At 43.0% G+C, this 120,223-nt stretch overlaps 5 protein-coding genes and 1 long non-coding RNA gene across 17 annotated transcripts; 4 read left to right on the top strand and 2 right to left on the bottom strand.

Moving 5' to 3' along the window:
- Window positions 1-8,836: 8,836 nt before the first annotated feature.
- LOC121586429 (chromodomain-helicase-DNA-binding protein 4-like) lies at window positions 8,837-43,861 on the top strand. 10 transcript variants are annotated; one of them, XM_045226353.1, is made up of 42 exons: window positions 8,838-9,050; window positions 9,518-9,647; window positions 11,050-11,159; window positions 11,309-11,563; window positions 12,057-12,175; window positions 12,368-12,746; window positions 14,850-14,997; window positions 17,359-17,528; window positions 17,831-18,061; window positions 18,345-18,548; window positions 18,802-19,010; window positions 20,404-20,535; window positions 20,654-20,753; window positions 20,994-21,185; window positions 23,894-24,094; window positions 24,298-24,435; window positions 24,703-24,824; window positions 24,996-25,169; window positions 25,447-25,588; window positions 25,796-25,927; window positions 26,119-26,236; window positions 35,534-35,658; window positions 35,943-36,035; window positions 36,258-36,411; window positions 36,572-36,592; window positions 36,915-37,090; window positions 37,291-37,480; window positions 38,650-38,739; window positions 38,834-38,934; window positions 39,145-39,278; window positions 39,406-39,550; window positions 39,706-39,874; window positions 40,078-40,137; window positions 40,356-40,468; window positions 40,695-40,944; window positions 41,057-41,110; window positions 41,224-41,433; window positions 41,623-41,731; window positions 42,259-42,391; window positions 42,578-42,773; window positions 43,324-43,493; window positions 43,591-43,861. In XM_045226353.1, exons 2-42 carry the CDS (start codon window positions 9,584-9,586, stop codon window positions 43,603-43,605), a joined length of 6,048 nt encoding a protein of 2,015 aa, XP_045082288.1. In that variant the 5' UTR covers window positions 8,838-9,050; window positions 9,518-9,583; the 3' UTR covers window positions 43,606-43,861. The 10 variants fall into 10 exon arrangements, with proteins under 10 accessions (XP_045082294.1, XP_045082295.1, XP_045082288.1 ...); XM_045226354.1 differs by having other exon boundaries at window positions 36,569-36,592; window positions 38,653-38,739; XM_045226355.1 differs by having other exon boundaries at window positions 36,569-36,592; window positions 38,843-38,934.
- A 1,650-nt stretch (window positions 43,862-45,511) lies between these two features.
- Window positions 45,512-52,159, top strand: LOC121585579. Its single transcript, XR_006003871.2, has 3 exons — window positions 45,512-45,691; window positions 48,114-49,657; window positions 49,833-52,159. It is a non-coding gene; the product is annotated as an uncharacterized LOC121585579 (long non-coding RNA).
- A 5,911-nt stretch (window positions 52,160-58,070) lies between these two features.
- LOC121586428 (zinc finger protein 354B) lies at window positions 58,071-73,042 on the top strand. Its single transcript, XM_041903101.2, has 8 exons — window positions 58,071-58,700; window positions 64,239-64,441; window positions 65,096-65,200; window positions 65,282-65,374; window positions 68,250-68,360; window positions 68,505-68,628; window positions 70,258-71,232; window positions 71,379-73,042. The coding sequence occupies exons 1-8, from the start codon at window positions 58,361-58,363 to the stop codon at window positions 72,791-72,793; spliced, it is 3,366 nt and encodes a 1,121-aa protein (XP_041759035.2). The 5' UTR covers window positions 58,071-58,360; the 3' UTR covers window positions 72,794-73,042.
- Window positions 73,043-75,266: 2,224 nt separating this feature from the next.
- Window positions 75,267-89,249, top strand: LOC121586427 (zinc finger protein 252). Its single transcript, XM_041903099.2, has 8 exons — window positions 75,267-75,766; window positions 80,452-80,654; window positions 81,375-81,479; window positions 81,561-81,653; window positions 81,915-82,025; window positions 82,170-82,293; window positions 83,992-85,458; window positions 85,668-89,249. The coding sequence occupies exons 1-8, from the start codon at window positions 75,430-75,432 to the stop codon at window positions 87,551-87,553; spliced, it is 4,326 nt and encodes a 1,441-aa protein (XP_041759033.2). The 5' UTR covers window positions 75,267-75,429; the 3' UTR covers window positions 87,554-89,249.
- Window positions 89,250-91,747: 2,498 nt separating this feature from the next.
- On the bottom strand, window positions 91,748-99,460 carry LOC121585577 (vesicle-associated membrane protein 2-like). The gene is made up of 5 exons (XM_041901901.2): window positions 98,763-99,460; window positions 97,570-97,687; window positions 95,769-95,927; window positions 93,087-93,138; window positions 91,748-92,142 (listed from the first exon to the last, which is right to left on the bottom strand). Coding segments are annotated over exons 1-5 (348 nt in total). The 5' UTR covers window positions 98,765-99,460; the 3' UTR covers window positions 91,748-92,125.
- Window positions 99,461-103,302: 3,842 nt separating this feature from the next.
- Window positions 103,303-115,219, bottom strand: LOC121586426 (non-homologous end joining factor IFFO1). Of its 3 annotated transcripts, none has more exons than XM_041903096.2 (9): window positions 113,651-115,219; window positions 111,128-111,188; window positions 108,318-108,413; window positions 107,925-108,065; window positions 107,424-107,596; window positions 106,997-107,117; window positions 106,014-106,106; window positions 105,247-105,434; window positions 103,303-104,482 (listed from the first exon to the last, which is right to left on the bottom strand). In XM_041903096.2, exons 1-9 carry the CDS (start codon window positions 114,664-114,666, stop codon window positions 104,320-104,322), a joined length of 2,052 nt encoding a protein of 683 aa, XP_041759030.1. In that variant the 5' UTR covers window positions 114,667-115,219; the 3' UTR covers window positions 103,303-104,319. The 3 variants fall into 3 exon arrangements, with proteins under 3 accessions (XP_041759030.1, XP_041759029.1, XP_041759032.1); XM_041903095.2 differs by having other exon boundaries at window positions 106,014-106,109; window positions 113,651-115,217; XM_041903098.2 differs by having other exon boundaries at window positions 105,304-105,434; window positions 106,014-106,109; window positions 113,651-115,214.
- Window positions 115,220-120,223: the final 5,004 nt, after the last annotated feature.

Below are 120,223 nucleotides of genomic sequence, written 5' to 3'. Positions count from 1 at the left end.
TCTAAATAAATCACAGACAGTGTCACCAGCAAAGCACCCCCACACCATAACACCTCCTCCTCCATGTTTTACGGTTGGAACTACACATGCAGAGATCATCCGTTCACCCACACAGCATCTCACAAAGACACAGCGGTTGAAACCAAAAGTCTCCAATTTGGACTCCAGACCAAAGGACAAATTTCCACCAGTCTAATGTCCATTATTCGTGTTTCTTGGCCCAAGCAGGTCTCTTCTTATTATTGGTGTCCTTTAGTAGTGGTTTCTTTGCAGCAATTCGACCATGAAGGCCTGATTCACACAGTCCCCTCTGAACAGTTGATGTTGAGATGTGTCTGTGACTTGAACTCTGTGAAGCATTTATTTGGGCTGCAATTTCTGAGGCTGGTAACTCTAATGAACTTATCCTCTGCAGCAGAGGTAACTCTGGGTCTTCCATTCCTGTGGCGGTCTCATGAGAGCCAATTTCATCATAGCGCTTGATGGTTTTTGCGACTGCACTTGAAGAAACTTTCAAAGTTCTTGAAATGTTTGCATTGACTCTCCTTCATGTCTTAAAGTAATGATGGACTGTCATTTCCCTTTGCTTATTTGAGCTGTTCTTGCCATAATATGGACTTGGTCTTTTACCAAATAGGGTTACCTTGTCACAACACAACTGATTGACTCAAACGCATTATGAAGGAAAGAAATTCCACAAATTAACTTTAAGAAGGCATACCTGTTAATTGAACTGCATTCCAGGTGACTACCTCATGAAGCTGGTTGAGAGAATGCCAAGAGTGTGCAAAGCTGTCATCAAGGCAAAGGGTGGCTATTTGAAGAATCTCAAATATAAAACATATTTTGATTTGTTTAACACTTTTTTGGTTATTTCATAGTTTTGATGTCTTCACTATTATTCTACAATGTAAAAAATAGTAAAAATTAAGAAAAACCCTTGAATCAGTAGGTGTGTCCAAACTTTTGAATAAAAAAAAAAAAACGGAAATATCCCATTTACTTAAGTATTCAGACCCTTTACTCAGTACTTTGTTGAAGCACCTTTCGCAGCGATTACAGCCTCAAGTCTTCTTGGGTATGACACTACAAGCTTGGCACACCTGTATTTGGGGAGTTTCTCCCATTCTTCTTTGCAGATCCTCTCAAGCTCTGTCAGGTTGGATGGGGAGCGTCGCTGCACAGCTATTTTCAGGTCTCTCCAGAGATTTTCGATCGGGTTCAGGTCCGGGCTCTGGCTGGGCCACTCAAGGACATTCAGAGACTTGTCCCGAAGCCACTCCTGCGTTGTCTTTGCTGTGTACTTAGGATCGTTGTCCTGTTGGAAGGTGAACCTTCTCCCCAGTCTGAGGTTCTGAGCGCTCTGGAGCAGGTTTTCATCAAGGATCTCTCTGTTCTTTGCTCCGTTCATCTTTCCCTCGATCCTGACTAGCCTCCCAGTCCCTGCCACTGGAAAACATCCCCACAGCATTATGCTTCCACCACCATGCTTCACCGTAGGGATGGTGCCAGGTTTCCTCCAGGCGTGACGCTTGGCATTCAGACCAAAGACTTCAATCTTGGTTTCATCAGACCAGAGAATCTTGTTTCTCATGGTCTGAGTCCTTTAGGTGCCTTTTGGCAAACTCCAAGCGGGCTGTTATGTGCCTTTTACTGAGGAGTAGCTTCCGTCTGGCCACTCTACCATAAAGGCCTGATTGCTGGAGTGCTGCAGAGATGGTTGTCCTTCTGAAAGGTTCTCCCATCTCCACAGAGGAACTCTGGAGCTCTGTCAGAGTGACCATCAGGTTCTTGGTCACCTCCCTGACTAAGGCCCTTCTCCCCCGATTGCTCAGTTTGGCCGGGCTGCCAGCTCTAGGAAGAGTCTTGGTGGTTCCAAACTTCTTCAATTTAAGAATGATGGAGGCCACTGTGTTCTTGGGGACCTTCAATGCTGCAGACATTTTTTGGTACACTTCCCCAGATATGTGCCTCGACACAATCCTGTCTCGGAGCTCTACGGACAATTCCTTCGACCTCATGGCTTGGTTTTTGCTCTGACAACCACTGTCAACTGTGGGACCTTATATAGACAGGAGTGTGCTTTTCCAAATCATGTCCAATCAATTGAATTTAGCACAGGTGGACTCCAATCAAGTTGTAGAAACATCTCAAGGATGATCAATGGAAACAGGATGCACCTGAGCTCAATTTCGAGTCTCAAAGCAAAGGTTCTGAATACTTATGTAAATAAGATATTTCTGTTTTTTATTTTTAATACATTTGCAAAATGTCAAAAAATCTGTTTTGTCATTATGGGGTATTGTGTGTAGATTTATGAGGATTTTTATTTATTTAATACATTTTAGAATAAGGCTGAAACGTAACAAAATGTGGAAAAAGTCAAGAGGTCTGAATACTTTCCGAATGCACTGTATGTGTAAATCATCGAGAATGTGTACTCCTGAGTGGCGCAGTGGTCTAAGGCACTAGCAGTGCTAACTGTGCCACTAGAGATCCTGGTTCGAATCCAGGCTCTGTCGCAGCCGGCCGCGACCGGGAGACTCATGGGCGGCGCACAATTGGCCCAGCGTCGTCCAGGGTAGGGGAGGGAATGGCCGGCAGGGATGTAGCTCAGTTGATAGAGCATGGCGTTTGCAATGCCAGGGTTGTGGGTTCGATTCCCACGGGGGGCCAGTATAAAAAAAATATGTATTCACTAACTGTAAGTCACTCTGGATAAGAGCGTCTGCTAAATGACTAAAATGTAAATGTAAATGCACATTTCTCAATATCATCACATCCGGAGAGTCACTCGTCACACAACCCAAGTGTCCGGATACGATCTTATTAGTCCTAGAGACCCTTTTTACTGTAGTGTCTGGCCCACTTAGTGAATGCTCCCATAGACTACTCCACCTAAAAAAACATGTATTGATAGTTGCCTTTCTGTAACTTGTGTAGGACAATCAACTACCTGTCAAATACAATCCAGAAAAGTACAGATGTCAGCTCTCTTTTATGTTAAGGATTCAAGAAGGGTCTCGTGAAATAAGGGATTCTTAGTTGTCCACAGAGAAATTAGACGTCAGCCTTCTTGTGTAGTCAAGTGGGTGGTGTTAGCTAGTGACATGATGACTGCTGTATGTCCCACACTGCCTGAGTCAGATTGGTTAGTGCATATTATGGGATGGCCATTTGACCTCATTATAAGAATGTTGTCATGGGCAACAGTGGGGGGAAGGGGGAGGGGGAGGGGGGGCAGAAGAGAGGAATTATGGGACAGAAACCTAACCTCTCAGTTTTTCTTCTCTCAGAGGACACAAGGTTTGCCTATACAAAGATATGTCAAAAAAAGATTGGGAAATAGAAATGGCATATCTCTCTTGAATCAACTTCTGCATCCAAAGGACAATACCTGTTTACATTGGTGATATATACAATGTAAACGTTTTTAAAAAACATACATGGAGACATTTACACAGTTAACAATAGCATATACATTGCACCTATGGGAAATACTCATTGTTTACAGTATGTATGTGAACTGCCTAAAGGCTCATGGGTTGGTTTGTATGTCGAAAGTACAGTCCAAGCGTCACAGTCCCTCTATCTCTGACATAACCGGTTACCATGCATACTGTGATGGCGAGGCGTCCAACGGTGATATTATTGGATGTTCTTTGTTTTGTTAAGACGATGGTGGGGGGAGGGGGGGTATAGATAAATGTTGATGTGTGTGTTAGGCCTCTTGAGTGGAACTGGGAGCAGAGAGAAAGCAACCTTTCTCTGGATGTAAGGACAGTCAGATCTCCATGGCATTCTTATAATAGGGTCCATTACACCATTTACCCATTCAGCCCCTATGGCCATTGGCCATCTCCCTTAGGTGACTCTCAGACAGTCAGGTTTTAAAAGCTCCCAAATAGCACAAACAATCGGAGGAAATCACACAGATTGTGACATGCCCATTGTACACCTATGCCAACGCTTGAAAATGGGGCCCGATGTAGCCTATAACCGTGGTGTGTGCACACATTCAACCATACTGTGGTTTTATAAAGGCTGCCTGAGAAAGAGAAAAAAAATAAGAGAGAAGAACCCTTGTGCATGATGAAGTTCGTTGCAGACGTCACGGGCGGCACGCAGTGTATTTTGAGCTCTGGGGCTCCTGTGTGCCCCCAGTTTCAGATCTTTTTTGTTTTTTTTAAGACGCACTGTACTCTGTAAGGAGTGCGAAGGAGACAGTAGTGAGACAGAGCTGGGGAGGGCGAATTAGCACTTAGATTATTATGGAGTGGCAGTGGTGTGGGAAAGGGAGGGATGGTGGGCAGCAGCTCTGCATATTATGGGATGCCGTGCGTTGTTAGGTGGGGGTGGGAACTAAGGGGGGAGGAGAGAGGGGGGTGGGGTGAGATGGGGGAGGAGGGATGGTGTGAAAGGGAAGAGGGAAAGGGGGATTTGGGAGGGAGTGGGTGGGTGTTTGGTTGAATATTATGGTCTGGCCTAGGCCTGTTTTTGAGTGCTGTGCTGTGGCCCTCCCTCCTCCCTGCCTGAGAATGTGTCTGTGTTACCAAGGGAGCCCTGCGTATGCATCGAGATCAAGGCTCTACGGCATGTTTCATATTATGGGATGTTTATCCTCAGGTGTGTATTGAATAAAAAAGGAGACAGACCTGAGAAACAGAGAGGGACTCAGAAGAGAGACAGTTGTCTTTCTGGGAAACTCAGTCTGGGCTTATGGGAAGAAATCTGCCAAAGTATGTCCTCTGCTCATACCGTATCACTATTCTTCACATAGACGAGCAAGGGTCGGAGATCTTTGCTCTATGAAACCAGAATGTATATATTCATACATTCGCCCCATTGATAACAACAAAGGATCATTTTCAACAAGCCAATGAAATGCAGTGTTCAATAGCAGAGTGAAACCTTGACATTGAATTCCAGAAGTAATATTGACCAAAAAGAGACATCATCATTGCACTGGTTTTCAGAGTTCTTGTACCACAGGTGAAATTGAACTTGGCATCAACGGTATTCTATTCCTTGACTATCTGTCTCTGCTATTGTCCTATCTCAATAGATTCATTCAGATGAATTACATTCATCCTATTTTTGAAGACACATACTGCTCAGGATGCTGGTAATGAATGATCATAATGGCTATGCAAATAGGTAGGCTATACCTATTTTTGTCCATGACAGAAATAGGGCATATTGTTCTGTTTTCACAATGCAGCATGTGCATTGTCTGGTTATCAAGCCAATACCTCCTATGTACACGGCATCACGTGTGTCTACCTGTCCGACTGTCCGTCAAGCAGTTGCTTTCTTATCTGTCTGTATGTGTGCTTTCTGCTTATATCAGTGGGTGTGTATGATCATATCTATATGCACTCCTTTGCCTAGTGACAGTATAACATTAAAGGATCTCTGGAATGGAGAGGGTGTGGGGGTGTGGAGGGAGGGGGACTGGTGTGGGTGAGGGGGGGTGAAAGGAGTATTATGGTCTGTATTTTGGCTTACGTGGTAATCTGACCCCGCCTGTAACCCCCACCCCCTCGCGAGTGCTTATCTCCATAGCGACAACTGGGACAGGAAGGAATATTATGGTCTGTACTTTCTTTTTACTCAGAAATTATATTATGGGATGTTTAGTGGTGCGTCCGCCTGTGTGGGGGAGGGGCAGGCTGCGTGCGGGTATCCTTGACAACCACCCCATATCCTTCTGATTGGTGATTATGGGATGTTACCCCCCCTCCCTGCACACACAAACACTGTGTCCACAGTGAAGGAGAGGAAGGGGGAGGGGAGGAAAGAGAGAGAGCGAGTAAGATAGAAGAGATAGAGAATTTAGGATTGTGCATGTGCTTCATTCTTCATTTCCGCTGTTCTTTGTGCCGGCACTCTGCCTCACCGTGAGAGAGAGCAAGAAACCAGGAAGAGGCTAGTGTGTGAGCGGGACAAAGGGAGTGAGTGAGTGAGTGAGAGAGAGCGAGAGAGAGAGAGAGAGAGAGAGAGAGAGAGAGAGAGAGAGAGAGAGAGAGAGAGAGAGAGAGAGAGAGAGAGAGAGAGAGAGAGAGAGGGAGAGAGAGAGAGGGGGAGAGAGAGAGAGAGAGAGAGAGAGAGAGAGAGAGAGAGAGAGTATACATATATATATGAAGGTGTGGAACTGTAGGGTAAAAGAGAGATATAGAGAAAGGACTGCGGTGAATCAATCAATCAATCACATGCTTTGTAAACAACAGGTGTACACTAACAGTGAAATGCTTACTTACGGGCTCTTCCCAACAATACAGAGAAAAAATTTGAAATAATAGAAAAATAATAACACAAGGAATAAATACACAATAAGTAACGATAACTTGGCTATATACACGGGGTCCCAGTACCGAGTAGATGTGCAGGGGTAAAAGGTAATTGAGGTAAATATGTACATATAGGTAGGGATAAAGTGACTAGGCAACAGGATAGATAATAAACAGTAACAGCAGCGTATGTGATGAGTCAAAAGAGTTAGTGCAAAAAGGGTCAATGCAGATAGTCCGGGTAACTATTGGTTAACTATTTAACTAACTATTTAGCAGTCTTATGGCTTAGGGGTAGAAGCTGTTCAGGGTACTGTTGGTTCCAGACTTGTTGCATCGGTACCGCTTGCCGTGCAGTAGCAGAGAAAACAGTCTATGACTAGGGTGGCTGGAGTCTTTGGCCTTCCTCTGACACTGCCTGATATAGGTCCTGAATGGCAGGGAGCTCGGCCCCAGTGATGTAATAGTCCATACATACTACCCTCTGTAGTGCCTTGTGGTCGGATGCCAAGCAGTTGCCATACCAAGCGGTGATGCAGCCAGTCAAGATGCTCTCAATGGTGCAGCTGTATAACTTTTTGAGGAACTAAGGGCCCATGCCGAATCTTTTCAGCCTCCTAAGGGGGAAGAGGTGTTGTTGTGCCTTCTTCACACTGTGTTGGTGTGTGTGGACCATGATAATTCCTTAGTGATGTGGACACCGAGGAACTTGAAGCTCTCGACCTGCTCCGCTACAGCCCTGTCGATGTGGATAAGGGCGTTCTCGGCCCTCAGTTTTCTGTAGTCCACGATCAGCTCCTTTGTCTTGCTGACGTTGAGGGAGAGGTTGTTGTCCTGGCACCACACTGCCAGGTCTCTGACCTCCTCCCTGTAGGCTGTTTCACCGTCATCGGTGATCAGGAATACCACCGTCGTGTCATCGGCAACCTAAACGATGGTGTTGGAATTGTGCGCGGCCACGCAGTCGTGAGTGAACAGGGAGTACAGGAGGGGACTAAGCACGCACCCCTGAGGGGCCCCCGTGCTGAGGGTCAGCGTGGCGGATGTGTTGTGTCCTACCATCACCAGCTGGGGGCAGCCCGTCAGGAAGTCCAGGATTCAGTTACAGAGGGAGGTGTTTAATCCCAGGGTCCTTAGTTTAGTGATGAGCTAAGGGCGAGAGAGAAGGTTGAAGGATAGTCAGAAAGACTGTGGAAGGGTCCATTGGAAATGGATTGTATGAAAAACTAAATGTAGGCCTAGAGTTTATACACTTCTAACACAAGGTATTGATATACTTGAATGGATGTCCTCTTACAAAACCCAGAATCTGATCTGGAAAAGTACATGGTTGAAGGTTAAGGCCTATCCACAAATCATATCCACACAGGTGGGGTCAAATAATTGAAATTCAAGTCCATTCAAGAAAACTCATTCAAATTCAATTAATGACTTGAAGAATAATAGGATATGTCAGAATGGGTAATTTTTCCATTTCAGTTTACTTCCTGAATAGGCTGAAGTTTAATTAGAATGGTTTGAACCCTGACTATATCAGTAATTAATAAAACCGTAACCCCTTTAATTTATGTACATTCCTGGATGGATTTCTGTAAAGGTCTAAACTTCGGCTGTGCTAAATGCCGTGTTTCACACAAACTACATTTGCCACAGTGCAACACAAATGGTGGTAGATGCATTGTGTGTCGTTTTGCCAGTACTGATAAAGGCCCATTGCATCACTTATGAGCTAATTGCGTAAGCCTGCATTTCATATCCATATTGTACATTATCAATGCTTTGGCTTTGAAGATACAGAGGTCTGAATGAGACATGGCTTTGAATAAGGCCTCATTAGTCTGTGTCTATGATGCATGGTGACCTATCAATATACCTAAGGCCATCATTACACCAGGGTTTCCCTGAGTTAATGGCACTTCTGTTTCGTCTTTGTGTCTGCTTTGACTGGAAACAACGTGTTTTATTTGACTCATGGTGGTTTGGTTTGTGTGTAGATTAAATCATGGTTGGGTTGAGCAACTCATTGGAATCAAATTATTTTCAAATGGGTCTCCCAAAGATCACAGTACAATGTTTACCTGAGTGTGCCCTGTGGTGACCCTCCACAAGGAATGTATGGTTTATAAGTGTTCATATGGCTCCTATATATCATATGTGTCTGCATGCTTTGTGTCAGTAGATGCTGAAATATGCTCCTAGCCTGTACAGTACAGCCTCTCTATATTCATGTAGATTGTGACACTGAAGTTAAATGCAGTCATGTGGAGCAGTTTCCATGTGGAGTCTTTTTTCATCCCTCTCTCTTTTTGGAGTTATGCTTATTGTGGGATGTCAGTGACTATGCTCATTATTATTATGGGATGTTGGGTGGGAGGGGGTGAGTGTTTCCATAGTAACGTTGGTTGCTGGGGGGCACGGAGGAATGGGGAAGAGACTGAATGTGAGGGAGGAGGGGGGTGGATTATTATGGTCTGTATGTTGCAAGGTAACTATGCAGAGTGGGGGAGGGGTGAGTGTGTGTGTGGGGGGGTTATTATGGGATGTCTGCCCCCTGATCTCTTTGTGTGTGTGTGCGCGGGTGTTTAGTGCGAGAGAGGGAGACGGCGACGTCGTGTGCATCGCCAGGCAACATAAGACAAAAACTGCATTTTAATTATTGGAACTAACTAGCTATTGTAACCCAAAAAGAAAAACTGTTGAAAGAAAGACAAATATCCCGTTTCGTTGTTTCTGTTTTCAAACAGTGGAACCATTCAACTGGTGAGTAACGTTACTGTAGTTTGTTGCATTGTTTGTAATTGTATTTGTGACATTAGACCATTCAATTATTGAAATTCGTCATTTATTGATAGTTATGTTTTGGGATGAATGGATGACTCGTGTTTCTGAACCTAACCGGTGATTGAGCTAAGAGTTAGCGGGCTAGCTAACCAAGTGTGGGACGAAAAACTAGTAGCAAGCTAGCAGCACGACGATGGCATGTCAAATGGCTAACTAGCTAGCTATATGTATCGAGACTACGCATAGATTGAAAGGTTGATAATCTTGAGTAGCCTAGTATTGGCTAAAACAATTGACATCAGAAGTTATTTTACCTACTTTAGAGGCATTTCATATATTTATATTGTTAAATGCACGAAATCAGTTCTGAATATTCACTTCGGTTTTCTTTTTGTTTATTTTATTTCCACCACCTTGCGGACCTGTCCTCCCTGACTCCACGCCAGGACTCCGGATGCAAAACGGATTAAAAAACTTTTTTTAGTTGGCTAACTAAATTTAAAGTTAGCATTATGTCTGGAAGCGAGGACGATAGGGATGATTTTGGAGCCCCAGAGGACCGGTCTCTAATGCAAGGTAGGACCACTTCAACAAATTACCTGTTCATTGCAACGAAATTGATTGTTCTATAATGTTCTATACTTTATGTAAATAATGCGAGTTAGTCGTAAAACTGAGCCAAATATACCATGTATGGCTTTGCACTAAGTAAAGAACTTTAAGGTAACGTGAATTTGAATATATGGATAACTAGCTAACTGGTAGCGTTATAGCTAGCTAACGTACTGTACAGTAGGTAGGTAGTTGATGCTGGTTGTGGTTAGTTAGCTAAGCTAGCATAATCACAATGTCTTAGCTAGTTGGTCAACTAGTTATGGAAAAGTGTTTGGCTAGCTAGCTAAATAGTTGCTGGAACAGTGGACACCAGCCTCTAAGCTAGTTGTTAGCTGGTTAACTACATTGTTAGTTGAGTGACTGCTGTAGCTAGCTAACAGTAACGTTAGCTGACTGGCTGGCCGAAGCTAATACGTTATCCTAGCTTGCGTGTGCTAACAATGCTAGTTAACGTTTTGTTTCAGTTTTATTGCTAGCCGTTTAAATGTAAGTTTGCAAAACGGCCAGATGTTTTTCCATACCGAAGCAACTTACAGAACTTCAACGTTTAGCTACAAAAATCATGCCGACCCACCGGCATATTCTTGCGGCCTAGCAAATGTTACCGGTATTTTTACGTGCCGATGACAAGATGGAGCCAGCCAGTTAGCTTGAAAGATGGCAGATGACGACGGTGACTTTCTCCTCCTATCATCGGGTGCATGGTAGCGCCGCTTTGCGTGGTAGAAATAAATGCAGTCATTCACCTTATCTATACATTTCTGGAAAATGTAACGGAATTGTACTTAGCTGGCGAAGTACAATAAAACCGTAAGGCTAGCTGGCTAATTTGTTTACACAACAGGTTCGGATATGACGGCAATGCGTATTCCATTAGAATCCTTGAGGGGGGAAGATAAGGCGATGGAACTTTCAGATTTAGACATAGCAGGCGTCACCAGGCCACCTTTAGATAGTAGCTTGCTGATATAGTTATGCAACCCCTCGCATTAATTTACAGAAAATAATAAGCATTTTTTTGTTGCATTCAAACATCTCACAAATAATTGACCATATATGTATGACCTTACTCAAATCCAAATACTGGAATCAACCATAGCCCAGATAATGATGACATGGCATTTAATTAGTCATCCAGCCCCCCTCATTTTGACATACAGACGGCTTATCGCATGTCAGACCATGGCTACTTGGTGCTGATTTCAATGCCAAAAGCCATTCGCTTACATCTACCATGAGCAATTACATAATAGGCTTTGGAACCCCATTCCATATGACTTTGCCGCTACCAAGGTTGCAAGGATATTGAATTGACATTCTTCGTTACAGCTATTATTAAGCTGTATCTCTGACCTCATTGCAGATGAGGAAGAGGAGATGTCAGAGAGCGAGGCCCCGAAGGTGAAGAAAAAGAAGAAGGCCAAAAGGAGCCGGGAGAGCAAAAGCAGCAAGAGGCGTAACTCTCGCAGAGAGGTAGGCTACTGTGATATGACCACGTCTCTATCATATCTGTACGTTCTTGGGATGCACCATGTCCTGTTTGTCTACCTCTCGGTGGGGGACACACGCCACCTGTCGGAAGACAATGTGCGTACGTCATAACCCCCCTGTGTCCCCTCCAGGATGTGCCTATGAGCTCCCCCGAGCCCATGGAGACCCCCGAGGTGGACAGGGACGAGGAGCGAGCGGTGCCCCACTCGGACAGCGAGGGCAGCGACTACAACCCGGGGAAGAAGAAGAAGAAGAACAGGGGGAGCATCTCCAAGGAGAAGAAGAGGAGCAGCACCAGCACTGACAGAAACGGTGGAGGAAAGGACAAGAGGAAGGACCCTGAACCTGAGGATGAGGAGGATGAGGACGATGATGACGATAGCTCGGTGAGAGTTTAGTTTGAGGATGGAGAGAGTTGTGGAGGTGGGGAGATGCCATTAAAGTTGACCAAATAATATTTCATGGTGTTAATTGAATTGAATTAGTAGCTCCATAGAAAGTGATTGAAAAAGCTACCTATAATCTCTAGCTGTAGATAAGTTGACAATACTACCATGCTGAGAGTTGACTACCACTAGGGTGCCTGGTAGCGGTAAGTGCATTTATGCAAGGACATACTGTCACCATGGCAACACAGAACTACCTGCCATTGAAACTTTGTCAAGGCAAACATTTGCCACATGGTATAACTGCATGCGGTTTAAAATAACCGATGGTCCCCAATGGTGGCAGGAAAGTGCTTTGTCCAAAGTCGTGCAATAGTTAACAAAGACCTAGTAGTTATTGAACACAATCCCACCACAATAGGCCAGTCAGTAAGGAAAAGACAGGAAAATAACCACTTTTAAGCGAACTTTCATGTTGAATTGTCTCATCTAGGAGCCTAAGACGTCATCCCAGCTCCTGGATGACTGGGGAATGGAGGACATTGACCACATCTTCAGCGAAGAGGACTACCGCTCCCTCACCAACTATAAGGCCTTCAGCCAATATGTCAGGTAACGAGATTGTCCTTATCAATGCTTGCTGCATGAATTGTATTTTAAGCATCTCTTTCTTACCCCCATTCATTTGCTGTTCAACTTTTTGCTCTCAAACATTTAGTCTCCTTTCTTCCCCTGATCTCGTCTACCGTTTCACTCCTTTATTTTTGTCCTCATTACTCACCATCCACCCCATCTCTCCCTCAGACCCCTCATCGCGGCCAAGAACCCCAAGATCGCCGTGTCCAAGATGATGATGGTACTGGGCGCCAAGTGGCGTGAGTTCAGCACCAACAACCCCCTGAGAGGCTCCGCCGCGGCCAACGCCGCCCTGGCCGCGGCCAACGTGTCTGCCGCCGTGGAGAGCATGGTGGCGGAGGTCGCTCCCGCCCCGGTTGCCGAGCCCCAGCCACCAGTCGCCCCGCCTCTGAAAAAGGCCAAGACCAAAGAGGGCAAAGGTCCTAATGCTCGTAAGAAATCCAAGCCGACCCCCAAGCCTGCAGAGAAGAAGAAGGTGGCTACAAAGAAGGTAGCTCCACTCAAGATCAAGCTAGGAGGCTTCAACAGCAAGAGGAAACGCTCCTCGGTAAGTGCTTTCACTTTCTTTTCCTCTCCTTCCTTTTCCTTTGTCACCTCACTCTATGTACCTCTCCCCCATTTGCAACCATTTCCTCCTCTGATTTTCTCTCCCCCCTTGCACCTGTTTAGGGGAAATTGATACTGTTATATATCAGGATATTATTTTTGGCGATGTATCGTTTTGACAATATCGCAATATTATTTTTGCACTAGTTGGCTGTACCTGCACCAAAACTACTGTATTTTTCCTTCAAAGCTTGTTCTCCATCTTCTTTTTAAATAAGGAGCCACTTTGTTTTCATCACTTATTTTGTATAATTTCATTTACACAACATGCCTACCGCTTTGAAGATGAAAAATATGTTTTAAGACAAAAAAACAGAACTTGAGCTTGTATAACTATTCACCCTCCCAAAGTCAATACTTTGTAGAGCCACCTTTTGCAGCAATTACAGCTGCAAGTCTCTTGGGGTATGTCTCTATAAGCTTGGCACATCTAGCCACTGGGATTTTTGCCCCTTCTTCAAGGCAAAACTGCTCCAGCTCCTTCAAGTTGGATGGGTTCCGCTGGTGTACAGCAATCTTTAAGTCATACCACAGCTTCTCAATTGGATTGAGGTCTGGGCTTTGACTAGGCCATTCCAAGATATTTAAATGTTTCCCTTAAACCACTCAAGTGTTGCTTTAGCAGTATGCTTAGGGTCATTGTCCTGCTGGAAGGTGAACCTCCGTCCCAGTCTCAAATCTCTGGAAGACTGAAACAGGTTTCCCTCAAGAATTTTCCTGTATTTAGCGCCATCCATCATTCCTTAAATTCTGACCAGTTTCCCAGTCCCTGCCGTTGGGAAAAACATCCCCACAGCATGATGCTGTCACCACCATGCTTCACTGTGGGGATGGTGTTCTCGGGGGGATGAGAGGTGTTGGGTTTGCGCCAGACATAGCGTTTTCCTTGATGGCCAAAAAGCTCAATTCTAGTCTCATCTGACCAGAGTACCTTCTTTCATATGTTTGGGGTGTCTCCCACATGGCTTTTGGCAAACACCAAATGTGTTTGCTTATTTTTTTTCTGGCCACTCTTCTGTAAAGCCCAGCTCTGGAGTGTACGGCTTAAAGTGGTCCTATGGACAGATACTCTAATCTCCGCTGTGGAGCTTTGCAGCTCCTTCAGGGTTATCTTTGGTCTCTTTGTTGCCTCTGATTAATGCCCTCCTTGCCTGGTCCGTGAGTTTTGGTGGGCGGCCCTCTCTTGGCAGGTTTGTTGTGGTGCCATATTCTTCCATTTTTTAATAATGGATTTAATGGTGCTCCGTGGGATGTTAAAAGTTTCTGATATTTTTTTATAACCCAACCCTGATCGGTACTTCTCCACAACTTTGTCCCTGACCTGTTTGGAGAGCTCCTTGGTCTTCATGGTGCCCCTTGCTTAGTGGTGTTGCAGACTCTGGGGCCTTTCAGAACAGGTGTTTATATACTGAGATCATGTGACACTTAGATTGCACACAGGTGGACTTTATTTAACTAATTATGTGACTTCTGAAGGTAATTGGTTGCACCAAATCTTATTTAGGGTTTATAGCAAAGGGGGTGAATACATATGCACGCACCACTTTTCCGGTATTAATTTTTTAGAATTTTTGGAAACAAGTAACTTTTTTAATTTCACTTCACCAATTTGGACTATAATGTGTATGCCCATTACATGAAATCCAAATAAAAATCCATTTAAATTACAGGTTGTAATGCAACAAAATAGGAAAAAACGCCAAGGGGATGAATACTTTTGCAAGGCACTGTATGTTGTGAGCAATATGTTTGGAACATCGAATTGCAATAAAATCACAGCATCGAATCGCAATGCATATAGAGTGGTAATACATATCGTATCGGGATGGAAGTATTGTGATACTACCGTATCGTGAGGTCCCTGTTAATTCCCAGCCCTACTGTTTAGTCACCTCTTTCTCGCTCACTTTGACTTTGTTGATGATGACAAGATGTATATTTGTTTTTGTCATTTGGCATAGAGGCCTTCAACCTAGACATTTCTCATGAAAATAAAGTTCCTAACCCTTCTCTCGCTCTCTCTCTCTCTGGTTGTTCCTATCAGAGTGAAGAGGATGAGCCTGACGTGGAGAGTGACTTTGACGACGCCAGCATGAACAGCGTGTCCGTGTCAGACGGCTCCAACAGCCGCAGCAGCCGCTCCAAGAAGCCCAAGAGCAAGCCCAAGAAGAAGAAGGGTCTGTACTCTGCAGGTGTGTGTCTCTCTCTTCCATGGCTATGATCAACAGTTCTGGAAAAAATTAAGAGACCACTGCAAAATTATCAGTTTCTCTGGTTTTACTATTTATAGGTATGTGTTTGGGTAAAATTGTACATTTTTGTTTTATTCTATAAACTACTGACAACATTTGTCCCAAATTCCAAATAAAAATATTGTCATTTAGAGCATTTATTTGCAGAAAATGACAATTGGTCAAAATAACAACAAAGATGCAGTGTTGTCAGACCTCGAATAATGCAAAGAAAATAAGTTCATGTTCATTTTTAAACAACATAATACTAATGTTTTAACTTAGGAAGAGTTCAGAAATCAATATTTGGTGGAATAACCTGCTTTTCAATCACAGCTTTCATGCGTCTTGGCATGCTCTCCACCAGTCTTTCACATTGATGTTGGGTGACTTTATGCCACTCCTGGCGCAAAAATTGAAGCAGCTCGGCTTTGTTTGATGGCTTGTGACCATCCATCTTCCTCTTGATCACATTCCAGAAGTTTTCAATGGGGTTCAGGTCTGGAGATTGGGCTGGCCATGACAGGGTCTTGATCTGGTGGTCCTCCATCCACACCTTGATTGACCTGGCTATGTGGCATGGCGCATTGTCCTGCTGGAAAAACCAATCCTCAGAGTTGGGGAACAATGTCAGAGCCAATGGAAGCACATTTTCTTCCAGGACAACCTTGTATGTGGCTTGATTCATGTGTCCTTCACAAAGACAAATCTGCCCGATTCCAGACTTGCTAAAGCACGCCCAGATCATCACCGATCCTCCACCAAATTTCACAGTGGGTGCGAGACACTGGCTTGTAGGCCTCTCCAGGTCTCCGTCTAACCATTAGACGACCAGGTGTTGGGGAAGCTGAAAATTGGACTCATCAGAGAAGATGACCTTACTCCTCTACGGTCCAATCCTTATGGTCTTTTGCAAACCTCAGCCTGGCTCTTCTTTGCTTCTCATTGATGAAGGGCTTTTTTCGAGCTTTGCACGACTTCAGTCCTGTCCCTAGGAGCCTGTTTCGAACCGTCCTCGCCGTGCACTTCACCCCAGCTGCCGTTTGCCATTCTTTTTGTAGGTTACTTGAGTGACATTCGAATGAGTTGGTGGTCAGTAGAGAGTTGTTTTTTCGCCCTCTGCCGGTCTGTAGCTTTGTTGTCCCCAATATCTGCTGCTTGACCTTGTTCTTATGAACCGCCGTCTTTGACATTTTAAGGATGGAAGCAACCTGACGCTCACTGTATCCCTCTGTCAGTAAAGCCAGAATTGAACCCTTCTTTTCCTCACTCAAAACTTTATTTTTCAACTCTTTTGGCATGGTCAATAGTTATTTTTTGATTAATATTACATTAGAGGTACTATTAGCACTGTTTTTGCCATCCAGCTGGTCCTATTGCAAGAGGATAGTGATGACCACAGCAGTGGTTTTTATACTTTCCCTCGTTAAACAAGATTTGGTTCAGGTGATCACCTAATCAGTACCTAATTCCGTAGAATGAGGTGTGCCTGTGTTGGAAATCAACAGACACTGGAATGGAATGGCTGTCATACATGTAGAGATGCTGATTTAAGAAACATTTGCAGTGGTCTCTTAATTTTTTCCAGAGCTGTATATCTCAACCCCAAGAAGTTGTGTGTATGTATATCATCCATGGCTGTGATGCAGTATGTCTCAAACCCAATAAAAAGTGGTCTTGCGTTGCTAGACTCTACAGCTGTAGTTTGGACGTGTATGCATGTCCAATCTTATGAGTCACTAGAAGATTATACGTTTTCAGTAGGGCAGCATCCAGCGTCTATTTCCTTTAAATAGTTTGTCACACCTTTTGGCGCATTCAGCAGACAATCTTTTCCGTCAGAGCATCGATACATATTGCCCAGAAGTTTGAAATGCTTCCTAGATGCAATTGCATATGACGTACTCCACCTACACAGCAAAAGGGAGAGACAAAAAACGATGTGCATTCCATAATGTTTCATTCTACAGCACTTTTTAAAATGGTTAGTTTCGGCCGAACACTCTGATTGATTAAAATGTGCGTTCCTGCTATGGATTCCTCACAGTATGTAACCGCTAAAGTGTTATAGCCTGCACTGTTGGAGCTAGGAACACAAGCATTTCGCTACACTCACAATAACAGATGCTAAATATGTGTATGTGACCAATAAAATTTGATTTGATTACTGGTATTTCATTATGGTGCTCGTCAAACAACAACAACAACAACAACAATAATGTTGAAAGGGCATTCTTTTTTTGGTGGAGTTTTGTTCAGGAAGTACCGTATCTAGTTTGATTTGCTCTCACCCACTTCTCTCCTCCTATTCCTTCTCTCCAGTTGAGGAGGATGGTGACGGCTATGAGACTGACCACCAGGACTACTGTGAGGTGTGCCAGCAGGGAGGGGAGATCATTCTGTGCGACACCTGTCCCAGGGCCTACCACATGGTGTGTCTGGACCCTGACATGGAGAACGCCCCAGAGGGCACCTGGAGCTGCCCACACTGCGTGAGTGACACCTTCCTCAGCCAATGAATGGTTCTGTGGAGTAAGTGACAGGGCAATATGCTACTGGTCAGCCAATGATCAACTGGAGTTTGGTCGAGGGTAACGAGGAGCTATTCATATTGACAACCATTAGTCAATGATCATAAACCACTAGCTTGTAGTAATGTGGTATATGCTGGTACTATTTCCTTTCAAATTGCTCCAGTGCATAACCATCTTCGCTCCCCTACCAGTCAAACAGTTAACCCTTTCCCGTTGCTCTACTACCATTCACATTAACCCCTTCCCTCTCCCATCCACAGGAGAAGGAGGGCAAACAGTGGGAGGCGCGGGAGGAGGGCTCAGAAGAAGAGGAGGAGGAGGTGGAGGCCGAGCCAGAGGAGGACGACCACCACATGGAGTTCTGCAGGGTGTGTAAGGATGGTGGCGAGCTGCTCTGCTGCGACTCCTGTCCCTCCTCCTACCACATACACTGTCTCAACCCGCCCCTGCCTGAGATCCCCAACGGAGAGTGGATATGCCCCCGCTGCACTGTGAGTGAACTATGAGTAAATCAATGGGGTGGGACCCGGAGGGTCATTGACACGGGGCACAGCCAGTTACACAGGGTAAAGTGAATTCTACCTCCCAAATTGTAACCTATCCCCTACCCCCTTGGGTTGTGTATGGGAAAACAAAAATACTAAATGATTAAACACAATGTAACATTACCTAGCTTATCTGTAGATAAGGAGTTTTCACCATGTCATTATGATCAGTTGAGTGGTTTTTAAGATGTTTGTGACCTATTCATTGACACTTTCCTCTCCTCCTCAGTGTCCACCCATGAAGGGCAAGGTGCAGAAGATTCTGACGTGGCGCTGGGGCGACCCCCCTCCGCCCACGCCCATCCCCCGCCCCCCAGACCTCCTGGCTGACCAGCCCGACCCCACCCCTCTTGCTGGGCGCCCTGAGAGGGAGTTCTTCGCCAAGTGGAGCAACATGTCCTACTGGCACTGCTCCTGGGTGTCTGAGCTGCAGGTATGTACACACAGGTACACAAAGACTTACGCTTGGCCACTACGTTACAGGAAATGGCACTCGTAAACACCTACTCTCAGTTGAGTTGTTGCACATCTAATTTTTGCTTCTCAGGCGCACACACACACACAGAAACAGACATTCAAACAGACACTCTTCTTTCTCGCTGAAATGGATTAGAGAAGAGAATGTTGCGCCAACGTTCGAGAACACACACACATCCCTCTCTCACCCACCCTTTCCCTGTCTCCAGTTGGAGCTGCATTGTCAGGTGATGTTCAGGAACTACCAGAGGAAGAACGACATGGACGAGCCTCCTTCAATAGACTTCGGCGAGGGCGATGAGGAAAAGAGCACCAAGAGGAAGGCCAAGGACCCACTCTACGCCAAGATGGAGGAGAAGTACTACCGCTTCGGCATCAAGATTGCCTGGATGATGATCCACCGCATCCTCAACCACAGGTCAGACTAGACTCAAGGACTGGCTCCTAAATGTGATTCAAATGCATTTTAGTCTCATTGAGAGTTAACATTTCCAAAATAGAAGCAGATTTTTAGTTGCAAGGCCAGACACCTAGTCGTACACTTTGTAAAAAGAGTGTCTAATCAGGATTTTGCCTTCAATGGAAAGGAGAACTCCTGCACACTTGATTAACTCTGCATGTTTTGTTTGTCAGGTAAAGGTTTTATTCTCATGGTGCAAATGTGCCATTGGTCAAAGCAATAATTTAAACCAATCAGTCAACTGCTCGTCGAACATCTCATTCCAAAATCATGGGCATTAATATGGAGTTGGTCCCCCCTTTGCTACTATAACAGCCTCCACTCTTCTGGGAAGGCTTTCCACTTGATGTTGGAACATTGCTGCGGGGACTTGCTTCCATTCAGCCACGAGCATTAGTGAGGTCAGGCACTGATGTTGGGCGATTAGGCCTGGCTTGCAGTCGTCGTTCCAATTCATCCCAAAGGTGTTTGATGGGGTTGAGGTCAGGGCTCTGTGCAGGCCAGTTAAGTTCTTCCACACCGATCTCGACAAACCATTTCTGTATGGACCTCGCTTTGTGCACGGTGGCATTGTCTTGCTGAAACAGGAAAGGACCTTCCACAAACTGTTGCCACAAAGTTGGAAGCACAGTATCGTCTAGAATGTCATTGTATGCTGTAGCGTTAAGATTTCCCTTCACTGGAACTAAGGAGCCTGAACCATGAAAAACAGCCCCAGACCATTATTCCTCCTCCAGAGAACGTGTTTCCACTGCTCCAGAGCCCAACGGCAGCGAGCTTTACACCACTCCAGCCGACGCTTGGCATTGCGCAGGGTGATCATAGGCTTGTGTGCGGCTGCTCGGCCATGGAAACCCATTTCATGAAGCTCCCGATGAACAGTTCTTGTGCTGACGTTGCTTCCAGAGGCAGTTTGAAACTCTGTAGTAAGTGTTACGCTTCAGCACTCGGCGGTCCCGTTCTGTGAGCTTGTGGCCTACCACTTCGCGGCTGAGCCGTTGTTACTCCTAGACGTTTCCACTTCACAATAACAGCACTTACAATTGACCGGGGCAGCTCTAGCAGGGCAGAAATTTGACAAACTGACTTGTTGGAAAGGTGGCATCCTAAGACAGTGCCACGTTGAAAGTCACTGACCTTTTCAGTAAGGCCATTCTACTGCCAATGTTTGTCTATGGAGATTGCATGGCTGTCTGCTCAATTTTATACACCTGTCAGCAACGGGTGTGGCGGAAATAGCCGAATCCACTAATTTGAAGGGGTGTCCACATACTTTTGTGTATATATAATATACCTACCGGATTTAATTGGCAAAGTTGCAAACCAAGTTTTGTCTGTTTGTGAGCTGCAGTCAGGACAAGAAGAACAACGTCCACTACCTCATCAAGTGGAAAGACCTGGCCTACGACCAGGCCACCTGGGAGGCCGAGGACATGGACATCCCAGAGTTTGACGTCTTCAGACAGCAGTACTGGAACCACAGGTGACTAATGCATTATTGCCACCTTCTCTACAGTGCGTAGGTGGAATGGAGAAGGAGTTTCTTCTTTCTCCCCTTGTCTGTTTCCGAGGGTAACACTATTCTCTCTCGTCTGTTTCAGGGAGCTGATGATGGGCGACGAGGGTAAACCAGGGAAGAAGATCAAGGTGAAAGGCAAGACGAAGAGGCTGGACCGGCCTCCTGAGAACCCTGTCGTGGACGTAAGTGGAGTTGTAACTTTTATCGGAGATATGGTTTCTCGTGATTTATCAGGTATTCTTGATCATCATAAATTGTTCAGTATCTTACTGTTAAAATGGCCTTTTAGCCTCTCCTTTTCTGCGGCTTTGTTGTTCCAATCACATGATAAATCCCTAATGGGGCGTATTTACTGCTTAGTAGTGTGTCTTGACTTCAACAGTAACTCACTGTTCTTCTCCACCCCCACCCCCCCTCTTAAGCCCACCATCAAGTTTGAGCGTCAGCCTGACTACCTGGACAGTACAGGGGGCAACCTGCACCCCTACCAGCTGGAGGGTCTCAACTGGCTGCGTTTCTCCTGGGCACAGGGCACAGACACTATCCTGGCTGACGAGATGGGACTGGGCAAGACTGTGCAGACTGCCGTGTTCCTCTACTCACTCTACAAAGAGGTATGTGTGTGTAGGAGAATGAGAGTGAAAGTGGGTCTTTCTATTTACTAGGGTACCAGTGAGGATTTCCTACGCTGGACAACTTGTTACAGCTGTTGATAAGTCATTGATAATAATCTACAAATTTCTTTTTACGTCATTACTTTAAGATATGAGGGAGAAATGTTGCTATATTCAATGAAATGCAGAAGTTGATCTAAAACCATTATCGTGGTTGCTGTCTTTACGGATTTGTCCAAAATCATGATATAAAACATCACTTTTTTGTCCTTGCATTTATGGCAGTGTAAGTTGTCATATACATTTACATTTTAGTCATTTAGCAGACGCTCTTATCCAGAGTGACTTACAGTTTGTGAGTGCATACATTATTATTTTTATTTTTCATACCGTGGGAATCGAACCCACAACCGTGGCGTTGCAAACGCCATGCTCTACCAACTGAGCTACATCCCTGCCGGCCATTCCCTCCCCTACCCTGGACGACGCTGGGCCAATTGTGCGCCGCCCCTTGGGACATATCTCATACACTACATGGCAAAAAGTATGTGGACACCCCTTCAAATTAGTGGATTTGGCTATTTCAGCCACACCCGTTGCTGACAGGTGTATAAAATTGAGCAGACAGCCATGCAATCTCCATAGACAAACATCAGCAGTAGAATGGCCTGTACTGAAGAGCTCCGTGACTTTCAACATGGCACCGTCATAGGATGCTACCTTTCCAATATGTCAGTTTGTCAAATTTCTGCCCTGCTAGAGCTTCCCCGGTCAGCTGTAAGTGCTGTTATTGTAAAGGAACGTCAGCACAAGAATTGTTCGTCGGGAGATTCATGAATTGGGTTTCCATGGCCGAGTGCCGGCTGGGGTGGTGTAAAGCTCACCGCCATTGGGCTCTGTAGCAGTGGAAACGCGTTCTCTGGAGTGATGAATCACACTTCACCATCTGGCAGTCAGATGGACAAATCTGGGTTTGGCGGATGCCAGGAGAACGCTACCTGCCCCAATGCATAGTGCCAACTATAACATTTGGTGGAGGAGGACTAATGGTCTGGGGCTGTTTTTCATGGTTTGGGCTATGCCCCTTAGTTCCAGTGAAGGGAAATCTTATCGCTACAGCATACAATGACATTCTATATACAATTCTGTGATTCCAACTTTGTGGCAACAGTTTGGGGAAGGCCCTTTCGTGTTTGAGCATGACAATGCCCCCGTGCACAAAGCGAGGTCCATGCAAAAATGGTTTGTCGAGATCGGTGTGGAATAACTTGACTGGCCTGCACAGAGCCCTGACCTCAACCCCATCAAACACCTTTGGGATGATAAAATAAAATTGTATTTGTCACAAGCGCCGAATACAACAGTTGTAGACCTTAGTGTGAAATGCTTACTTACATACCCTTAACCAACAATGCAGTTCAAGGAATAGAGTTAAGAAAATATTTCCTAAATAAACTAAAGTAAAAAGTAACATAATAAAATAATGAGGCTATATACAGGGTGTACTGGTACTGAGTCAATGTGCGGTGGTATAGGTTAGTCGAGGTAATTTGTACATGTAAGTAGGGGTAACGTGACTATGCAAATGGATAATAACAGCGAGTAGCAGCAGTAATTTGGAATGCCAACTGCGAGCCAGGCCTAATCACCCAACATCGGTGCCCGACCTCACTAATGCTCTTGTGGCTGAATGGAAGCAAGTCCCCGCGGCAATGTTCCAACATCTAGTGGAAAGCCTTCACTGAAGAGTGGAGGCTGTTATAGCTGCAACTCTATATTAATGACCATGATTTTGGAATGAGATGTTTGATGAACAGGTGTCCACATACTATTGGCCATGTAGTGTATATTAAGGATTAATCAATATATTAGGCTTTATCTGTACAATTATATAAACTATACAATTGTATAACATCGAGTTCCTTGAAAATTACAATTTAAGTGCTTGAAAAAGGCCCTGAAAGTCCTTGAATTTGACTTGCCAATGTCTGTATGAACCCTGCTTAAAGGATGTATAGTCCTAGGCCTATGTTGTTGTTGTTGTATAGGTGGAGTTTGCACATATTTCTCTTAAGTACACATGTGGAACTGCATAAAAATCATTTATATTTTTGTTTCAAACCATTTTGAAATGTTTATCCCAATGTCACACATTGGCCCCATTTTATTTATAGAAATGCCCATGTGTTGAAGAGTGCCCAAGTGTGTTAACTTTCAACTTGAACTTTCAAAAGATAATAACTATAGCTTCTAAACAATGACATTTATCAACAAGTAAAAAGTTTGATGTTTTTTTGCTAAGGCTAAATGGTGAAGTGGTAGCCATTTATTTCAATAGGAACTGATCAGAAATGCCAACTTGGCAGCCCTATAGACAATACCAACCAGCCCAGCCATTTTGTATAATATGTCAGGTGAAATCTGACGACATTAAGCTTGAGCTTTGTCAACACTCTTGGGGGGTGATCACATGGAGACTACTGCCACCTATTGGTCGGAGTGTAGAATGCAATGCCTTTGACAACATATCTTAACATTCTAATTATACAAATATAAATGTTACATCATTTATATTTATTAAATTAGCTGTGGCTCAGTTGGTAGAGCATGGCACTTGCAACACCAAGGGTAGTGGGTTTGATTCCCGCTGGGGCCACCCATACAAATTGTCTTCTTTTCAATTTAAATGTTTTCTTTCCCCCTCATAGGGTCACTCCAAGGGCCCGTTCCTGGTGAGCGCCCCCCTGTCTACCATCATTAACTGGGAAAGAGAGTTTGAGATGTGGGCCCCGGACATGTACGTGGTGACCTACGTAGGAGACAAGGACAGCAGAGCCGTCATCAGAGAGAACGAGTTCTCCTTCGAGAACAACGCCATCCGTGGAGGCAAGAGAGCTTCTAAGATGAAGGTGAGAATTTTTGGGGAAAATGTGTAAAAATACAATTTAAAAAAAGATAAAATAGAACTGTCGTTTTCAACAAAGTTAGTGTTCTTTTGAAGTAAGGAAATACCTGTTTTTTTGTGTCAATATGTCATGATAACATCCCTCCTTCAATGATATGCTGGTGTGCGTCACGTTTTGAACCGTTCCCCCCTGTCGTGGCCATGTAGAAAGACTCATCAGTCAAGTTCCATGTGCTGCTGACGTCCTATGAGTTGATCACCATTGACATGGCCATCCTAGGATCCATAGACTGGGCCTGTCTGGTGGTCGATGAGGCCCACAGGCTCAAAAACAACCAGTCCAAGGTGAGAGATTATAGTTGTGAGGGTTTAAAGGGCTTGCATTATGGAGGTAGTTTCTTTGTTATGTGCAACATATTCCCATATACTTCCAAATTGTTATTTTTCCTGAATAAGGGCAATGAGGCATCCCAAATTCTATTTCTCATTATTTGGATATCCTCATTGTACAATGAAACTTCACCTAAACTGGTATGGCTGAAAGTACCATTGAGAAATACAAAAGTGTGCCTTTTTTTAGTTTAGTAACACTCTGTTTTCTCTCTCCTACAGTTCTTCAGGGTGCTGAACAACTATCCTCTCCAGCACAAGCTGCTACTGACCGGTACACCTCTACAGAACAACCTGGAAGAGTTGTTCCACCTGCTCAACTTCCTCACGCCAGAGAGATTCAGGTGTGTGTGTGTGTGTGTACACACATTCTGACCACATTACTCCCCAAACATTACTTTCCCACTCAATCTCAACGACCACTTCACATCACCTGTATTACACCCCACTCATCTTAGACCAGTTATTATAGAGTTAACCATTACTTACTTTCCTGCATCTTCCTCTCTCTGTAGTAACCTGGAGGGTTTCCTGGAAGAGTTTGCTGACATCGCCAAAGAGGACCAGATCAAGAAGCTGCATGACATGCTGGGACCCCACATGCTCAGGAGACTGAAGGCTGACGTCTTCAAACACATGCCCTCCAAGACTGAGCTCATCGTCAGGGTGGAGCTCAGCCCCATGCAGAAGTGAGTGAGCGTGGGAAAGTGCATAGAGGGAGGGATATGGTGTGGTGAAGGGGTAAATTGAATAGTGGCAACCCAATTTTATGTGCTGTCTAACTTGGTTAAAGGGGTGATGTGATCAAATATATATAGTTAGAATGATTAGTTATCTTCCGTAGACTTTACTTAAACACAATCTTCCCTTGGGTTACTCAACTCATGAGAACTTTACAATAAAATTGGACTGTGGAAGTGGTATTAAATGTGGATTTTCTTATTGTCTTTTTCTTGATCTTTTTAGGAAGTACTACAAATTCATCCTCACCCGTAACTTTGAGGCCCTGAACACGCGCAGTGGTGGAAACCAAGTATCCCTGCTCAATGTGGTGATGGATCTCAAGAAGTGCTGCAATCACCCCTACCTCTTCCCTGTGGCTGCCATGGTACGACCCACATACTAATACATTTGAATGGGAATGGACCATGCTATTGGGATGGGTGGGGGGGGGGGCATTAATTTTGTATATGCAGTCTTAGATACTATTTGCATCTAGCAGTGTCATGAATATGCATTATAACTTTTGTAGTCTTTTGCTGTAAGGCTCTATATAGCTGAGGATCTTACTCTTGATTGGTCCCCCCCAATACAGGAAGCCCCAAAGATGCCCAATGGGATGTACGACGGTAGCGCCCTCACCAAGTCTGCCGGGAAACTGACGCTATTGCAGAAGATGATGAGAAAGCTGAAAGACGGAGGGCACAGAGTTCTCATCTTCTCTCAGGTTAGTTAACCAACACAAACACACATTCAAGAAGGATTCAAACATTTCAAAGGTCTTGGATACAAAAAGCACAAACCTCACATGGACACTGCTTACTCTTGTAGATTGTGTTATAGATTTGAAGATTATTTTGCCTCTCATGCATCAACTTTATTTGTTTACTCACCGCCCATTCACTCCCTCTGTCGTAGATGACCAAGATGCTTGACCTGCTGGAGGACTTCCTGGAGAACGAGGGCTACAAGTACGAGCGTATCGACGGAAGCATCACCGGGGGCATGAGACAGGAAGCCATCGACAGATTCAATGGTGAGGCTCACCCCACACTGACTTCCTCATTCACTCTACTAGATCACTAATGAGTATACTACAATTTCAGAGTGACTATTATATAGTTGAGTCTTTAGATCTAAATTAGGTGTATATATCCTATCATTGTTTGTTATCTAGAGTGATTTATATAAATAATAATTGATGTAGAAATCAAAAAGTGGTTTCGGTGGTGGGCGTGGTCGGCCCATCGGTGCAGCTGAATTTGTTCCGGTTCCTGGGCAAGAACATTTTTAGAGGCCACTATATTGGTGCTGTAGATACAGTTTGGCATGTTTAAGCCAATTTACTGCAATTCTACACATTTCTTCATGGAAATGTTTCAGTTTTAAAGCTAATTTCCTGCGATTTAACATTCTGCCTTGGCGCTAAGAGTTTTGCAGTTTTAAAGCTAATGTTCTGCAATGCCATGGCTAATGCTGTTTTCTTATGCTCAAACATAATAACAAAATCAATAATCCTGAATTCATAGGGCCTATTGCTACCATGGATGGCCACTAGATTATCGGCAGCTGATCTCTCGTTAAATCGTCAATATGTGCTAAAATCACCTGCACAGCTGATCAGGGGTCCCGGTCCCACGTAGCTCAGTTGGTAGAGCATGGTGCTTGCAATGTCAGGGTTGTGGGTTCGATTCCCACGAGGGACCAGTATGAAAATATATGCAGTTAAGAGCATCAATCAATCAATCAATTTTATTTTATATAGCCCTTCTTACATCAGCTAATATCTCGAAGTGCTGTACAGAAACCCAGCCTAAAACCCCAAACAGCTAGTAATGCAGGTGTAGAAGCACGGTGGCTAGGAAAAACTCCCTAGAAAGGCAAAACCTAGGAAGAAACCTAGAGAGGAACCAGGCTATGAGGGGTGGCCAGTCCTCTTCTGGCTGTGCCGGGTGGAGATTATAACAGAACCATGCCAAGATGTTCAAAAATGTTCATAAGTGACAAGCATGGTCAAATAATAATCAGGAATAAATCTCAGTTGGCTTTTCATAGCCGATCATTAGAGTTTAAAACAGCAGGTCTGGGACAGGTAGGGGTTCCATAACCGCAGGCAGAACAGTTTAAACTGGAATAGCAGCAAGGCCAGGCGGACTGGGGACAGCAAGGAGTCACCACGGCCGGTAGTCCCGACGTATGGTCCTAGGGCTCAGGTCTCTCAGTTGGCTTTTCATAGCCGATCATTTAGAGTTGAAAACAGCAGGTCTGGGACAGGTAGGGGTTTCGTAGCCGCAGGCAGAACAGTTGAAACTGGAATAGCAGCAAGGCCAGGCGGACTGGGGACAGCAAGGTGTCATCATGCCCGGTAGTCCTGACGTATGGTCCTAGGGCTCAGGTTCTCAGAGAGAAAGAGAGAACGAGAGAATTAGAGAGAGCATACTTAAATTCACACAGGACACTGGATAAGACAGGAGAAGTACTCCAGGTATAACCAACTAACCCCAGCCCCCCGACACATAAACTACTGCAGCATAAATACTGGAGGCTGAGACAGGAGCGGTCCGGAGACACTGTGGCCCCATCCGAAGAAACCCCGGACAGGGCCAAACAGGAAGGATATAACCCCACCCACTCCGCCAAAGCACAGCCCCCGCACCACTAGAGGGATATCCCCAACCACCAACTTACAATCCTGAGACAAGGCCGAGTATAGCCCACAGAGGTCTCCACCACAGCACAAACCAAGGGGGGGCGCCAACCCAGACAGGAAGATCACGTCAGTAACTCAACCCACTCAAGTGACGCACCCCTCCCAGGGACGGCATGAAAGAGCACCAGCAAGCCAGTGACTCAGCCCCTGCAACAGGGTTAGAGGCAGAGAACCCCAGTGGAGAGGGGAACCGGCCTGGCAGAGACAGCAAGGGCTGTTCGTTGCTCCAGCCTTTCCGTTCACCTTCACACTCCTGGGCCAGACTACACTCAATCATATGACCTACTGAAGAGATAAGTCTTCAGTAAAGACTTAAAGGTTGAGACCGAGTCTGCGTCTCTCACATGGGTAGGCAGACTGTTCCATAAAAATGGAGATCTATAGGAGAAAGCCCTGCCTCCCGCTGTTTGCTTAGAAATTCTAGGGACAATTAGGAGGCCTGCGTCTTGTGACCGTAGCGTACGTATTGGTATGTACGGCAGGACCAACTCGGAAAGATAGGTAGGAGCAAGCCCATGTAACGCTTTTATAGGTTAACAGTAAAACCTTGAAATCAGCCCTTGCCTTAACAGGAAGCCAGTGTAGGGAAGCTAGCACTGGAGTAATATGATCAAATTTCTTGGTTCTAGTCAGGATTCTAGCAGCCGTATTTAGCACTAACTGAAGTTTATTTAGTGCTTTATCCGGTAGCCGGAAAATAGAGCATTGCAGTAGTCCAATCTAGAAGTAACAAATGCATGGATCAATTTTTCTGCATCATTTTTGGACAGAAAATTTCTGATTTTTGCAATGTTACGTAGATGGAAAAAAGCTGTCCTTGAAACAGTCTTGATATGTTCGTCAAAAGAGAGATCAGGGTCAAGAGTAACGCCTAGGTCCTTCACAGTTTTATTTGAGACGACTTTACAACCATCAAGATTAATTGTCAGATTTAACAGAAGATCTCTTTGTTTCTTGGGACCTAGAACAAGCATCTCTGTTTTGTCCGAGTTTAAAAGTAAAAAGTTTTCAGCCATCCACTTCCTTATGTCTGAAACACAGGCTTCTAGCGAGGGCAATTTTGGGGCTTCACCATGCTTCATTGAAATGTACAGCTGTGTGTCATCCGCATAGCAGTGAAAGTTAACATTATGTTTTCGAATAACATCCCCAAGAGGTAAAATATATAGTGAAAACAATAGTGGTCCTAAAACGGAACCTTGAGGAACACCGAAATGTACAGTTGATTTGTCGGAGGACAGACCATTCACAGAGACAAACTGATATCTTTCCGACAGGTAGGATCTAAACCAGGCCAGAACTTGTCCGTGTAGACCAATTTGGGTTTCCAGTCTCTCCAAAAGAATGTGGTGATCGATGGTGTCAAAGGCAGCACTAAGGTCTAGTAGCACGAGGACAGATGCAGAGCCTCGGTCTGACGCCATTAAAAGGTCATTTACCACCTTCACAAGTGCAGTCTCAGTGCTATGATGGGGTCTAAAACCAGACTGAAGCATTTCGTATACATTGTTTGTCTTCAGAAAGGCAGTGAGTTGCTGCGCAACAGCTTTTTCTAAAATTTTTGAGAGGAATGGAAGATTCGATATAGGCCGATAGTTTTTTATATTTTCCGGGTCAAGGTTTGGCTTTTTCAAGAGAGGCTTTATCACTGCCACTTTTAGTGAGTTTGGTACACATCCGGTGGATAGAGAGCTGTTTATTATGTTCAACATAGGAGGGCCAAGCACAGGAAGCAGCTCCTTCAGCAGTTTAGTAGGAATAGGATCCAGTATGCAGCTTGAAGGTTTAGAGGCCATGATTATTTTCATCATTGTGTCAAGAGATATAGTACTAAAACACTTAAGTGTCTCTCCCGATCCCAGGCCCTCGCAGAGTCTGTGCAGATCCAGGACAGCTAAGCCCTGGAGGAATACGCAGATTCAAAGAGGAGTCCGTAATTTGCTTTCTAATGGTCATGATCTTTTCCTCAAAGAAGTTCATGAATTTATCACTGCTGAAGTGAAAACCATCCTCTCTTGGGGAATGCTGCTTTTAGTTAGCTTTGCAACAGTATCAAAAAGAAATTTTGGATTGTTCTTATTTTCCTCGATTAATTTGGAAAAGTAGGATGATCGAGCAGCAGTGAGGGCTCTTCGGTACTGCACGGTACTGTCTTTCCAAGCTAGTCGGAAGACTTCCAGTTTGGTGTGGCGCCATTTCCGTTCCAATTTCCTGGAAGCTTGCTTCAAAGCTCGGGTATTTTCTGTATACCAGGGAGCTAGTTTCTTATGACAAATGTTTTTCGTTTTTAGGGGTGCAACTGCATCTAGGGTATTGCGCAAGGTTAAATTGAGTTCCTCAGTTAAGTGGTTAACTGATTTTTGTCCTCTGACGTCCTTGGGTAGGCAGAAGGAGTCTGGAAGGGCATCAATGAATTTTTGTGTTGTCTGAGAATTTATAGCACGACTTTTGATGCTCCTTGGTTGGGGTCTGAGCAGATTATTTGTTGCGATTGCAAACGTAATAAAATGGTGGTCCGATAGTCCAGGATTTTGTGGAAAAACATTAAGATCTACAACATTTATTCCATGGGACAAAACTAGGTCCAGAGTATGACTGTGGCAGTGAGTAGGTCCAGAGACATGTTGGACAAAACCCACTGAGTCGATAATGGCTCCGAAAGACTTTTGGAGTGGGTCTGTGGACTTCTCCATGTGAATATTAAAATCACCAAAAATTAGAATATGATCTGCTATGACTACAAGGTCTGATAGGAATTCAGGAAACTCAGAGAGGAACGCTGTATATGGCCCAGGAGGCCTGTAAACAGTAGCTATAAAAAGTGATTGAGTAGGCTGCATAGATTTCATGACTAGAAGCTCGAAAGATGAAAACGTCATTTTTTTTTTGTAAATTGAAATTTGCTATCGTAAATGTTAGCAACACCTCCGCCTTTGCGGGATGCACGGGGAATATGGTCACTAGTGTAACCAGGAGGTGAGGCCTCATTTAACACAGCAAATTCATCAGGCTTAAGCCATGTTTCAGTCAGGCCAATCACATCAAGATTATGATCAGTGATTAGTTCATTGACTATGACTGCCTTTGAAGTGAGGGATCTAACATTAAGTAACCCTATTTTGAGATGTGAGGTATCACGATCTCTTTCAATAATGGCAGGAATGGAGGAGGTCTTTATCCTAATAAGATTGCTAGGGTGAACACCACCATGTTTAGTTTTGCCCAACCTAGGTCGAGGCACAGACACAGTCTCAATGGGTATGGCTGAGCTGACTACACTGACTATGCTATTGGCAGACTCCACTAAGCTGGCAGGTTGGCTAACAGCCTGCTGCCTGGCCTGCACCCTATTTCACTGTGGGGCTAGAGGAGTTAGAGCCCTATCTATGTTGGTAGATAAGAGGAGAGCACCCCTCCAGCTAGGATGGAGTCCGTCACTCCTCAGCAGGTCAGGCTTGATCCTGTTTGTGGGTGAGTCCCAGAAAGAGGGCCAATTATCCACAAATGTTATCTTTTGGGAGGGGCAGAAAACAGTTTTCAACCAGCGATTGAGTGCTGAGACTCTGCTGTAGAGCTCGTCACTTCCCCTAACTGGGAGGGGGCCAGAGACAATTACTCGATGCCGACACATCTTTCTAGCTGATTTACACGCTGAAGCTATGTTGCACTTGGTGACCTCTGACTGTTTCATCCTAACATCGTTGGTGCCGACGTGGATAACAATATCTCTATACTCTCTACACTCGCCAGTTTTAGCTTTAGCCAGCACCATCTTTAGATTAGCCTTAACGTCGGTAGCCCTGCCCCCTGGTAAACAGTGTATGATCGCTGGGTGATTCGTTTTAAGTCTAATACTGCGGGTAATGGAGTCGCCAATGACTAGGGTTTTCAATTTGTCAGAGCTAATGGTGGGAGCCTTCGAGTCTCAGACCCCGTAACGGGAGGAGTAGAGACTAGAGAAGACTCAGACTCAGACTCCGACTCGCTACATAATGGGGAAAACCGGTTGAAGGTTTCTGTCGGCTGAATGAGCGACACCGGTTGAGCATTCCAACAGTATTTCCCTCCAGAAGCCATGAGAAAGTTGTCCGGCTGCGGGGACTGTGCGGGGGATTTATACTAACGTTACTGTCTGTACTTGCTGGTGGCACAGACGCTGTTTCTTCCTTTCCTACACTGATATTACTCTTGCCTAACGATTGCGTCTGAAGCTGGGCTTGTAGCACAGCTATTCTCGCCGTAAGGCGAGAATTCTCCTGTATATTATGAGTACAGCGACTGCAATTAGAAGACATCATGTTAATGTTACTACTTAGCTTCGGCTGTTGAAGATGTTGATGAACCATGTCCAGATGAAGCGTCCGGAGTGAAAAAAGTTGAATAAGGGAAAAAAGTTGCGATGGAAAAAAGGAAAATAACGTAAAGTTGGCAGCTAAAACGCACAGGAAAGTGACTCTTCTGTCTCGGGATAAACGTCCGGGGTGAAAAAGTTTAACGAAAAAAGATGAGTGAGGACAAAACTAAAAAGTTGGTAAATTTAGCATCTGCTAAATGACTAAAATGTCAATCTCAATTGCACCCAATATTGGTCACCTTTTAATGCTCCCTAAAGCTGATGTTGGGGTTAACTTGTAGTCCCCCTTCCAACCAAAGTCTTTCAAGATACTGTATGTTCGCCCTCTGGTCGGTATTATCATCAGAATAACTTATTCTTACTTATTGAGCAGACTAAGGGCGATTTTAATGTATTTGACAATTATTCTGTACAACTGAAATAAAGTATTGCAATTTACCCGACACGTTGTATGAATGGAAAACTAATGTTGGTGTAGCCTACTCTTTTATTAGTTTCCCCAATTTATGTAATCCAATACAACTGTATTTAAAGGAAAATTGACTGGTATGATCAGATTGGGTGTAAAATAGATTCCTTTTTTTTCATATTTGAAATGTGTAGCCTAACTAAATCAAGTCAATCGTAAATGAGTTTATATATATATATATATATATATATATATATATATATATATATATATATATATATATATATATATATATATATATATATATATATATATCAGCTACAGAAAAAAATAAGAGACCAATGCAAAATTATCAGTTTCTCTGGTTTTACTATTTATAGGTATGTGTTTGGGTAAAATTTAAATTTTTTGTTTTATTCTATATAAACTGACATTTCTCCCAAATTCCAATTAAAAATATAACAAAAAAGATGCAGTGTTGTCAGACCTCGAATAATGCAAAGAAAATAAGTTCATGTTCATTTTTAAACAACATAATACTAATGTTTTAACTTAGGAAGAGTTCAGAAATCAATATTTGGTGGAATAACCTGCTTTTCAATCACAGCTTTCATGCGTCTTGGCATGCTCTCCACCAGTCTTTCACATTGATGTTGGGTGACTTTATGCCACTCCTGGCGCAAAAATTCAAGCAGCTCTGCTTTGTTTGATGGCTTGTGACCATCCATCTTCCTCTTGATCACATTCCAGAAGTTTTCAATGGGGTTCAGGTCTGGAGATTGGGCTGGCCATGACAGGGTCTTGATCTGGTGGTCCTCCATCCACACCTTGATTGACCTGGCTGTGTGGCATGGTGCATTGTCCTGCTGGAAAAACCAATCCTCAGAGTTGGGGAACAATGTCAGAGCAAAAGGAAGCACATTTTCTTCCAGGACATCCTTGTACGTGGCTTGATTCATGCGTCCTTCACAAAGACAAATCTGCCCGATTCCAGCCTTGCTGAAGCACGCCCAGATCATCACCGATCCTCCACCAAATTTCACAGTGGGTGCGAGACACTGTGGCTTTTAGGCCTCTCCAGGTCTCCGTCTAACCATTAGACGACCAGGTGTTGGGCAAAGCTGAAAATTGGACTCATCAGAGAAGATGACCTTACTCCAGTCCTCTACGGTCCAATCCTTATGGTCTTTTGCAAACCTCAGCCTGGCTCTTCTTTGCTTCTTATTGATGAAGGGCTTTTTTCTAGCTTTGCACGACTTCAGCCCTGCACCTAGGAGCCTGTTTCGAACCATCCTCGCCGTGCACTTCACCCCAGCTGCTGTTTGCCATTATTTTTGTAGGTCACTTGATGTCATCCTACGGTTGTTGAGTGACATTCAAATGAGTTGGCGGTCATCCCGGTCAGTAGAGAGTCGTTTTTTCGCCCTCTGCCGGTCTGTAGCTTTGTTGTCCCCAATATCTGCTGCTTGATCTTGTTCTTATGAACCGCCGTCTTTGACATTTTAAGGATGGAAGCAACCTGACGCTCACTGTATCCCTCTGCCAGAATTGAACCCTTCTTTTGCTCACTCAAAACTTTCCTTTTCAACTCTTTTGGCATGGTCAATAGTTATTTTTTTGATTAATATTACTTTAGAGGTACTATTAGCACTGTTTTTGCCATCCAGCTGGTCCTATTGCAAGAGGATGGTGATGACCACAGTGTTTTTTATACTTTTCCTCGTTAAATAAGATTTGGTTCAGGTGATCACCTAATCAGTACCTAGTTCAGTAGAATGAGGTGCGCCTGTGTTGGAATTCAACAGACACTGGAATGGAATGGCTGTCATACATGTAGAGATGCTGATTGAAGAAAAATTTGCAGTGGTCTCTTAATTTTTTCCATATGCCTAATCTGTATTCTTTTTTAAAATCAAATGAAATGCCATTTTAAGCTGAAACATTTGAATGAAATAGGCTGTAGGACTACTAGGCTACTCCTATTCTTATAGTAAGCTATTTTACATTCATCAGCCTTAGGGTTTCCGATGCTCCTGATATGTCTTTATTTCATTGGGGTGGTAATAGAGAATTTAGACGACGAAAGTTGCAGCTGTCTGATATCAACGTACGGTCATCTAAATCACTGGTTTGTTCTTGCAATCAAGCTGGTTTTAGCACGCCGGTGCATGTAATCTCAAGTTAATATGGTTTTCAGAAAACCAGCGATAACACGGTGCGCCATCAGAAGTTCTGCGTCTTTGTTGCAGTTTTTGGAATTTTTAATTCTCCCTGACTGTCTAGCTTTTATTGTGGTTCTCAAAGATTATATTGTAAAAAAATATATAGGTCCATTATCTTTTCTAGATAGTTTACCCGGTTTTAGTTGTTTAAATAGGGAATTCTCAGTAGGGGGATATGGCACCACTGGCCACCCCACCACCGTTATTGTTGGCGAGCTGAGGAGCGTCATACACACTTATTTTTGCAGTACATATTGTGCTCGTCTATTGCGAGTGCAATGATGTCCGAGGAGAAAAACCATGTTCGTTGTTTGTAGTAACTGCTTTCTTGTTGTAATATCGAACACTTATTACTGTTTCACCATTTAAGGATTCCAGCTCAAAGTTTACACTGAATGCGTTTTTCCATCCCGAAAATACAATTATAATTACTTTTTTACACTGTTTGGATTTAGGCGGCCTGAAAAAACACTTAAGCAGCCCACCCAAGCATTTTCTATGCAGAAAAATCGCTGGAAAGTGAACGATATAAAGATAAAGCAAGTGGTTGATGTAAATATAGCTAGTTATTGATGTAGAAAGTGATTGATATATAGGTATAGTGATAGGTCTGAGTGGTTGATCTGTTTGTTCCCAAGCTCCGGGAGCGCTGCAGTTTGCCTTCCTGCTGTCAACGAGAGCTGGAGGTCTGGGTATCAACCTGGCCACCGCCGACACTGTCATCATCTACGACTCCGACTGGAACCCTCACAACGACATCCAGGTAACACACTTGGAACCGTCACACACAGGCCCAAGCCCAATGATCTTCAAGAATTTGATTAGTATAAGTAATATGGTGAACCTAGCCTATCAGAGGGCAAGGTGGAGCTATTACCATATTGCTTACACCTGTCCAATCCAATCCGATCTCAACAAGTGCTTAGGGATCGATTTTAGGATTGGGCCATTCACCATCTCCTTGTTCTCCATTATATAAACGTTTATTAAGGTGGTTGCAAGGATGAAAGGTTCATACAGTTTGTCTCTGTCACTTCCTCGACTCAGGCGTTCAGCAGAGCTCACCGTATCGGACAGAACAAGAAGGTGATGATCTACCGCTTCGTCACAAAGGCCTCTGTGGAGGAGAGGATCACTCAGGTAAAGAGGCTGTCACCTCTCCTGCACCATCACAATGACCTCTTCACAACGCAACACAGCAATCTGTATCATAGAAATGCTACCTTGTTGATGGATCCAATGAATGTTGTGTGTGAAACCGAGCCTTGTCTGTCAGCGCTACTCATTTAATTTCCTTGGCCTATATGGGCAGAAAGAAAGTCAATGCAGACATTGAAACGGCCATGTTTCCTACCTCTCCAGGTTGCCAAAAAGAAGATGATGTTGACCCACTTGGTGGTACGTCCTGGTCTGGGCTCCAAGACGGGCTCCATGTCCAAACAGGAGCTGGACGACATCCTCAAGTTCGGCACGGAGGAGCTGTTCAAGGATGAGCTTGGAAAGGGGGACAAAGAAGGTAAAGAGAATTCCTGCTGTTGTAAACATGGATGGCTGGGGGGATGGCTGGATAGGTGGAATAGTGGAGTGGATGGTTGTTCGTCTGTCAAATCACCTTTCAGTTGGCTTGAAAGTGAGCAATGAAATGTCCTCTTTTTATTTTTACCTGCCCACAGCAGGTTACTGGAAGCGTGTTGCAGGTGAACAGAAAACGAGCAAAGGCCAGCAGATACGAACAGTCAAATAAGCTGATAGTTTGTTGTTTATTACTTATTAGGTGAAATTATCAACATTTCTAACATTTCTCCCCCATAACTTAATCGAGCATCTGACCAGATTACATAAGGTTTTCATTCTGGGTAAACCGAGATTAATAACATCATAATGATGTGAAAATGTTTAGAGCAGATGTTGTTCAAGATAAGGTTATGAAAATGTTTAACACGTTCTGATAATGTTTAGACCATGTTCTGATAATGTTTAGATGGAACATGTCCATAATGTCATGATAATGTTCCCCAGGTGAGAACAAGGAGGAGGACAGCCAGGTGATCCACTACGATGACATGGCAGTGGACAGACTGCTGGACCGGAACCAGGAGTCCGAAACCCCGGAGGAACCGGAGATCGGAAGCATGAATGAGTACCTCGGCTCCTTCAAGGTGGCCCAGTATGTGGTCAAGGACGAGGAGGAGGCGGTAAGGGTATTTCTTGGTCATACGCCATTTTAGCAGACACTTTGATCCAAAGTGACGTTTTACATTTTTAGAAGGTCGACTCCTAAGTGGCCCAGAAGTTGTGAGTGTGTGTAACCGATGTGTCTCATTTGACACCGGCACACTTGATCAATGAATCACCTTCGCACCTCTCTCCCTCCCTCTCACTTGGCCCCCCTCAGGAGGAGGAAGTACAGAGAGAGATCATCAAGCAGGAGGAGAGTGTAGACCCAGACTACTGGGAGAAGCTGCTCAGGCACCACTATGAGCAGCAGCAGGAGGACCTGGCCCGTAACCTGGGCAAGGGCAAGCGCATCCGCAAGCAGGTCAACTACAACGACGGTTCCCAGGAGGACCGAGGTAGTAGACGGGGTAACAACAACAAACGCCATTACTTACTTACATGTCTGTGTGTCTGTGTGTGAGAGAAGCATGGCGGTATGCAATGTGTAGGAGCATGGAGGTTTGGGTGTGAGTGTCACCGATGAAGTCTTAGTAACTGAGTGGTGTCAGGTGCTCGTGCTGGTTTGATTATTCCTTACCTACTGCATGAGGCATGCCTCTTCATCTGTCACAGTTGTGGTGGGAATTTGAATTTTCATCTAATTTGCATTATCTCTTCAGAAAGGCTCTGTGTCAATTCTCAGAAAGCCTGGTAAATTTTACATTTAAGTCATTTAGCAGACGCTCTTATCCAGAGCGACTTACAGGAGCAATTAGGGTTAAGTGCCTTACTTAAGGGCACATCGACAGATTTTTCACCTAGTCGGCTCGGGGATTAGAACCAGCAACCTTTCGGTCACTGGCACAATGCTCTTACCCACTAAGCCCGGCGTAAATCTTCAGATATGTTAGTGATCTTCTATTCCCAACAATAATAATCCAACCTATTCAGAATTACATTATGATGAGTGGATATCTGTTCAAGTCCTTGTTAGTTTTATGTTGGAAAGACCGCTTTCCTTGTTAACTTTTGACACCTGAATACAATGCATTGCAATGGCGTGAACAACACTACCCACAATGCACTGCAAGGCCACCATTATCTCAGGCTCCTCACCAAGAGGAAGAAAATGCCAGCACCCGCCCCCACAAAATGTGGCACTCTTTTATTCTAGTACCCCAAGAGATGGAAGAATGAGTTGGCGTGTGTGACTAAATTCTGGTTGTGTGTTTGCTTGGTTTGTGTTTTTTGTACCCCTTCCCTCTTTTGAGTTGGGAAACAGTGCATCTCTTCTCGCCTACTAACTGTACACATACTAGCTTAAACAATGTCCCACGTGGTTTGAGTCAGCTATTCACACTCGGGCACTGCTTGTGTATGTGTGGGCAAGTTGAGACACATCACCCCCATATCTGTGACGGTGGTTTCCTTCTAGCGCTCTGTACTGGTTCTGGTTGTCAACCTTTCACTCGAAGTCAACTTCCTTGTAGAATCTTCTCCCCCTTTTTGAATGTTCATCTTTTAATATTTGTTTTAATAAGTTGAAGTTTCTGGACTGTGTACTGAAACTGCTCCCCGTGTCTCTTCTGTCTCCAAGCAGATTGGCAGGATGACCAATCAGACAACAACTCGGACTACTCTGTGGCCTCCGAGGAGGGTGACGAGGACTTTGATGAGCGGGCAGAAGGTAAGCGAAAGTGTTTGTGGACAGATGGTGTCTCTGTCGGTGGTGTGTTTGTGAAGCTTAAGAGAATAACTTTTCATGTTTTCCTTTTTTTCTGGCGGTGCAGCCAACTCTCGCAGACCCAACAGGAAAGGTATGCGAGGCGACAGGGACAAGCCACTGCCCCCCCTGCTGGCCAGAGTGGGAGGCAACATCGAGGTCAGCTGTCAATCAATGTCCATCGATCACTGTACTCTGAACCAATGCTCTGCATGATTCTGAATGTGTTTGCAATTTAGCTTATCTACTGATGGGCCTACCCACCACTTGTCTCTCTGCATTCAATTGGTATATATAGAAATAGAGGTTGGGGGTCAATCTGTAGACTACCTGTTAACTCAACACTAACCCTGCCTCTCTGGTGTTCAGGTGTTGGGCTTCAACGTTCGCCAGAGGAAGGCCTTCCTGAATGCAGTGATGCGTTATGGGATGCCGCCCCAGGACGCCTTCACCACCCAGTGGCTGGTCAGAGACCTGCGCGGGAAATCTGAGAAAGAGTTCAAGTGAGTAACTAACATGTTATAGTGTAAATCAAAATAGTAATGCCCTGATATTGGTTGAATTTCTCTTCTTTTTTTTTTCATCGGATCCACTGCTCTTTTCTCCTCTTTCTTTCTTTGTCTCTCTCAGGGCGTACGTCTCGCTCTTCATGAGACACCTGTGTGAGCCCGGCGCCGACGGGGCCGAGACCTTCGCCGACGGCGTCCCCCGTGAAGGGTTGTCGCGGCAACACGTACTCACCCGCATCGGTGTGATGTCACTGATCCGCAAGAAGGTAAAGCCCAGTTCCTGTTTGGGGTAGTTGGAGGAATTCAATTCAACTGTCATACTTTTAAGTGAAAGTGTAACGGTGTTACTGGTCTTATGATGACGTATGACCCTGTGTGTCATTATCTGTCCTGACTGCGTTCTGACCATGTTTTCGACCAGGTCCAGGAGTTTGAGCACGTCAACGGCCAGTGGTCCATGCCCTGGATGATGGAGCTGGAGGAGAGTAAAAAAGCTGCAGCCGCTGCAGCTGGAGCCCACCCCGACTCCCCAGGGAAGACGCCCTCTATAGGCACGCCTGCAGACACACAGCCCAACACGCCCGCCACAGGTACAGACCGCTACATACTCTTTCACGCCCCTCTCCCTGATCCCTGCTCTTTCTGCATTTCCTATGGCTAATCCGTCTTTCCCTGCTGTATTGGCCTGTAACCCCAATCTCTGTAAGTACGTACCGTGTCTCGCAGAGTGTAGACCCTCTGCTGCGGTAATGCTTTTAACCCCTGTTCCCCTCTGTGTGCTCGCCCTCCCCAGCCCCCAAAACTCCCTCCACTGGCACACCCGCAGACACGCAACCCAACACGCCCGCCCCAGGTAAACCAACTCTGTCCCCCCCGTCTACCTCCACACCCTCTCACTGTTCCAGGACTCTTGACATGCAGGGTCAAACACTGACTCAAGCACTGCTGCTGCTATGTTGGTTTTAGTGAAACCACAATAGAATAAGAGTGTTTAGTGTGTAAAATGTGGAACTGTCAATGAATGCTTAGCGATGTGGAAATTGGATAAAATATGACGTTCTGTTGGTTTAGCAGACGATCCGTCGAAGACTGAAGACGCCGTGAAGGACGGCGAGAAAGAGGAGAAGAAAGACGGAGAGGTGGAGAAGGAGAAGGAGGAGTCCGGAAAGACGGAAGACCCAGAGGTAAAGAATGATACACTTGGTCAATAGACTAGAATAGGGCAATGGCTAACCAAAGCCAACCAATGTATCATACTTGTACATGGGGTATTGATACCACGGTATATCATTGTTGTGAAGTTTGAGATTGAACTCCTTATCCAGAATGCTTAGGGTTAGTTTAGTAAGTTTTTTTAAAACGTCTGTGTGTTCTGTGCTTCTGGTTGTAATAAATGTTCCTCTCTTACAGATCATTCCGATCCCTGATAAAGATGAGAAGACTCCTTCCCCTGAACAGAAAGGGAAGGAAACAGAGGAAGAAGAGCCCATGGAAACAGAAGAGCCTACCAATGGAGAGGCGGGAAAGGAGAAGGATGACGAGACTGCAGAGAGGAGTGCTGAGGGAGGAGAGGAGAGGGGAGGAGAGGAGACCAAGTCTCCAGCAGCAGAGGCCAAGATGGACGTGTCGGAGGTCAAATCTGAAGACTCCGAGGCCAAAGGTGATGTCCTAATAAAATATGCTTCAGTACAATTTTTCCATAGTACCTTTTCTATTATACACTCGTTTGCTAATGTCTCCCCCTCTTTCTCTCCATCCTCCTGGATTTGCAGCAAAAGAGAAGACTGAAAAGATGGACACCACTCCTGCCTCAGAGGAAAAGAAAGGTAGCTCCTCTCTCCATTTCCTCTCTCGCTCATTTTACCCTACTGTCGGGCCTGTGCCTTGCGTTGGTTGACGTTTCTGCTTCACCCCATTTTCTATCTGGTTCTGTCTGCAGAACAAAAGGAGGTGAAGGAGGGTGTGAAGGCGGAGGAGCTGGCCAAGCTGCAGAACGGGGACAGTGTGAAGGATGGCGTGAAGGCGGAGGAGCCGGCCAAGCTGCAGAACGGGGACAGTGTGAAGGAGGGCGCGGCGGCCGGAGTCAGTGAGGAGAAGAAGAAAGCCAAGACAAGGTTCATGTTCAACATCGCCGATGGAGGATTCACAGGTAAGAGGACTGGAGTGTCACGAGGGAAAGAATACGCACACATGCACAGATCTCAACTCTGTCTCAATTGAGTTTCGGTTGGTTTCATACACAGGTTAAGCACTACTCTTGGACTAAACTGCATTTACAATGGTATCAAGTTCAAGTCTCAATTGTTACTTCAGGGAATCACTGTTCTCCCCCCTACAGAGCTGCACTCCTTATGGCAGAACGAGGAGAGAGCCGCCACCGTCACCAAGAAGACCAATGAGATCTGGCACCGTCGCCACGACTACTGGCTGCTGGCTGGCATCATACAGTATCCTTTTATACCAGTGTTGACAAACTATGCTGCCCACTGTGGGTCTTTGCAAACAAACATTAGTGCAGCACTCTCCAAATGACAGAACTCAGTGATTTACTGTCAAATCTTTCTCTTCAAAATGTAACCGGTGCAACACTCATTGGAAAATTAGACCCATGGGGTGGCGCACAATTGGCCCAGCGTCGTCCAGGGTAGGGGAGGGAATGGCCGGCAGGGGATGTAGCTCAGTTGGTAGAGCATGGCGTTTGCAACGCCACGGTTGTGGGTTCGATAAAATAATGTATGTGCTAACTGTAAGTCGCTCTGGATAAGAGCGTCTGCTAAATGACTTAAATGTAAATGTAAAATTGGCTCCACGGTGGACTGCCTGTAGCAGCAAAAAGTACCATCTCAACATATCTATTAACTATGACCAGCTTCAAGTATTGGTCAATGGTCACATACATTAGGCCAATATTGGTCATACTGCAAACAGTGGGGCCAGTCTGTTTTGTTTTTCCCTTGACTCTGGCGACCCCTAGACACGGCTACGCGCGCTGGCAGGACATCCAGAACGACGTGAAGTACGCCATCCTCAACGAGCCCTTCAAGGCTGAGATGAACCGAGGCAACTTCCTGGAGATAAAAAACAAGTTTCTGGCCAGGAGGTTCAAGGTATAAAGGCCTTTATTAACCATTATCATTTATGAGCCAACTCTTCTTATGTTTGTCAGCAGTTCTCATTTTCACTCTTATCGCATACAGGTTTGTTGTGCTCCATGTACACGCCATGCATTTGAATTGATGTATTCTTATCCACCCCTCTGCTTCCCCATCTCCTCTCGTCCTTCCTCCCCCTAGCTGCTGGAGCAGGCTCTGGTGATCGAAGAGCAGCTTCGCCGGGCGGCCTACCTCAACATGTCGGAGGACCCTTCCCACCCCTCCATGGCCCTCAACACGCGCTTCAGCGAGGTGGAATGTCTGGCCGAGTCCCACCAACACCTCAGCAAGGAATCCATGTCGGGGAACAAGCCCGCCAACGCCGTCCTGCACAAAGGTAGCTAGCCAGCCAGCACTCGCCTAGTACGCATGGGTCGAGTTCATTTAGGGCACACTGTAGAAAAATGTTGGCAACGGAAAATTAAAATGCTTCCTATGGTACCTCCCCATTTCACTTTGTGTCTGACTGTTTTGTGCCTACTGAACATGACCCTGTGCAAAGGAATAGGAAGAATAGTCTCTTTGCTGACATAAAACAGACCATAATACATTTCTCAACCTAACCTAAAGTACCTTAAGGCTTAGTTGACGATTTGTAAAGTTAATAATAATGAATATGCTGCGTCATTCAAATCATATTACTAGCTAGCTAGTTAACCAAATATAAACTTGCCATAATCAGTCCTGCAATTCCGTGGGTCACCACCAGATATTACAGTTAATCTATAAACATTCTACATTCTATAAACCTCTACATTCCTGTTCGGCACAGCAGAAGATGATGCGCCCAAGCTTGGAATCATGGCCCTTTTTATATATTTATTTTTGTGTGTGTAAGTTGGCAAGCACTTCCAGGTTCTCATTCTCTCTCTCGCTTTCCCTCTCAGTGCTGAAACAGCTGGAGGAGCTGCTCAGTGACATGAAGGCAGACGTGACCCGTCTCCCGGCAACCATCGCCCGGATACCCCCAGTCGCAGTGAGACTCCAGATGTCCGAGAGGAACATCCTGAGCCGCCTGGCCAGCAGAGGCCCCGAACCACAGCCTCAACAACCGCAGGTAAGCACCCACCCCAAAGAGGAGTGTGTGTGTTAATGTTTTGTATACGAGTCTTGTCATGTTTTGTAATGGGGTTGTTGCGTTCTTTCTTCTACAGCTGTCACAACAGTAGCCTGGCTTAGGCTTGGCACCCTTGAACCCCACCACCTCTACATTCCTGATCGGCACAGCAGAAGAGGATGCGCCCAAGCTTGAAACCACGGCCCTTTATATAATATGGACTTGCAGCGTTCCTACAGGCTGACTCCTGGACACTGTGGAAATAATAGCTATTTTATTTTTACCTTTTGTTTTGACTTTATTAATATTATTGTTATAATGTTATTATGATGGTTTTTTTGGGACCTAAATAAAAATGTAATAAAGGATTTTGTTTGTTTTTATCATGTGATGGGGGGGGGTTTGGAGGGAATATGATTCAATGGTGTATATGCAAGGCTATGAAAATATACAGAACAGGGAGGATCTATCTAATCACATAAGTGACTGAATATTAGTTTTTACCTCTTTTTGTTCCAGTCAAGATAATTCATTTAGACATTGAAGTAACAGACAGACTGATGATTAGGAAATACTGTGCTTTTATGTAACCCACCCAAGACTTGTAGGGGGGGGCAAATAAAATCACATTACATTTTAGTAATTTAGCAGACACTCTTATCCAGACTGACAGTTAGTGAGTGCATACATTTTTTCATATTGACCCCCCGTGGGAAACGAACCCACAACCCTGGCGTTGCAAGCGCAATGTTCTACCAACTGAGCTACACAGGGCCACCAGTTGGGGAACCCTGGCGTAGGCTGTGTAGGGCCCTTTATATGATAAAGGAAATGCAGTGAAAGGACAATGCACTGCCCGGACCTTAGTGGTACTGTGTGGCTCAGATAGGAGCTTGGTGGCAACAATGCCAGTGTTGTGTGTGTTCGATTCCCACTGGGGCCAGCCATATGAAATTGTATGCACTCACTGATGTTAATTGCTTTGGATGAAGTCTCAAATGACATCAATTATTACCAGGTAAAATCAAATTCCCATGAACCCGGTGGAGGCACACAGAATCTCTTCAAAATGTCTAGTGTTGCACAGACATTGTTTAAATAGAGGGAGTATAAAGAACACTATTTTGATGGCAATATTTTGACGCACAACTGCAAAGAAGACGACCTGGAACGCGACCATAATTCAATTGGATGACGTTATCACATTACGTCTCAACGGAAGTAGCGGTCGATAACTTTGTGTTTGTGCGGCGAAAGCTATGGAACTTACTATCAACAAATCCAGAGCAACATTACCGACAATGGCATTGGCAGACGATTTCGGAGGGACATGGTCCCGGGAGGAGGCAAAAGCACTTATCGCCATATGGTCAAACGAACAGATTCGTCAGACGTTGGAACAAAGTTATAGACAGAACACTACAGCGAAATTTCAGAGTGGTTAAACGACCATGGCTTCAAAAGGACTTGTAAGCAGTGCCAAATAAATATAAAGGACATGAAGTATAGGTATAGACAAACACTAAGGAACCCAAGCAGTAGTGGCCGAGTGACCTGTCCATCCTTTTCTGAACTGCACACATTTCTCGCCTCCAAGCCTAATATGCCTCAGTCTAAGGAACTCAACGATGAGGAAGATAATGGTAAGCAAATTCAGCTATGTGAAGCTATAACATCAAGACCTTCTAGTGTTGGTTGAATTTGCTATCATGGTTAGCGTCTGGTTGAATTAGCTAGTTAACGGTACTTAACAGCACTCAGTTACTTTATTAAAATGTATTGCACTAGTAACAGTATTGAAACTTCAGTTATTTGCAGTATAAATGTATTATTTTGGACGCAGTGAACTAGCTACAAAATTACTGCACTGTAGACAACATACTGCAGTAACACTAGCCTGAGTGCCAGTCTGTTTGTGCTCTCATGTCAACTCCTTGTCACTCGATCATTGTCATGCCAAACAAAAACTGTGAGCTGGAAAGTCACTAAATGTTTACTTTCCTACCAGGTCGTCCTCTTCCTCTGTCACCTCTGTGCCTTTTGGTTCCTCCTCTGCAGCTCTATGGCAAGTTGTTCAGCGGAGAGACACAATGGACTACGGGTTGGTGGAGGAGTTTGTAACCACTGTGTTGGAGATAATCCCTGATCTGATGAGTTACAGAGAGAAAGTCCAACTCATCATCAGGCTATGAGCACAGGTGAGAGATACCATACCTACTACACTGGGGTGTCGCAAACACAGCCTGTCATTGTAGGTTTTTCAGCTGCTACCTGGGAAGTGTATCCTGGAGGCAGCACAAGCACAGTGAGACACTTGATCAAGTGTTATCGGGCGTTTGTGTGTAACAGATGTCACTGTGCTTGCTTAGCCGTATTCTACCAATTCCTCCCGCACCAGCTCAAACAAAACTGGAACCCGGGACCCTTGCCTCGCAATCACGTGACCGCCCTCCTTGACAATGTCCTAGCCAGTTAGCCACTGAAAAGTTAGCAATTCCGTTGCACGGTTGGACATATTTTATGTTAGTGGTGTGTCAAATTCATGAGGGGTAGGCTATGACATAACTGCTACACCGAGGCGTTGTGAAAGCAGTCTGTTACACTCAAGTGCATGCCGGCAGTAATTTTATAAGCCACTTTATCAAGTGTTCACAGGCGTGAGCCACACATCCAATTCTTGAAACTAGAACCAGAACGTAATTTTACTCTGAGCACCAACACTCGCAGAGCCGCAATGCTCACACCAAGGTTTCATTGAAAATAATGGGAGCTCATTCCTGGCAAGAAGAGTTACGCTTCCAATGTAACAGGCTTGTAAAAAGTTGTTTCACATTGTTTTGTAGAAATTGCCTGTGGATTCAGTGTCAAATATTATATTTCACACGCCATGATCATTGATTATTCCTCTACAGTAGGGGCCCCTACAACTATACTTTATACCAACTACTGCCTGCTATAACTTTATTATACCCTACTCACTGTAGGCTTATGCCAGATTGGTTTGCGTCACTCCAGAGAGAACACTGCTCCAAAGTCCAATGGCGGCAAGCTTTACACCACTTCAGCCGACGCTAGGCGTTGCGCATGGTGATTTTAGGCTTGTGTGCGGCTGCTCGGTCATGGAAACCCATTTCATGAAACTCCCGATGAACAGTTCTTACATTTTTCTTGTGCTGACGTTGCTTCCAGAGGCAGGAACTCTGTAGTGAGTGTTGCAACCGAGGACAGACAATTTTTATGTGCTTCAGCACTCGGCGGTCCCGTTCTGTGAGCTTGTGTGGCCTACAACTTCGCGGCTGAGCCGTTGTTGCTCAAAGACATTTTTCACTTCACAATAACGTCACTTACAGTTGAACGGGGCAGCTCTAGCAGGGAAAATAAAATGGACGAACTGACTTGTTGGAAAGGTGGCATCCTATGGCGGTGCCACGTTGAAAGTCACTGAGCTCTTCGGTAAGACCATTCTACTGCCAATGTTTGTCTATGGAGATTGCATGGCGGTGTGGTCAATTTTATACACCAGTCAGCAACGGGTGTCGCTGAAATAGCCAAATACACTAATTTGAAGGGGTGTCCACATACTTGTGTTTGTATATATAGTGTGATGTATGTCCTAATAATAGATAAAGGAAACCTGATGTAAGCAAATAACACAAAAACGAAGGTCCTTTTTCATGTATTTATTGTCTGTCAGAAAGGATGCTAACATGCTCTCACCAATAACAGGGGAGGTTAGCATTGTTTGGGTGGTATGATCTTAATTTGCCTCTATAACCTTCTCACTCATCATTATTCAGTCTTTTCATGATTATCCATAATCATGGTAGCAACCACATGAATGTAGAATTGTTCAGAAACATTCCATAATAGTCACAACCCTACCAGAAACACCCAAAACAAAAACTGCAAATGCATCCAACGAGTTTGAGTTACAAGCTTGTTGTAGTCATTGCATGCAAGGAATATGGCACCAAATTCTAAACCTTTGACAACCTTACATTTTACATTTACGTCATTTAGCAGACGCTCTTATCCAAAGCGACTTACAGTTAGTGAATACATTTTTTTATTTTTTTTTTATACTGGCCCCCCGTGGGAAACGAACCCACAACCCTGGCGTTGCAAACGCCATGCTCTATCAACTGAGCTACATCCCTGCCGGCCATTCCCTCCCCTACCCTGGACGACGCTGGGCCAATTGTGCGCCGCCCATGAGTCTCCCGGTCGCGGCCGGCTGCGACAGAGCCTGGATTGGGTGGCGCACAATTGGCCCAGCATCGTCCGGGTTAGGGGAGGGTTTGGCCGGGGGGGATTTACTTGGCTCATCGCGCTCTAGCGACTCCTTGTGGCTGGCCGGGTGCCTGCATGCTGACCTCGGTCATCAGGTGAACAGTGTTTCCTCCAACACTTTGGTGCGGTTGGCTTCCGGGTTAAGCGGGCGAGTGTTAAGAAGCGTGGTTTGGCGGGTCATGTTTCGGAGGACGCATGACTCGACCTTCGCCTCCCGAGGCCGTTGGGGAGTTGCAGCGATGAGACAAGATCGAAATTGGGGAGATAAAGGGGGTAAAAATACAAAAAAATACAAATATTTGATTACGTATGTTTTCTTTTTCCTTTCAGGTCATTCATTTTGTGTCGATGATTGCATCCTCTCTTCACTGTATCAAACGCTCTCAGAGAGGGTGGAAATGGACATTGATGAAGCACGCTCACATAGCCAGTCTATAGCCACATGTGCACCCAGAAATGAAAGGGACACTTTGATAGAGCAAGATAATGCAGAGAAGGAGCGGGGGATGAGTTTGGACACGGTTAAGAAGGCAGTGGAAATGATAGATAGAAGGACAGAGGAATGGGGAGAGAACAACTATGAGGAGAGACTGCAACATCAGTTGGCTTAAGATGTTTTACAGGTAGAGATTGTAGATGGAGAAGACATGTCCTCAACGTCATCGACAACAGCCGACAATGTCGGATGGACCTGGTCTCCGGAGGATGGTCAAACAAACAGATTCGTCAGAAGTTTGAGCGAAGTTCTAGAAACACGTGTATAGCGACATTTTGGAGTGGTTAAACGACCATGGCTTCAAAAGGACTTGGAAGCAGTGTCAAACAAAGATAAAGGACATGAAGTTCAGCAACAGACAAACACTGAGGAACCCAAGCAGTAGTGGCCGAGTGACCTGTCCATTATTTTCCGAACTCCACACATTTCTTGCTGCCATGCCTGATATGCCTGGGTCCAAGGAAACTGTCAAGGTTTCAGATGGAGAAGTCATGTCCTCAGATCAGGATGAAGGGCCTTCTGTGAATGTCAAGTTAGAGAATCTACATGAGGAAATGGCTTCCAGAAAAGAGACACACAAGACACTCACCGGAGAGCAAACAGAAGAGAGGAAATGGGATGAGGCTTTTCACAGCCCTCAATCACAGCAGAATGAAAATCAGAAGAATATCCCACCGTTGCGAACAGATGGTTGAAGACAAGTCAGATTTGTCCCTTCAGCCCATAGAAGAGCTTTCAGATAAAGAAGTAATGTCCTCAACATCATCGACAATGTCAGACGATGACAGACGGATACAGAACTGGAACTTGCATGAGACAAAGACGCTTATCGCCATATGGTCAAACAAACAGATTCTTCAGGAGTTGGAGCACAGTTATAGAAAAAAACATGTACAACATTTCAAAGCAGCTAAAGGACCTTGGTTTTAAAAGGACTTGGAAGAAGTGTCAAACTAAAATAAAGGACATGAAGTTCAGCTACAGACAAACACTGAGGAACCCAAGCAGTAGTGGCTGAGTGACCTGTCCATTCTTTTCTGAACTGCACACATTTCTTGCTGCCATGACTAATATGCCTGGGTCCAAGGAAACTGTCAAGGTTTCAAATGAAGTCATGTCTTCAGATCAGGATGAAGGGCCTTCTGTGGATGTCGAGTTGGAGCATCTAAATGAGGAAATGGTTTCTAGAAAAGTGAAAGACAAGACACTCACTGGAGAGCAAACCAAAGAGAGAAAGGGGCATGAAGTGTTTCACAGTCCTCAATGTCACAGTATGAATATTGGAAGAAAAACCCACTGTTGCCAACAGGTGGTTGACAACGTGTAATTTGGAACTTAAGCCCGTAGTGCTGCTGACCCAACAATGTTCTGATGACGGGTGAGTAAAACATATATATATATATATATATATATATTTATATTTATTTGTTTGTTTTGTATGTATTGAACTTATATGTGTAATAAATGTATTCCAAGGCTCAAGTTAAGGTTGAGAGTGACATCTCTATCCTCTGTATCCTTTAACAATGGTACTTCTCTTCTCTCAACACCAGGTGGTGCTCCTCGTCCTGTTTCCCATACCACAGGGCAGTCTTCTAAAAGAAGCAAACGTGCCAAAATATGCTCCTTATGTGGGAAGAGTTTTTTTGAAGCAAAAGATTTGACAACACACATGAGAACTCACACTGAGCAGAGCCCTCACCAGTGCACCCAGTGTGGGGAAGGCTTTGAACATCAGGACGACTTACAAAAACATCAGCAGAATGAGTGTGATGAGATGATGAACCAACAGGAGGCCAATGAACACCAGCATGGAAAGGACAGGATCTCAGGACAGTCCAGTAATGCAAGTACTGATCCCAAAACATGCCATCTATGCCATAAGACTTTTTTTTTTTTTCAATATGTGTTGAAAAAGCATCTTATTGTATTTCAAAAAGGCAGAAGCCTTTTTATGTGTAATCTCTGTCTAAAGGGTTTTGCCTTCCTCAGTGCTTTGAAGAAACACCAGAGCAACAAAAGAGGTTGTCCTTCAAGTGAAGTCATCAATAAGAGGGAGCTATGGTCAAATGAAAACTTAGTCGGAGGGAAATGGACCCACGAGGAGACTAAAGCACTGATCTCTGTATGGTCAAACAAACAGATACTTCAAGAGTTGGAGAATATATATATATATATATAAAAAAAACTGTCTACTACGAAATTTCAAAGCAGCTAAAGGACCATGGCGTCAAAAAAATGTGGAAGCAGTGCCAATTAAAGATAAAGGACTTGAAGTACAACCACAGACAAACACTATGAAGCCCAAGCAGTAGCCGAGCGTGTCTATATTTTTCTGACCTGGACACATTTCTCACTGTGAAAAAAAGGAGGGAGCTAGGTTAAAAGAGAACTTGTGCTCGTGTCATTCCAGGATTTTCCTTAAATAAAAATCATTCCAAAACATGCCATGTGACTTTTTCACAAACGTCTAGTTTGAAGATATACTATTTTTACCATCATGCCCCAGACCAAAGCTGCTTTAAGTGTCCCTGATGTTTGAAGGCTTTTGTATCCCACAGTCAAATGAAGAGACACCAGCAGAGCAAAAGAGGTTGTCAGTTACAGTTCACAAAAATGGGAGTAAGCCAGCATGGTCACTGGCTCCTAGGGAAAATATGAGATTCCTCAGCCTTCCAGTACAGCAACCCAGGAACCAACAACCTCTCAAGTTCCCACCACTACAGCACAGTCCTCTAATAAAAATACTATTCCCAAAGCATGTCCTATATGCCATAAGACTTTTAAATTTGAAGCTACCATGGTAAGGCACATTGCTTCTCATCAAAAGGAAAGTCTCAACAAGTGCCCTGACATCTTGAAGTGCACCATTTGTGAAGCGATGTTCTCTTGCGGCATGGACCTGAAGAGCCACAACTGTCATACAATTTACAGGACTGTTTTCCTGCCCTTCTTGTCAGAAGACTTTTGTTTAAATAACTGAGCTGCGCTTACATCAGAGAAATGAGTCCACTCCTTACCAGTGTTATGTGTGCCAACGATCATTCTTATCACTCGATAAGCTGACTGTTCACAAGCGAATTCACACGGGAAAAACCTTACTTCTATGCTGAGTGTGGAAAGAGTTTCCGGGATGCAAAAACCTTGGAACAACACTAAGATTAATGTCGAGGAAAACCCCACACTTGCTCCCATTGTGGGAAAAGTTGCAATGGAAAAGAGCTATTGAAACAACACATTACATCACAAAGATGCTGCTTTCATCTGCCCAGACTGGGAAGTTTTTTCAGTTGGTATGGTTAAGAAGGCATATGTTAATGCACACTGGCGAGAGACCGTTCCTATGTGACCTCTGCGGGAAGGGTTTCAAATCTACAGTTGAATTGAGGTTACACACCCGGACACACACTGGAGAACGGCCATTCAAGTGCCCAGAATGTGGCAAAGGTTGTAGGCAGAAGTGTCATCTGCAGATGCATCGGCGGACGCACACAGGGGAGCGGCCGTATCCATGCACCGTGTGTGATAAACGCTTTTATGTCAGCAAAGATAGAAAACGACATATGCTCATCCATACTGGAGAGAAGCCGTTCAAATGTCAAGTATGTGGCATGGCTTTCAACCGTAAAGAGGTTTTGAGGGTACACCAACAAACCAAGAGGTGTTCATATAGGCACACAAGTCCCCTACATAACACATCATTATAATAATAAGTGGTTTCCTGACTGTGACAGAACTGGCCCTGTTGTTTGATTTTCGGCTTTACGATAGCCTAAGAAATAAGTTAGCCTAGCTACAGCATGAATTCCCTTAGGCTTAAAAAAGAATAATAAAATATATATATATACACTAACAGTCAAAAGTTTGGACCACCTACTCATTCAAGGGTTTTTCTTTATTTTTTTACATTGTGGAATAATAGTAAAGACATCAAAACGATGAAATGACACATATGGAATCATGTAGTAACCAAAAAAGTGTTGAACAAATCAAAATATATATTTGAGATTCTTCAAATAGCCACCCTTTGCCTTGATGACAGCTTTGCACACTCTTGGCATTCTCTCAACCAGCGTCATGAGGTAGTCACCTGGAATGCATTTCAATTAACAGGTGTGCCTTCTTAAAAGTTACTTTGTGGAATTTCTTTCCTTAATGCGTTTGAGCCAATCAGTTGTGTTGTGACAAGGTGGGTGGGTAGGGGGTATACAGAAGATAGTCCTATTTGGTAAAAGACCAAGTCCATTTATGGCAAGAACAACTAAAATAAGCGAAGAGAAACAACACTCCATCATTACTTTAAGACATGAAGGTCAGTCAATACGGAACATTTCAATAACTTTTTTAAGTTTCTTCAAGTGCAGTCGCAAAAACCATCAAGCACTATGATGAAACTGGCTCTCATGAGGACCGCCACAGGAATGGAAGACCCAGAGTTACTTCTGCTGTAGAGGATAAGTTCTTTAGCGTTACCAGCCTCAGAAATTGCAGCCCAAATAAATGCTTCACAGAGTTCAAGTCACAGACACATCTCAACATCAACTGTTCAGAGGAGACTGTGTGAATCAGGCCTTCATGGTCGAATTGCTGCAAAGAAACCACTACTGAAGGACACCAATAAGAAGAAGAGACTTGCTTGGGCCAAGAAACACGAGCAATGGACATTAGACCGATGGAAATGTGTCCTTTGGTCTAGAGTCCAAATTTGAGATTTTTGGTTCCAACTGCCATGGCTTTGTGAGACGTGATGTGGGTGTACGGATGATCTCTGCATGTGTATTTCCCACCGTAAAGCATGGAGGAGGTGGTGTTATGGTGTGGGGGTGCTTTGCTGGTGACACTGTCTGTGATTTATTTAGAATTCAAGGCACACTTAACCAGCATGGTTACCAGAGCATTCTGCAGCAATACGCCATCCGATCTGGTTTGGGCTTAGTGGGACTATCATTTGTTTTTCAACAGGACAAATACCCAACACACCTCCAGGCTGTGTAAGGGCTATTTGTCCAAGAAGGAGAGTGATGGAATGCTGCATCAGATCACCTGGCCTCCACAATCCCTCGACCTCAACCCAATTGAGATGGTTTGGCATGAGTCGGACCGCAGAGTGAAGGAAAAGCAGCCAGCAAGTGCTCAGCATATGTGGGAACTCCTTCAAGGCTGTTGAAAAAGCATTCCAGGTGAAGCTGGTTGAGAGAATGGCAAGAGTGTGTAAATATGTCATCAATGCGTGGTCCTCTGTAGCTCAGCTGGTAGAGCACGGCGCTTGTAACGCCAAGGTAGTGGGTTCGATCCCCGGGACCACCCCATACACAAAAAAATGTTTATGCACGCATGACTGTAAGTCGCTTTGGATAAAAGCGTCTGCTAAATGGCATATTATTATTATTATTATAATGCAAAGGGTGGCTGTTTGAAAAATCTAAAATATAACAGTTTTTTGGTTACTACATGATTCCATATGTGTTATTTCATAGTTTTGATGTCTTAAAGAAAAACCCTGGAATGAGTAGGTGTGCCCAAACTTTTGACTGGTACTATATATATATATATATATATATAAAACACACAGATATAATTCTGAAAGTAAGACTCGTTACTTTTAAAAAGTAACTAATAATATTGAAATATTTGAAGACAGTAACTCATTTATATTACACCGTTACTCATGAATAATCTATTACTGCAATGCGTTACTATTGTACCACATTATCCCCAACACTGATCTTGATGAGCATTAGCTTGATGCTTTTCTAGCGTTAATGTCTCTTGGCTTTATTTAAGGCAGTATTAAAGGGTTTCCTGACTGACAGAACTGGACCTGTAACTTTAAGCCACACTCTAAGATGTGCATATCATCAAAAAATAATATGAAGCTAAGAAAAAGCATTTGTTTACAAAGTGACAACAACAATATAAACAACGGAGCAGTAGCCAATGTTAGTTTTTTGTTACAATGATGGATTTTGTACAAATAAAACAAGGACGTTATGTATGTGATTTTTATTTAATGGTATTTTAGAGGCATGGGTATGGCTGGTGTGGCATCTGTTTATTTTAATTAGTTAGTTTTGGCCGTGTTTCAGTCGCATTGCACAAATTATTAGACCTTTACGTCATATTAATTGGGTTCCACAAGTTGGTTAAAATGCATGAGCTGACACACACCCCAAAACGTTTGTGGAGGTTCTGACTAATGGAGGGTAAATTACAAAAATATAATAAGAAAGTTGCACACTAAAGATGCTCTCAACATTTTAATGGGTACACCTAACCAATGTTGTTCTGGATGCAATTAAAGACTTTAAGTCCGGGAAAACTCCAGGGTTGGATGGCATACCAGTCGAGGTATACCAAACCTTTTTTGATATACGCAGAGGACCGTTATTAGCATGTTTGAACTACTCCTATGTAAATGGTAGGTTATCAGACTCTCAAGAAGAAGGTCTGATCTCATTATTACTGAAACAGGATACAAGTGGAAAATATAAAGATCCAGTCCATTAAAAAAATTGGAGGCCCCTTACACTTCAGTATTGTGATGCAAAATGTATAGTGCATAGAATTAAAAAGGTATTGTCGGACATTATTCATTCTAATCAGACAGGTTTTTTACATGGACGATACATTGGAGATAATATAAGGCAAGTACTGAAAACAATAGAACACTATGAAAAATCTGGGAAACCAGGCCTGCTATTAATAGCAGACTTTGAAAAGGCATTTGATAAAGTATGACTGGGGTTTATATATAAATGCCTGGAGCATTTCAATTTAGGAGAATCTCTTATAAATTGGGTTAAAATCATGTATAGTAACCCTAGGTGTAAAATAGTAAATAATGGCTATTTCTCAAAGTTTTAAACTGTCAAGAGGAGTGAAACAAGGTTGTCCACTATCGGCATATCTATTTATTATGGCCATCAGATCCAACAATAATATCAAGGGATTAGAAATCCAGGGCTTAAAAACAAAGGTGTCATTGTACGCTGATGATTCATGTAAATAATGCAACAAATATTGCAACAAATATTGTGGTTAAACTCAAATATACTAATTGATACAAAATGTTTAAAAAAGGTATAATCTTTGTAAATGATATCATAGGTAGGACTGGTGAAGTTATGTCACACATGCAGCTAACAAAAACATGGAAATGTCTGCTCTACCCAAAATTACAACCAAATAATTGCAGCATTACCGCAAAAATGGAAGAGCAAAGTGGAAGGGGGAAAAAGTAAGGAACTTGTCTGTCAGCCTTGCATTAAAGAACCTAATTAGTTAAAGAAAACTGATAAATAAAGAAAGTATACCACATTTTACATTATTTTTTTACATTTCAGTCATTTAGCAGACACTCTTATCCAGAGCGACTTACAGTTAGTGAGTGCATACATTATTATTAAAAAAAATATATATATATATACTGGCCCCCCGTGGGAATCGAACCCACAACCCTGGCATTGCAAACGCCATGCTCTACCAACTGAGCTACATCCCTGCCGGCCATTCCCTCCCCTACCCTGGACGAAGCTGGGCCAATTGTGCGCCGCCCCATGGGTCTCCCGGTCATGGCCAGCTATGACAGAGCCTGGATTCGAACCACTCTGGAGGCGCCAGTTTCACTTAAGGACCAAAGGATTGACAGCCATCCCATATAGATTGCTAAATAGTTGGGAAGAGATTTTTGACGTACCGATTCCATGGCATAGTGTTTATGAACTGATACGCAAAACGACGCCGGATTCAAAACTTCGAATTTTAATTACTATATAAAAATCTTGCTACCAATAGAATGTCATTTATATGGGGGATACAATCTTCCCAGCTCTGCAGATTTTGCTGCGAAGAGACAGAATCATTAGATCATTTGTTTTGGTACTGTCCATTTGTAGCTGGTACTGTCCATTTGTCTGGCCACTCTACCATAAAGGCCTGATTGGTGGAGTGCTGCAGAGATGGTTGTCCTTCTGGAAGGTTATCCCATCTCCACAGAGGAACTCTGGAGCTCTGTCAGAGTGACCATCGACCACCGTTTTTTATTTTTTTATACATTTGCAACAATTTCTAAAAACCTGTTTTCGCTTCATCATTATGGGGTGTTGTGTGTGTAGATATATGAGGAGAAATAAACAATTTAATCAATTTTAGAATAAGACTAACGTAACAAAATGTGGAAAAAGTCAAGGGTTCTGAATACTTTCCGAATGCACTGTATACAACAATACAACCGTTTGTTAATATCAAAAGTGTCACTACCGCAACAAAATACAATTCTGTATCAATATTAACCGGTTTTGTATCAGTATTGACCGTTTCAGGTATGGCAATTTCTGCGTATTTTCCACTTTTCCAAATCAACAGATACACAATCCGAAAATCATATAATACAATCCAGAATATCCGAATGTGTATATAATTGAGAAATTATACATGTACGGTTTTGACCACATTTAGATTTTCAGAGTTTAACTCATATTCTCAAGCAAAGGCACACCTGATAAAGAATCTCAGCTAAGTGACCATAAGGTCTGTTGATCCTCTTAAAGGGCCAGTGCAGTCCAAAACATGATTTTCCTGTGATTTATATATACTGTATATGTTTTTACACTGAGGTTGGAATAATACTGAAATTGTGAAAATTATGATAATGCCCTTTTAGTGTAAGAGCTTTTTAAAAAGGCCGCCTGAAATTTCTGGTTGTTTTGCAAGGCAGGGGGTTTGGACCACCTGGCGACATCACCAGATGGTATAAGTTAATAGACCAATAACAAAGAGAGTTTGCCCTGCCAATAATAGCTATATATCAGGTTACATGTCCCTCCCATTAGGCTCCTCCAATTCTACACAAGAATGGAGCTATAAACAGGGAGCATCAGTTCCAGATCGATGTGCAGTGAGGTACGAGGTAGATATGTACATGAAGGCAGGGTAAAGTGACTAGGCATCAGGATAGATGATAATACGAGTAAAATAAAGAACAGAGTAGCAGCAGCAAATTAGTGTAATGTGTGTTTGTGTGTGCATATGTAGTGTGTGAATGTGTGTGGGAGTGTCAATGTAGTGTGTATATATAGTCTAGTGAGTCTGCATAGGGTCAGTGCAAGATAGGCAGTGCAGATAGTATGGGTACCATTAATTGACTATATAGCAGTATGGCTATTTAGCAGTATTATTTACATTTACATCATTTATCAGACCCTCTTATCCAGAGCGACTTACAAATTGGAGTTATGGCTTGGGATTAGAAGTCATCTTGGATAGAAGTTGTCTTGGAGCCTGTTGGCGCCAAGAGCCGATGCTCCGGGACCATAGCCGCAGGAAGTAGTTTGGTGGTGCTGCAATTTTTTGTTGTTGCCTACACCACAGATTACTATATAGGTCTGCTAATACAGGACTAGTAAAGGCCCAGTGCACTACTGCAGCACCCTCAGCACCCCTACTTCCTGCGGCTATGTGCCGGAAGGTAGCAGAGTGAACAGTCTTTGGCATGGGTGGAGTCTGGCAATTTTTCGGGCCTCCCTCTGACACCGCCTGATATAGAGGTCCTGGATGGCGGGGAGCTCGGCCCCAGTGACGCACCTCTGTGTCAAGGTTTTCGAAAGGCACTCCTTCAGATAAGTTTTCAAAGTACATAATAAACAAAATGTAGAGCAGAAGTGTTTCTCTGTAAGGTGGAATACGGAATTATGTCAGACATCACCTGTTCTATAGAATACATTTACTATGATTGATGTGCTTTTAATTTGATTGTATTGATAACATCTACTGGGCTGTTTTACAGATAAACGGTCATCAAATGCTGTCCTTCGGCAAGTTCGTTTGAATTCCTTTCGTTCTATTTCCTAACATCTTTCGATATAGCGATATTCAGTTACGCAGGACGACTTCAAAGAAGACCACCTGGAACTCGACCATAGTTCCTTGTAGATGACGTCATGATTGGAACTAGCCCACCACTTTGTTTGGTCGACCAAAGGTATTGAATTTAGCTCTTACCACTCATATATTAACCATGTACTATCTAATTTACTAGCTGCTGTAGGCTACTATCAACAAAACTAGATCAACATTATCGACAATGGCATTGGCAGACGATGTCGGATGGCTATGGTCCCCGGAGGAGACAAAGGCGCTGATCTCGGTATGGTCAGACGAACAGATTCTTCTGAAAATGGAGCAAACGTGTAGAAACAAACATGTTTACAGGGAAATTTCGGAGCGGCTAAATGACCTTGGTGTCAAACGGACGTGGAAGCAGTGCCAAAATAAAATGAAGGCCTTGAAGTATAGATACGGACAAACACGCAGAGACCCATGCAATAGTGACCGAACGACCTGTCCATTCTTTTCTGAACTGGACGAATTTCTCGCTGCCATGCCTGATATGACGGAGTCCAAGGAAACTGGCGATGCGGAAGGTAAGCAAAGGTTAAATGTGTAGTTTTCAGTGGCACACCATCATAGCTAATTGTTTTCTTGAACTATGGATAACAATGACAAAAAAAAAATAGATACGGCTAAAATATGGAGTAATATTATTTTATATTTCTCAAGATCTTCAAGAGTTGTATTATCGCTGTGTACGTGTCTGAATTAAAGTGTGTGAGCAATGTCACAATTTAGGCCAGTATTTCTGGCGTAATGATGATGGAACATAGCTAGTTGGTTTTTGATCGTTTTATAGCATAGAAAATACATGTCCATTGGTTAGAATGGAAATTGGTCCGCAGCCTTTCCCAACACCCCAGACGCACACGTTAAGGGTCCAACGCAGCCGTTTAAAAAAATCTAAATATCAAATCATTTCTGGGTAACCATTAAGTACCTTACCACAGATGTAACAACGAGACAGATATTTGACCAGATATGTAAATGTTAAGCATCTGCTTGGCGTTTCCACTCACTACCAAATATACTTTCTGAATGCACAGTTTTTCCCCCTCAAAGTAGCTATCAGCAAGTTCAGAGCTAGTAAGGGGGGAAATATATCAAACTAAGGTGGGGGAGGGTGCTGTGGGATTATTTAAAATAACATTTGAAACCCTACCTCTTCAAAGAGTTTCGGAAGATGGGCAGGGACTCTGCTGTCCTAGCTTCAGGGGGAAGCTGGTTCCATCATTGGGGTGCCAGGACTAGGGTTTCCATTAGCCGGTAATAGCCGGCTTTTGCCCCCCATTGCAAAATAATGCATTTTAGCCAATTAATTGATTGAAATTTCATAGAATTCTACTACACTTTATGTGACTGGTGAAATTAGCAGAATATTTTTTAATACAACAAATACTACAGGGTAGCCTACTCTGCTGACACTGACAAACAGATCAATAAAAACGACTGTCTGATCCATATTAGGCCTGTGAAAAGGGGAGAAACAAATACAATATGAGGTACATCTAACCTGGAGGTGGAAATGTACTGTCGAAAAGCAAACAAAAGTGCCACTGACCCAATGAAAAAGACGGTGAATATGCACACTCACTGAGGATATGGCCGATGTTCTCCGCTGGTACCAATAAGATAAGGCTACTTTTCAGCTCAATTAAGTTGAGGATTTTCATAACTAAAAGACAGATTGGAGTCTTTTCATTGTCATCTCTTTACAGCAATAAAAGCCATTTGTTTTCCAAAGAGTTTTTCCGCGATTGTATTTTTAAATAATGCAATATGCCTGGCTGGGTCTCTGCTTTTCACCTGACAGTCACAACTCTACAATCAATTTCTGTCATTCTGAGAACAGTGGGTCGACGCCCTAATCATTTAACGCAACCAATGCATATAGGTGTGGCAAATTTCTTAAATGTCCAGTAAATTAAAATGCTGCCAGTCAAATGTCCGGCGCCACATTTTCCTAACAGAAACCCTGGCCAGGACACAGCGGGAGCTGCACTCCAGTAGGGGTGGGAGGGCCAAGAGACCAGAGGTGGCTGAACGGAGTGCTCGGGTTGGGGTGTAAAGTTTGAGCATACCCTGAAGTTAGGGAGGGGCAGTTCCTCTTGCTGCTCCGTAGGAAAGTATCATGGTCTTGTAGTGGATGTGAGCTTCGTCTGGAAGCCAGTGGAGTGTGCGGAGGAGCGGGGTGACATGGGAGAACTTGGGAAGGTTAAACACCAGGCGGGCTGCAGCGTTCTGGATAAGTTGCAGGGGTTTGATGGCACAAGCGGGGAGCCCAGCCAACAGCGAGTTGCAGTAGTCCAGATGGGAGATAACAAGTGCCTGGATTAGGACCTGCATCGCTTCCTGTGTGAGGTAGGGTAGTACTCTACGGATGTTGTAGAGCATGAACCTGCAGGAGCAAGTTACTGCTTTGATGTTTGCAGAGAATGACAGGGTGTTGTCCAAGTTCTTTGCACTCTGGGAGGGGGACACTGTGGAGTTGTCAACCGTGATGGAGTGGTCTTGAAGAGGCCTTCCCCAGGAGGAAGAGCAGCTCCGTCTTGTTGAGATTGAGGTCGGTGGCCGACATCCAAGCTGAGATATCTGCCAGGCACGCAGAGATGCGTGTCGCCACCTGGGTGTCAGAAGGGGGGAAAGAAAAAAGTAGTGTCATCCGCATAGCAATGATAGGAGAGACCATGTGAGGATATGATGGAGCCGAGTGACTTGGTGTATAGAGAGAAAAGGAGAGGGTCTAGAACCAAGCCCTGGTCACCTGGTAGGAGCGGTCTGCCATATAGGATGCAATCGGAGAGTGTGCAGAGCCTGAGACGCTCAGCCCTGAGAGGGTGGAGAGGAGGATCTGGTGGTTCACAGTGTCGAAGTCAGCGGATAGATCTAGGAGGATGAGAACAGAGGAGAGAGAGTCAGCTTTGGCAGTGCGGAGAGCCTCCGTGACGCAGAGCAGTCTTGGTTGAGTGACCCGTCGCAGTATTATTCCAACCTCATAGTGCGGAAATTAAACATTAAGAACACCTGCTCTTTCCATGACATAGACTGACCAGGTGAAAGCTTAATGATGTCACTTGTTTAATGCACTTTTTTTGTTTAAGCTTTGAGACAATTGAGACATGGATTGTGTATGTGGGCCATTCAGAGAGTGAATGGGCAAGACAAAAGATTTAAGTGCCATTGAACGGGGTATGCTAGTAGGTGCCAGGCGCACCGGTTTGTGTCAAGAACTGCAACACTGCTGGGTTTTTCACACTTAACCTTTTTCCTTGTGTATCAAGAATGGTCCACCAATATTATGAAGGTGTTCCTAATGTTTAGTATATTCAGTGTATATATACTGAACAAAAATATAAATGCAACATGCAACAATTTTACTGAGTTAGAGTTCATATAAGGAAATCAGTCGATAGAAAAGAAAAAAAAGAAATAGGCCCTAATCTATGTATTTCACATGACTGGGCATAGGCCCACCCACTGGGGATCCAGGCCCAGCCAATCAGAATGAGTTTTTCCCCACAAAAGGGCTTTATTACAGACAGAAGTACTCCTCAGTTTCATCAGCTGTCTGGGTGGCTGGTCTCAGATGATCCCGCAGGTGAAGAAGACACGGATGTGGAGGTCCTGGGCTGGCGTGGTTACACGTGGTCTGCGGTTGTGAGGCCGGTTGGAAGTACTGCCAAACAGTCCAATTAACATCCAATTCTCTTGCAACAGCTCTGGTGGACATTCCTGCAGTCAGCATGCCAATTGCATGCTCCCTCAAAACTTGAGACATCTGTGGCATTGTGTTTCTTTCAGCTCATGAAACATGGGACCCACACTTTACATGTTGCGTTTTATATTTTTCTTCAGTATATAAAACATAGGAAAATCAAATTTTTTGACTGCACTGGGCCTTGGCACAGGGTGCAGCGCCTCTGGATTGAGAGCAGTTGCTCAAGAACACAACAGCAGGGCCCGCTTTTTGAAAACTTCAGTTTCAGAAATCAGATTGAATTAAATGTTGGGTATTTCAAAACAGAAAATGTTGAATCTGATCCTCGGAATAGGGATTCGTATTTGATAATCCAATCTGACCTTTTATTCAGGGTTAAATGTTGTTTTTGCGTTTTGAAAAACGCAAAGGCTATGATTAGGATTGTTTTGATGCCGATAATCTTGATCCCACTGGAAGGGTGGATACAGGATGGATTTAGAAAGTTGAAAGGCACCACAAGCATGATATTTTCAATGAAACTAAGGTGGGGAAGTTTAAAAAACGTTCTTACATCTTAAAACCAAAGCTTCATTATGTTAAATTGACTGCAGTATATAGTGCCGTTGGAAAGTATTCAGACCCTTGACTTTTTCCACATTTTGTTACGTTACAACCATATTCTAAAATTGATTCAATTTTTTCCCTCATCAATCTACACACAATAGCCCATAATGACAAAGCAAAAACAGGTTTTTAGAAAATTTTGCTAATTTATTCAAAATAAAAAACTGATATCACATTTACATAAGTATTCAGATCCTTTACTCAGTACTTTGTTGAAGCACCTTTGGCAGCGATTACAGCCTCAAGTCTTCTTGGTATGACGCTACAAGCTTGGCACTCCTGTATTTGGGGAGTTTCTCCCATTCTTCTCTGCAGATCCTCTCAAGCTCTGTCAGGTTGGATGGGGAATGTCTGGGCTCTGGTTGGGCCACTCAAGGACATTCATAGACTTGTCCCGAATCCACTCCTGCGTTGTCTTGGCAGTGTGCTTAGGGTCGTTGTCCTGTTGGAAGGTGAACCGTCACCCCAGTCGGAGGTCCTGAGTGCTCTGGAGCAGGTTTTCATCAAAGATCTCTCTGTACTTTGCTCCGTTCATCTTTCCCTCGATCCTGACCAAAGACTTCAATCTTGGATTCATCATACCAGAGAATCTTGTTTCTCATGGTCTGAGAGTCTTTAGGTGCCTTTTGGCAAACTCCAAGCAGGCTGTCATGTGCCTTTTACTGAGGAGTGGCTTCCGTCTGGCCACTCTACCATAAAGGCCTGATTGGTGGAGTGCTGCAGAGATGGTTGTCCTTCTGGAAGGTTCTCCCATCTCCACAGAGGAACTCTGGAGCTCTGTCAGAGTGACCATCGGTTCTTGGTCACCTCCCTTACCAAGGCCCTTCTCCCCCGATTGCTCAGTTTGGCCGGGCGGCCAGCTCCAGGAAGAGTCTTGGTGGTTCCAAACTTCTTCCATTTAAGAATAATGGAGGCCACTGTGTTCTTGGGGACCTTCAATGTTGCAGACATTTTTTGGTACCCTTCCCCAAATATGTGCCTCGACACAATCCTGTCTCGGAGCTCTACGGACAATTCCTTCGCCTCATGGCTTGGTTTTTGCTCTGACATGCACTGTCAACTGTGGTACTTTATATAGACAGGTGTATGCCTTTCCAAATCATGTCCAATCAATATAATATACCACAGGTGGACTCCAATCAAGTTGTAGAAACATCTCAAGGGTGATCAATGGAAACAGGATGCACTTGAGCTCAATTTCGAGTCTCATAGCAAAGGGTCTGATTACTAATGTAAATCAGTTTTTTATTTGTAATAAATTTGCTAACATGTCTAAACTGTTTTCTCTTTGTTTATATGGGGTATTGTGTGTAGATTGTGGAGGAGTTTTGATTTTAAAAAATAAATCAGTTTAGAATAAGGCTGTAACGTAACAACATTTGGAAAAAGTCAAGGGGTTGGAATACTTTCCGAAGGCACTGTAGGTACAGTATGTGGTCAGTTGTTATATTGAGAAGTGTCAGATAAAGGCATGTGCTTACTTGTGAAATGTGAAATGCAGGCTCTAGTTTAATAAAATCTTAGTTACCTATATTCATGTAGGCTCAAGTCTGTTTCACTATGAAAGTGTAGAAGTAGTTAGGCTACATAACATGTCCAGTAGATGGTCAATCTCTAGGCTACTGCCACCCACATTTAGCTACCCAGTAACAAAACATCACCATTACGTGTGAGATCTGATCATCTGTATACTGCAATTTCAAAAAGTGTGACCTGGAACAGAACCAAAGATTTTCTTTCCTACCAGGTCGTCCTCTTCCTCTGTCTTCTCTGCGTCTTTTGGTTCCTCCACTGCGGCTGGTGTCTGCAGCTCTGTGGCAAGTTGTTCAGCGGAGAGACACAATGGACTACGGGTTGGTGGAGGAGTTTGTAACCACTGTGTTGGAGATAATCCCTGATCTGATGAGTTACAGAGAGAAAGTCCAACTCATCATGGGGCTGCGAGCACAGGTGAGAAATTAAGAGGGGTATGATTGAGGTAGAAAGTTGGGTGACATTGTGTTGTCAAAATTCCCTACAGACTGAAATCGATGTTTGATGTTATATTTCACACACCATGATCATTGTTTCAGCCTCTACAGTAAGGGCCCCTACAACTATACCATGTTTTTGGTACTAAGTGGAGCTATGCCATATAACTGATTTACAATGGGTTTTGCAGGAGGTGGGGCAGGTTGCGCTAGTCCCACATGGCCAATCATATTAGCTGCACACTCTGATCACGCCCTCTGTTGTCAAGGTCTGGATGGATAGGTGCAGGAGAAGGACTAGTCAGATAAAGTGCATTATTTAGCCAAAAGTGAAACGTTTTATTATCAAATGACAACATTAATTGTTGCAAGACACTAAACAGAAGTTTTCTATGCCGTATTGTTTTGACGTCGAATTAGTTTATATTTAGCTCTCACGTTAGATGCCCATGATATCCAAACAGCTATGGTCTTCTCAATGCAAATAAGCGCCCTTTGGGCGTAGCCAATATGGCGAGGGAGTGACATGGCTTCCCTTAATACAGGCTTTGGCTGTACTAACGTTCCTATACCGTACTCACTGCCAGATTGGTTTGTATCCAAAATGTTTGTGTTACCTGTTTGTTGTTGACAGTTGGTTCTGGAGTTGTGTCGCTCTGATCATTCAGCTGACCTGGAGACCATCCAGCCACACCTGAGCAAGATGAGGACCTGCATCATCACTCATAGAGAACGGGAGGTGAGTGCCACTCGGTGATCAAGACTTGTAACTCTGCTGGCTAGGTTCATTTACTAACTGTGTTATGTATACTTGCTGTAGATAGATCCACAGGTCGAGGCATCAGAGTCAAACTTCTTGGAACTTGTCCAAACTCTTCTAGATGACCCAATTGAGAGGGAACACTTCTTCCAGGTTGGTGTGAGAACAATATTTCTGCTAAACTGACATTTAAATCAAGGAGGTAAACTGAACAGCAGTGTGTGTGTGCACAATCTGGTCCTCATTCTGAATGGTGTGGCTGTTGAACAAGTTGAGGAGACTAAATGACTTGGTGGTACCTTAGATTGTAAACTGTCATGGTCAAAACATATAGATTCAATGGTTGTAAAGATGGGGAGAGGTATGTCCATAATAAAGAGATGCTCTGCTTTTTTGACACCACACTCCAAAAAGCAAGTCCTGCAGGCTCTAGTTTTGTCTTATCTTGATTACTGTCCAGTCATATGGTCAAGTGCTGCAAATACATACCTAGTTAAGCTGCAGCTGGACCAGAACAGAGTGGCATGTCTTGCTCTGCATTGTAATCAGAGGGCTAATATTAATAGCATGCATGCCAGTCTCTCTTGGCTAAGAGTTGAGGAGAGACTGACTGCATCACTTCTTCTTTTTATAAGAAGCATTAATGTGTTGAAAATTCCAAATAGTTAGCATAGTCATCTTACACACAGCTCTGACACAAACACAGTTACCCCACCAGACATGCCACCAGTGGTCTTTTCAAAGTCCCCAAATACAGAACAAATTCAAGAAGGCGTACAGTATTATATAGAGCCATTATTGCATGGAACTCCCTTCCATCTCATATTGCTCAAATGAACAGCAAACCTGGTTTAAAAAAAACGGATAAAGCAACACCTCACGGCACAACGCCTCTCCCCTATTTGACCTAGATATTTTGTGTGTATGTATTGATATGTAGGCTATGTGTGCCATTTTAAAATATATGTAGTTCTGTCCTTGAGCTGTTCTTGTCTATTAATGTTCTGTATTATGTCATGTTTTGTGTGGACCCCAGGAAGAGTAGCTGCTGCTTTCGCAACAGCTAATGGTGATCCTAATAAAATACCAAAAATGATATTCCTTTGAAATCCTCATAACTGACACATCAGTACTACTGGACCTCAACTTGTATGCATTAGCTAATATTGAGTTGATGTATAGCTACAGTGCATTCGGAAAGTATTCAGACCCCTTGACAAAGCAAAAACAGGTTTTTCAAAAATGTTGCATATGTATAAATTACATCTGAAATATTACATTTACATAAGTATTCAGACCCTTTACTCAGTACTTTGTTGAAGCACCTTTGGCAGCGATTACAGCCTTGAGTCTTCTTGGGTATGATGCTACAAGCTTGGCACACCTGGAACTTTCTCCCATTCTTCTCTGCAGATCCTCTCAATCTCTTTCAGGTCTCTCCAGAGATGTTCGATCGGGTTCAACTCTGGGCTGTGGCTGGGCCACCCAAGGACATTCAGAGACTTAATAATAATAATATGCCATTTAGCAGACATTTTTATCCAAAGCAACTTACAGTCACGTGTGCATACATTTTTACGTATGGGTGGTCCCGGGGATCGAACCCACTACACTGGCATTACAAGCGCCATGCTCTACCAATTGAGCTACAGAGGACTTGTCCCGAAGCCACTCCTGCGTTGTCTTTGCTGTGTGCTTAGGGTTGTTGTCCTGTTGGAAGGTGAACCTTCGCCCCAGTCTGAGGTCCTGAGCGCTCTGGAGCAGGTTTTGCCACCACCATGCTTCACCGTAGGGATGGTGCCAGGTTTCCTCCAGACATGACGCTTGACATTCAGGCCAAAGAGTTCAATCTTGGTTTCATCAGACCAGAGAATCTTGTTTCTCATGGTCTGAGGGTCCTTTAGGTGCTTTTTGGCAAACTCCAAGCGGGCCGTCTGGCCACTCTACCATAAAGGCCTGATTGGTGGAGTGCTGCAGAGATGGTTGTCCTTCTGGAAGGTCCCCCATCTCCACAGAGGAACTCTGGAGCTCTGTCAGAGTGACCATCGGGTTCTTGGTCACCTCCCTGACCAAGGCCCTTCTCCCTCGATTGCTCAGTTTGGCCCGGGCGGCCAGCTCTAGGAAGAGTCTTGGTGGTTCCAGACTTCTTCCATTTATGAATGATGGAGGCCACTGTGTTCTTGGGGACCTTCAATGCAGCATCAATTTGTTGGTACCCTTCCCCAGATCTGTGTCTCGACATAGTCCTGTCTTGAAGCTCTACGGACAATTCCTTTGACCTCATGGCTTTGTTTTTTCTGACATGCACTGTCAACTGTGGGACCTTATATAGACCGGTGTGTGCCTTTCCAAATCATGTCCAATCAATTGAATTTACCACAGGTGGACTACAATCAAGTTGTAGAAACAGCTCAAGGATGATCAATGGAAACAGGATGCACCTGAACTCAATTTCGAGTCTCATAGCAAAGGGTCTGAATACTTCTGTAAATAAGGTATTTCTGTTTTTCCAAATTTTCAAAAAACCTGTTTTCGTTTTGTCATAATGGGGTATTGTGTGTAGATTGATGAGGAAAATGTTTTATTTAATCAATTTTAGAATAAGGCTGTAACGTAACAAAATGTGGGGAATGGGTCTGAATACTTTCAGAATGCACTGTACTAATAAAAAAAAAAAACATTTTTAGTAATTTAGCAGACGCTCTTATCCAGAGCGACTTACAGTTAGTGAGTGCATACATTATTTATTTTGATTTTGATTTTACTTTTTTTCATACTGGCCCCCCGTGGGAATCAAACCCACAACCCTGGCGTTGCAAACGCCATGCTCTACCAACTGAGCTACATCCCTGCCGGCCATTCCCTCCCCTACCCTGGACGACGCTGGGCCAATTGTGCGCCGCCCCATGGGTCTCCCGATCGCGGCCGGCTACGACAAAGCCACTCGGTGTCAATAGGATGCCTCACTCAATTAAGAATGCATTCATTTAATCTGTTGTACACCACTCAAATGCAATGTGTCTTCTAGGAAGTTTTTCCAGAAGAATTCGGCCCCATGTATGACACAGCACTGCAGACTCTGATGTGGGAGTTCCTCTCCAGGCTGGAGAAGCTGCTTCCAACACCAACATTTCAACAGGTAGGTGCAATTTGGGAAGAGACAATAGTGGCAGCCTTGGCCTATTTGAATTGATGTTGTCATATTGCTGAGTCTACCATAGCTTACTGTTGCGATTTGGTCAATTGGATTTGTTGCATATTTAAAAACACCTCCCCTTCTCAGACTGCATCATGGCTCAGACCTGCCCACTCTATGCTGAAGGAGTGTGCACAGTCTGTGACTCAACCTCAGCCTTTGAAGACCCTTCTCCAGCACCACAGATGCCATGACCATTTGTTCACTAATGGTAGGCTTTTTTACAGCTCTGTTTTCATCCAGTGGAAAATAAAAGTTGTATTACATTTAAACCATGTTTGTAACCACCTGCAAGAGACTAAACAGGCCTGCTACACTGGACGTGTAACTTTTGCAGAGATTCTCCCATTGTTTGAAAGGAAACCTGGGCATAAGCAGCGAGGGCTATGGGTGAATTTACGCTCTGTTTCTATTTTCAAGATATCGATTTGGTAAAGACCTGAGGGATAGTGCTGGAAAGATTTAATCGCTCATATTTCTGAACAGAGTTATGGATGCAAGGACTGACCATCCATGATACCAAAATTATAGTTTTAACCATGTTTTGAGGCTATACAGTGTTTTACAATTATGTTGTTTACAAACAATGGAGTAAAACAAGCTTATATTTAGTTCTGATGGGGTACGACAGTTGAACTAAGCTCATGGGACATTTCTGAGTTATATTCTTCAGGATACAACTGATATCCAGTTTCCTGAGTCTAAGGAAACTGGCAAGGTTTCAGATGCAGAAGTCAAGTCCTCATAACCAGGTGGCGAATCGCATCTCTGCATGTCTGGCAGACATATCAGTATGGATGACGGATCACCACCTCAAGCTGAACCCTGGCAAGACGGAGCTGCTCTTCCTCCCGGGGAAGGACTGCCCGTTCCATGATCTCGCCATCACGGTTGACAACTCCGCTGTGTCCTCCTCCCAGAGTGCGAAGAGCCTAGGCGTGACCCTGGACAATACCCTGTCGTTCTCCGCCAACATCAAGGCGGTGACCCGCTCCTGCAGGTTCATGCTCTACAACATTCGGAGAGTACGACCCTGCCTTACACAAGAAGCGGCACAGGTCCTAATCCAGGCACTTGTCATCTCCCGTCTGGACTACTGCAACTCGCTGTTGGCTGGCCTCCCTGCCTGTGCCATTAAACCCCTACAACTCATCCAGAATGCCGCAGCCCGTCTGGTGTTCAACCTTCCCAAGTTCTCTCACGTCACCCCCTCCTCCGCACACTCCACTGGCTTCCAGTTGAAGCTCGCATCCGCTACAAGACCATGGTGCTTGCCTATGGAGCAGTGAGGGGAACGGCACCTCTGTACCTTCAGGCTCTGATCAGTCCCTACACCCAAACGAGGGCATTGCGTTCATCCACCTCTGGCCTGCTGGCTCCCTTCCTCTGCGGAAGCATAGCTCCCGCTCAGCCCAGTCAAAACTGTTCGCTGCTCTGGCACCCCAATGGTGGAACAAGCTCCCTCACGACGCCAGGACAGCGGAGTCACTCACCACCTTCCGGAGACATTTGAAACCCCACCTCTTTAAGGAATACCTGGGATAGGATAAAGTAATCCGTCTAACCCCCCCAAATTGTAAAGTGGTTATCCCACTGGCTATAGGGTGAACGTACCAATTTGTGAGTCGCTCTGGCTAAGAGCGTCTGCTAAATGACGTTAATGTGCCCTTGAGCAAGGCACTTGACCCTAATTGCTCCTGTAAGTCGCTCTGGTTAAGAGCGTCTGCTAAATGACTAAAATGTAATGTAAATGTATAATAAGGAATTTAAAGGTTTAAAAAAATATGTAGCATTTATGAGAAGAAAACATTTTATTGTTCTCTCTTTTCCACTGTTTCAGCTCATTCTTCTTGTGCCGATGATCGCATCCTCTCTTCACTGTATCACACGCTCTCAGAGAGGGTGGAAATGGACATTGATGAAGCACGCTCACATAGCCAGTCTATAGCCACATGTGCACCCAGAAATGAAAGGGACACTTTGATAGAGCAAGATAATGCAGAGAAGGAGCGGGGGATGAGTTTGGACACGGTTAAGAAGGCAGTGGAAATGATGGATAGAAGGACAGAGGAATGGGGAGAGAACAACTATGAGGAGAGACTGCAACATCAGTTGGCTTATGATGTTTTACAGGTAGAGATTGTAGATGGAGAAGACATGTCCTCAACGTCATTGACAACAGCCGACAATGTCGGAGGGACCTGGTCCCCAAAGGAAACAGAAGCGCTAATCTCTGTATGGTCAAACAAACAGATTCTTCAGGAGATGGAACGAAGTTATAGAAAAAAACATGTGTATAGCGAAATTTCAAAGCAGATGAAGGACCTTGGCGTCAAAAGGACTTGGAAGCAGTGTCAAACAAAGATAAAGGACATGAAGTTCAGCTACAGACAAACACTGAGGAACCCAAGCAGTAGTGGCCGAGTGACCTGTCCATTCTTTTCTGAACTGCACACATTTCTTGCCGCCACACCTGATACAACTGATATCCAGTTTCCTGAGTCTAAGGAAACTGGCAAGGTTTCAGATGCAGAAGTCAAGTCCTCAGATCAGGATGAAGGGCCTTCTGTGGATGTCAAGTTAGAGAATCTACATGAGGAAATGGCTTCCAGAAAAGAGACACACAAGACACTCACCGGAGAGCAAACAGAAGGGAGGAAATTGGATGAGGCTTTTCACAGCCCTCAATGTCACAGCAGAATGAAAATCAGAAGAATATCCCACCGTTGCGAACAGATGGTTGAAGACAAGTCAGATTTGGACCTTCAGCCCGTAGTGCTGTTGACACCACTTGATGAAACCCTTCTGATGACAGGTGAGTAAAACATTTGATATATTACTTAAAACAATATATTAATTTATGGATCTGTGTAGAAAATGTATTCCGAGTCTCAAGTTAGGGGTGAGTGACTGTATCCTCTGTATCCTTTAACAATGGTACTTCTCTCCTCTCAACACCAGGTGGTGCTCCTCGTCCTGTTTCCCATACCACAGGGCAGTCTTCTAAAAGAAGCAAACGTGCCAAAATATGCTCCTTATGTGGGAAGAGTTTTGTTGAAGCAAAAGATTTGACAACACACATGAGAACTCACACTGAACAGAGCCCTCACCAGTGCACCCAGTGTGGGGAAGGCTTTGAACATCAGGACGACTTACAAAAACATCAGCAGAATGAGTGTGATGAGATGATGAACCAACAGGAGGCCAATGAACACCAGCATGGAAAGGACAGGATCTCAGGACAATCCAGTAATGCAAGTAGTGATCCCAAAACATGCCATCTATGCCATAAGACTTTTGAATTTCAATATGTGTTGAAAGATCGTCGTATTGTATTTCACAAAGGAAAAAGCCTTTATAAGTGTCCTCTGTGTATGAAGGGTTTTGGGAAAGACAGGAGTAAAAAAAGAGGTTGTCCTTCAAGTGAAGTCTTCAAAAAAAGGAGGGAGCTAGGGTCAAATGAAAACGTTGTCAGACTGAACTCGACCCGCAACAAGTGCCCTGACATCTTCAAGTGCTCCTTTTGTGAAGAGATATTTTCTCGGTGCATGGACCTGAAGAGCCACTACAGTCGTACTCATCAATTTACGGGACCATTCCCCTGCCCTTCTTGTCAGAAGACTTTTGTTTCATTAACTGAGCTGCGCTTACATCAAAGAAATGAGTCCACTCCTTACCAATGCTCTGTGTGCCAGCGATCATTCTTATCACTCGATAAGCTGACTGTTCATGAGAGAATTCACACAGGGGAAAAACCGTACCTCTGTGTTGAGTGTGGAAAAGGTTTCCGGGATGCAAAAACCCTGGAAGAACACTCTAAGATTCATGTTGAGGGAGAACTCCACACCTGCTCCCATTGTGGGAAAAGTTTCAAGAGAAAAGAGCTATTGAAACAACACATGTTAAATCACAAAGATGCTGCTTTCGTCTGCCCAGACTGTGGTAAGAAGTTTTTTCGGTTGGTATGGTTAAGAAGGCATATGTTAATGCACACTGGCGAAAGACCATTCCTCTGTGATCTCTGCGGGAAGGGTTTCAAATCTACAGTTGAATTGAGGTTACACACCCGGACACACACTGGAGAACGGCCATTCAAGTGCCCAGAATGTGAAAGAAGTTTTAAGCAGAAGTGTCATCTGCAGATGCATCGGCGGACGCACACAGGGGAGCGGCCGTATCCATGCACCGTGTGTGATAAACGCTTTTATGTCAGCAAAGATAGAAAACGACATATGCTCATCCATACTGGAGAGAAGCCGTTCAAATGTCAAGTATGTGGCATGGCTTTCAACCGTAAAGGGCATTTGAGGGTACACCAACAAACCAAGAGGTGTTCATATAGGCACACAAGTCCCCTACATAACACATCATTATAATAATAAGTGGTTTCCTGACTGTGACAGAACTGGGCCTGTTCCTTTAATCCACACTCTTAACATGTGCATACCATCAAATAATAATATGAAGCTAAGAAAAAGCATTTGTTTACAAAGTGACAACAATATAAACAATGGAGTAGTAGCCTATGTTATTTTTTGTTACAGTTATGAATTTTGTAAAAAGAAATTAACCTAAACAAGGACTTATTATGTATGTGACTGTTATTAAATTGTATTTTAAAGTTATGGGCATAGAATCTGTTTATTTGAGTTGTTAGTTAGGTCATTCCTTTATATCTTTAGGGAAGAAATGGTTTTATTCTATCAGAAAAAGGACATGTTTGACTTTCAGAAAAACATATTGGTCAAGCTCAGGCACTTAAATGTTTAGGTGCATTTTCCAACCTGTTAGGTACATAATCCTAATAGGGTCGAACATAAAGGTGGAAATGTGGAACCTAAATTAGCCATAGCTCTGTAAGGGAGCACGATAGAGGTAGCATAATGGTGAACACTTGAACAGGATGTTAACTTCTCTATCAAACTTTTTAACATTTTGAGGAATGTGAGTGGGACATATAGAATAACAACATGGGAAAAATAGATAAAACAGTGTTATATTTATTTAGGTTTGTTCCGTTGTTTTCCCACCAAAGAAATTATGACACTTCCTGAATAGAGATAAATAGTATTGGCGTCTTTTTGTAGGCACTAACTCCGCCATAGTTCGTTGGACAAAGCCTATGGGGAAATGAATGGCATCTTTGTAGAGTTTTTGGATAAACGCCGAAAATAAGGTCTGTGGTAAACACATGCTTAGGAGCTCTTATACGTTTTGTTCTATGAGATAATCTTCATCAGCTAACGTCACTTTTTGTGAATTTTGAAGCGTTTATATAATTTAAAAAAGCACAAAGGCTTTATAATTCATAAAGGTCATGTTAACTGACTGATTTTATCTCATAGAACAAAACGTGTATAAGATCTCCTGAGCCTGTGTTAACCTCAGACCTTATTATCGGCATTTATCCCAAAACCGTATTCTTTCTCCATTCATTTTCCCCCATAGAAATGGCTGAACAAACTAGACTCATTTCCGCTTTTTAGGACTAGAAGCTGGCGAGCCGTATTACAATAAACTAACAGGATGGAAAGTGATATTAGGGACACACAGAAAACCTTAAATAAAATAATAATCATGAATACAATAATCATGAAATAACCTTCATTGATGAGAGAATTTAACTAGGACTATAAAATAATGAAGAAACATTTAAAATATTTTATTTTATGGGTTCTATTTCTCATGGAATGTTTTATATATTTTTTTATTTAGCAGACTCTCTTATCCAGAACGACTTACAATAGTGAGTGCATTCATTTTCAGACTTTATTATTATTGATTTCTTCTCGAAGTTGATGAATAACACTCGGGGACATGGCAAAAACGCTTACATCCACTGAAAAAAAGTGTTCAAAATGCATAACATTCCCTTTCAAGATCCATATTTTTGTGTTTTTAAGGTAGGACACATGACCTTTATATATAAACCATTTTGGAATCGACATTTTACACTAAATAATAAGTTATATTTCTCGGGAACAGAAAAAGCACCACATTGTAGGAATGACCCTGTTGGTTTTGGCTGCATTTCAGGGCAGCTGCATTTCAGTCATATTGCACAGATGATCAGACTTAAGTCATATTGGTTGGGTTCTTGTATTGTTCAACACCACCTCAACATACATATTTGGGGGGACCTAAATCAAATTCTAACCCCTGGAAGTGCCCTTCGTGCCCGGTCGGTAATTCAGCCCTGATTACTACAAGGTTTAGATAGCTGGCAAGACTAATTTACCTAGGAATCTATAAAATGTTAGCTGACATGGGCTAATTGAGTGGCTGTCAGTGACTGGCATAACAAGAGGAAAACTACTGATGCACTACACATTTTGAAAATTGCCACCTTGTGTATTCTACTATTCTAACTACCAACAGTAAGTTGAGACTGAGTTCGTACATTAAAAAAAATAATAATCACAAGGCCCCCTCCCCTGATGGTAAGTCTGCCACTGATAACTAAACCATAGGACAAATGGTAAGCCATATTGCGTAAACATTTAATTAATAGGTATATTATGGAACATGAAGGCACTCTTTCAGATAACTTTTCAAAGTACTTCAGAAATATAAAATGTAGAACAGACACATTTTATTGGTCACATACATATTTAGCAGATGTTATTGCGGGTGTAGCGAAATGCTTCTATAGAATAGATTTATTATGATGAAATTGAACTCCGTATGCAGACATTGATACCATCTTCTGGACTGTTTTACAGAGAAATTGAAATCAAACGTACTTCGTCAAATTAGTTCGTATTCCTTTCCATTTCTAACATCTTTGGCAATATTCAGATACGCAGCACGACTGCAAAGAAGACCACATGGAACTCGACCATGGTTCCTTGTAGATGACGTCACGTCTGGAAGTAGCCAGCCAAATAGGTAGTCGTCAACTGTTTAGGCGACCAAAGCTTTTTAACTTAGCTAGGTACTACCACTAATATGAACCTTGTACTATCTAACTTACTAGTTGCTGCAAGCTATTATCAACTAAACTAGACCAACAATGTCATTGGCAGACGATGTCGGATGGACATGGTCCCCGGAGGAGACAAAGGCGCTGATCTCCGTATGGTCAGACGAGCAGATTCTTCTGAAGATGGAGCAAACGTACAGAAACAAACATGTTTACAGGGAAATTTCTGAGCGGCTAAAGGACCTTGGTGTCAAACGAACGTGGAAGCAGTGTCAAAATAAGATGAAGGCCTTGAAGTGGAGATACAGAGAAACACTGAGGAACCCAAGTAGCCGACCGTGCCCATTCTTTTCTGAACTGCACGAATTTCTCGCCGCCATGCCTGATATGCCTGAGTCCAAGGAAACTGACGATGAGGAAGATAATGGTAAGCAAATAAGGTTAAATGAATAATGTTCAGTGTCACACTATTAATGTGAAAAGATCTGATGTGATTGGTGGAAAAAATATATATAAAAATTGTGTAAACCCAGTCACACAGATCATCATCTTCAAGTGTTTAAGGATGTGTTTAAGGATGCGTTTAGATGGGCAGCCCAATTCTGATATATTTTTTCACTAATTGGTCTTTTGACCAATCACATCAACTCTTCTCACAACAGATCTTTTTCAGAGCTTATCTGATTGGTTAAAAGACCAATTAGTGAAAAAAAGATCAGAATTGGGCTGCCTGTCTAAAGAATGTAACCTTGTCCCCAGGCTTAATTGCTACCACATATAGGTTCAAGAGAGAGAGAGCTGACTGGTGGACAAGATTAGTTCAAATGGAAATTCGTCCTCTGCTTTTCCCAATACCCCAGACACACACGTTGAGAGGCACAGTGTGCAGCACCCCTGGATGGAGAACAGTTGTGGGGGGGGTTAAGTGCCTTGCTCAAGAATACAACAGTGCCCAGTTTTTCAAAACAATCGGCAATCAGATTGCATTTAGGGCTGGCCAATTAGTCATCCAAAATTCCATGACTGTCACAGCCCTGATTTGATTAAATTTTAGAATTGGGTATTTCAAAACTGAAAAATAAGATTCTGATTCTCCAAATAGGGATTTCGTAATCCAGGCTGACCTTTTAATAGGGATGAAATGTTGTTTTTGCGTTTTTCAGAACTCAAAGTAGTGAGTTGGATTGTTTTGATGCAGAAAATCTGGATAATCTTAATCCCACTGGAAGGGTGGATTCAGGATGGATTTAGAAAGTTGAAAGGCACTACAACTGAGATATTGCAATGCAACTAAGGTGGGGAGGTTTAAAAATCTTTCTTACATCTGAAAACCAAATGTTAAATTGACTGCGGTATAGGTCAGGTATTATATTGAGACGTGTCAAATGCATGTAGGCTATAATTTTTTCTCTTAGTTACCTTAATTCATGTAGTTTACTAATTTCTGTTTCACTATGACAGTGTAGAAGTAGTAAGAAACTGTCCAGTAGAAGGCAAGCTTCTAGGCTACTGTATGGAGTGAGATAGCTGCCAAAAGGTTGAACATACGTATCGTAGGACCGTACAAAAATCCATACATAAATTGTTAGGATCGTAAGAAAAGCCATGCGTGAAACATGAAACGTAAACGTTAAACTAGATCTGTAACTGTACAAACCCTATGTTACGACTATAAATGAACATTTACACGTTCAATTCTGACTTTATGGCTCCCTTTACTCGGTTACAGATCTTTTTAATACGTACAAACTTTTGTCAGTAACGTGGCATCTGCAAATTACATGAACCGAACATAGCTAGTCGAAGTTAGCTAGTCAATCAAGCAACTGTAGCCCAGACGTTAGAGCTGCTTTGCAACTTCCGGTTTCATTTCCAAAGTAAAAGTCTCTAGAGCTTGTTTTAAAACTGCATTCAATAACGACTTTATACCAGTAGATGGCTTGGGCTTTTAGCAAATGACGTGTGAGAATGATAGACACAGAAGAGCCTTGTCTAGAATAACTGCCTGAGCTGCAAAATAGAAAGTAAATATAATTTATGCTAGGCCTATTCTGCTATCTAAATATGCCATGCTGTTGTGTGTTATTTAATGGCCATATAATTGCATAATTTATTTTTATAGCCGCGTGGGGCTACTGTGGTGATCATGTAACCTAATTAATCACACTTTTTCCAGTATTTGGGAGCATGGACTATAGGCCTTATATTAGGCATTTTGACTGTTGTATTAGTGAATTCCACTCTGTATGTAGGGTTGTTATAGCCATTTGCGTTGCACAACCCCATCGCGTAGAAGCTATATTCATATCAATAAATGAGACAAAACAAAATGTTGATTAAGTCTTGGTGTTACGAACCCCGTGGCTCTAAACATCTAGGGTGGATGGACATGAGACCCGTAACATAAATTCATGTAAATTATAAGTGTGGCATGGAATAGTGAGAACAAATAAGACACAACTACCATGAACTACCGTCAAACACAAAGTGTTTATTACTAAACACACGGTAAAGTTTTGGGAAAAAGGGGCTGAGCAGGACCCAAGAAATGAAACAATAATGTAAAACCCCCTAAACTGATCTAGCCTGCCTGAAGAACCGCTAGGCTACTGCTAGTCATACAAAAATACAGTGGGTGGTCCGCTCAGGTCTAACTGGTGTTTATAGACAGATCCCTTCCCTACGGGTAATGTACGCCCAAGGGCAACTAGCTTAAACCCCCCTTTTCCCAAACAACACACAAAACTACTAAACAGGGTACTCAGCAATTAAATAAGTACACAGGATACACCAGTATCCACACTCAGGTAAAGAAATATTTTCTAATAATGTTACCAATAGGGTAACCAACAACTTAGTGCGTACACAACACACAGGACACCACCGTGTCCATACTCACATATGGCAAAAAGTCTCTCTCTCTTGCAACAAACACAAGTCTGGTTTTATACAATGGGCTGTGTGATTCAACAAACGAGTAACAGGTGGTGCTATTCACAGGAATGTTCACTGATTGGTCCAATCAGCAGACACCTCAACGACCACCAATCAGGAACATACAGGACACCTGTGATTAGGGCAGAAAGAGTAGAAACACACAAAAACACAGGATACCTGTATCCGTAACACTTGGCTATAACCTGTCCTGACCTAAATAGCCAAGGGGTCCCAAATGGTCAAGACTATCTATAGCCTATTCTTATTGCCAGATCTGTTTTCCCTATCAGCCACTGCATGTTCTTCAACTATTTTGTGTAAAATGTATTTAGAGGCTATATTTAGAGGCCTGTGAGCTAGGGTCTCTTTTTAAGCGGTGCCCTATTATAAAAACAGTTATAAAACACAAATAGTTCAAAAATTATTCCGCAAGACACCGCAATGCCTACAAGTTAAAGGCCTATGTTTTATTTGGATAGGCCTAAATTAAAGATTTACTTATTAAAGTGATAGGCTAAAGAACTTAGATAATTTTGAATACACACATGGATTTCAATAAACAAATGGATAAGACTTCTATTCACTTCGATTTAGTTCCTATTGCAACTCACAAAATTACTGAATGGATGACATACTGACTGAACTGAATGAAGGATGAATGAAATGTTCAAATATGTTGGAATGACGAGTTGCATGCACTTAATTTGGCTAGTAGGCAAATAGGCCTACATTAGGGTATAATGACTCCAGAATGCCTCCAGAAGGGCATCTTCTGAGGCTGAGGGGTGCTTTTCCCAAGGCGCATGGTGCTGTGGTGCTGCATGGAGATCACAAGCTCTTCAACTGGGCAGCAGTGTCACGATGGAGGGAATAGCCTATAGGGAGACTACCTAAGACCACTGCAACAGAGTTATTGTAAAGTGTGGAAATAAGCTTATGCCAGATTTAGCCTACGTTTAACCTCTCCCTTATTCATTTCAAAGTCCATATGTTTATGACCCGATTCATATAAATCATGTCAAATTATTTAAAAGTCATATTAACCCCTCCTACAGAATATGCTTTGGCAAGATTGAGTGATAAAATAAATATTGAAATATTCTATAAATATATATATTTTGAGTGGCAAAGACTCCAGTGGTCATACATACTTCATAGATTCACCAAACATATTTTATTATTCTATGTTTCATTATTCCTGGTAGATAGATACTACTGGTTACTACTGGTTACTACTGGTTATTATTCCTGGTAGATACTACTGGTTATGATTGCAGACAGAGCCCAGAGAATGGGATGGTGCAATATTAAATTAGTCATATTTTGATAAGGTGCATGCATGGGGATGTCCACGTCACCCAGCTATATGCCCATGCTGTAGAGATACACCTAGCGGACTGAAACTTCACTGTTGTAGGCATAATACAGCTAGTGCTATCTAGACTTGCGCTGGCAAACAAATCCATTACATTGGCTACCTAAATGTGAAGTAAACTCAACTGAGGAGTAATAGAGAATGAAGACTTTTAACTTGAAAACATGCAGGATACCTCTTTCCGGTTTCCCTAACTTCTGTTAATTTTTTTATACTGTGTCATACCTCTTCGCGTAGCACTCCTCACAGGCCGTTTGGTGAGACAAAACTGCCCAAACTCTGAAAGGTATTATTGTACGTCAGAATTGCAACACAATATTTGTTAAAGCCTAAAATGTTAGTCCGTAATCGTAACATGGTGTTTGTGTCTTCACAGATTAAATTCCACGTTTACGTTTCACGCATGGCTTTTCTTACGATCCTAACAATTTACGTATGGATTTTCTTACGATCCTAACGATACATACGTTCAACCTTTTGGCAGGTATTTCGCTCCATACTACTGCCACCGACATTGTGGTCCTCTGTAGCTCAACTGGTAGAGCACGGCGCTTGTAACGCCAAGGTAGTGGGTTCGATCCCCGGGACCACCCATACACAAAAATGTATGCACGCATGACTGTAAGTCGCTTTGGATAAAAGCGTCTGCTAAATGGCATATTATATTATTATTATTATTTAGCTACCCAGCAACAAAACCACTTCATGACAAAACATCACCATTACGTGTAAGATCTGATAATCTGTAAATCGCAATGAAGATGGCTTGAACTGTCACTAAATGTTTACTTTCCTACCAGGTCATCCTCTTCCTCTGTCGTCTCTGCGTCTTTTGGTTCCTCCACTGCGGCTGGTGTCTGCAGCTCTGTGGCAAGTTGTTCAGCGGAGAGACACAATGGACTACGGGTTGGTGGAGGAGTTTGTAACCACTGTGTTGGAGATAATCCCTGATCTGATGAGTTACAGAGAGAAAGTCCAACTCATCATGGGGCTGCGAGCACAGGTGAGAAATTAAGAGGGGTATGATTGAGGTAGAAAGTTGGGTGACATTTGTGTACATGTAGGGCTCCCTTGTGAAAGAGACCTTGGTCTCAATGGGACTCACTTTTAAAAGAAATGTACAAATAGAAAAAATCCGACAGATTGAAAGAAAAAAAATCACGTCAAAGTCTATTGGTCGCGTATACAGTTTAGCAGATGTTATAGTGGGTGCAACGAAATGCTTATGTTACTAGCTCCTAACAATGCAGTAAAATGTCAAACAAATACACAAATAATACAAATGTAATCATGTTTAATCAGGCAATGTTTAATGTTATATTTCCCACACCATGGCACGATCATTGTTTAGTCCTCTACAGTAAGGTCCCCTAAAACTATACCATATTTTTTGTACTAAGTGGTGGTATGTCATATAGCTGATTTACAATGGGTTTTGCAGGATGCGGGGCAGGTTGCGCTAGTCCCACATAGCCAATCATTTTAGCTGCACGCTTTGATCATGCCCTCTGTCACGGTCTCTGTTTCCATGTTAGCCTAACAGCTATGGTCTTTTCATGAAAATAAGTGCCCTGTGGGCGTAGCCAATATGGCGATGGAGTGACATGGCTTACCTTGATACAGGCTTTGGCTGTACGTTATAGTAAATACCTCCTACTATTACATTCCTATACCATATTGGTTTGTATCCAAAATGTTTGTGTTACCTGTTTGTTGTTGACAGCTGGTTCTGGAGTTGTGTCGCTCTGATCATTCAGCCGACCCAGAGACCATCCAGCCACACCTGAGCAGGATGAGGACCTGCATCATCACTCATAGAGAACGGGAGGTGAGTGCCACTCGGTGATCAAGACTTGTAACTCTGCTGGCTAGGTTCATTTACTAACTGTGTTATGTATACTTGCTGTAGATAGATACAGAGGTTGAGGCATCAGAGTCAAACTTCTTGGAACTTGTCCAAACTCTTCTAGATGACCCAATTGAGAGGGAACACTTCTTCCAGGTTGGTGTGAGAACAATATTTCTGCTAAACAGACATTTAAATCTAGGAGGTTAACTGAACAGCAGTGCATGCACAATCTATTCTATTGAAATCCTTGTTACTGGCTTACTTCGTACTGCTGAACCTCAACTTGTATGCATTAGCTAATATTGAGTTGACTTGTATAGTTACTAATTATGTCAATAGGATGCCTCACACTCAATTAAGAATGCATTAATTTAATCTATACACCACTCAGATGCACTTTAATGTGTCTTCTAGGACATTTTTCCAGAAGAATTCGGCCCCATGTATGACACAGCACTGCAGACTCTGATGTGGGAGTTCCTCTCCAGGCTGGAGAAGCTGCTTCCAACACCAACATTTCAACAGGTAGGTGCAATTTGGGAAGAGACAATAGTGGCGGTCTTGGCCGATTTGAATTGATGTTGTCATATTGCTGAGTCTACCATAGCTTACTGTTGCCATTTGGTCAGTTTAATTTGTTGCATATTTAAAACCACCACTCGTTCTCAGACTGCATCATGGCTTAGACCTGCCCCCTCTATGCTGAAGGAGTGTGCACAGTATGTGACTCAACCTCAGCCTTTGAAGACCCTTCTCCAGCACCACAGATGCCATGACCATTTGTTCACTAATGGTAGGCATTTATAAGTTATACAGTGGCTTGCGAAAGTATTCACCCCCCTTGGCATTTTTCCTATTTTGTTGCTTACAACCTGGAATTAAATTTGATTTTTTGGGGGTTTGTATCATTTGTTTTACACAACATGCCTACCACTTTGAAGATGCAAAATATTTTTTATTGTGAAACAAACAAGAAATAAGACAAAGAAACAGAGAACTTGAGCATGCCTAACTATTCACCTCCCCAAAGTCAATACTTTGTAGAGCCACCTTTTGCAGCAATTACAGCTCCAAGTCTCTTGGGGTATGTCTCTATAAGCTTGGCACATCTAGCCACTGGGATGTTTGCCCATTCTTCAAGGCAAAACTGCTCCTTCAAGTTGGATGGGTTCCGCTGGTGTACAGCAATCTTTAAGTCATACCACAGATTCTTAATTGGATTGAGGTCTGTGCTTTGACTAGGCCATTCCAAGACATTTAAATGTTTCCCCTTAAACCACTCAAGTGTTGCTTTAGCAGTATGCTTAGGGTCATGGTCCTGCTGGAAGGTGAACCTCCGTCCCAGTCTCAAATCTCTGGAAGACTGAAACAGGTTTCCCTCAAGAATTTCCCTGTATTTAGCGCCATCCATCATTCCTTCAATTCTGACCAGTTTCCCAGTCCCTGCCGATGGAAAAACATCCCCTCAGCATGATGCTGCCACCACCATGCTTCACTGTGGGGATGGTGTTCTCGGGGTGATGAGAGGTGTTGGGTTTGCTCCAGACATAGCGTTTTCCTTGATGGCTAAAAAGCTCAATTCTAGTCTCATCTGACCAGAGTACCTTCTTCCATATGTTTGGGGAGTCTCCCACATGCCTTTTGGCGAACACCAAACGTGTTTGCTTATTTTTGTCTTTAAGCAATGGCTTTTTTCTGGCCACTCTTCCGTAAAGCCCAGCTCTGTGGAGTGTACGGCTTAGTGGTCCTATGGACAGATACTCCAATCTCCGCTGTGGAGCGTTGCAGCTCCTTCAGGGTTATCTTTGGTCTCTTTGTTGCCTCTCTGATTAATGCCCTTCTTGCCTGGTCCGTGAGTTTTGGTGGGTTGCCCTCTCTTGGCAGGTTTGTTGTGGTGCCATATTCTTTCCATTTTTTAATAATGGATTTAATGGTGCTCCGTGGGATGTTAAAAGTTTCTGATATTTTTTTATAACCCAACCCTGATCTGTACTTCTCCACAACTTTGTCCCTGACCTGTTTGGAGAGCTCCTTGGTCTTCATGGTGCCGCTTGCTTGGTGGTGCCCCTTGCTTAGTGGTGTTGCAGACTCTGGGGCCTTTCAGAACAGGTGTATATATACTGAGATCATGTGACAGATCATGTGACCCTTAGATTGCACCCAGGTGGACTTTTTTTTCTTTTTCCGCAAGATCTTATTTAGGGGCTTCATAGCAAAGGGGGTGAATACATATGCACGCACCACTTTTCCATTATTGTATTTTTTTCACTTCACCAATTTGGACTATTACATGAAATCCAAATAAAAATCCATTTAAATTACAGGTTGTAATGCAACAAAATAGGAAAAAGGGGGATGAATACTTTTGCAAGGCACTGTATGCTTCAAGAATCAATGAGTATACAGTATATAATTAAAGTCCCAAAATTGATGTAGCAATCACAGGAAGACAAAATATTTGATTGTTTTCTATTTTTTCCCAATGTTTCAGCTCATTCTTCATTTGCCGATGATCGCATCCTCTCTTCACTGTCTCAAACGCTCTCAGAGAGGGTGGAAATGGACATTGATGAAGCACGCTCACATAGCCAGTCTATAGCCACATGTGCACCCAGAAATGAAAGGGACACTTTGATAGAGCAAGGTAATGCAGAGAAGGAGCGGGGGATGAGTTTGGACACGGTTAAGAAGGCAGTGGAAATGATGGATAGAAGGACAGAGGAATGGAGAGAGAACAACTATGAGGAGAGACTGCAACATCAGTTGGCTTATGATGTTTTACAGGTAGAGATTGTAGATGGAGAAGACATGTCCTCAACGTCATCGTTGACAGCAGACGAAGTCGGATGGACCTGCTGGACCCCCGAAGAGACAAAGGCGCTTATCTCTGTATGGTCAGATGAACAGATTCTTCATAAAATGGAGCAAAGTTATAGAAAAAAACATGTGTACAGAGAAATTTCTGAGTGTTTAAAGGAGCTTGGTGTCAAAAAGACGACAAAGCAGTGTCACAATAAGATGAAGGCCTTGAAGTGGAGATACAGAGAAACACTGAGGAACCCAAGTAGCCGACCGTGTCCATTCTTTTCTGAACTGCACACATTTCTTGCCGATATGCCTGAGTCCAAGGAAACTGGCAAGGTTTCAGATGGAGAAGTCATGTCTTCAGATCAGGATAAAGGGCCTTCTGTGGATGTCGAGTTAGTGCATCTAAATGAAGAAATGGTTTCTAGAAAAGTGAAAGACAAGACACTCACCGGAGATCGAACAGAAGTGAGAAAGAGGGATGAGGCTTTTTGCAGCCCTCAAAGTGACAGCAAGATGAAAATCCCCCCCAAAAAACGTTGTCGCAAACCGATGGTTGAAGACATGTCCTCAACAACATTGGCAGACGGTACACGGGCCTGGACCCTGGAGGGGACGAAAGCACTGATCTCCATATGGTCAAACAAACAGGTTCTTCAGATGATGGAGCAAAGTTACAGAAAAAAACATGCATACAGTGAAGTTTCAGAGCGGCTAAAGAACCTTGGCATCAAAAGGACGTGGAAGCAATGCCAATCAAAGATTAAGCACATGAAGCACAGCTACAGACAAGTACTGAGGAACCCAAGCAGTAGTGGCCGAGCAACCTGTCCATTCTTTTCTGAACTGCACAAATTTCTCGCCACCATGCCTGATATGCCTGAGTCCAATGAAACTGGCAAGGTTTCAGATGGAGAAGTCATGTCTTCAGATCAGGATGAAGGGCCTTCTGTGGATGTCGAGTTGGAGCATCTAAATGAGGAAATGGTTTCTAGAAAAGTGAAAGACAAGACACTCACCGGAGATCGAACAGAAGCGAGAAAGGGGGATGAAAGTATCAGCAGAAAGAAACAGGCGGTTGAAGATATGTCTGATTTGGAACTTCAGCCCGTAGTGCTGCTGACCCAACTTGACGACAACGGTTGTGTGACAGGTGAGGAAAACATTTTAATATATATATTTTTTAAACAATATATTTATGACATGTATGGAAGTTGTGTGTGTAGAATTAATTCCATGGTTTAAGTTAGGGGTATGGAAGTTCTATGTGTGTAGAAAACGTATTCCAAGGCTCAAGTTAGGGGTGAGTGACTGTATCCTCTGTATCATTTAACAATGGTACTTCTCTCCTCTCAACACCAGGTGGTGCTCCTCGTCCTGTTTCCCATACCACAGGGCAGTCTTCTAAAAGAAGCAAACGTGCCAAAATATGCTCCTTATGTGGGAAGAGTTTTGTTGAAGCAAAGGATTTGACAACACACATGAGAACTCACACTGAGCAGAGCCCTCACCAGTGCACCCAGTGTGGGGAAGGCTTTGAAAATCAGGACGACTTACAAAAACATCAGCAGAATGAGTGTGATGAGATGATGAACCAACAGGAGGCCAATGAACACCAGCATGGAAAGGACAGGATCTCAGGACAGTCCAGTAATGCAAGTACTGATCCCAAAACATGCCATCTATGCCATAAGACTTTTGAATTTCAATATATGTTGAGAAGGCATCTTATTGTATTTCACAAAGGCAGAATACTTTTTAAGTGTCCTCTTTGTCTAAAGGGTTTTGCCTTCCTCAGTGCTTTGAAGAAACACCAGAGTAACAAAAGAGGTTGTCCTACAAGTGAAGCCGTCAAAAAAAGGAGGGAGCTATGGTCAAAAAACCCTTCTGCCCGCATACTTCCAGGACTTTCCTTAAATACAAATAATTCCAAAACATGCCCTGTATGCCATGCAACTTTTTCACAAACGTCTAGTTTGAAAAGCCACTATATTTACCATCATGACCCAGACAAAAGCCGCTTTAAGTGTCACCGATGTTTGAAGGCTTTTGTATCCCACAGTCAAATGAAGAGACACCAGCAGAGCAAAAGAGGTTGTCAGTTAGAGAGAGTTCACAAAAATAGGAGTAAGCCAGCATGGTCACTGGCTCCTCGGGAAAATAAAAATGAGATTCCTCAGCCTTCCAGTACAGCAACCCAGGAACCAACAACCTCTCAAGTTCCCACCACTACAGCACAGTCCTCTAATAAAAAGACTATTCCCAAAGCATGTCCTATATGCCATAAGACTTTTAAATTTGAAGCTACCATGGTAAGGCACATTGCTTCTCACCAAAAGGAAAGTCTCAACAAGTGCCCTGACATCTTGAAGTGCACCTTTTGTGAAGAGATCTTTTCTCAGGGCATGGACCTGAAGAGCCACTACAGTCGTACTCATCAATTTACGGGACCGTTCCCCTGCCCTTCTTGTCAGAAGACTTTTGTTTCATTAACTGAGCTGCGCTTACATCAGAGAAATGAGTCCACTCCTTACCAATGCTCTGTGTGCCAGCGATTATTCAGAACACAGTATACCCTGACTATTCACGAGCGAATTCACACAGGGGAGAAACCGTTCCTCTGCGCTGAGTGTGGGAAGGGTTTCCGGAGTGAAAAACTGCTGCAATCACACTCTAAGAGTCATGTTGAGGGAAAACCCCATTCTTGCTCCACTTGTGGGAAAAGGTTCCAGAGAAGAGAGCTATTGAAACAACACATGTTACATCACAAGGATGCTGCTTTCGTCTGCCCAGACTGTGGGAAGAAGTTTTTTCAGTTGGTATGGTTAAGAAGGCATATGTTAATGCACACTGGAGAGAGACCGTTCCTATGTGACCTCTGCGGGAAGGGTTTCAAATCTACAGCTGAATTGAGGATACACACTCGGACACACACTGGAGAACGGCCATTCAAGTGCCCAGAATGTGGCAAAGGTTGTAGGCAGAAGAGTGAGCTGCAGGAGCATCTGCGGAGGCACACAGGGGAGCGGCCGTATCCATGCACCGTGTGTGATAAATGCTTTTATGTCAGCAAAGATAGAAAACGACATATGCTCATCCATACTGGAGAGAAGCCCTTCAAATGTCAAGTATGTGGCATGGCTTTCAACCGTAGAACACTTTTGAGGGTACACCAAAAAAACAAGTCATGTTTATATAGCCCCAGAAGTCCCCTACATTACACTCCCCTACATTACACATCATTGTAATGTTGAGGATTTGGGATTCTTGATCAGTGTTGGGATTCGGAAAAGTACATATTACTCGTTATATTTGAGAAAAGTAATCTTGTTACGTTACATATTACTCGTTATAACTTTTTTTACGCCAGCCATTCAGCACCATGGAGCTCCACTAAAGGCCTACCTGTATCATATGAGCGAAGCCCCACCGAGGCGCTATCCTAGGTGCTGAATCCTTCATTCACAATTGCCAATTGAGAGCCTAATATTGTCACCCATCAGACTATTGTGATTTCAATCTGCTCTTTAGGCTACATCTATTATATGTGTGAAATTAGTTTCGATCGGCCATTAGTCAACTGTCAGGTGAAGGAAGGGCAGTGGGGGGAAAATACATCCTCCTAAAACTGCTTAGAACACAAACTCTTGTGATATCGAAATTCTAACAACGTCAGTGTGTTAAATAGACTTATTTAGGAAAAGTCACAGACTGAGGTGGTATGACTTTATTACAATGCATTTTGTGTTGGATTTGACATAGTTTGCATTCACGATCAGCAGTTTAATGCGCCGGTTATTTTAATTTTGATGTTGGCATTGAAGTCCTACTTGTTGTGACATATTTAGTGACACGTTTCGTAAAGCTGTTTGTTTATGGACAATAGGCCTAGGCGTATCGAAATATAATTTCGTTTTGATGAGACATTTATCAGACATTGCATTTATCATTTTGATTGTTTGTATGGACATTTCGTAATCACACTTTAAAATATTGTTTAGGCATATGCATCTTTGTTTATTATAAATGTGTAGGCCTATAGATTTCTCATTTTTCAAGCTTTTCTGGAACTTTGGCTACCAGCTTTGTGCCTTTTGTGCACGACTTCCAGATGCTACAGTATTTCAGGATTGATGTGTTTCTGGACGAAGAGAGCAATGCTTGCTGCCTGTGCAGAGTTTGCGTTTTACTAAAATGTTGTTCTCTTTCTTTTCGATTAACTCAAAATAATGGGAGCATTTCCACGAGGAAAAGGTTAAGCAGGGTAACAACACAGGTGCCATGTTTTAAATGTTCGGCTTTACGATAGCCTAGGAAACGAGTTAGCCTAGCTGCAACATTAACTCGGTTAGGCTTTTAAAATATATATATATATATATTTAACACGCAGAGAGAGATGATTCTGAAAGTAAGACTCGTTACTTGAAAAAGTAACAAACAATATTACAATATTTGAAGACCGTAACTCGTTATATTACGCTGTTACTCATAAGTTACCCCCAACACTGGCCTTAAAGAGCATTAGCTTGATCTTTTTATAGCATTAATGTTCTGTGTCTTTATTTAAGGCAGTATTATAATTTTTCCAAGATAAATCACTCTGTGCCAGGTGTTGAAAGGGTTTCCTGACTGTGACAAAACTGGACCTGTTCCTTTATGCCACCCTCTGTAAGATGTACATACCATCAAAGAATAATAAGAAGCTAAGAAAAATAATTTGGTTATTGTAACAAAATATAAAAAATGAATGGGTGATGTGTGTGACTCTGTGGCATCACAGTTAATTTTAAATTGGTTTTGGCTGTGTTCCAGGACACCTGCATTGTACAGATTCAGATTTAACTCATTGATTGGGTTCATGTAATGTAACACAACTTATTGGATAATGTTAAACCACCTCTGCATTCCTTTTTTGGGTACCTAAATAAAAATGTAATAAAGGATTATGCTTCTTGTTATTGGGAGGTGGGGGAATATGATTAAATGGTTTATAAGCATAGCCTATATAAGCATAGAGCAAACAGCTATTATAAGCAAGGCTAAGGAGAAATTCAAACTACAGTAGGGTCTGAAATTACTGACACCCTTGATAAAGATGAGCAAAAATGACTAAAATATATAATTGAAATACTGAGCTATAGTGTATGTAAAAATAATAATAATAAAAAGTCAAGGGAAATTCTATTTTATACTAATACAATTGCTCAGATGAAGAGATTTAGTTGAACAAGTATTATTTATTTTGTCAAAAAGGTAGGGGTCTAAATGATTGACACCCCTGTTTTCAATACCTTTCAATGCCTTACCTTCAACCAGATCCTTGATATCCCTCGTCTCTGCGTTTATGGACCGCCCTCTTCAATTCAAACCATAGGTTTTTAATGGGTTTCAAGTCCGATGACTGAGATGGCCATTGCAAAATGGCATTATACTTGGAAAGATGGTGTAACCTGTGGACATTGGAGGATTGAAGAAGGAATGATGGATTGGCTGCTGTGGGTGAAAGAGAAAATTAGGAATATATAGTGCCTTCGGAAAGTATTCAGACCCTATCACTTTTTCCACATTTTGTTACGTTACAGCCTTATTCTAAAATGTATTAGATTATTTTTTCCCCTCATCAATCTACACACAATACCCCATAATAACAAAGCAAAACCAGGTTTGTAGACATTTTTGCTAATTTATTCAACAAAAAAAGCTGAAAGAATACATTTCCATAAGTATTCAGACCCTTTACTAAGTACTTTGTTGAAGCACCTTTTGGCAGCGATTACAGCATCGAGTCGTCTTGCGTATGATGCTACAAGCTTGGCACGCCTGTATTTGTGGAGTTTCTCCCATTCTTCTCTGCAGATCCTCTCAAGCGCTGTCAGGTTAGCTGGGGGGCGTTGCTGCACAGATATTTCAGGTCTCTCCAGAGATGTTAGATCGGGTTCAAGTCCGGGCTCTGGCTGGGCCACTCAAGGACATTCAGAGACTTGTCCCGAAGCCACTCCTGCGTTGTCTTGGCTGTGTGTTTAGGGCCGTTGTCCTGTTGGAAGGTGAACCTTCACCCCAGTCTGAGGTCCTGAGCGCTCTGGAGCAGGTTTTCATCAAGGATCTCTCTGTACTTTGCTCCATTCATCTTTGCCTCGATCCTGACTACTCTCCCAGTCCCTGCCACTTAAAAACACCCCCACAGCATAATGCTGCCACCACCATGCTTCACCGTAGGGATGGTGCCAGGTTTCCTCCAGACTTGACGGTTGGCATTCAGGCCAAAGAGTTCAATATTGGTGTCATCAAACCAGAGAATCTTGTTTCTCATGGTCTGAGAGTCTTTCGGTGCCTTTTGGCAAACTCCAAGCGAGCTGTCATGTGCCTTTTACTGAGAAGTGGCTTCCATCTGGCCACTATCATAAAGACCTGATTGGTGGAGTGCTGCAGAGATGGTTGTCCTTCTGGAACGTTCTCCCATCTCGACAGAGGCACTCTGGAGCTCTGTCAGAGTGACCATTGGGTTCTTGGTCACCTCCCTGACCAAGGCCTTTCTCCCCCAATTGCTGAGTTTGGCCGGGCGGCCAGCTCTAGGAAGAGTCTTGGTGGTTCCAAACTTCTTCCATTGAAGAATTATGGAGGCCACTGTGTTCTTGGGGACCTTCAATGCTGCAGAAATGTTTTGGTATCCTTCCCCAGATCTGTGCCTCGACACAATCCTGTCCCGGAGCTCTACGGACAATTCCTTCGACCTCATGGCTTGGTTCTTGCTCTGACATGCACTGTCAACTGTGGGACTTTATATAGACAGGTGTTTGCCTTCACAAATCATGTCCAATCAATTTAATTTGGGATGATCAATGGAAACAGGTTCCACCTGAGCTAAATTTTGAGTCTCATAGCAAAGGGTCTGAATACTTATGTAAATAAGGTATTTCTGTTTTGTATCTTTTATAAATTTGCAACAATTTATAAAAACCTGTTTTCGCTTTGTCGCTATGGGGTATTGTGTGTAGATTGATGAGGAACAAAATCAATTGAATCAATTTTAGAATAAGACTGTAACGTATCAAAATGCGGAAAAAGTCAAGGGGTGTGAATACTTTCTGGATGCACTGTAAGTAAAAGCAGGAAATACATCACCTATGCCTTTACTGCCATTCATTCCAATTAGACTGGTTTTGGATTTCTCCCTGACCAAGATGGCTGCCATTTTGGCCCCGTTATGGAACTTTGAGGATTTATGACATACCCCTTCTAGTAATATAATGGAATCTCTATGGATAGAACCCACAATCTTATCTGCTTATTTGTGGGATTAGATGTGTGCCCCCCTTCCCCCTTAATATATTAGAGAAGTCCATACAGTCCTTAAATGTTATAAGCCCTGTGTGATATCACATAAATTGGCCCTTGAAGGGAAAACACACAAATGGGGGGTGAAGAGAGACAAAAAGAGTTGGTGAGAGCGCCTAGAGTAGATACTTTATTGTCCATTTTACAACAGAAGTTGAATGATTTGCTGTCACAATACCCAACCTTACACACACACACACACACCCACAAGGTCCGGAGCGGCACCGCGTCAGTCACAGAGCAGCGCCGCCAGAGCAATTGTAGGGGTTAAGTGCCTTGCTCAAGGACACAACGGCAGAGAACGACCGTGAGGAAAGAAGAGGGAGAGGCACTCCGCCAATGTCTACACATGCATGGTGGTTTTCAGATGGAAGGCATTGGTAAGAAGAGAGGTGAGTAAAGGGAAGGCAGGATTCACACTCGTGGATTTGGCTGCATTTCAGTATCTTGTCTTGCGCTTGTTGTCTGTCCCTGAAGAGACCAGGTCAGTAATAGAAATACACTGCAAGGGAGAAGATGAGAAAGAAACCATGTAAATATCACAGAGTAAACGGTTGTTTCCTACTTTGGACATCAGACTACTACAGTTTACAGCAATACAAAAATAAATGTGCATGTGTTTCACAATTTAACAAAACTCAAGTGAAGCAGACTGTAAGTGAAAATGTATACTGAACAAAAAAATCTAACGCAACTTGAAACAATTTTAACGATTTTACTGAGTTAGAGATCATATAAGAAAATCAGTCAATTGAAATAAATAAATTAGGCCCTAATCTATGGATTTTGCGTGACTGGGCAGGGGCCCACCCACTAGGGAGCCCAGCCAATCAGAATGAGTTTTTCCCCACAAAAGGGCTTTATTACAGACAGAAATATTCCTCAGTTTCATCAGCTGTCCAGGTGGCTGGTCTCAGACAATCCCACAGGTGAAGAAGCTGAATGTGGAGGTCCTGGGCTGGCGTGGTTACACGTGGTCTGAGGTTGTGAGGCCGGTTGGACGTCCTGCCAAATTCTCTAAAATGACGGAGGCGGCTTATGGTAGAGACATGAACATTAAATTCTCTGGCATCAGCTCTGGTGGACATTCCTGCAGTCAGCATGGCAATGCACGCTCCCTCAATTTGAGACATCAGTAGCATTGTGTTGTGTGACAAAACTGCACATTTGAGTGGCCTGTTACACAGATGCACCTGTGTAATGATCATGCTGTTTAATCAGCTTCTTGATATGCCACACATGTCAGGTGGATGGATTATCTTGGCAATGGAGAACTGCTCACTAACAGGGATGTGAACAAATTAGTGCACAAAATTTGAGAGAAATAAGCTTTTTGTGTGTATGGAACATTTCTGGGAGCTTTTATTTCAACTCATGAAACATGGGACCATCACTTTACATGTTGCGTTTATATTTTTGTTCAGTATAGATATATATGGTACTTACTGAAGACAACTCCAACACATATGACTCCTATGATTGCCATTATGATCATCATCTGAAAAAAACAAAAAACGATATAAAACCTTCAAATAAAACACTTCTATATTGTCTCTAACACATTTGATTATGTATTATTTTGAATCTAAAATCCATTCAATGTTACTCTCTCATCATGATAGCTGTAACCTTGCTCTTTGCATATACACTACATGACCAAAAGTATGTGGAAACCTGCTTGTCGAACACAAAACCATGGGCATTAATATGGAGTTGGTCCACCCTTTGCTGCTATAACAGCCTCCACTCTTCTGGGAAGGTTTTCCACTAGATGCTGGAACATTGCTGCGGGGACTTGCTTCCATTCAGCCACAAGAGCATTAGTGATGTTGGGCACTGATGTTGGGCGATTAGGCCTGGCTTGCAGTTGGCGTTCCAATTCATCCCAAAGGTGTTCACACCGATCTCGATAAACCATTTCTGTATTCATCTCGCGTTTCTGTATGGACCAAACTGTAGCCACAAAGTTGGAAGCACAGAATTGTCTAGAATGTAATTGTATGCCGTAGCGTTAAGATTTCCCTTCACTGGAACTAAGGGGCCAAGCCCGAACCATGAAAAACAGCCCCAGACCATTATTCCTCCTCCATCAAACTTTACAGTTGGTACTATGCATTGGGGCAGGTAGCGTTCTCCTGGCATCTGCCAAACCCAGATTCGTCGGTCGGACGATTTTTACGCTCTATGCGCTTCAGCAATCGGCGGTCCCGTTCTGTGAGCTTGTGTGGCCTACTACTTCACGGCTGAGCCGTTGTTGCTCCTAGACATTTCCACTTCACAATAACAGCACTTACAGTTAACCGGGCAGCTCTAGCAGGGCAGAAATTTGACAAACTGACTTGTTGGAAAGGTGCCATCCTATGATGGTGCCACATTGAAAGTCACTGAGCTCTTCAGTAAGGCCATTCTACTGCCAATGTTTGTCTATGGAGATTGCATGGCTGTGTGCTCAATTTTATACACTTGTCAGCAATGGGTGTGGCTAAAATAGCCAAATCCACTAATTTGAAGGGGTGTCCACATACTTTTGTATATATAGTGTATATTGCTTGCTGTTGCTTCTCTCTCATCGTTATTTACAATGTACAGTAGATCAGCTACTGATCATAAACAGAGGCCAGGATTAAATCCAAGAGCAGCGCACTGGAAAGCCGACAATGCGCCTTTTTGAAGGCAATTTCCCCAATACTCGCACCCGGAAATGCATGCACATGTTGGTTTAAGCATAAATTACCTTTAAAAGTCTGATCTATAATGGACCTTGGATTGAATCCCAGCCATAGTATAAATAAATAACACTATGATACTGCTGCAGCACGTCACGTGTGGATTATATGCCAAGAGGGCATAAGCATGACTATCACACTACTTGCAAGCCAATCATCAAATCACATTTATTTCTAAAGACCTTTTTACATCAGCAATGACCTAAAAAGGTACACCTGTGTGATGTGGTTTATGCCTGTATGGCAAAGAATGATTTGATTTCAGAGAGAGGTTAGCCGTGATGAATATTATATTAGAGACGGTTATGTAGAGCATAAAAGAGGAAAAAAATACAAAATCAACCGGATGACTGAGATTAGGAGAGCAACAAGAGGATCGTGAGCGAGAGAGTATGAGTGAGGAAGGGAGGAATAGAGGAAGCATTAGAGGGAGAGAGATGAGCTGTAGGAGTTACATCACGAGTCGAGCCACAGCTGAGTTTAATCCTGCATCACACTGTAATCCAGATTGGGATTTCTAACCACGCCCCCTCCTCAACGGACACACGTGATTGGACGGGCGACGGGATAGCCATCTGTGCTCAAAAGCAGAGGAGGGAGGGGGAGGGGGGGTTGGTTGAGGGTTTATAAATTCATGCTGTGAGAAAGATGGATTGAAGGATAGATGATAGAAGGATCTACATTTTGTATATAGTAAGGGCTCTATTCAATCCGTATTGCAGAAGTTCAACGTTACAGCGTAATTAAAATGTAAAGGCAATGTTCCCGTGTTAGCGGCTGCATTCACGATAAGAAACATTGCCTATGTCGCCTCAACTGGAAATTACCTTTACATTTATATTGTGCAATCTGCAACCTAAGTGAGGTCACAGGAGAAAGGAGCAAACAAAGGGCTAAGATGGTAGTTGTAGGGACAAAGAGTCACAAGGACTGGCAGGATTTGCACTTTTGGGAATATTCTGTTGGTTCCATATTCTGTTGGTTCCAGGTAAACTCAGTCAAGCACAGCTAAAGTGAAGGATTTCAAATACTATATGAACCCAGGTCTGATATGTTGGAGAGAGAGTTTTCTTCTCTGTATATGGACATAATTTGTATAAAATGTCTGAGCACTGTGGAAATACCCCAATACCTTATCATGATATACAGTTAGTTTGTGACTGCAATGGTATGGTAGCCTGCACCTAAGCATAACACCGCAAACTCGCTTTATAATTAAAGAGTGACCTATGTGAAGGTTATATTAAAAATTATGTGTGAAGAGTTGCCTGAGACCTGAAGACTTGCAACCTACTGAACTAATGCCTAGGCTTTAACTCAAAGGGCTAACACAGACCTGTGGCATGTAGGAGAACCGGGTTTGAACCCAGTCGGTCACATACATACACACACAAACACGAACCTTGAGGTTTTTCCACCAGTACTTGTTCTTCAGCTTGGCAGCACTACTCTCAAACTGTGAGGCCCCGGCTTGCAGCGCATCGGCCCTGTCATCCAGCTCCGACAGTCTCTGATCCCTCTCTAACACCTTGTCCACGTTCACACGCATGATGTCCACTACCTATAGGGGACGGAAGTGGAAAGCAGAGGACAGTCAGCATCATGTTAATTTTGCCTTACCAGACCCCAACACTGTATTCTTGTTGATGAAGAAACTTACAGGTAACTGCCAAAATAAAGGAAACACCAACATAAAGTGTCTTAATAAGGTGTTGGGCCACCACGAGCCAGAACAGCTTCAATGCACCTTGGCATAGATTCTACAAGTGTCTGGAACTCTATTGGAGGGATGTGACACCATTCTTCCACGAGAAACTCCATAGTTTGGTGTTTTGTTGATGGTGGTGGAAAACACTATCTCAGGCACCACTCCAGAATCTCCCATAAGTGTTCAATTGAGTTGAGATCTTGTCTGAGACGGCCATGGCGTATGGTTTACATCGTTTTCATGCTCATCAAACCATTCAGTGACCACTCGTGCCCTATGGGGGCATAGCCATGGTAGCCAAAATAATAGCCTACCCAACATTTTTTATACATGAGCCTAAGCACGATGGGATGTTAATTGCTTAATTAACTCAGGAACCACACCTTTGTAGAAGCACCTTCTTTCAATATGCTTTGTATCCCTCATTTACTCATGTGTTTCCATTATTTTGTCAGTTACCTGTAGAATGTCTGCAGTGGAGGCTAGCATTGCCCCTAATGGTCGGGAAATCAATTCTGACTGAGTAGAAGTAATGTGAACTTTTAACTGCCAATGTCACTGATGTACGGTAGATGGTAAGAACAGGATATAGTTGGAATTACCCAATGATCAGGTAATCAATCATGTCTGATCAGAATGGATGTTGGGAATCTCCATTGTAAATATCAATGTCACTGAGAGTTGAGGACAGAGTCCGCATTAGTTACCCAATGGTCAAGGGATCAATTGACTGAGTAGAAGTGATGTGAGCCTCCACTACAACTGTTGAGGTGGTGAGGATAGTCAGCATTGCTCAAGGAGTGAGTTATTTCAAAAGTAGTGCACGAACATTCAAAAAAACGTCCACAGGTGCAGGGTCCAAATAATGCCATTGGAAAAAGAAGAATACCCGCACAGCACACAATGGTTGAATGCTACGGTATTTCAATAGCAACGTTTTTACCTCTATGGGACCTCTCCATCCTCATTATGAGTGATTAGAACAGATGTGTAAACCTCCACTTTAAATGTTGATATGACTCACACAGAGGCCAGAGAATACATCCGGTTGTCTCTCTCTGTGATCAATGTTTAGGCCCCTGTAACCTCTCACTGACTCATCTCTCTTTTCTTAAATCATTCCTCCTTTTATTGACCACTCATCCTTCAATCACTTCCTGCCTCCCATCACCTTGCTCATCATCTCCACTTAGGACCCCATCCTCCCATCATACTTTACTTAGATTTTCAACAATAAAGAGAGTATCCTTACCACTTCATTCTTTCATCGCTACTTTCCCCTGGCTTTATCCTTTCATCCTTCCCTCTATTCATACCCTTCATTATCGTTCTATCCCACCTTCCACCCAGGCTTTATAATAGTTTACTTCACATATAACCCTTCTGTACATTCCTGACAAATAAAGGTTGTTTACATGATCGCCCAAATAAATGAATCGCACTGACATATTAAAAGAACAACACTTTAAAAATTTTACTCTTCTCTGAATCTTACCTCATCCACCTGTGCCTGTGTCTGCTGTAGTCGTCGGTTACTGGTGAGGTTGGGTGCTGGGGCCGAAGGCCCCCCCTCTCCCTCAGGGGCTCCTGGGGTTCCTGCGTCTGGGGTCGACCTGCGGAGAAAGAGAGAGAGGCATTAAGTTACTGACAACAACAACAACTGACAAAAACCCACCAAAACTGATACGACTATGGCACATTGGAACAGCAAAAGGAATTATGTTTTTTTTTGTATGTATTATTTGTGTACCTGTTTGACATTTTACTGCATTGTTAGGAGCTAATAACATAAGCATTTTGCTGCACCTGCATATAATTTTATTTTGATTTGATCTGATCTTGCTAAGCCATATAGTAAGTGGGCTATACTAGCATTGGCTCTAAGTGAAGAATAACTGAAGTGGGCCTCTTCAAACACTAACTATTAATAAGCAGTTTTTGTCAGTTGTTGTTGTATATCGGCTATGGTATAAAATATGATATGATGTTTAAACTACAAAAGCAAATCATAGGCCTGTTCTCTCATCATGTCTGAGCAAACCCTGACCAAACAACCACTCTGGTTTGATTTGGTACAGAGCTTGTAATAGACAGGCTGGATTTCCACTTGCAAAATGGAGAGAGATTAGCGGGAAAAGCCATGGAGGCTGCTCTTAACAAAGATGGATGCATTTTGTTCCAGATAAACAAGCCAGGAAAAGTGCTGTAGGCTAGTGATTGAGTAGACAACAAGAAATAACGATCAAAAATTATATATTTTTTAAACACTACAACACCTAGCTTCATAAAAGCCAATATGAAGATGAGCACAATGATGAATATTGACTGAGTCATTGTGAATGAGTCATTCTACTGTTTATATGGTGAGACTGACAATATATTGAGAGACATGTAGCCTAACATTCTTTTGTAATAGGCCTACTTTCTGTGATATATTTGACCTTTGGGCAGACTATTGTAATACTAAAATAAATATATACGAGCAACTATTTCAATAGAGTTTTAGCTTAGCAGGAACCCAACCCATAATTGCATTTAGTTGACATCACCAAAACAAAACACTTGCTCTAACATCCTAAAATCATTATTTAAAACGCTGTAGGCTATATCTCGATCAGACACTATTTTAGAAATACATCGTATACATTTAGCTGAATTAAAAAACAGAATACAATTCAGTTTACTCACATGTCGATGGTTGCTGCTTTATAATAAATAATCCGCTTTCAAAGGAGAGAGGTGAGAGAGGGCTCGCGCAGTGAGAGAGAGAGGGAGAGAGAGAGAGAGAGAGAGAGAGAGAGAGAGAGAGAGAGAGACTATAGCTATGTTTGTGAAAGTAGTACTATAAACAGACAAGGGAACGATTGGTTCAATACTCCGTAGGAATCCAGCCGTCTTTTGTCACGTTGCTCCAATTTATTCCAAACTCTCTACTGAAACAACTGCAAGCCGCCGCCTGTTGAAAATGTCGATGAGCCTTTGGCGCACGACTCGCAGTCGGCAGGCATGCAGAGAGATGGCAGCAGGTTACCTGTATGTGACCGTCCCAATCGATGGTTGTAAAAAAAAGTTTTGGAGCGATATAGTCGACTATTGAAAAATATAGCCAATGGAAATGGAAGTGATCACTTGCTTGTCGCCACGAGAAACGTGCGCTTTCTTAGAATTTATCATTCCATCAGAAAAACTACAGCTGCTCTGACTTGCTTTTGTGAACCTCTAGGTAGAGCCTACTGCTTTGTTTCGTTTTTCTCAGAACAATGACGCTTGAAAGTAAACCATGTTAGCTTCTAAGAGTAAATCCACTGCAAAACAGAAATGGAGCTAGCTCAATATAAAGTGTTTGTGTGTGTCTGTGTGTGCGTGTATGAACGTGAGTGCGTCTGTGTGCGTGTTCTGGCTGCTTCGGGATTATGCATAAACAAGAAATCCAGTTTAGGCAGCAGATCATGATGAAGTTGAGGTCAGCTGCAGTGGTCACGTAGCAGAAAGGCTCTCCAGCAATGCTTTCATCTGAGTCCTCAATGACTTCAAAGTTGAGTCATTCGTTTCTTGCTTGGCTTTTAGGAAAGTCTAAATGGAAAGCGAATTAAATAATAATTAGGGAGTATGCGCCTGTTGGGGAAACATGCTTTAATAGAAATTAATACAAACAAACAAACTCCAGGGACTACAGTCTCCTTCAAGATATTTTATTCTGTACACCACTTCCATTAATACATTGATAGATTGTTTCCCTTTCTTTCCAAAAACCTAGAGGTTGTTCAGTTACACAGATACAGTGTATATACAGTCGCAGATCAAATATATTGGTCTCAAAGTCTTTGTTTGCAACCCCTTACTCATTATATTGTTCCTTTACAATGCTGCTGTTTGACAAATTCATATTGGAAAATCACCTGCATTTCAATCATGTAGAGACTGGAAATGTAATGTTTAACTCTTTGACCACATATAATCGTATTATTTCACAGCTGTTACTAATATTCATATTTCAACAGATATATTTAATTTACATTTAGATTTTTTCAAAAGTTTACTTGCTGAGCTTACATTTACATTTACACTCCTTCTGTACACAGTTGCATGAAGAGGTATGGTAGTCAATTGATCGCTATGGTGATACAAGTCTTAAGACTGCTTTTGCTGTGATGTTTGCTTCTGTACATTCTTCTGTGTTTACTGATTTGAGGTAAAGATAAGAGAAATTACTAGGCAGACATTCATGTTTTATAATATGAAAGATATGTTTTGAATCCCCAGAGAGGTGAACAAGTAAACTCTGAAACAATTCCAGCAATTGTTATAGACAGACATACACTACATGGCCAAAAGTGCAGTATGTGGACATCTTTGTTTATTATCATAATGTGTAGGCCTATAGATTTCTCATTTTTCACGCATTTCTGGAACTTTGGCTACGAGCTTTGTGCCTTTTGTGCATGACTTCCAGATGCTACACTACATGACCAAAAGTATGTGGACACCTGCTCGTCGAGCATCTCATTCCAAAATCATGGGCATTAATATGGAGTTGGTCCCCCCTTTGCTGCTATAACAGCCTCCACTCTTCTGGGAAGGCTTTCCACTAGATGTTGGAATATTGCTGCAGGGACATGCTTTCATTCAGCCACAAGAGCATTAGTGAGATCGGGCACTGATGTTGGGCAATTAGGCCTGGCTCGCAGTCGGCATTAAACTTCATCCCAAAGGTGTTTGATGGGGTTGAGGTCAGGGCTCTGTGCAGGCCAGTCAAGTTCTTCCACACCGATCTCGACAAACCATTTCTGTATAGACCTCGCTTTGTGCACGGGGGCATTGTCATGCTGAAACAGGAAAGGACCTTCCCCAAACTGCTGCCACAAAGTTGGAATGTCATTGTATGCTGTAGCGTTAAGATTTCCCTTCACTGGAACTAAGGGACCTAGCCCGAACCATGAAAAACAGCCCCAGACCATTATTCCTCCTCCACCAAACTTTACAGTTGGCACTGCATTCAGGCAGGTAGCGTTCTCCTGGCATCCGCCAGACCCAGATTCATCCGTCGGACTGCCAGATGGTGAAGCGTGATTCATCACTCCAGAGAATGCGTTTCCACTGCTCCTGAGTCCAATGGTGGCGCGCTTTACCCCACTTCAGCCGACGCTTGGCATTGCGCATGGTGATCTTAGGCTTGTGTGTGGCTGGTCGGCCATGGAAACCCATTTCATGAAGATCCCGACTAACAAATCTTGTGCAGAAGTTGTTTCCAGAGGCAGTTTGGAACTCGGTAGTGAGTGTTGCAACCGGGGACAGACGATTTTTACGGCTGAGCCGGTGTTGATCCTAGACGTTTCCACTTCACAATAACAGCACTTACAGTTGACCGGGGCAGCTCTAGCAGGGCAGAAATGTGACGAACTGACTTGTTGGAAAGGTGGCATCCTATGACGGTGCCATGTTGAAAGTCACTGAGCTCTTCAGTATGGGCCAGTCTACTGCCAATGTATGTCCCCCCAATTTTTTTTTTTTTTTAAGGGGGTGGTTGTCCCACTGGCTATCCTAAGTTGAATGCACCAATTTGTAAGTCGCTCTGGATAAGAGTGTCTGCTAAATGACTTAAATGTAAATGTAAAAATGGAGATTGCATGGCTGTGTGCTTAATTTTATACATCTGTCAGCAACGGGTGTGGCTGAAATAGCAGAATCCACTAATTTGAAGGGGTGTCCACATACGTTTGTATATATAGTGTATATATGGTCTAGCCCACTGCTAAGGCACTCCCAAGAGTCAATGTGGATGTTTGTGATACACAGACAAATCTTCATATTGCCAGAAAAAGTATATAACCCATTAATTTGATTCTGTGCAAAACCGTGTATCTCAGAAACACACAATGTGTCATTTCAAACCCTGGACAAAATAATATCTACAGACAGAGGTAGCCTACATACATGCACACCAACATGTATACTAGCTTTTTGTGTATCCATAAGAACACCCAAAGACACTCTCAATACAATGGACACCTTTTCAGTCGTACTGTCTGAAATCTCTCTCTGAAATCTCTTACATGCCTTCTTGGTTTCTCTTACATGGCTTCGTCTTCACAGTGTACATTTACATGTTATTTACATTCAGTAGGGTAACAGCTAGTAAATGTGTTATATTTTAGCATTTATACAGCGTTACAATTACTGTTGAATATAGATCATTTTGTGCAACTTTATATGTGGAGATTTACAAACGGCACAATGTTGGGGGAAACGTTTTTACAATACGCTTTCTGACATCAATAAACAAAGTAGCGGCTCGATTCAATCCATAGCGCAGAAGATCTGTGTTGTGGTGTGGTTGAAATGTAAAGGTAATTTCCAATTGAGCCGACATATGCAGTGTTTACCGTGAATGCAGTCTCCGCGAATGCAGAAACATTGCCTTTAAATGTTAATCGCGCTATAACGCTGATCTTCTGTGCTACTGATTGAATCGAGCCCTAGATATGATTGTTGTTTACATTTTCTCCAACTGTAAACATTGAGCATGTTCAAGTGCAATGAAACTGTGCTACAACCACAGAACCACAGACAAAACCACAGATCTCACAAAACAAATGATTAAACACACTAGGTGGTCTGCCCGTGTTTAGATAATGAAGGTCTCATGCTACATAAAACTTGTCACAGTTTGAGTGCCCTTGATCGAGCTCCTAAAGCAGTTATTCACCTGCTAGCAGTATGTTTTATTGTCCTGAACAGGACCAATATCTACTGTACTTGTCCCTTTGTCCAAGGCCTTTAAACTCATACCTCTTGGCTCTCCATTTTGAAAAAGTGCACCAAAACGGCAGTCTGATTCACCGTTGGTTAATCAGAGAGCTTTTTTTCATTGTATTTGAAGTCAAAATGAAGTCACTGCTAGCTGATGATGTATACACTAGCATTGAGTGTGTGCTTTTTTAGGACATGTTTATGTGGGTTGCGATATCAACACTATCCAGGGGTTTATATGCAGTATGCTCCTATGTTTGCTTATAGTTTGGGATTACAGCAATGTGCATGACAGTACAAAGCTAATGGTCCCAATGGTTTACTTTTAACTCTAAACTTTGGGGAATAATTATACCAATGGCTTTTGTGAATTGTCTTTTCAAAACAACATAATATTATCCTGGGCATTTCATATAAAAAACTATCAACTATCATAATTTCATTATTGCAATTGTAATAGAAAATAAATAAATAGCAATAAAAATAAGTTATTTATTCATTTCAAAATAAAATACTGTATCTATCTGAATTTCAATGACGAATGAAAAAGTGCTGAAATAAATAAAGTGCATGAATATGTAACCAAGCAAATAAAAAAATAATAAAACATGTTGTGAACTTTTCTGTTAATAACATGTTGTGTACATACGAATGTTGTGAACCTCTCTGTTAATAACATGTTGTGTACATACGAATGTTGTGAACCTCTCTGTTAACAACATGTTGTGTACATACGAATGTTGTGAACCTCACTGTTAATAACATGTTGTGTACATACGAATATGAAAAAATATATATGTATGTAAGTCGCTCTGGATAAGAGCGTCTGCTAAATGACTAAAATGTAAAATGTAAATACGAATGTTCTGAACCTCTCTGTTAATAACATGTTGTGTACATATGAATGTTGTGAGATTGATTAAAAAGGCTTTACATCCTTCGATATGTTTCTCAGAAATTGTATCCATACTTTTAAAAATGGAAAATAGATGAGAAGGATATTAACTAAGAAGAAAATAAATTTTCATAGATGGCTATCAACAGCTAGGCCCTTTCCCTTTAACAAACTGTAAATGTTCATTTTGTTTGACTGCGACAGACTACTAGATAATTACATATCCTGTGCAAATAGTTTGCTAATTGTGCATTTTTTTTGTTTGCCTTCAAAAATTCAGCTGTGGTTTCAAATCTGTAACTGCACAAAGACTGAGTGCAAATTGTTTTCGGTTGGACCTTGATACAGTACATATAGCAAGATCAATTGGCAAACTTAACAAAAATATATTTATTTTGATCGTTCATATCATATAAATAGCACAATGTTAAGAAATCCAATTGATTTCCTTGTATAAGTGCCATTTAGTTCTATCCTCAGATTAGGTGTCGTAATAACCTGAACCACAAGAGGACAGTGGTGACAATTGGCCCTGGCAAAAAATGTAAACAACAGCACTATCCAGACTATAGTACATCTACAGAGCATCATCAGTAAGGGTTAGGACTTCCTCCATGGTAAGTGAGGGACGGTACCACTATTAACCTCTGTGTCACAGTAGGGTTCATCACTTTCAGAGTCTGCGGGTGGGGACGCCTTATTCCTCTCCTTCTCGCCGTCATCAGAGTCCTCCATTGCTGCAGTAATGAGAGGGGGAGATTTCCTGAAAGGGAGACGAATAGGTGGAGTCAATACAACAGGCAATGACCTTGAGACAAGATGACTCAACGGTCCGTACTCATAGCCTGGTCCCAGATCAGTTTGTGCCGTCCTGCCAGCTCCTATGGTCATTGGTGTAATAATGACCATAAGAGATGGCAAGACGACACAAACTGATCTGGGACCAGGCTACCATACTCACAGACAGGTCAATGTAATGATAGTACAGTGTGGTACAGTGTGGCTAATGACAGCACCTGTATTCTCCATTCTCCACTGTCTACAATCTTATATGTTTATCACTTTCATTGTATGAAATGTTGTACTTATCCTTCTGGCATCATGGAATATAATATTGTGCCTCTGTCACTAGCATCTCTGTCTGCCTAGTATTTCATAGACCTACGCCCACGTCTTTCTAATATATGAAATCTATCAGTATCAGTACAGTTGGGAGAATTAAAGAGTTAACCTGTACTGTAGTGAATAAAAAAATAAAAAACACGTTTAATAGATGCATCACCAGGTGCATATTTCATACATTAAGAATTGTATTTCGTTACATGGGTTATTGTTAGATGATTACAAATGAACGGTGCTTGGCGTCACCCTGCGAGAGTATTCACAGTTACAGCATAGATCTCATACAACTTGCTATCTTTCACCTCTTTCTGGTATCTAATACCAGCCGTATCTCTAGGTATCTCTAGGGTATCTCTTTGACTGTTTGGATATCTCATACAGGTATCTTATACTGATATCTCATACCTAGGGTATCTTTTTGAGCGTTTAGAGTGTTCAGCACCATGCAGAGGTGTCTGATACCTGTCTCCACTCTGGGTGATGAGTCTCCTGCACGTCTCCATCTGCACGTCCAGGCCTCGCTTCATGGAACACATCTCCATGTACTCGTGCAGGTGTCTGTTCATGTCACTCTTAGCCGTGGCCAACTCCAACTGTGGCGACACAACGTAAGACAATCCATACTGTAAGTTTGCGCTCAGGTTTAAAGTGTCACCACAACATTCTTTGAGTAATGAGGGGCAGGATCTTTGCAAGTGCAAAACCAAAGGCCGCAGTCATTTGCATAAATCTTGTTTTCTTTTCTGTGTTTTCTTTTTGGTTGATTGTATTTGTCCTTATCGTTGCCACAGGTAACAGAGAATTTAGCAATTTAGCAAACAAGAGGAGGACATCTGGGAAAAAAGTTTTCTTCTAAAAAAAGACCTACCTTTAATTTGTTACTTCATTTTAACTTATCATCTACACAGGAACTCATTTCAACAGTGATTCATGTAAGCATATGGAACGGCTGACTTGTTTATTTCCATAATATTTCCATAATAATCCCAGAGAAACTTCTATGTATTTATGGCTCTGTTTACAGTAGTGCTTCATCGCTCTCTGCAGGCTTATAAATAGCCTCATGCAGCAAAGTCCTTATATTGTACAAACAGCCACTGGAAAACTGGTGCTTAGAAAAGGGCTTTGTTTACGCGTGCGTGTGTACATGTGTGTGTGTGTGTGTGTCTCACCTCGATCTGGTCGATGGTCTCCTGATACTCCTTCTCTCTGGTCTGGAAGAGGGACTCTGTGTCTTGTATCACCTTCTCTATGGACTCCTCCTGCTGCTGTGTGTGTGTGTGTGTGTGTGTGTGTGTGTGTGTGTGTGTGTGTGTGTGTGTGTGTGTGTGTGTGTGTGTGTGTGTGTGTGTGTGTGTGTGTGTGTGTGTGTGTGAAAGAGAGTGAGAGAGAAAACATTGGTTTGTGCTAATTTGCCTAATATACATGAGATGAATGTATATATTCTTAAATTCCATTATTTACTAGATTTGTGTGTATTGGGTATATGTTGTGAAATTGTTAGATATTACTTGTTAGATATTACTGCACTGTCGGAGCTAGAAGCACAAGCATTTCGCTACACCCGCAATAACATCTGCTAAACACGTGTATGTGACCAATAACAATTTGATTTGATTTGATTGGACGAAATAAACTTCAACCAGTTTATGGAAATGTAATACACTGCCCATCCATTGCATAAGCACAGCTCAATTCCAAAGTGTCTCTATGGCCGAGATTATTTTTCTTTTGAGACTGTCTACAGATTTTAAAACATTGTCACTATTTTTTCAATTGTCCACTCTTGACTAACCAGATTGTTATTGTGAATGAGAATGACTAACAGTACCAGGGTAAATCAAGATAAGCGTGTGTCTGTGTGTGTGTGTGCTACCAGCTTATCTGCATTACACTGTGATCCAGGGATCAGGACATGCCAATGTCACAGTTGTACATACAATGTGTTAAGTAGGACACAGACACACAGACACGGCAGCCCAACCATAAGAATGATTGACAAGCAGGAAGTACAGTGGCTTAGGTTAAAACATGCCTTTTAACACAGTTCTGGGATCAGCTTAACCTAGCCAGCTCCTAACATTAACCATTACATTGGTAAATACAAAACTGATCTTAGATCAGCCAGTGACTAGTGGCAAGTATAGTGGCTTACCTCTCCCTGGGTCTCCACTGCTCCCAGAGTGTATCCTGGGAAATCCTCCCACAGCAGCAGAGTCTCCTCAGTCTCCTCCCAGGCCAGGCTGTCACAGTCGTCCTCAAACTCACATTCCCTCCTGCAAGACCAACAATAGTATGGCTTACTAGTTGTACATCTATTTATAGTTCACTGGCCGACTCTGGTCCACTCATGGCTTACAAGTGACAGACTTTAGTCCTGGAGATCAGCAGTGTGCAGGATTTTTATCCAGCCCAACTCTAACAGTCTTGATTCAAATAATCATGGTCTGAAATTGAGACCACAAGCTTTTGAATTAAGTGTGTTCGTACAGAGTGGCTCTCCAGGTGTGATGTTTGAGACTTTAGCAGACCTCGATTGCTGACCATATCCTAATAGTTAAGGAGCAGCCCAGAAAACTCACAACTGGTTCAGCATCCTCTGCATTTCCTCATTGATCTGATTGGCTGACGTGCTACACGACTCCTCATCCTTGCCCGCCTCGCTCTCAGAGATGCTGGTTGGTTCGTCCCCGTTAACCGATTGGGCCGCCTGCTTCCGGGGCCGGCGGGTCAGAGTGGAAGGAGGTGTGGCCATCTGCTAGATAAAGGTGTAACAACTGTGTAATAGCAGTGTAATAAAGGTGTAATTAACATGTTATTAAGGTGTAATAACACAGGTATGGCAGACGCCATCTCTAATTCCCATCCACTTTTGGCCTAGAAGATATGAGTGGAAATGCCTCCACAGATTCAGTCCTGTCGTAATTATACTAATCGATGATTGCTCCAACAGATCTAGAATCAGCTTACCCTGGAAAAATCCTACACTTAACCATTATGCTAAGCTGACCTTAAATCAGTGTCTAGGGGCTACTTAACAGATAGTATAGTTAGTAGTATAGTGGCCTATGAGCGGTTCTGACCTGAAAGATCTGGATCATGTCTTCACAGTTCCTCTGCTGGGCCACGTCACACAGGCGAGCTGTGATGTCGATACGTCTACAGATGTCCATGTCCACCTTCATGGCCTTTTCCTGGATCTTACTGTCCAGATCCGACAGGTTCTGATAGACGAGAGCGAAAGAGAGGAGAGTGAGTGACACTCGCAAAAGGAAATATGTGTTCCCAAATCTTATTTGTATTTTAAAAGACATTTTCGAAGTAAACTGTACCAATACCGTAAAAGTATTTTCTTCGAGATTTTGTAACTCAAAAGTGAGTAGAGCTAAATTCCTATTCCACTACTTTTGAGGTATATAAATCTCAACAGCTTGAATTTGGGGTGAGCTATCCCAACAGTGCTATGAGGCACTCACGTTGCTCATAAGACCTTTGAAGAGGACCAGCTCAGCTTTCAGCTGTTTCACCCTGAGGGCCAGCTCATCCTGACAGACCTCGCTCTCCTGGAGGTCCTGTACGTACACACACACACACACACACACACACACACACACACACAAGCACACGCACACGCACACACACACAAGGAGCCTCATTTGCATTGCATTTATGACATAACATAACTGACTATGAGTATAAGTACGCATAATAAACAAAATGGGCAGTGTATTGAATAATTAATTTATAGTTCTTTATACAATGGGGGGGGGGGAAGTATTTAGTCAGCCACCAATTGTGCAAGTTCTCCCACTTAAAAAGATGAGAGAGGCCTGTAATTTTCATCATAGGTACACGTCAACTATGACAGACAAAATGAGAATTTTTTTCTCCAGAAAATCACATTGTAGGATTTGTAATGAATTTATTTGCAAATTATGGTGGAAAATAAGTATTTGGTCACCTACAAACAAGCAAGATTTCTGGCTCTCACAGACCTGTAACTTCTTCTTTAAGAGGCTCCTCTGTCCTCCACTCGTTACCTGTATTAATGGCACCTGTTTGAACTTGTTATCAGTATAAAAGACACCTGTCCACAACCTCAAACAGTCACACTCCAAACTCCACTATGGCCAAGACCAAAGAGCCGTCAAAGGACACCAGAAACAAAATTGTAGACCTGCACCAGGCTGGGAAGACTGAATCTGCAATAGGTAAGCAGCTTGGTTTGAAGAAATCAACTGTGGGAGCAATTATTAGGAAATGGAAGACATACAAGACCACTGATAATCTCCCCTCGATCTGGGGCTCCACGCAAGATCTCACCCCGTGGGGTCAAAATGATCACAAGAACGGTGAGCAAAAATCCCAGAACCACACGGGGGGACCTAGTGAATGACCTGCAGAGAGCTGGGACCAAAGTAACAAAGCCTACCATCAGTAACACACTACGCCGCCAGGGACTCAAATCCTGCAGTGCCAGACGTGTCCCCCCTGCTTAAGCCAGTACATGTCCAGGCCCGTCTGAAGTTTGCTAGAGTGCATTTGGATGATCCAGAAGAGGATTGGGAGAATGTCATATGGTCAGATGAAACCAAAATATAACTTTTTTGGTAAAAACTCAACTCGTCGGGTTTGGAGGATAAAGAATGCTGAGTTGCATCCAAAGAACACCATACCTACTGTGAAGCATGGGGGTGGAAACATCATGCTTTGGGGCTGTTTTTCTGCAAAGGGACCAGGACGACTGATCCGTGTAAAGGAAAGAATGAATGGGGCCATGTATCGTGAGATTTTGAGTGAAAACCTCCTTCCATCAGCAAGGGCATTGAAGATGAAACGTGGCTGGGTCTTTCAGCATGACAATGATCCCAAACACACCGCCCGGGCAACGAAGGAGTGGCTTCGTAAGAAGCATTTCAAGGTCCTGGAGTGGCCTAGCCAGTCTCCAGATCTCAACCCCATAGAAAATCTTTGGAGGGAGTTGAAAGTCCGTGTTGCCCAGCGACAGCCCCAAAACATCACTGCTCTAGAGGAGATCTGCATGGAGGAATGGGCCAAAATACCAGCAACAGTGTGTGAAAACCTTGTGAAGACTTACAGAAAACGTTTGACCTGTGTCATTGCCAACAAATGGTATATAACAAAGTATTGAGGAACTTTTGTTATTGACCAAATATTTTCCACCATAATTTTCAAATAAATTCATTAAAAATCCTACAATGTGATTTTCTGGAGAAAAAAATTCTCATTTTGTCTGTCATAGTTGACGTGTACCTATGATGAAAATTACAGGCCTCTCTCATCTTTTTAAGTGGGAGAACTTGCACAATTGGTGGCTGACTAAATACTTTTTTCCCCCACTGTAGCTCAAGTTACAAAATACGCTCTCTACTACTACTTTATAATCAACCCAGCTGATCTAAAGTGGAATCATAATGTTACTGGGATGTGAAATATTAAAGGGATAATCTGCAGTTCAAACAATAACAAAACATCCACCCTCCTCATTTTTAGGTAAACAGCTTAGGGATGGGGCTGGAGAAATGTAACCACTATCAAATTCATAGACAGTGCTATGGACACAAGGACTGACCATCCATGACCTGAAAATTAGTTTTACCATGTTTTAAAGCTATACAGTGTTTGTTTACAATTACATTGTTTACAAACAATGGAGTAAAACATGCTTATATACTGAACAAAAATATAAACGCAACATGCAACAATTTCAAAGATTTTGCTGAGTTACAGTATTGATTTCATATGACTGGGCAGGGGCGCAGCCATGGGTGGGCTGGGAGGACATATGCCCCCCACTTGGGAGCCAGGCCGACCCACTGGGGAGCCAGGCCCAGCCAATCAGAATACGTTTTTCCCCACAAAAGGGCTTTATTACAGAAATAAATACTCCTCAATTTCATCAGCTGTCTGGGTGCCTGGTCTCAGACGATCCTGCAGGTGAAGAAGTCGGATGTGGAGGTCATGGGCTGGCATCGTTACACATTTGTTCTGCCAAATTCTCTAAAATGATGTTGGAGGCGGCTTATGGTAGAGAAATGAACATTCAATTCTCTGGCAACAGCTCTGGTGGACATTCCTGCAGTCAGTTCCGTTTATATTTTTGTTCAATGTATTTTGGGTTCTGAGGGGGTTAGACAGTTGGACTAAGCTCATGAGGCATTTATATGTTTTATTATTCAAGAATCAATGGCTATATATCAATAATTAAAAAATGTATGTAGCAATCGCAGATTGCCCTTTATCATTGACACAGCTATGGGCTTACCTCCTCCAGCTCAGTCACTTTCTCCTGGAGGTCCACTCTGACTGTGTATTCTTCCTCCCATCTATTGAAACCCCCCCACACACACACACACACACACACACATACACACACGTACACACACACACACAGTGATCATATAGATGAGAATGGAGATTGATGAGGAAGTCATCATCACAGCATCACACACCATCATCACTGTCTCTTCTCTTTTGGGAACAGTAATGACGTCAACCCCCCCACTGTTATAACGACACTACTTCCAGACAGCCAGTATCAAAGATGCAAAGACACAACTTCCAATTAGACACCCAGCAGTTCAATCCCACAATAGCCATTATTGTCTATTTAGGCTATTCTAGAACCTCAATTATTACAACCATCTGTGACTGAGTAAGATAGCTTTGTCAAAGTTAGAGACAGAAACCAGAAACCAGGCAGAGAGCCTAATACCATCTACTATAGGCTACAGTGTTGTGTTCATGCGGTTCAATAAAGTTTGATGGTGTTTGTATCCATGTTGTGCGCCTAATCTCCCTTCCTCAGCTGCGTCACGCAACAGGACACTATGCAGTATGCCTGTAGAGCACGCTGCTGCAACACTTACAGAAGGTGAAGTGGCCTAACCCAGGAGGGTGCATGTGCCATATTGCATGTTACCTATACGCACTGTTATCAGTCTGCAGTGTATACAGTAGCCTGTTGTTAATGCTATACTTGTAAGTTGTACAAGCTATTAACGGTATACACTTTATTAGTTGAAAGGAAAATGAAGTTCTATTCTATTCTATTATATCTTCCCACAGCCCCCTGGAGACTCATTACACAAAAACCAATTGTATGATATTGTATTATTATGAGACAGTTGTTTTTAATGAGATCTAAGGCAGATGATTGGAAATGTTCCCGTGTTAAGCCATTTGACCTTCTCAATAAAAGAGAATTACAGGAGGGTGTTTCGGCTGGCAGGTCATAGAGGCTTGTAAACTGAGAGAGATGATGTTGCCTTGTTCCCATTAACATTCAGACAGTGGACTATAGGCTGTAGGAAAGGTTACTGATGTCATTTAGTGATGTCAGCGTCTTCTCACGGATGCTGCAGAGGGCGAGTGCTCGTACGGGATGGGTAGAGGGGGTGAGAGAGAGAGAGAGCGAAAGAGAACGGAAAAGAGAGTTTGTGTGTGTGAGAGAGAAATAGTGGGAGAGGGGGTGAGTGAAAAAGAGATGGAGTGATAGAGAGAGAGAGGAAGAGAAAGAGGGAACATGAAAAAGAGAGAGAATAATGTGAACAGTCTCTGGTGGCACCACTAGCGGTCACAGCTTTCAGTACAGTGCTGCATTGCAGGTGCTGAGACAAAACGCAGAGGGGCGGAGGCGAGCGGGCGAGAGCGAGAGCGAGAGCGAGAGAGAGAGAGAGAGAGAGAGAGAGAGAGAGAGAGAGAGAGAGAGAGAGAGAGAGAGAGAGAGAGAGAGAGAGAGAGAGAGAGAGAGAGAGAGAGAGAGAGAGAGAGAGAGAGAGAGAGAGAGAGAGAGAGAGAGAGAGAGAGAGAGAGAGAGAGAAAAGAAGTGTACTGCTGACTTCTCCCCAGCCTATTCGGCCCTCTCTTGATAATCCTCCTATTGGATAAGAGATTGGCCAGTGCTGTTCTTTTAAATGCTGTGATTAACTGTTTAAACTATGATCCCCTACAAGCCTATAGTGAAGCCTTGTAATGGCATATCATTTGGGAAGTACAGGGGCAATTTGAAGACAAAAAGTAGAGCAGCTAAAACACTTCAAGATTTACACAGTAACCAGAAGCCATCTTATGGATGATGATGAGGATGATGATGATGATGATGATGATGATGATGACGACGACGACAAAAACAACAAAACAGATGTCTCTTCATTTCAACTCAGTTCTAAGCTACATAGTACATTTGCAGCATGATCATAAGCTGGACAACTGTAAAGCCTGTAATATACAGTAGCTCTGCCTTATATTACAAGATACGCATGCAACTCATGTAGACCTTGCATGATGATGTAATGTTATTTTCTTGGGTTCTGGGGTGTAATTTGGTATGAAAAAAGCAAAAACACACAATGGCTGAATAGGCTCAAAATAGGCTACTGTTAGTTGAGATACATTGCACTCCACATTTGTAATAGGAAAACCCACTGTAAATTGATACAAATCCTAATAGACAATATCTCCAACTCAATCATTGTTCTAGTTTTCTATGACAAAACCACTTTTATATTCCAAGACTTTGTCAGAAGGACACTGAGATTGTATGGTATCTGTAACTATAAACAGGATCACTGATTAGTAGAACCGGATGTGTGATTAGAGTAGGGCTGGCACAAAAGCCTGGACACCCCTTCGCTCTCCAGGAGGAGAGTTGGCCAATCCTGGACTAGGGGTGTTGCCCTAATAATAGTGGGCTAGAGAGACAATAAATGACATCACACATCAGGCCTACAGGTGACAATAACATAGGCCCCAGGCCTTTAATTATAAAAGTTAAACAGCTAAATACCTGTGTTTATACTCATCCCTTTCTCGTTTCACCTTGCCCAATACGTTGTACAGGGCCCGTATTTCAGGGGTGATGGTGTCGATTTGAACACCTACTCCGTCCGTTTGGGCACAAGGCACACCTGTGCCCGTTACACGCGACTCTCTCCACGCGCCAAACCTGCGGTCGTGGTTGTAGGACCAAACGGTGCCAGGAAGGAACTGGGGAGGCGGGTTAGTAGACATACCAGTCCCAGAACTGACATATTTCTCGTTAATGTTGGATATAGTCTTGGAAGGATCAGTAGGGGTTAATAAAGGACTGATGGATATATGTGGAGTGAGTTGGTTGGAATTGAGGTCGGAATTCGAGTCAGTAAGAGTCAAGTTCCTAAATACTGATTTGCTGTTGGACTCAAAGGAGGGAGTTGTAGGCCTGTTGAGTGATGGAGAGAGAAGACCCCCGGGCAGGTATGCAGAGTTATTGATGTTCTGGAGTGGGATATGTCCGGGCCTAACTGCAATGGGCCCTACGAAACCAGTCTGGACTCCCATTTCCTTAGTCAATGGCTTTTTCCCGTGTCGTTCTGAATTGTCCTCATTATTCTCCAAAGCCTGCTGAAGCTGCTTCTCCAAAACTTTATTCCGACGCTCCAGTTCATGAACTTTAGCCAAAAAGCAACGGAAGCGCAAATTCAAGGTCTTGAGAACACTGATGTTGGAGCCCAAGTCGTTACGCAGGGCCATCGCTGCGGGGGGCGGTGGCGCACGGTGCATGTTGTTCTGGTGCAGATACGCGAGTCCCGAAGGTGGCAGCGCATTAAAGTCCAGGCCAGATATCCCATCTTGTCCAAACACGGTGTGCTCGCCCAAGATGAAGCCTGAGTCAGATGCACCGTATGAGTCTAGGCCTGTCATGGAAGAATTAGAATGGCTCCCCATCTGGTTATGCTGCTGTTGCTGAACCAGGAACGCGTTCTCCCCCAATAATGGATTCATGCTTGAGTATGAAAATCTGAAATGCTCAAAATCCGGCATCAAAACAGACTTCTTAATTTAGCTTGAAAGCTAACTCCTGATGAAAATAATAGCCTACTTGCTCTAAAACTATCCCTAATAGCCTTACCTTATGAAGACTTAGTCTATGCGTCCTACCAAGACAGAATAAGATAACAACAAAAATATATATATATTATAGCCTATAGGTAAATAGGTGCTATTAAACAAAGCCTATTCCAGGTCTTAAAATTAGACGCGTCAGTGATTGAAAAAGCCGCAGCAATCAAGCGGTGAAGGCTACGCAAGTTACCAAGCTGGCCGCAGTGCAACTACTAGCTTTGGCATAGGGGATAAGTCTGCTGAGGTAGGCGTGCAGTCAAGACCATCGCCAGGCAGAAATAAACAAGTTACTGCGGGTTTTAACTACCGTCATGACTGGAGTAAACGCGCAATCGACATCCTCACTTTGCATGGGCAAGGCCTACTACTTGGCTTGAGTGAATTTCTCGACACTTTTCATTGATATCATAATGTGTGTTTAACACCAATGGCATTATTAGCTGTTAGTCTACATTTGTAACCATTATTTCAATCGAACATCGCTCACATGTTAGGAGTTTTACGGCACCCTCAGGATCACTTGTGGACGTCGGAGCCCATAATAAGATCGTCTGTTAAGGTTATCTGCTCATATTGTCTAAAAGCTATGGGCTACTGGTTTATTGGAACTTTTGGACTGTATTTTGTGCAAAAGTAGGCCTACATATAGTTGAAACATATGCTACACATGTACGTATACCCCCCAGTTATTCAATGTTAAAGTAAATAACAATTGCTCACTCACTGAATATCTAGCAATACCCTTGAAACATTCTCAGATACCACTAGTTTGAAAATAAAATAATCCCCTCTTTCCAGCTTTGGATCCTTTAAACACACTCAAAAAATGATTTTTTGTCAAATCCCTTTCATTTGAATATTTCACAGAATAGAAGGAGTGAGAAGCATTTCAAGGTCCTTATTATGAACATACACTACCAGTCAAAAGTTTGGACACACCTACTCATTCAAGGGGTTTTCTTAATTTTTTACTATTTTTTACATTGTAGAATAATAGTGAAGACATCCAAACTATGAAATAACACATATGAAATCATGTAGTAAGCAAGAAAGTGTTTTATATTTGATATTCTTCAAATAGCCACCCTTTGCCTTGATGACAGCTTTGCATTGATGACTCTTGGCATTCTCTCAACCAGCTTCATGAAGTAGTCACCTGGAACGCATTTCAATTAACAGGTGTGCCTTCTTAAAAGTTAAAGTTAAAGTTAAGTCCATATTATGGCAAGAACAGCTCAAATAAGCAAAGAGAAATAACAGTCCATCATTAGTTTAATACATGAAGGTCAGACAATGCAGATAATTTCAAGAACTTTGAAAGTTTCTTCAAGTGCAGTCGCAAAAACCATCAAGCGCTATGATGAAACTGGCTCTCATGAGGACCGCCACAGGAATGGAAGACCCAGAGTTACCTCTGCTGCAGAGGATAAGTTCATTAGAGGTAGCAGCCTCAGAAATTGCAGCCCAAATAAATGCTTCACAGAGTTCAAGTCACAGACACATCTCAACATCAACTGTTCAGAGGGGACTGTGTGAATCAGGCCTTCATGGTCGAATTGTTGCAAAGAAACCACTACTGAAGGACACCAATAATAAGAAGAGACCTGCTTGGGCCAAGAAACACGAGCAATGGACATTAGACAGGTGGAAATTTGTCCTTTGGTCTGGAGTCCAAATTTGAGATTTTCGGTTCCAACCGCTGTGTCTTTGTGAGACGAGATGTGGGTGAACGGATGATCTCCGCATGTGTAGTTCCCACCGTAAAGCATGGAGGAGGAGGTGTTGTGGTGTGGGGGTGCTTTTCTGGTGACACTGTCTGTGATTTATTTAGAATTCAAGGCACACTTAACCAGCATGGCTACCACAGCATTCTGCAGCGATAACTCCATCCCATCATTTGTTTTTCAACAGGACAATGACCCAACACACCTCCAGGCTGTGTAAGGGCTATTTTACCAAGAAGGAGAGTGATGGAGTGCTGCATTAAATGACCTGGCCTCCACAATCCCCCGACCTCAACCCAATTGAGATGGTTTGGGATGAGTCGGACGGCAGAGTGAAGGAAAAGCAGCCAGCAAGTGCTCAACATACAGTGGGGATTTTTTATGAATTTATTTGCAAATTATGGTGGAAAATAAGTATTTGGTCACCTACAAACAAGCAAGATTTCTGGCTCTCACAGACCTGTAACTTCTTCTTTAAGAGGCTCCTCTGTCCTCCACTCGTTACCTGTATTAATGGCACCTGTTTGAACTTGTTATCAGTATAAAAGACACCTGTCCACAACCTCAAACAGTCACACTCCAAACTCCACTATGGCCAAGACCAAAGAGCTGTCAAAGCACACCAGAAACAAAATTGTAGACCTGCACCAGGCTGGGAAGACTGAATCTGTAATAGGTAAGCAGCTTGGTTTGAAGAAATCAACTGTGGGAGCAATTATTAGGAAATGGAAGACATACAAGACCACTGATAATCTCCCTCGATCTGGGGCTCCACGCAAGAGCTCACCCCGTGGGGTCAAAATGATCACAAGACCACAAAATCCCAGAACCACACGGGGGGACCTAGTGAATGACCTGCAGGGAGCTGGGACCAAAGTAACAAAGCCTACCATCAGTAACACACTACGCCGCCAGGGACTCAAATCCTGCAGTGCCAGACGTGTCCCCCTGCTTAAGCCAGTACATGTCCAGGCCCGTCTGAAGTTTGCTAGAGTGCATTTGGATGATCCAGAAGAGGATTGGGAGAATGTCATATGGTCAGATGAAACCAAAATATAACTTTTTGGTAAAAACTCAACTCGTCGTGTTTGGAGGATAAAGAATGCTGAGTTGCATCCAAATAACACCATACCTACTGTGAAGCATGGGGGGCTGTTTTTCTGCAAAGGGACCAGGACGACTGATCCGTGTAAAGGAAAGAATGAATGGGGCCATGTATCGTGAGATTTTGAGTGAAAACCTCCTTCCATCAGCAAGGGCATTGAAGATGAAACGTGGCTGGGTCTTTCAGCATGACAATGATCCCAAACACACCGCCCGGGCAACGAAGGAGTGGCTTCGTAAGAAGCATTTCAAGGTCCTGGAGTGGCCTAGCCAGTCTCCAGATCTCAACCCCATAGAAAATCTTTGGAGGGAGTTGAAAGTCCGTATTGCCCAGCGACAGCCCCAAAACATCACTGCTCAAGAGGAGATCTGCATGGAGGAATGGGCCAAAATACCAGCAACAGTGTGTGAAAACCTTGTGAAGACTTACAGAAAACGTTTGACCTGTGTCATTGCCAACAAAGGGTATATAACAAAGTATTGAGAAACTTTTGTTATTGACCAAATACTTATTTTCCACCATAATTTGCAAATAAATTCATTAAAAATCCTACAATGTGATTTTCTGGATTTTATTTTCTCATTTTGTCTGTCATAGTTGACGTGTACCTATGATGAAAATCACAGGCCTCTCTCATCTTTTTAAGTGGGAGAACTTGCACAATTGGTGGCTGACTAAATACTTTTTTTTCCCCACTGTATGTGGGAACTCCAAGACTGTTGGAAAAGCATTCCAGGTGAAGCTGGTTGAGAGAATGCCAAGAGTGTGCAAAGCTGTCATCAAGAAAAAGGGTGGCTACTTTGAAGAATATTTGTTTACTACATGATTCCATATGTGTTATTTCATAGTTTGATGTCTTCACTATTTTTCTACATTTTACATTTACATTTTAGCCATTTAGCAGACGCTCTTATCCAGAGCGACTTACAGTTAGTGAATGCATACATTTTTCATACTGGCCCCCCGTGGGAAACGAACCCACAACCCTGGCATTGCAAGCGCCATGCTCTACCAACTAAGCTGCAGGGGACCTCTTCTACAATGTGGAAACTAGTAAAAATAAAGGAAAACCCTTGAATGAGTAGGTCTGTCGAAACTTTTGACTGGTACTGTCTATTAATTAAAGGTGCACTCATTTTCCACAGTGACAATGTCAGTCTGACTTACCTGTGTTGCCTTACCTGACAGAGGCAGTACGAGCTTGAATGGAGGAAAGTGCTTTTACCTCAACATCTTTCTCCTCAACATGCAGGGTTATGGGGGCATGAGCCATGGTTTTGTCTTTGCTTTGACTTGTGGATGTGGCATTAGTAGGAGCAACTGTAGTCGGGCTGGAAGAGGTTTTCCCAACATTATCTTCCTCCTCTATGAGACAGAGAAAGAGAGAAAAGGAGAGAGAGAGAGAGAGATGGGGCAGGGAAACCCATTTAGCCGTCAAATTTAAAAGGCACAGTCTGTAACTTTGGCAACAAGACGAAGACAAAGTATTTGTTCCCACTTTCAAAGCACTTGAACCCATTCATGTAATATTTATGATTTCCCCACCTGTTAAATATGAGTTTGCGAGGTCCATTCGAACAAACCATTGGACAGACAATTGATCTTACCCAGCTCCTGGACAAGAAGGGGTTGATCTTCTTGTAGAAGGCTGCTTTTACTTTTGCTCCTCCAGAGCGAAAACAGTCGTACAACCCTCTCATTTGATTCTGGGGGATCTTTTCTTAGTGGATTTTATTGTACGCCTCCTGTTGTATCATACCTTTTTCAAGCAGGTAATCCGCTATGGGCATTACCGTGGCGACCCTCTTAATGAGTGTGCACCTGTGCTTATCCACAAACGCAGCACCTTGGATTCAGATGAGAAAATTATCTGAAAAGTAATATATTGGATGGGATTTTCTTTTCTGCAGATGTGTGCACCGGTTTTCCCTGTCTTGGTAAAAAACAACGGTACAATTACAGTGACGGTTATAAATAACCCCTATAAAGTGAAATACTTACATGAACAATAATATTATCTTTGTCTTCTTTGTTATCAAAAGTAAATGTAATTGCTCAAATATACTTCTGTATTAAAAGTAAAAATCATTTCAAATTCCTTATAATTAAGCTAACCAGATGGCACTATTTTGTTTTTTAAATTTACAGATAGCCAGGGGCACACTCCAACACTCAGACATAATTTACAAACGAAGCATGTGTTTAGTGAGTTCGCCAGATCATAGACAGTAGGGATGACCAGGGATGTTCTCTTGATAAGTGCGTGAATGGACCATTTCTGTCCTGCTAAGCATTCAAAATGTAATGAATACTTTTGGGTGTCATGGAAAAGTATGGAGTAGAAAGTACATTATTTTCTTTAGGAATGTAGTGAAGTAAAAATGGTCAAAAATATAAATAGTAAAGTACAGACACCCCAGAAAACGACTTAAGTAGTACTTTAAAGTATTTTTACTTAAAGTACACCACTGCCAAAACAATATGGAGAGTCAAGCATTTTTCTTTAGAATACAATGCACCATTTAACTTTTCTTGTCCTTGGAATCTACTTTGTTCTTCCATCCAGGGGCGCAACTTCGGTTTTAGAAATGGGGGAGAAATAAATACTATTTTAAAAAATTACCCAGTTGGATAAACACTCCAAACA

The sequence above is a fragment of the Coregonus clupeaformis genome, chromosome 17 (assembly GCF_020615455.1).
Source record: "Coregonus clupeaformis isolate EN_2021a chromosome 17, ASM2061545v1, whole genome shotgun sequence".
Taxonomy (NCBI): Eukaryota; Metazoa; Chordata; class Actinopteri; order Salmoniformes; family Salmonidae; genus Coregonus; species Coregonus clupeaformis.
The sequence above is the reverse complement of the archived record's forward strand: the minus strand, read 5'-3'. Positions and strand labels throughout refer to the sequence as shown.

Coding starts and splice junctions, on each gene's coding strand:
- LOC121586428 (XM_041903101.2), top strand. CDS start 58,361: ATGGCATTGGCAGACGATGTCGGATGGCTATGGTCCCCGGAGGAGACA. Junction 64,442..65,095: donor TCATGGGGCTGCGAGCACAG/GTGAGAAATTAA, acceptor TGTTGTTGACAG/TTGGTTCTGGAGTTGTGTCG. Junction 71,233..71,378: donor TGAAACCCTTCTGATGACAG/GTGAGTAAAACA, acceptor TCTCAACACCAG/GTGGTGCTCCTCGTCCTGTT.
- LOC121586426 (XM_041903095.2), bottom strand. CDS start 114,666: ATGCCGGATTTTGAGCATTTCAGATTTTCATACTCAAGCATGAATCCA. Junction 111,189..113,650: donor AGGGATGAGTATAAACACAG/GTATTTAGCTGT, acceptor GGGTTTCAATAG/ATGGGAGGAAGAATACACAG. Junction 105,435..106,013: donor AGACCATCGACCAGATCGAG/GTGAGACACACA, acceptor GTGTCGCCACAG/TTGGAGTTGGCCACGGCTAA.
- LOC121585577 (XM_041901901.2), bottom strand. Junction 95,928..97,569: donor CACAGGCACAGGTGGATGAG/GTAAGATTCAGA, acceptor CGTCCCCTATAG/GTAGTGGACATCATGCGTGT. Junction 93,139..95,768: donor ACTGGTGGAAAAACCTCAAG/GTTCGTGTTTGT, acceptor TGTTTTTTTCAG/ATGATGATCATAATGGCAAT.
- LOC121586429 (XM_045226351.1), top strand. CDS start 9,584: ATGTCTGGAAGCGAGGACGATAGGGATGATTTTGGAGCCCCAGAGGAC. Junction 21,186..23,893: donor TCTACTCACTCTACAAAGAG/GTATGTGTGTGT, acceptor TCCCCCTCATAG/GGTCACTCCAAGGGCCCGTT. Junction 40,469..40,694: donor GAAAGACGGAAGACCCAGAG/GTAAAGAATGAT, acceptor CCTCTCTTACAG/ATCATTCCGATCCCTGATAA.
- LOC121586427 (XM_041903099.2), top strand. CDS start 75,430: ATGTCATTGGCAGACGATGTCGGATGGACATGGTCCCCGGAGGAGACA. Junction 81,480..81,560: donor TCACTCATAGAGAACGGGAG/GTGAGTGCCACT, acceptor TACTTGCTGTAG/ATAGATACAGAGGTTGAGGC. Junction 82,026..82,169: donor CAACACCAACATTTCAACAG/GTAGGTGCAATT, acceptor ACTCGTTCTCAG/ACTGCATCATGGCTTAGACC.